At 38.8% G+C, this 144,179-nt stretch overlaps 4 protein-coding genes across 6 annotated transcripts in view; 2 read left to right on the top strand and 2 right to left on the bottom strand.

The window, feature by feature from the left end:
• The window catches only part of CFAP161 (cilia and flagella associated protein 161), a 4,638-nt gene extending 4,199 nt beyond the window's left edge, over positions 1 to 439 (top strand). Inside the window, 1 exon segment of the mRNA XM_071568491.1 lies at positions 1 to 439. This exon segment is cut by the window's left edge and continues 121 nt beyond it. Within this exon segment, the coding sequence (XP_071424592.1) occupies positions 1 to 60 (60 nt within the window). The 3' untranslated portion in view covers positions 61 to 439.
• A 25,063-nt stretch (positions 440 to 25,502) lies between these two features.
• Positions 25,503 to 52,089, top strand: IL16 (interleukin 16). The gene is made up of 20 exons (XM_071568160.1): positions 25,503 to 25,868; positions 33,427 to 33,563; positions 34,264 to 34,396; positions 36,012 to 36,105; positions 36,554 to 36,696; positions 38,771 to 38,881; positions 39,304 to 39,418; positions 39,623 to 39,696; positions 39,787 to 40,003; positions 41,024 to 41,141; positions 42,323 to 42,455; positions 43,248 to 43,335; positions 44,066 to 44,541; positions 46,089 to 46,227; positions 47,374 to 48,463; positions 48,958 to 49,141; positions 49,348 to 49,449; positions 50,131 to 50,383; positions 51,234 to 51,359; positions 51,618 to 52,089. Exons 1-20 carry the CDS (start codon positions 25,506 to 25,508, stop codon positions 51,809 to 51,811), a joined length of 4,290 nt encoding a protein of 1,429 aa, XP_071424261.1. The 5' UTR covers positions 25,503 to 25,505; the 3' UTR covers positions 51,812 to 52,089.
• Positions 52,090 to 55,038: 2,949 nt separating this feature from the next.
• STARD5 (StAR related lipid transfer domain containing 5) lies at positions 55,039 to 58,920 on the bottom strand. Its single transcript, XM_071568159.1, has 6 exons — positions 58,797 to 58,920; positions 58,677 to 58,726; positions 58,454 to 58,586; positions 57,017 to 57,134; positions 55,941 to 56,034; positions 55,039 to 55,395 (listed from the first exon to the last, which is right to left on the bottom strand). Exons 1-6 carry the CDS (start codon positions 58,884 to 58,886, stop codon positions 55,248 to 55,250), a joined length of 633 nt encoding a protein of 210 aa, XP_071424260.1. The 5' UTR covers positions 58,887 to 58,920; the 3' UTR covers positions 55,039 to 55,247.
• A 699-nt stretch (positions 58,921 to 59,619) lies between these two features.
• Positions 59,620 to 78,670, bottom strand: TMC3 (transmembrane channel like 3). 3 transcript variants are annotated; one of them, XM_071568769.1, is made up of 22 exons: positions 78,441 to 78,670; positions 77,078 to 77,221; positions 75,740 to 75,815; positions 74,916 to 74,997; positions 74,115 to 74,221; positions 73,187 to 73,285; positions 72,952 to 73,094; positions 71,335 to 71,482; positions 70,780 to 70,823; positions 70,477 to 70,624; positions 69,611 to 69,720; positions 69,392 to 69,470; positions 68,679 to 68,906; positions 67,209 to 67,337; positions 66,479 to 66,546; positions 66,112 to 66,240; positions 65,190 to 65,300; positions 64,589 to 64,714; positions 63,122 to 63,200; positions 62,882 to 62,924; positions 61,499 to 61,796; positions 59,620 to 60,759 (listed from the first exon to the last, which is right to left on the bottom strand). In XM_071568769.1, the coding sequence occupies exons 1-22, from the start codon at positions 78,548 to 78,550 to the stop codon at positions 59,919 to 59,921; spliced, it is 3,342 nt and encodes a 1,113-aa protein (XP_071424870.1). In that variant the 5' UTR covers positions 78,551 to 78,670; the 3' UTR covers positions 59,620 to 59,918. The 3 variants fall into 3 exon arrangements, with proteins under 3 accessions (XP_071424870.1, XP_071424868.1, XP_071424869.1); XM_071568767.1 differs by lacking the exons at positions 75,740 to 75,815; positions 77,078 to 77,221; positions 78,441 to 78,670 and having other exon boundaries at positions 68,679 to 68,840; positions 72,952 to 73,285; positions 74,916 to 74,993; XM_071568768.1 differs by lacking the exons at positions 68,679 to 68,906; positions 75,740 to 75,815; positions 77,078 to 77,221; positions 78,441 to 78,670 and having other exon boundaries at positions 72,952 to 73,285; positions 74,916 to 74,993.
• Between the last annotated feature and the right edge of the window lie 65,509 nt (positions 78,671 to 144,179).

The following is a 144,179-nucleotide window of genomic DNA, read 5'->3' as shown; positions in this document are numbered from 1 at the left end:
ATGATTGATAGACCCAAACCTCACCCAGAAGGGTATAAGAAGAATGAATCACTTCCATGAAAAGACAGACAATATAAAAATCCAAGACAACATCCAAGAGAGGTTGATGAGACTCTGATTCTTTTTTTTCTGTTAAGATTTTAGTTTTAGTGATGTTTATTTTAAAAATGGAAATGAAAGGCTACCAATAGTAATATTGCATAGTCTCATTAGTTCATCAAGGTGATACAGTGGGCAAAAAACTACTAAAATTTGATGAACCACACATGAAAACTTTTTGAAGTTTTGAGGGGTTCATTTTCCCATTGCATGTTTTTATAGAGTTTTTGTTAATACTCCAACTTTCAGAGGTTAAAATTCTACACATTTTCACAACAGATTGACATAAATCTGCTTATATTTTGTAGATTCTAAACTAGTAAAACTTTGACATCATAAATGCACTGCAGTGTTTCTAATTCATCCATTGTGGATTTTACTGGTATTAGGTACAGTTATGTCAACTCTTGTTAGGTCTCTTTCCTCTGGGTGAAATATAAGAAACAAGAAGAGGCCTAAAACCAAAACCCTTTCTGAAACAAAGCTTCGTGTGAACTCATGCAAGAAGGAGAACTGTGTGGGCAGAGTACCATTGCTGGCTGATGTGGATAGGGGTGTGTGTGTGTTTTGTGTGGAAGGAAAGCAATGCAGGCTGTACAAAACCAAGTTTTCTAAAGTATTAGAGCAAAATCAAAGAGATAAACAGATATATAAATGAATACAAAAAGCAGGTAACGTTGGAATTAGGTGCTGATTAAAAGTGACTTGGAGACTCTCGTGTGTTTGGATCACTCTGTTCTCACTGTAAAGCACTTTCTGATCTGCTGGAAAATAAACAGAATTGAATGCATAATTCCTGACCTCATTAGCAGAGTTAAATCCACAGATTTGTGCATAGCATCTATTATCATATAATATTTATATTTAATCTGATTCATTGGTAATGAATATAGATATTTATCTGTTTGCCAATTTTTCTTTTTAAAACTGCTTTTTACACTTCTTAATATTGTCCACACGGTGGCACCACCTTGTTCTAAACAGCAAAGTTATTGCTACACGTGTAAAACAACCTGAAATGTTTAAAACCAAATACAGTGCCACAGAGGCTGACCAAGTCAAAACAGGCTTGAATGCTGGGCTAGGAAATGCCATTAATGGTATATCACGTTTTAGGAAAATAAAGTTAAGCAACAAAGGTAGACAAAGCCACACAGAACATCGTGCATTGCATGCAATCAACTTCTTTAAAATAATTTGAACATTAACTAATTTGTAACCAAAACATACTTAGAGGAAATTATCTTTTGGAGCTTTTTCTTTCACTTTCTATGTAAAGATGTGAAACGTGATTCATATTTTTATACAGACACTGTTATTGCTTACTGCAGTTCACAGGTATTAAAATGATGCACATTTTCACAAGAGATTGACATAATTCTGCTTCGATTTTGTATGTTTTAAACTAGGAAAAAATTCAGGCTGTGTAGAATGCATTGCAGTGTTTCTAATTTTGTCCCTTGTGGACATTTGTTGACAAAAGCGGGATTTAATACAAAGAAATATGGGACTAAATATTAGCTCAGAATCTGAACAATCCTGCAGTTGCCAGTTAGAGACACAATATGTCTTGTGGATAGGGCAATGGAGACCTGAACCACCCTCCAGACCTGATATTTGGGCTGCCTTTTCTTGTCCTAATACTGCATATCATGAAATATGGACAGTGGTGTTTGCCTCATTTGCAATGCTCTTTGCTTTTCATTGGTATATGGCAAAGGCATGTGTTAAGAAAGCTTTTAATGCTTCTTCCAAATTAGACCCAACATGGATAGCTCCACAAAGTACTTTGTGGGAAGATAAAACTCACTTTGCCTCCATTTGAGGCAGCTCAAAAGCTCTTCGCAATAGCTAATCCTGAGCTATTAGTCCTTGTTGAGGGACAGGGTGCATTAGTTCAGATTTAGTGCTGTGTTAATGTCAGTTTTCATAGGCCTGAGGTGCAGAGAGCACTCACATCTGCGCATGTTGTGCTGTGCAAGTGTGTTTTAGCTGCACAATAGTGAACTAAGGAAGAGTCAGCAGAGGAAAGCTGACTAAACTCGCATTGGTAACACTGTAAAATGAAAATCCACCTTTAAATCAGCCTTTTCACTGCCCTCTCTTTTGCATTGTTCCCCAACTCATGTTTCACATCACACCACTTCTCCTTGCTGGGTTTTCTAGGCCAAACTTACTGATTTACTGTGGTTATAAAGTGCTCTTCTAGCACTCAGCACAAGTCTCTGGCCTCACACCTAATCACATCAGTATAATCAGAAGCTGATTTTCTTTGCAGTGATTGCCATGAAGTATTGTTTTAGCACTGAGCTCACAGAGGAAGCCATATGCAGGTTCAGTAACTGGATAAAACATCTGAGGAATAAAAAAAGGTACAAAAAGAAAAAGCACAGAGAAGATTACAATAAAATTCCACACAGTAGTGGAAGAAAATATCCAAGCACTGGAAAATTTGGTGGAGTTGGCAGGTAAATGGGTGATTTTGATAACATATGTGCCCACTCACTCTAAATTAATATTGCATGTCTGTTGTAATTTGAGTGGGATGGGTGTGAAATGATCTTTTAAAACCATAGCTGTTGCTTTAGAAACACTTAAGATGTCAATGTATGAAAACTAAACTAAGGGGGCCACAAAGTAAAAAATAAAATATACATATGTGAAATGCAAAATACACTAAATATAAGCAGAAATTATGAGATCTCAGTGTCATTTTGTCAGCTATGCTTCCCTTCTGATTAGGCTTTGGTTTAGGCTTTGTCCCAGGTCTTGCCTGTACACAGCACAGAGAGAGGCAAGCCTTGGTTTGCCAGCTCCCCCCTTCATGCTGGTTTGAATCTAATCCTCTACACTGGATTCTCCCAGAGAAGAGGAGGAGTGGGAAGATCTGTCACCTTGCTGGATGTGTGCTATTTCAGCAGGCATATGAGCAGCCATAAGGATATCAGCTGCAGGATTTGCATGATAAATTAGCATTACTTATCATTATTATAAGAGGGACAATGTGGCATAAAGACCAAGGGAGACCTCTTAGCTTTGGGGATTTTATGGGGTTTTCTTTGGTCAACATTGTGTGTAGAGAGTATTTAATGAAACATTAACACTTTTCTTCGTTTTTTTTTCACTGCTCATCTTATACAAGGCAACATCTTTCACTCAACAGAAGAGAATCATCAGTACAGTGCTAAAAGGCATTGCCACAACAGAGGCACTTTCTCTCAAGAAGTTTCTGTATTTTTTGGCAAGGAGGGCTCAAAGTACAGTAGAATAAGCACAAACATTTAAAAATTCCCTATGACATTAATACCTAGATTCAATGATGAAATTAATTCATACACATGCGTCTCTGCTGTATGTTTATAAGAGAAGCTTAGAGAGCTAATTTCCCAACATCTGTTAAATGCTGCTTCATACAGTATGTCAAAACAAAACTAAACAGACCATCCAGTTAGAGACCATCTACAATATATGTTTCTATAAGGTTGGTCTTGTTTTAATTATAAGCTACTTGTGGCAGGGACCATATCTCCATCCTTTTTTTTTTTTCCCCAGACAGAAAGAACTACAGCACGCAAGCTCTGTAAGTAATAGCATAAAGCTGTTAGTAAAAGTGGTTGTAAGATGACAAGAAACTGAAGTAAACCTGATGCAATAACCAGAGAGATATGGGTGTATGAGATCTACACAAAAACTAATGCCAAATTGTAAACTCTTGGTGTGGGCTATGAAGATTCAGCTTTCCAAGTAATTCTGACGTTAATAGGAGTTGCTTGGAGAAGAGCCCACAAACCACAGTGCTGTCCCTGTGGGTCTGACAAACCCACAGAGGGGAATAAGAATTGTCCATGACAGTATTTATTTTTATACATATAGTTAGTTATTTAATTATATGGCATACTAGTTAAAAATACCTAACCAGCTCTTAGCAGAAGTCCCATTTGCAAAAGCGATACCAGCCCTAAGAAACAAGAGCTGTTTCTGCAACTTCTTCACATTAAAATTGTCAGGAATAAAGTTGTACATACCTTTGATAATCTTAGTCTAAGAAAATAATTTTTAAAAATGCATTTAGCTGCTTCTGAAAATGTTACCTGTACAATTTATGAAGACTTCAAATTCCTAAGCAAAACGAAAGCAAAGAACTAGTGAATAAGCAAAGCACTGGTTTGTGTTACTTTTCCTTTATGGGTCAAATTTCTTAGAAGTAAAATGCTAATTAGCACGGATTATTGTTATAGGGCCTCTAAAAGGGTTTGTGAAATCCACGTCACACAGCAATTCTGTTTTTCCTCTCTGGTTTCCTATCACTCCCTTGCTTGGGTTTTCTGCCTCTTCTATATCCTGAAGAAACAACGGAGCAGTTGTTTAGGGAAAAGTTTAAGGTTCATCAGCTTTTCCGGTCTTTTTGCTGACAATTTTGGCAGCATCAGTTTAGCCAGAACACCCAAGATGTATTATAGTCTCACAAATTACCAGCGAATTTAACTGACCATGAAAAGAGACATATTTAACCATATAAATAAACATATATAGAGAAATATAAATGAATTGCCACTATATACATGTACACACCCTGGGAACTTTAATGATGACACAGAAATAACAAATAGTTCAGCATATGCAGAACAGGCTTTACTCATCTAAAAGTATTGGTTTCTTTTGAAACTACTTGAACTAATTATTTCTTTCAGTGTAATCTTAACTGGTCAGGGACATATTGAAGTCTGGTTATAAATGGCTCCAAAGCATCACATGGTAATCCAGAATAACACTCTAGCCATACTTACGGCTTCACCATGTGCCTTCTTTTCTCATCTGTCATCATTCCCCTTTCTGTTTGCTGCACAATGTCCTCAAATCCAGCTGCCCTCAGGTTCTACTCATAGTCTTACAGAGAAACCAAATATTTGCCTAGAGGTGGCCCAGTGTATGAGCTGTGCTCTTAGCTCCTCCTAAGGCAGTCGGTGTGATAATTCTCTCCAAAACATGTTGAGTGGAGGACCTAGATCACTTTACTGTGTGGTAAATAATTCATGATTACAATAAAAGAAACTTTTAACCTTGGTGAAGTAAGTTCTGTGATAAGGTCCTATTTATTTTACAGTGTTCTATGAATTTATTTTACTGTGTTTTATGAATTTGCTGCCAAAAGGGCAGTTAAAATTTACTTTTAGGACTTTCTTATTGAAACACCAGCTTTGGATCAAACCAGGAATTCTGGCAGAAGTCATCCTGTTGTAAGATATATTTATGACCAATAAAACATTTTTAGATCTTGAATCAAACTACCATGAATAATTCATACAAGCTGCTGTGGTATTAGTAAAATGCTTTTTGGGAGTCCCAAACAGACATAGTTGAATCCACCAGCATTCAAACTCTTTAACAGAATGTGCATCTTGAAAGGCAACCAAAGAGTGCTTCTTCCTTTTTTTGCCTTGGGGGAGGAAGCCAATTAGGATAAAAGAGAAGGTCTGAGTATGAAACTGCAAATCTTAAAGACAGTGCAGTTAACTCTGGCCTAGCAAGTTCTTGAAGAAAGCAGTCAGCTATGGTAAGCATCAAGACAAGCATGGGGGGATGAGACAGTCACCCATAGCTGCATGGCATTCTGTTATGAAGTAGAATGACTAATAAATCATAATTACAAAAATGGAGGGTGAACTGATTTCTTATATGCACAGGAAATTGCTGTATCTCACATAAAGGGGCAGTAATTAACTCTGTATTTTGTTTTTATGGCACCATTGGAGCACAGAGATTATAGTAGGCAGAAGTACAAAGCAAAGGGAGTATCCAGGCCAAAAATGCCCATGTCGAAACTTTGTGTCTCTGGTCACTGCTTCAAAGACAAACCTCTTTCCTTTTCCCTAGATAAGACAGGTAATGGAATTATATTCTGCATTTTCTCATACGTATATCATGTGCCCTTCCGTCCCTCATTTACTATATCTGTGCCTCACTATCCCCAGTGGGCATAGCTCTTTTATAAAGGAAGGGAGAAATACATTGTGGATGTTTATTAGTTGCTCACAAGAAAAGCAATGAAACATTACAAAACATTTTTTTTCATTGTTCTTGTGTGTTGGCATTCTAAATTTACCATAAAATTTGTGTGCATGTACTTGCTCTCAAATGGCACCAAATTCCACTGGTTGAATTAATCAAATTAGTATTTTTTATTAGCAGTTTATCCAGACAAAGATCCTCTGCATCTATTATCTTTTCTCCACATTCCTTTTTAACAAGTTACAATTTGTTTAAAAGGAATCCATGTGGCTGTCTTGATAACTACATATATGACCTTTGATACAACATAGCTTATTGTTTTCATTGCCTATTAACAATTTTGGTGCTTCCAGAAGTACTTGAAATTCAACATTTTCCTCTGTCCTGTGCTCATTAATGTCTAACTATATACCAGTGGATTGTACCCTGTAGGGCGGCTATGGAATTTTGTCCCTAAGTGCTAACTGATTTTAAACAGTGCCACACTTTGGGACCTACTGAATGGTTTCCACTGAACACTGGGCTTCATACAGTATTCAGAAACACCAACACAAATTCCTGCTTCCTATGAAATTAGCTTAACAAGGATTTGGGGAGTAACCATTTGCACTATATGGTTGATGTGTGCAACCTTTTCATCTAAGCAATTATTTCTGAGAACAGAATGTTCATTCATCACAGAAAGAATTGAGGCAAAGTCAATTTATACCACATATTTGGTGGGTTACATGACACAACCATTTGCTGCTTGGTTTTACAAGTTAAGCGTTACATATAAGCCAACAAGGGGTAAAGGTTTTTTCCTCAGCCCATGCAACCTATGGCAAATTTAGGTTTTCTGCAATAATACAAGGTTCATATTGTTCCTAAAGAGTTCAGAAAACACATCCATGAACACATAATTACTGAGAAAAAATAAGAACACAAAATAAAGACCTTCAAAATATATTTAAAATTGCAGAACAATCTGTCCCTGGGGAGAATCCAATATGATATTAAGCTTCTGCAGGTGAACATAGGTTATTTTTCCTGCAGAAATAAACAATGATCATCTTTACCATTTGGTAGACAAATAAGCCATAGTTATATTCTTCAGTAACAGTCTATGATATTTTGTATTGACACATTGCTCCCTTGTTGACTGAAGTTGAAATGTCTGCTTGAAAGAGTGCTTTAGAGATTAAAAAAATCACCTTTGCTATATTTAGATCAGTTTGCCTCATATAGTACCTGCTAGTGCTAAAAAGATCCTGGTATGATAGAGCCACTGGTTATGAATAAAAGGTGTATTGGGTTTAAGTTTCAGAATTCATTAACCTATGTAATGTTTGCGTATAGAATACAATCAGGATAACACTAGGAAGTTATGATTAATAGATTCATTTAGATAAAGAAAACAAACCACTAGTGAGGTGCATTCATTTCACCTGACCTTGCCAATTACAACATTGCGTTCTTCCAATCCAGAGCATTATTACAAAATATGAATGACTGGGCAGGATTTGGAAAAAAGAGCTAAACAGAAACGTAGCTCCCAGAATTGATCATGAAAGTATTAACTGTTGAAATGAGATTAGCCACTTTGCCAAAATCAGTATATTGTTGCTGTGGCAAATTGCATAGAGTAGAATAAACATTCCAGGAAGGTCTAATTACCTTAATGATGAAGATTCATGCAACCATATGTCTGATTCAAATGCATCTGCCTTCAGATTCCAGTCCTCCTCTGAATTCTCTCTCATGAAGGTATGTACACAGATAGCAAAGACATCACAATGTAACAATCTGCTGGAAGAAAATAAAACAAATTCTTTAGCCTCTTACTGCAAAACACACTGCTCCAACTTCTTATAATTGTTTTCTTAACTCTTCCCACCTTGTTACCATCTGTGCTAAAAAGGGTGGATGCCAGAATTGGACATGGAGAAGCTTGTTTAATGCTTTACTCAGTAGTAAGGATCCTGTTCCTCCTTGATGCTTTTTGGCACATGCATGCATTTTCAAGGCTGAAACCAAGGCCTCAGTCAGAGTGGGTGGCCTGGGACTTGCTGGAGAAAAGAGTTGCATCCTCCAACCCCCCTTCTGTTCTCATTTCTCTTTGCTTGAGCAGTCTGAGACCAGCATGAGCTGTTCACTGAGGTCAAGGAAGCAGCAAGGGAAAGATGGTGAAGTGACATCTGATGCACAGAAGAATGTGCCTTGGCTCAATAGTTAGACCAAGAACACCTGGCAGCTCCTTTACCAAGTTCAGCTGGGAGTGAATTATTCCAAACTGCTCTTGGGAGACTGAAAGGGACACTTCTTACAAACTGAGATTTTGATTTTTGGTTCTTGATTCTCTCTCGTGCCATTCTGCCGCTCTAAGTAAATTCTAGCTTTGCCTGCAGCTACTCTGGCTGTCCTTGTCCCTGTAGAGTTTTAGCAGCCAATTGTCACTGAATTCTTCAGTAAAGACAGAATAATGGATAAAAGTATAATTTAAGTGGTATAACTATAGTGCTTATTTTAAATGGCATAAACTGTTCAAAAGTAAAGAAGAGCAGAGGACTAAGAAATATACTGTGACTCAGAAAGTAGTGAAGACTGAATAAAAAATACAAGTCAATGGTTATTTTCAGCTGGGAAGAATATTAACAAGTGGAGATCCCAAGACCTACACCAAAACTGAGGTTAATCTATTCTATTTACTACTCCTCTGGAAAACAAGAATGCAGAAGCAGACACAGCATAACTGGGAAATTATATGTGAACATTTAGAAAAGCCACAACTTAAAAAAAACAACCCAACGATAAGCAAAACAAAAGAAAAACCTAAAAGAAGGTACTGAACAAGATGGCAGCTGAAATTTAGTGTAGGCAAGTGTGAGGTAATGTGTACTGAAGGGAACAATTTGAACTATTCATATACACTTATGGTTTGCAAAATCACTCAAGAAAAGATCTAGGCGTTACTATGGACAGCTTAATGGAAACTTGTACTCAGTGCACAGTAGTGGTCAAAAAAAGCAAACAAGATGTCAGGCTATATTAAAGATGGATTGAAGAATAACACTGGAAAGAAAGAACAACAATACCAAATACATCAACAAAGTATTCTTAATTTTAAGATTAGGTTAATTTGCTTTCATTATGTGAAAAGAAATAGGAATCAGCTGGAAAAAGAAATTAAATTGGATTCAGGGGCACAATAAACTATAAAGTAAAAGATATTTAAAGGATATCAGAATGATGACATCCTTCAAATGATTTTTTTTTCTCTAAGCAGATTCTTTGTAAATAAGGATAGCAGAGCATATCTATCCCTTTGTTGTATCTACTGACGTGAATGGATGAAAAGTGGTGTACAGTCTGTGGATGAGCTTCTTTTGAGCACAGGGCCTGAATGCAATTTTTTCCAGAGAAAAATGGAGAGGATCAGCTCCTCACAACCTCTCTGCTCTCCCCTGAGCCCAGTCTGTACCAGGTCTTAGCTGATGCTCACACCCAGCACCATGTATTCAGTCTTCACTCACTTCCTCAAACCCAGCCTAGCACCCTAACCTGAAATCTTTCCTCTTTTAATCCCTTTCTTCCCCTCACACCCTACACTTAGATCCCCAAACTACCCTCTGCTACTTCCAGAGCCTCATACCAGTTATGCACTGCTCCCCAGCCCACTCTCCCCTCAGGGCAGGCTCAGCTCCCCACCTTGGTTCCTTCAGTGTGTGGTGTCAGGATTATCAGCGCTTTCGGACCCCCATTTCTTTGCCTCCCCTGCAGCACCTTCCCCAGGCTCTGCAGCCCCGGGACACATGCCCGCAGTGCTGGTAGGATCAGCAATTACTGTTTGAGTAATCACAAAAAACTAAAATCAGGGGTTTATGTATAGCAGATGCAACCCTCCCCCCCCCCCCCCCCCTTCCCGCTTACACCCCACCCAGCTTAGGGATATAGCATGTCTGAATGCATAAATTGAGATGTTAATTAAGGCAGTTTCTCTCCTAATCAGTTGAATGCCAGGTTGAAAGCTGGCCTGCAGATTAAGGGCAATGATATACACCAACCTCTGTGGTTCTTAGGGTAGAGTACTGGCTATAAATAGATGTCAGAATTGTAAATTTAACATTGTTTAGTCTGAGGATAAGTGAGGAAAATGGGAAACTCATTTGCTCAGCAGTAGCAGGGTGTGGAGTGTTGTTTTCTGCTGAGGATTATTTTTACTTTTATTACTAAACTCTTGAGAGCCTAGAGATGTTGCAAGGTCCTTTTGCTGTTCTGGACTGTGAAACCAGAAGGGGAAAATATGAACCTAGGCATTTTTACATAACTTACAAATGTGTTTAGCATTTTCTGTGACAGTGAAGGCAGTCAGAAAATTTAACTGTTTCCTTTGTGAACTTTATTTTGTTTATCTGGAATTTTGCTCTATTCCAGTAATCTTGTCCAGAGTAGGGGCAGGACATTTCCCAGCATAAGTAAAATAAATTCTAATTACAATAAAAAAGGGAGGAAGAAATTAAAACTGAAGTTATGCTGTGAAATGGCATTATTACCTCTCAAACCAAAAGCATATGGAATAGTACCATGCACAGAGGTCTGAGAGCCAGGAATAAATCAGTGGTAGTCTAGACATGCTGATTCCAGCTGTAGTCCTGAAACAAGCTGTTAGCACTAGAAGTTGAGTAAGTCTAATGCCCATCTGGAGAGGATGATGAAGGAAGGTGGACTAACTGCCCCCTCAGAGCTGTGCTAAAGGTACTTATGTTAAGGCTGGGACACAGAGAGGAGAACAAGGGCTACACATTGTAATCTCTTCTTTCTAACAGTGACTGGATCCACAGTCAGTATCAGAAATCAGGGTGGTACATCCTATGGAATAGTGCCTTATCACGTAACTCCATTCTCTCCATTATAGAAAAAGAAGCAGAGGAAATGTCTTTACTTAATGCTGATTTCCACTTAGTATGGCACTCACTCATTGTTTTGTTTCTGCTTTCCCCATTGTCGTTATAACTAATGTGGTCAACTAATATTTATAAGCACCTAGAAGATCAAAAGCCTATGTAATACCTATTTAGGGTAATTACCTCACAAAAAGACCTAAATAAATATTGACCAATGATATCATTCCAGAGAGCAAAGCAATAACAAAGTCTTAAAAACCCTCCCAAAAATATCCCCTCTCCTCCTGCTTCCCCTTACTTCCTCTATATAATGTGTCCCTCTCATATGATCTCATATAAATAACATTTGCATCTCCTTTACTATTATCTTATTTTCACACAGCAAAAGGATCCTAGTCTCTGTCTGTTTGCTGTAGCTTGAGTTCTGCCATCCTCAGACAAAACTCTTCCCTCCACAACACAGACTTTATTCACCAAAGAAAAACCTCCCAAAGCCCTTACAGACCTTATGAAAGGCGTTTTCACTCACTTGGGTTAAATGAGCACTGTGTGTTTTCTTTCGTCCTTTTTTTTTTCTTTGGGGGTGGCATAAAAAGTAATAAATGAATCATTTCAACTTTAGGCGAGAAGTTTAGGTGTTGTATTTGTACCATGCAACTACATAAACACAGAATGAGCCAGTTAACCAATGAACTGCAGGAATGAGAAGCAATGAGATGATCTAAAATGTTTTAACACATTTTCCATATATTAGCACTTGGACTAGTTGTATTTTGCTTTCTTACAACAGACACAAGTCAGTAAAAGTCCAAAAGGAAAGTCTGAGGTTTTACATTTCTGTTTGTGGTACAGGAAAAGGGTTACGATCTCAGTGGTTGATTCAGTGAAATAACATCTCTTTTATACACATCTGCCTTGCAAGTAGGGCGGTAGTTGGAAGTACCCAATCTAAAGCATTAAAGATTGCTGGCAAATAGCAAGGCATTTTCTGCAGGGGAAAAGTTGTTATATTGAGTAGTCACTTTGAATGCTTAGGAGTTACAGTCAAATATCCAAACACCGTGGAGTTACACTGTATTTATTATATTCTCAAGTATTTTAACACACTGGGAATTGACTCTGCTGCATATTTCAAATCCAAGAAGGAATGATAATAGTGGATTTAAATAAGAAGATACTTGGCAATGGTAAGTGATATTTTTATAGCAAATTCTTTGGGCGTCATGCAGTCAGCTCTTTTTACATGTCATCATGCATTATTTTCAACTGTTTTTATTTCAGAATTTGAAAGTGAAGAATAAACAGATAAGAGGTATTTCACAAACTTCATTTTTGTCTGTCTATTCACTGTCATTACTGTTTTGTCTTTAAAATTTGAAGTAAATTGTTATTGTTCAGTGATCAGCATTATGAATTAAACAGAGATACTCTAAATGGATGTACCTTAATTTAAGACACTTTTATTTTGCTGTATAATATTTCTGTTCTTCATATAAAAGCCTGCAGAATGGACCAGAGACTTTTGTGAGTTCACAGTTTTCTTCAGTTTTTAAGGCCTCTGTAAACCTGCAATATTATAAAAGGCAGAAAAGAAACAAATTCACAAATCAAATGAGTCATTACTCAGAAACATTTTAAATCTACAAAATATCTCCCTAGCAATTAAACTTCATAAATAAGAGAAATGAATTATTTTCAAAACCAGATGGAAAGGACAGGATATGGGATTTTATTTTTTAGCTCTTGCTAAGTACATTTTTTCCCCAAATTTTCTCTAACCATTCTTTACTCCTTTCCACTGTGTTGTGCAACTGAAGGCTATATTCTTTGAATACTTTATTTTTCTTTTAAAAAGCAATGCAGAGAAATGCAATTCACTGTGAGAACTAGACAGGGGTAGTATCTAATCCTCTGAAACCACCTTTCCAAACCATTTTAAAATTAAACATTAATATGATTATCCACTACAGTTCCAAAACATAGATCCAAGCAAGATGTTCAAATGCAGTATTTACTCAAATCTCTGTATGAACCAGCCTATACAGGAAATCAGTGAATTGCTCCTGAGTCTCAGCCTCAAAGGCGATACGTATTTGTTTAGTCATATACTATAAATAACATCTGTAGACTTGAACCCTTGCCAGCATTATTAATGCAGTGTTCACTTAATAGTATCCTTTATTATACACCCCATTAGTAGCTGATTCAAGCAGTATGAGCCCACAGAAAACCCTGCAGGCTGGTGTAGCACACAGGTATCAATGTTCCCTTATCCAGAGTGCCAGGGCAACCTCGTTCGGTGGAGCTGAGCCCTGAGTGAGCACACAGCTCCTGGCGAGCAGTCCCTTGGGAAATGCGGTCAGGGCAGAGGCTTTGGAGCACCTCTTGCTGCTCCTCTGAGGGGGGAATGCTCTCAGGGAGGTGGATGTGGGGAACAAAACACTCCCTTCTTGCCCCACTGTGTCAGCCTGTGCCTGGGAAGGGATGACATAAAGCTGTAGGGCTGTCAAATTGCTTCAATTTATGCTGAAGGACTGACCTGACAGATGATGGCCTCTTCATCACTTTTACAGCTCCTTGCTAGTAGAGAGCACCAGCATTGTGATCTGCTGCTTTATTTGCCTACTGCTGTTGTAATATTTATGCTGTCTGTGTTACAGTATGGCACACACTGTACACTGTAAAATAAATCACATTCCTTATCATTTGGAACAAACTTTGTATGCAATAGATTCTGCATCATATGAAATGGGTTGCTGTAGGATATCATCAGTTGACACCAGCAAATTTTTACTGTTTTCTGAGAGTAGCTAATTGTCCTATGAAAAAGCATGCGAAACATTTAATAGTCTTTTAATATTTTTCATCAGAGAAATCCTCACCCTACAACATCCAAGAAAGTAGGTGGCAGCCACAACCTTCTTTCTTTGATGAGGACCAGGATTCAGAAGTGAGGGAAAGTAAACCTGTCTAAGGTCAAACAAGCAGATTCCCATCAGAGCTGGAAGGAGATTTCCAGACTCAATAGAGTGTTCATTGAAAAATGAGCTGCAGCAGATTGCTACTGTTTATAGTGAATGTTGTGCATTAGATGTGGTTGGTAAGGTTCAGTTATAAGGAGTTCATGTCTTTGCCCAAGATTAATGCTGAGCCTCAAATGATATGGTCAAAGTCTTAACATTTTTCTGCTACTAATTTCATGTATTTAGGGTCTTTGGTTTTAGCCAGAAATACGGGAAGAAAACCTCAACTTTAAAACTTCTGATCTTGTATGCAACCCCCAAAGGTCTGGGTATTCTTGAATACTTATTTGAGTCAAGTCTTTAAAGATTCAATCCACAAAGAAAAAGACAAAATTTATAAAGAGTTTAAAAGGTGTTGAAGAAAAAGGGAATGAACCAGAAAAAGAAAACTCCTGGGTTATGTTGGTAGTTGTATGGTTGTCTTGGAACACAGTTTTGGACACTTACTTGGGACTTCAGCTCCAGAGGAGGCTGTTTGTTTTGAGATATCCAAACTGACACAAAGAATATAGCACTAGTTCTTATGGATAGATTATTAGATATTCTCTGGAGCAAAATTGAGCACACATAGGAAAAGGACACTGGAAAATTTGACCTCCCTAAGCACATGTCTGTTGTGGGTTCAGGGTCATTCAGTGGCTGCCCTCAGCACCAAGCCTGATGTAGTAGATGGCATTGTGGGAGCCCCAAGATGCTGTTTCACAACAGCTTTTTGTACATACCCAGACAACCTTTCCAGAGAGTCTGTTCACAGAACATCCCTGTGTCTGGAGGCAGACAATCTGTCCCACAGTCCAATTGTATAGCTGCTCTTGTCCACTCCATCAGCTGCAAAATAAATATAGTACCTGTGATTTCAGTTATACCAATTTTTTATTAATTAAGGTATCCCTTCCACTCCACAGTGCTATGGAGCACAATTGTGTACTATCTGGTAGCTCTGAACTAGGGGTGCTGTGGTCATAACAGTTATTTTTCAAATGCTTAAACTGAGGTCATCACAAGAACTGTGTCATAACAGTAATAGTCCAGCTCTTTTGGACAAACACAGTCATAAAGGCAAATGAGGACACAGTGGTGCTTAAAAGAAATGGTAGCTAAGCAGTGGAAAAGTCTGCCTGAGAGTAAAGGAAGTTTTCAAGATTGGTGTGATAACATCTTTACATTCAGATTTGGTGCTTATTTTAAACGATAAGCTTGAGCTGGAGAAGAAGTTATTGCCATCAGTACAAGAATTAAAGGTTAATTATAGTAGCTAATTAGAACAACCTCTGCTGGACTTGAAAATTCTGTAGGAATTCTGTAGGAAAATCAAACCCCAAGATCAGGAATTCTCAGCAGAAATCTCTTCGCCATTAACTCCAGACTACTTAACATTAGATATGCTCTGAAGGTGTAGGCTGATTTCAAGACACCTAAGGAAAGTGCTGTCCCAGTCACTCAAGCCTAGACTGTTCAGGATGCTACAGCTTACCCTGTAGCATCTGTCACACCTATGACAGAGGTATCAGCAGATCTAATGAAGCACCAAAAGCATCGTGTTCTGTGCCTTACCAGGAGCCTATTCATGTGACAGATTATACTGACTCCCTCATGGGAAACCTGTAAAATAACCTAGACTCATCTTGCTGTCAACAATTATGCTAGTGAGGAATATACATGGTGTGCATTATGACTAAAGTTAGTGTTAAAAGCTACAGTGGTGCCAAGAAAAGAGCTACTGTTATCTTCAACACCACAAAGCCCATCTCCTCAGTTTCATTCTGATTGTCACAGCCTTAGAGATAAGGTGCAGCAGCAGAAATGTGAAGGGTTCTCAAGACTTTTTTAGTGCAGGCTTAAGCAGCAGCCTGTGTTAAGTAGCTTTGCCTCTGCCAAGCTCCAGGAATGACAAATACTCAGAAGCAGCTACTGCTTAAGCCTTGTGCTTGAAACGACAACTGTACAAATGTGGTAAAGTCATCTTATTCAGACACAGATATCCAAGAGAAGAGGTTGAGTAATTCATCACCAGTCCCTGACAATGTTAATTGAAAAGAAAAAAAACAAAAACAACAAAACAAACACCCCACCCCAAAAAAAATAGCCCCAAACAACCCAAAACAATACTCCAAACCAAAAACCACTGTAACACACCCCTCAAACTCCCCTCCAAACAATGCAACCCAAAGCAATAAACTCAGCAATGCAGACAGGACCATGTATGCTGTATCTGTGGAGTGCTAAAGGATAGCAAGCCCCTGACTTCAGTGGGTCTGAGATAAGGCTGTTGTGGGAAGTGGTGCCTGTACCAGAGTGTTCTGCCACTGGTACTCAGGTAAACTAAATATATTCACCTTTTCAGTACTTCCATTCATTCATTTCTGGTTGTTTAAGGTATAAAGAAGGCAGTAGCATCAATATGACTGAATCCAACACTGACTCACAATAAAAGGTTAAAAAAGTCAGATTTACATACACCTTTTAACTGAACTAATGAAAAATACAGAGGAAATATTCATATAATTTTAGTAGGGAGAGTAAATTCAGGGGGTTTTTGCCATTTACATTTTCCTTATAAATCATAGCTTTGCCTATTGATAATTCTCCCTTTATTCAACCTAAAGGGCTCCTTATGTCTGCCTACAGGTAAGGGGACTATAAATCAAAGGAAATGCTAAGTCAGATGAAAAAGGAACATTATGCAACTGAAAATGAGGAAAGAAGAGGCAAAGTCATAACTTTTAAAAAATATTTGTTTTAAATAAGAATGACACCATACTGGGGAGCTCACATAAAGTTTTTACTACTGTGGTGCTGCAATAAGCTATAAACTGTGTATTGGTCAATGGTTTAAAAACAAAGAACAATGACCTTTCCTTCAGTACCAGATATTTAGCAATTTGATAGCTGACAGAAATATTCTCTAGTGCATCTCTAAGCCCAACATAATCTCTTACACAGTCTACATTCCACTACAAAAATATTAAAGAATAATAGAGTCCACAACAATTAATTGAAAGCATACCATTCTTGCCTTGTCTCACACATCACACCATGGCTACAGCCAACACACTTTACACTCACAGTTCTAATTTTTCAATCACACACTCCTAACAAAATCACTTCTGGTAATCACATGGGCTACTTTTTCTGTAAACAAAATATTGTATGCACACAATAACATATTCTTAATGGAGTTCCAGGATATGTCCTTAAGACGGGGTAAAAATACTTTTTGATGGATGTACACTCAGTATTAGACCATCTTCCATGGAACTATTGAAGCCACATTTTACAGCTTGTCTCTAGGGCACTGCAACAAGTAAGGTTTGTAACCACACAGAGTGGGAGTGCACATCATGCAACACAAATGTTTTTGCCAAGACAAGGTCTAGAAACTTTTTTTAACTCACAGCAAGGTAATTCAGTGGAAAACAGTCTAGGAGGCTGGAGAGCTGGATGCCATCATGAAACAGTCAGGTAATAAAATTCAGAAAAGGAAGTGATCTGAAGAAAAGGGAGGAGTTTCAAACATATGAAAGCAGCATGAAGCTGGAAGGAGGAGCAGAAGAAGAAAAGATAAAAGTATGTGGAAAATGAAGGATGACTTCAGTACAGAGATCAATGAGAAAAGGATTCTATGGAGAAGTGAAGATCAGGATATTTTTCCTAGTACAAAAACTGAACAAACCTTAAAGGTAGCAAATTTAAAACAATTACAAGGAAGTAAATTTATATATAACACATGAAACTCATTGCCTCTACATACTCTTGAAATCAAAATCTTAATGGAAGCCAGAAATGGAAAAATTACAGTTACATTACACAGGTTTCATTTCACCTGTAGAAATTTAAAAAAAAAAAATCCTTGTGCTTCCTGGCACAAGGTACTTGTTAGGTAGCAAGCAATGAAAGGAAGTAGAAAGAGTTTTACCTAATTTGACATAATGCAATATAATGCATTATGGGGCAGCTGTGGCTTCCGCTAAAACAAGACTATCCAATCATAATGTAAGAGAAGTCCAATAATTTTGGAATAACATGCCAAACTTCAGAGTACCAGTCTACTCTTACCAATAAGGTACTCAGAAAAAAGTCTGCCTGAAAGCAAGCTCTCTCTTGAGTCTCGAGTCTTGGGTTTTTGTTTTGTTTTTTTTACAAGGTAATCCCTTTGAAGCGATTGCTATCAGCCACTGCTGGAGAAGGATACTGGGTTAACTGGGCTTACAGGGTGACTACCCATGCCATGTTGTTATGTTTTGATGGATGAAAGAGCAGGGGGAGTCATGAAACCCAAGACAAAGATGACTAATCCAGTTCTGGCTTAGCAGCAATGAGGGGATGGATTGTGCTGTGCAACATAACTGCTGTCTGAAATATGGCAAAATGTGAAAATTGTGATGGTGTTTGAGGCAACAGTAATCTATCAGTGTGCTGAACAATGCAAAGACCGGACAAAAACTAGAACACTCCAAAGTATTGGCTTTCTTTTCTATTAACACAGCAGTATTTGGAGTTGGGTGGAGATCAGGACTGAGGCTGAGTTCCATCATTGCTTAGATCTGCTTTGCCCAGGACTAATGTTCTGTTTAAATTTATATGCTTCTTTTTGGAAAAGGTTATCACCAGTAGCAACAGGCAAAATATTTAGTACTGAATAGTCTGCATATTTGTCCTCTAGAATCCAAACCTTTGGATATGAAAAATAATTTGGAGTAAAAAGGGATCAGCTCCTGTATCTGCTATGGTTCCAGACACATCCTGATTTTAGTCATGCAAAAGAGAATTGCCATAACTATCAAGTTCAGTGGCTCCTCTATCTCTTTTACCCACCTTCAATAGACACTAACTCCAGATGTCTGAAAAGTTACTCCATTTTATGGTACTAGGACCCTATTCCACAGCAGGAGTATCATTCTAGTTTTGAACTGTATTGCTTGACTTATTCTGAAGCAAGAGTTACTGCTTCCACATAATTTCAATCTTTTAATACAAAATTCCAGCCTCCGATCAGTGTTCATTGCCCTTTTCCTGCTACAATACCTTTGAGCTAAGTAAGGAAAATTGACCACAGTATCCAATATTAAAGTATATCATTAGTGCAACAAAGCAGGCACAGTAGAGGTTCTCTCTCTCTTTCTCTCTTTCTCTCTCCTTTTCCTTATGGCTTCTAAAAACCTGTTTTTCTGTTCACCAGTTGGCACCAAACAATCACTGTACAGAGAAGATGGAAAAAAAAATGCAAAAGGTTAGAGTAAAACAACATGAAAAAACAGCCCCTCCTTGTGATATTTATGTTTCTGCTGCTGGCCCTGGCAGGAGTCCAGATTTGGAATGAACAAAACTCCCAGTGGCTTAGGGACTGCGTTATTCAGCCCACAGTCAGGAAATGCAAAAGCATGTGACAATGGGAAGAAATAAAGCAAGCTTTCCAATGCTTTTGAGCTTCCAGCTCAATCAGTTTGGATCAAAACTCAGGGGCTGTTGAGATTTTGTGTGAATGAGTTCTCTATTGCTAAACAAAAACATGTGTGTGTTACAGTGAAAGACAGTTAAGTGGTAAACAGTATGTGGCTTTTCTTCCTTGTTGATATTTCATTTTTACAGTACTAGCACCATAAAACCCCATTTTATGTACAAGGCCACTGTTCCTTCTATTAAAATACAGTGAAAAATTCTTTTCCAAAATATGAATTTAGCTCCCTATTTCTCCTCCTCTTCAGCAAAGCTACCTGATAACTGTTGATCACTACTTAGTGCCAAATCTTGGTTCTTTTACATGATTAAAATATAAAAGAGTTGAGTAAGCTTCCATGCAATTTTTTAAAATAGGTTAAAACCGTCTCCTTTACAAAAGATTTCCTTCAGAGAACTGATGTCCCAAAAACTTAGTTATTAGGAAAATAACTTAAAATTCTCTTAATAAACATATAAAATATAGAATATCGACAATTGTATTATCAAGGACAGAGTGCAGAGATTTCATCTTCCCTTTTTCTCCCAGTACAGAAATCATTCTCAATGCTTGTCCTCACAGTCCATGTTACATCTAGAAACCACAGGACCACTACACCCCACCAGTGTAATATTTTAAATCTATTTTATAATTCCTCTTCCTCTTTCGCAACTTCAGTGGCAGACCAATAAAACCAGAACCTTCAAGCCGCAGAACAGAGAGGGCAGCAGGTGTCTAAGAACTCTCATGTTGAGATTTCCATGACCAGACACAGTCAGGTTTATGTTTACATTTTCCTGAAAAGTATAGGATTTATGGCTTGTGAGAACATTCTAAAGAGGCCTTGCTATTTCAACGCACTAACATTAACTGTTTCAGATACAATTTTATATTTTATGGAGTATTTCCTTGCAATTTACACACTTTTATCACGCAAATTCATTGAGAGAAAGTAGTTTTCTGCAGGGAGATTGCTATATTTTGGTGTGAGCAGAACTGAGGATTGACAAGTGGGGACAGACACTGACCTGTGTGACCAATAAAACACAGGTAAGTGTGCCCAGGATGTGGCAGAAAGGTGGCTGCCTCCTGCCACAATTGATGGTGGATGCAGCTCAAGCAGTGTTTTGTGGGGGGAATCACCACAGTAGTAGAACAGACTGTGAACCATTTACTTTGCTGCAGCAAATGAAAGGTGTAATCAAGGCAATTTGGACTCCGTGGCATAATTCTCATTTTCTGGATGCTCTATGGAAAAAAACCCTAACATTCTTCTGAGTCCTTGATCAGTTTGGATCACAAAGTTGCAGTTTAGCCTATAAAGGGGAAAGTATTTAAGAACTGGTAAGTTAAAGGGACTGTGTCACTTCATGGTGCAATACAAGGGCCTGGCATTCAAAAGTGGTATCTACTGCTTTTTGCTCCTGGAGCAGAAGTGGTCTATGAAATTCTTACCAGCTTAAAGTTAAAATATCTGCCAAAATGCATGAGAAAGCAGTTTGCCACCTCAGCCTTCAGCAAATGCTGCCCTTGCCTAGCACAGATTCTGGCTGTGGCCCCAGCTCCCTCCAGGTGGGTTTAACCTGCCTGAAACCCATCCATCACTCCTGGGACAGGGGAGAGATGGGGAAAAACAAAGGATACAAACTCCTTAAATGGTCTTGTCACTGTTGAGTAGTTGAGAGCCCGCTGGAAACAGTTGCCCCAGTACTGCATCCCATTGCTTTTGTTTATCTAGCCTTGCTGACATTTTCTTCAATTAGGAAACAATAGCTCTGTTCCAATGTACTGAGCAGAATTACTGAAACTGAGTCACGTGGCACCAGGAGAGTGTGTTTTCAATTATTCACTCTGTCTTTTTTTGCCAGGCCTGTGAAGAAGAACAGCCTTCTGCAGGAGTCAGGTTTGTCTGCCTCGCTGTTGTAAGTTCCTCCTTTTGAATTTTTATTTTACAATTAGGTACTTTTAATTTTTTTTTACTTTTTTTTCTTTTTTAACAGTAAATCAACTCTCCAAGGGTTTCTTACTCTTTAATAGAAAACTTCCAAATCTCCAGCTCTTCCTACTGACTGGAAATCTTAGACATCTGCAATAGTTCAGAGCTAATAATACTGCTCAGTAATGAACCTGACAAAGATCACAAGATCTAGATTAAAATAGGATACAAGACCTAGATTAAGAGGATGCTGTTAGCACTTGGTAATGTAAATCTCATCTTGTTCTTGCTGGTAAAGAAAGGTTCTGTATTTCCTACTGCCTGGTTACCAGCAGAGCATTCGCATTTAATCTGGGCGCTACATCAAATTATTTGCATCTTGTAAATGCTCGATTTAATATCCAACCAAAAATTTGAACCAAATGAGCACAGCTCTAATAATGTATTTTGTTTGCAGAAGACAGATTGAGTTCAGGCTTTTTAGACTTAAAGCTGGAAAAATAAAGCTTGGGGGGAAAAAAATGAAACAGAGAAGGAACATTTGGTTTGCATTACAAACCACAGACAGCTTCCATCAGGCAAGCTGGAGGTATAAGAATGGCAAAAGAAAATGACAAGCAGTGAATGCACTGGAGGAAAGATGAATGGTTTAGAAAATTGACTTTGAAGTAATTGTCCATGCCATCAATACCTTGAATTAAATTTGGTGGAAGATGGCAATGAATCATAAAGCTTCTCTGGCACTTGTGATATTATTTTCTTCGTAAAATAATATTTCTTGATACTTTTATTGGAAAACTTATAGACTATGTTTTTGGTGCCTCCTATATTTCTGTCACTTATGCAACCCTGAATCAGCAGCTCTAGAAAGGATGTTGTCTTAGTTAGGACTTGTGATCTAATATTTATAGCAAGAGCAAGGATTTAACTGGAATCCTTCAGGTCTACTGGGCTTGGTTTCACCTCAGCCACTGGCTCACTTTGAGAATAGGTAAGTCATTCAGGGTTAAACTTGGTCTTTCAGTGGCTGGGGCTCGGATGGGGGTGGGGGAGGAGGAAACAGCTGACCAAGCAGGGCAGGAGAGTTTCCTCTGCATAAGGCAAACCTCCTCAGGAGCATTGCGGCGGGGTGCGATAGCAGAATGCACTTAGGGCAATGTTTCTTTCACTGTTTCAACAGGTGCGTATAAGTGTTCCTTGCATCCCAGATGCTTAGCACAGCCAGACAGGCATCTCTCAGAGCATTTAGTATTGATGGTAGCAATCCCTTCCTAAGCTCAGCAGCCTCAGGCAGAGCAAAAGAGGGCTCCTGCAATATCTCCGTCCTTCATTCTAGCATGCCAGTCTCTAGAGAGCTGCATTTTGACCATTGAGATATCAAACCTTCTGCTTATCCACATGCCTAATAGCTTCTTTTTAGTTCTTCCTCTTTGAAGAGTACAGCTAATGTTTGTACAACATGGAAATCGCTGAATGAAAAGTTTTAATTACCCTCCCCCCCCCTCCCCATAGTCAAGACTGTTTAGATCTGAACGTGCAACTCAGGCTCATTGCTGACACTGTTGTTGCTACTGTGTATTATTGTCAGAATCACAGAAGGAGCACTGATCCCTATTGCAGATTTTCAAGTGATGCACATTCCACTCGCCTCCAGCAAGTAGCTCTGTTGCTTCCTACCCAGGTGCTAGGAGTAGAGACTTGCAGAATTTCCCCTCATCCCAGACATCCTATTGCTTTTTCAACTCTGCGTTCTGGTCTAATCAGCCAGATTGCATTTTTACTTTCCTTCAGACATACGGGAAATCCAACATCACAGGCAAGATTAATTTCCTAACACAGTAGAGATGCTAACAGGGATTTCAGAGTTCAAAAATTGCGATTGACTTCATGTATATTAGGGTAGACTAAATTGTCTTCTTCAAAAGACACAATCAAGATCTCCAAACCTTGAAAGTCTTTATGCATTTGTAGGGAGTCAGTCACTTTTATTTAAAGTAATCAACAAAGAAGCATACAAAAGAAATTGCAGACCTGTGATGCTAAATTATACCAACCACAACTACTTATTTCAGTTCTCAAAATTATTGTCCTAATATAATTCATAGCACTTTTCATTTCTACTTCAAAATAAATTACCACATAGAAGATCTAGCAAGTAGGTTCTCTCCATAGCGCAAGAGGGGAGATGAATCCTAGAGAAATAAGATCCCATGACAACTACAAAACCCATGTGTTAAAACTGAGCTCCATCTATGTCATACCTTTCCCCATCCCTTCTGGCCTCTGTGTCCTTATACATGGGCTTGGGTGTCCTTTTATTCAGTGTGTGTTCTGCGTCACAGGAAGGGAGCGTGGCTGTGCTGTTGGGCAGTCCCCCATCACAGCAACCTTGTCATTCATAAAAAGAGAGGCTGCTCTGAAAAGAAGAAAAAGTAAAATTAACTATCAAAAACACCAGAAAGGACCTCATAAATAAACATCCTTCTCCCTGGGACTTCTTTGCTACTCCTGGAAAAGCCACTTGCAGATTGTTTTATTTGTAAAAATTCAAACAAATTCAGATTCTTGCTGAACTGTGGATTTCTCCAGCAATGCCACACAGTTCCTTCAGAAAGGTATTCAATGGGACGGTGTTAATCATCTGTTTTTGTTTTTCCTGTTTATTTATACAAGAAGAAAACAAACCCAAGAAAAACAGTCCTGCAGATTCCTTGCAATGCTGACTTGGATTTATTATATGAATCTGGCTTGGTGTGAGTTTGCAGGCCTGTGTTTATTGTTGTGGCTGTAAGGAGCCTGCAGAAAATCTGCCTTTTCCATTTCTGTATCACTAGTGGCATTTCAGGTGCAAAGTGCATATTGACCTAACTAATTCTGCATAGAAGCAGCAGACAAATCTCAAACCCTAACAGAACAACTTAGTTTAGAGCACAATGTACAAACTTTTTCTCTCAATAGTGTACCTGAGAAGTGCTTTTGCAAATAACATTGATTTCCAGTTATATGTTTAACACCTACACATCTTTATTGGTTCAGTTTCAAGAGGCATTTTCTCTAGGATGGCAGCGTGTAGCATCCATTAGGTATGTGAAGAGAACAGAAGAGTTTGTGAAATAAATATGATGATAAAAATCAAATGAGAAAGTCAAAATAATTAATTTAGACTTCATCTTGTTGAATTTTCACACTGACATACGTACCAAAGTATTTCTAGAGAGGTTTTTCTGAGAGAAAAAGAAAACTTTTACAAAGCTCCCATTTGTTATCTTAACATGCTCATTACTTTAGTCATTTTACCAAAGCTCCAATTTCTGCCACATTTTGATTAAATAATTTTTTTCATTGTATCTTAATTTTGAATGCTGAATCATGTGCTGAAACAAACCATTTCTGTAATAGGACACTTTCTGATTGATCTCCTGGAGCTGTATTCCTTTATAGAGTTCAATCTCTAATCAGATATTCACATCTTAAGTGCTTCACTGGATCTCTCTGTTACTTTTAAATGCACAGTCTTAAGTGAGTTCTGGTCTGCAAAGGTGGAATTTTTATAGCAGCCTGACATTCTCTACTCTCTTAAGGCTGAGATCTACTTTTGCTAAACCACTTACAAATCAGATGTGCCAGGCAGAGAACTTAATGTCAACAATTTGATTAATCTTCTTTGAATCATAGTGGTTTCATGAATCAGGCTTCAGAAGGAGCTGCTTCTTTCCAAACAGTATTAGGAGGATAGAATAATGGTTTTAAAGTATCCTCCTTTTCAATTTGGGATTTCAACATGCAAATTCAGCAGATGCCTAAAGCAAGGAGACAATGGAAGCATCACAAGCATTTATTGAAAGCACTCCATTGTGGTGGGGGAACATGGCAAGAGAATGAAAAGGTGAAGGAGAATCTAGAGGAGCACTGCACAGAAACAGAATTAGCAAGTCATGAGATATCACGTGGCTGTTCGCAGACTGAAAGGCTCTGTTGATTCGATTTATTCATTAGGGCTTTTCAGTAGTGTAGGTTATTAAGTGGGAGAAAGTGGGGTATATTACAACTTACTTTTTATATTTCCTTTCCTGAAGGATACTTAGTACCAGAGAAGGAGAAAAGTTATTGAAAGGATCATGCCACACAAATGGGAGAATGACAGGAAAAAGAGCAGCAGCTCTCTAAAGATGGATCAAAAAAGCAACGCTGGGAACAGGAAGTCAAGGAAATTTCGCTCCATTTCAAGATCACTTATACTTTGCAATACCAAAACCAGTGATGATGGGTCAAGTCCTGATGAGAAATGTCCTGATCCCTTTGAGATTTCTACCAGCTGGGGTCAAGAGGACTTGGACTGCTGTCCTAGAACACAGCTGCCATGCACATCAGAAACAGAAGACAGTCCACCTGATCCTCCACGTGTGATCACCAGCACGGTCCAGTCCAAAGCTGCTGCAAATGAGAACTGCAACAACATGAGAAGAAAGTTCCTCACCAAGGTAGGCAAGTTGTGCTGCATATTGTAATGTTTCCCATAGCAGTAGTTCCTAAATTAATACATTCCTAAATTAATTAATATTTCTCAGGAATACAGGGTTCTATTTGGCTTTTTTTAGAGCCTATGAGCCTGCAGTGTTCCTGATCTGCATAAACTGCATAGAAACGTATTATCTTCCCTGCTGTGCTGTTGCACTCTGCTGATCAACGTTCTGCTGAAATCAGTGACTCCAGGCCACTCACAGTGCTCAGATTAGCACAGCTGGTGTGTTCCACCTGCAATGCAGCTCAAAATAAAAACCTGTCTCTGTAGTAAAGTACATTTGTAGAGTGCAGTACAGTAAGATCTCATAAGGTATGCATGCATGAATTATGTTAATACTGTGAAAGACACAGGTGATTCAGTAAGCAGATGCTCTTTCCCTCTGATTCAGGAAGCAGGTACTGATGGCTCTGAAACCACCAGAGCTGTCACATTTCCCAGAGATATAAAAAGTGTTAATAGCCTTGTATCACAGTGTTATTCTTTAATCAAGTAACTATCTTACCTCTAACAATCTGAACACTTTTTCAGTGTGAACAATATATTTTAGATGTCTTTAGAAAGTTCCTTTTCAGTATCATGACCTAATTTTTCCAATTTCTCTCTACCTGATGCGCAAAAGGATGTCACTGCAAGTGTCTTCCTGGCACCACCTTCATGATATGCCTTTTATCTCTTCAAATAGTTATATGTGAAAGAGCTCATTCTTTCACCTAAAATGTTTTCCTTATATATTGCATTGTATTTGATTTTACATGCCTTCAATAGAAATTGTCTAAAACACAGTAGCACAGTGCTACCAAGAATCAGAATCTCCCCTTACTCCTTGAGTTTCTTGCTAATGATCACAACATGCCCAACATTGCAAAGACTGCAGCAGGATGGATGCAAGGGCTTCCAACCCTTGGCAAAATCCCAGCATGAAGACAAAAACCAACTTGCTATTACATTCTGACAGAAAACAAGACCCAAGACCCAAAATACACTCAGCTCCTGCTGATTTTCTGCTGTGAGTGAAGCAGGAGCTGGTTTCTGTGGATTTCCCCACCTTCTCTTTTTCAAAGCTGAAGCACTTTAGATGTGTGTCAGCTGCCACAGTCTACTTGCTTGCACATCTCCAAAATGTGCAGGGCTTCAGTAACTGTTGTGATCCATTTCCATATATTACTACTCAGTATCTTATTGTAGACTGTAAGTTTAGGTCATTTTCTTTTATAGTTGCTAAGCAGCTAAAACAGGGATCTGGGGAACAGAGTAAGTCCCATAACTAACGCATTTGCACAGATAAAATATAGCTGCTAAGGGTATTAATCCACTGTTAGACTGAAGCATCAGTGTCTCTGAACAGAATGGGTCAGGAGCCTGGATGGATGGTGACATAAATTAGTCATCAGCCCAGTCCCTCACAGCAGTATTTGGATTGCTTAATGCCACTGTAAACAATGGGTAGCATTAAATTCCCACTCCAGAGCTCTCACAGCAATATAAACCTCTTCAAATAGTACTTGCTAATCTTCCATACTGTTCAGAGTCACGGATCAATAAGTGATTCTAAAAAGTCTCATCTTAGTGTGCTAAATAGGCTAAACATTGGCAACAGCCACACTGACCTTATCCTGCACTGCTGTTGCTGAGGCTTTCCCCTGTATTATAAAAGCAGTGATCTCTCTCTCCCGTATGGCACAAGCCTGTCAGAACAATCTTCCTGCACCACATGTCTTAACAAAGCTTAAGCCTAAGACCTCTCTTCTTAAGAAGTCTACAAGCATTTTTCAAGTCCCAATGTGATATTCTCTCTCTTCATCTTCATATGACTATTCAGAAATTCATGATGTGTGACTCAGAGCTGAAGGATCCTTGTCTTTGTTCAAGAAAATTGATTCCATTCTTACTGTGGTGTTGCTGAGGATATTCAACTATTCTTCCGCTTTCCAGCACCTGCAGCCATAAGCAAAACTCTGAAGGTGTTAATAACTCCAACAGAACTGAACAACTTAATATTTGCAGTCACAATGGAAGGAGAGAAGAATGCTTAAAAGTGCTGCATGATTTAAGGCTCCCTGTGCATTTCTTCTCCAGAGTAAGGGGGAACCACTAACATCAGTATTCAAAATACTAGCTCCTTCTTCCTGTTCAAAACCTTAAGTATCTCCCTGGGACATACTGTGCTGATTACATGAAAGTCACCATAAGCAATAAAGCACAAGCAAATCAAATAGTGTTTCAAGACTAAATTGCAAAAATATGTTTTTCCTTCTCTAATGTTCTGTCAGCAATGATGAGAGCAGACAGTCTTTTAATTAATTTGTTTTCTCTGTTCCACTGTTCACTCATAGTGACTATAGCTCATTTTGTCTAGAGACTGAGTTATCTGTCATTTATTCAGCCATCTCCCAGGCCATATAACTTCCAAGATGAGGTGTGCTTGGTTTGGTATGGTGAAATGCCAGCTTATCAATGTATAAACAAGCAGATCTCCTTTATAGTTTGTTTCTCACAAAATCAGCGATTTTCAGGTAGTCTGAAAGGAAAACAAAACAAAGAAATTGTAAGCAGTATCTGAAACCATGAGCACTGACACAGCAAAGACTGTGGAAGACGTCCTTGCCTGTTCATATCATGACAGAAAGTGAAACTATGCCAGTTGCTGGGAGGACTGGGCAGGAATAGACAATATCAACTCCTGTTCTTCAGACAACAGCAGTCTTTGCTGGGTTTGAGAGCTGCTTCAAGAAGCACGTCTACTACTTCAAGAAGAATTCCATTACCTCTTTCCTGCAGCACCAGTGCCCTGGGGATCACAGACAGTGCTACCAGCACAGTGGGGCTGGTAGCAGGGCTGAAATAGCATCTGGAATAAACTAGAATAGGGAAGGGCTGTCTCTGCAAACACTGGATCCAAGCTGATCTGACTCCATGGCTCTATTTGGTTCTAGAAACTTCTGTACCCTTTCTTCTTTTGGTTCCTGACCCTCTGCTTGAAGGAGGGGAAAAAGCAAAAAGTAATTCTTCTTCTTTGGTCACTACCAGAATATAATTTTATTAACTTGCCTTTATGAAAACACCAGTTAGCTGGCCCTTTGGTACCAGGACAAGTGCTATGGCAACAGACTGTAATGTCTCAAACATGAACCCGTGGGCAGGATGGAAAAACAAAGCCAAGAAAGGAGGCTGCATTTATTTAGATATTTGTGTGTTCTCACTTTTCCTACTTGTTCTCTCTTTCTGTCTTCCCAGCCTTCTTGCTTTTCCTACACAGAAGTCATGTCATCCTCAGAACAAGTTGGGAAAGAGGCTGTTACATTAAGACAGTGTGTGCTGCAAAACACAGGACAGGGCAAAGGTTTCCTTCCCATGTGATGTGCTGAATTGTCTGCTTAGGGCAGAGCCTTAAACCCATGCCCTGCTCCTCGCACCATCCTTGCTTCCTAACTTCTGCCATTTTGTTGATTGCTGCTGGGAAAATGAATTACATTTACTGTAAACATTTTGAAAAGACCAAGGCATCAGGCTAAGGCACATCAGAACCACTGGAGTGAGTTTATGCCAGAGAGACTTTGGCCCTCTCTTTGTTAGAACTAATGCAGAAAAAAATGCTTCTTGAAGAAAATCCCCAAAGACTGTATTCTCTTGGAAATCCCAGCCATTTCACAGTTGGAAGGCCATAAAAGCTAAATATTTAAATTCATGATTGTACTGTTGTTTTTTGTTTGTTTTGGGTTTTTCCCTTTTTTTTTAATACTAGCAGTCAAACAGCTCATTGTCATACACTTGCTAAACTGAGTCCAAGACCTTAGTTGAACTAGCCTTGTATAACACTTCATTTCAGACAATCTAACTACTGTGTCTTACTTAAGAGCACACAAAAGTTTTTCAGTTTTCCACAGATGCCATGGTTACCCTTATTTCTAAACAACATCTGGAATTAGATGTTTTGAGATGAGACTCTGGGCTAGAAATGTCTAATGAAAGAATGAAAGAAAAAGAAATCTTTTAAATGGCAGATAAAAACCATCCTCAAAAGCCTGGCATTTTGCATTACAAAAAAGGGGAACAGGAAGAGAGAGTTGGCCAGAATGTGCAAATTACTTTTCCAGACCTAAACTCAAGAAAAATTAATCATCTCTCACCTATGAAAAAATGCATTAAAGAAGACACTTGAACTCCACCTTTGATTTTTATCTTCCAGCCAAGCAGACTCAGTTTAAATACAAATTTTGTCTTTCAGTGGATATTATAATACAGATAAAAGTTTCCTGAGTATTGAAGTGCTTGGAGGCAAAACCCCTTCTAAGCAGAGATTTTATTCACTGGCAGCAAATACGTGTTTAAACATATGTTCTAATAATGAATAGATGAGAATCCACCTGCACCCACACCAAACTTGCCAACCTTCTTTTAGCAAATTTTTAGTAGTCACTACATTCAGAGCTATAAATTACCTTTCAAAATAAGCAGCATACTTTAAAAATGGAGAAGGATGTAAAAATAAATACTGTCTTCACTCTTGAACTATCACCAGTATTTCTATGCATAAAGTAATCAGAGAGACAGGAAAAAAGATATTAAAGAACAAAACCCAAAGCAAATTGACTGCTGGCACATGAATTGGTCAAATGTTTATTTTTCTAAAGAACAGCTTTTATTAATTTTCTGTCATGTTGCAATAACTTGGATATGAATACAGTGACCTATATCCAGGACCCCAAAAATACAGATGCTGACAACATACAGATATTTACCACATGTCCACAGCCCAATAAGAACTTCTTTCAAAGTAATTCACCTAAATGAATTGCAGCAATGATTGAGACATAGAGCTGATTTGAAACGTAGCCCAACTTGGTAACATGACTACGTATGTAAACAAAAATTGTTCCCAAGGTTTTTCTGCAGTGTACAATGAATTTAACCTTTACTTTCCTAGTGACTAAGTCACTGCTCTTAGAATAACAGTCATATCGGTTTTGATTTGGTGTGATTTCACATGTCTGTCCCAATTCAACCCAGAATTTCCAGCCTGGCATGTGTCCCATTGTACAAAATACAGTGTCTTCCCCAAGGGACTTGCATGGTGCTGCAATGAAAGACCTCAGAGCCAAACCAACTGCACTCTGTGATGTCCTGTGAAACTGGTGAGAGCCAGAAAGCTTTTGGAGAAGAACTTATGAGGATATTTATACACACCACTAACACAGTAGCTGTACACTGTGAACAGGTTATATGAAAGGCATAAGCATGAGTCTACTTAGTTGGGGGCAATGTGAAAAGGCCTATCAGCTGGAAAATCAAGAAGAGACTCAAGCGTGGAGAACAGCTATGCAAAGTTCTGTGTGCATGTCTGACCAGTATCTATGAAATGACACACATATATTTCAAGGGAGAGTTATACAACAGTAAGAACTCCTAAGAAGAGAAGTTGGCAAGTCCAAATTTGAATCCTGACTACAGAAAAAAGAAAGGAAATAACTTTTTTAAGCACTGGGTTTAAAATACCCTTATTCTTTCACAACAGCCCCAATCCACAATCAGCTGACATCTCAAAATATTTAGCCAATTGGCAGAATAATTTCCTACCTCCAATATCTTACATTACTCATGTTTTAGAACAAGCACACTACCCTGTTGAAAACCCTGTGAGTTTTAATAGATGCTTCACATATGCAGAATTTTGCCTGTAATTTCATAATCATACCTAAAATAAAGGACCAATGCAAATGAACAGAAAAGGGAGCTCACATTTTTTGCTACTCAATATCTCAAATTTTAAGGCATCACAATTTAAATCTTTTTTTGTTACCATGCTGAAGACTTCCAAGCACTGTCATAGGATTAAAAAAAAAGGAAGAATATAATGTAATCCTGATTGCAAATATTTCCCAAGATATTTATCTTGGGTGAAAAGTAAATATAGAATATCCAAAACTAATATTAGAGTTCAAACAAACTGGTTTGAGATAGAATTCTGTCCATGCTTATACACTTACCAACACATTACTCACTAGAAGCACTCTTCATGAACAAAAGAGGCTTCGTAAAATTCAGACACTCCTCATTAAAGGCAGACAATCTGGAATGCAAGCAAACCCACAGAGTTAGCAAGTCAGTCAGTACAAGTATAGCCCTTATCCCTTACCTACTGAACTCAGCCTGCAGTGAGCCCAGGCCTCCAAGTTAAATACTTCATTCATTCACAACCTTAGATTTACTCTGGCAGGTTGCAGAATGGGAGCCAGGCTTCAGCAGTCAGCCTAAAAGATAATGACATTTATTGACACTGCTGTAAATTTGAAGTTTGTGTTTGCTGCCAGTCAGATATGATGTGCTCCCTATTGATTTGTGGTGAAAGCACATAATGATTCTCACCCTCAGGGCAGAAATGAAGCCCTACTGATGGTGAAAGCGGCTACACAGCTTTCCTTGTGCTCTCAGAGGACTACAGATTATTGGAAATATTTCATGCCACTCTGACCTGGGGCCCTGCGAGCAATACAGACAGTTGACCACTGCTACACTTTGTGGCCTGTCCTAACATATAACATTTGCCTCTCCTTCAGAAATCTATACCTCAGTCACACAAATCTCTTGGGAACCAGTCTGGATCCAGGATACACTGAGAGCCCTCTTCACTTTGTGGAGTATGGAGAGGTTGGCAAGGGCAGAGGAGGTGGGTCCAGCTGGGAGCAGAACATGTGAATACTCAAATCAGGATATATACTAAGCAAATATAAAAGAAAGTGTGTGCTAACTTTCAAACTTTCCTTGTCTCTTTAGAATTTTTAAGTGTTCACATATTTGTGCCAAAGAGCATTTTTCCTAATCAAATGTGTTGTGCTTTATGTGCTTAGTCACTCCATTCTTTGCTTCCCTCATATGTCTTAACACACGATTTCTCCTGTATAGCCATGTGTTAATGATTCATAACTGCATTAAAGATATGCTTACAATTAGTCCTCCAGATGCAACACAGACTACAGCAACTTCAACCAGCCTGGAGTGGACAAAGAATTTTCCACTGTTGCAGACCTCTCTCTTCCCCTGCCCCGACTTAACAAGTCAGCAGGGGTGAAGCTTATAGTATTTTGTATACACTTCTTTTCCATTCAGACCTCTTTTGTTTTCCAGAGCATTTAATTCCCTGGCATGTGTTTATTTTCCTCCCTGTCTTTTCGTATTATAGTTAGCATAGGCGAAGTTTACTCAGTTACTATGAAAAAATCTATTATCTGTTCTGTTCCCCTCTCTGCAAAGGGACACAATATTCCACTTCTCCACTCTTGTAGCCAGAAGCCACTGAATTCTACGGACAACAACTTTTTTAAAACACTGACTATAATATCATTGTTTTTTCTCAACTGCACAGTGTTAAAGGCCTGCTCCTGTTCTCCTTGGAGGCAATCTGGTTCTAAGAACATGAACAATTTCTATATTTTTTTAAAAGGGTCAAGATAAGTGTAAGAAACTTTTAACATCCTTGATACATTTTCTTTCATGCAACCTTTCATCTTCTGAATCAGGACAGCTGCATCTGTAGGCTGTGTGCAATGTCGGGGAGCAGCAGCTCAGGATTCAAGCTCTCCAGGAGTCCAAAATGTGCATCTTTCTGGAAAGGGCTCACAGGCAGCCACGTGCCTGCTGAAGATCCAGCAAACAGGTACAGCACATGTGGAGTTAGCAAGTTATTAGGAGCCATTGTTTTACATGGATTTTGCCTAACCAGCTTTCTGTGAAAAGCTATGCCCTGAAGCTCAGTTCCAGAGAAAAGCAGTGATGCCCAGGAATGATTACTTACAATGCTTACAGTTGGAGACACAGGTCAAGATTCTAGAAAAACAAAACTAGTAACATTCAGGGAGCTAATGCTTCTCAATACCACTAAGAAATAAAAACTAGAAGAATGAGAGAGTGTACATAACATCAAGTTTTCAAACATGATTTCCTAGCTGCCCTATTAAAGGGCAGTGTAGGATGGCACCAGCCTACCAAGGCCACTGGAAAGGAATGAGAGACAAAGTCCTAACAGAGAGTAAAGTCTATGGATAGTCTCTGATCAATTTGCAAATGCAAGATGATGAGAGAGGAAGAATATCTTGCCTGGGAGTTAGCTATATGTGGAAAGGCAGCCACTGATCACCAGGACTGAGCATAATAGAGCAGGAACTGGAAAAAATCCTAGTAGGGGATGGGGTGTATCATGCATCAAGGCATCTCGTGGCAGCCCTATTCAAGGCAAAGGGAGAATTGCAGCCAACTCCTCAGTTAGTGAGCACAGTAGTGCCATATTGTTCTTTGTAAAATAATATGCAAATGTTTCTGGTGGTGTTGTGTTTTTTTGTTTTTGTTTGTTTTTAAAGAGATGGTTGTCTGAGCCCAAGGGATGAACTGTTAAAGCTTAATAGACAGTCACTGAAAGATCTGTCCACCAAGGAGGCTGAATCTCTCACTCACCCAACCACACGGCTGGTGAACATCCTGAGGGCTAACAAAGTAAGCATGAAAGTTGTGGTCCCCTCCCACAACTGTGGGGTGATTTGACATTTTCTTTAGAGAGGAGGGGAATTTGTTCATCAGACATTTGAAGAACATGGTTGTGCCTTTCCTGACAAAACCCAAAACTTCTTGTGGTCAGACCCTGGTGACTTTCAGCATAGCTTTTCCCCCGATAAACAGAGGCTATGGGGAGGCCAAGGCCCTGGGAAACTCTAGTAAGGGCTGCACAACCCCTCCTTTTAAAAACGCATAGCTTGCCAATGTTCATTTTCCACATAGAAGTTGAACAAATGTGGATTGAGAGACAGATTTAAGGGAAGATCCATGAATCCAGAAGCAAAAATGCAGGCCCAGTAATTAAGTAGTACTGTGGATCTAGGATCTACAGCTAATAGCAAAGGCTTTCCAAGCTAACTAGCTTGGTAAGAGAAACGCTGCAAAGTCATTTTCAAAATTCCGTTTTAAGGATCTTCTCTGCATTTCATATTCTGAAGAGTTTCCTAAGGGAAGGGGCCTGGAAAGCCCTAGCAGGATTTTGCTACTTGGCAATACCTCCATCTGCTGTCCAAGAGGAAAATTATCACTCATTAGATCTTGAGGTATCTCCTAACAGAACTACTGAAGTCGAGATTCTGTTAAGAAAGTGTTTGCCTTTGTTGGTTCCAGATAGATTAGATCATACAGGTCATGCTTTGATGCTGCTCTTGTGGCCTTCTTAGTCCCTGCAGAATATTACTGGGCGAAACCCTTTTATATTTGGAGGCTTGATGTATTTATATCACTTTCCATATGCGGTCTGTATTTCGTGATGTTCTTTCAACTATGATTCCCTCAGCATCAATAGCATTTGTCACAGCAAAAGCAGGACTTGCAGGAACTATATACATACAGAAATTCCTCCTAACATCAACTGCTATTCAGATGTGGTCATTTATTTATTTTCAAACTGTTCTATAAACCTGCATTTAGAAAACTGAATGTTTTCTCTACAAGTTTTTAAGTGCAAGAATTAGTGCCGTATTTTCAAAAGAACAGGACTTTCCAAATACAAGATACTGATTTTTTGGAGAACACTAAATCTTAGTCCTCAGAGTTTTTAAACACCCAGATTGTATTTTGACTAAAAAACATCCTGTTGAAATCAGAAGTTGGACACCTAGTCACCATTGTAAAGCTGGGCCTAAGAATTTCCCTTTGGATATAACACCCCTCTAAGGTGCTTGAGCACCCAAACCCACCAGTTAACTCCAGAAATTAGACAGGCATTTGCTACAACTTATCCACACATCAAACTATTAGTCTGTAGGAACCAACTGGGGATGTCCAAATTATTTTATGTCCATTTTGATAGAAATCCATAAAGACCAGAATCTATTTCTATCTCATTACTTTGTTATAACAATATTTATAACCAAGTTTTAAGCTGCATTCTCCTTTATCATCCTATCTATTCTAAATAATTAATTTTGCTCCATATTTTTTAATTCAGGCTGAAATTTTTGCCAGCTAAATTAGGATAAAATTTGTTCTTAAGGTTAGATCAGTTTGAAAATTTCTTGCATAGCAGTGATTGTTTTGTTTTTGCTGTTGTTTTTGTTTGGTTTTGTTTTAGGAAATGCCAAGGTGTAAGGAAAGTCCTTTGGAAATACAAAATGGGTTTCTGCATGGTAAAGCTGGGTGTCAACGGAGTCGCAGTAACTCGACCAGTGAGTTGCAGAGAAGTGATCTGTTTTCTTGTAATAATCAGGGAGTGCACAACACAGCAACTCACTGTGTGATGGTATTGGAGTGTTAGAAGAAATTGCCCAGATTTATTCCAAGATCCTTAACTAAGAATTACTGATGTGCAAAAGCATCAGCTTGTGTATTCATAACATCCTACAGTCACGTTTTGTTCATATGCTTTACATTTTATAAGGGCATTTTCAAGGTCCATTCCAAGTAGGTCAACACCTTTTTTTGTGGGGAAGGTTTGCTTTTTGCTATGTTTAAAAATCCTGGTTATCCCCATAGTAAGGATTGAAGAGATAAACCTCTTGACAAAGAGATTCACAAGAGGAAAACTATTTCTAAGTAACATTTAGTTGACAAAATACCTATGCAGAAGCGTCCAGCTGTGGAGCAGTATGACAGCCTCTCTCCCCACACTGGCAGGTGTGAGCCCATTCTGGATGGGGGATGTGGAGTGCACAGCGCCCCGCAGAGCTGTGCCCCTCAGGGACCGCCAGCCCCACGCGCTCCACACCGGCCGCAAATCCCTCTCCCAGCAGCTGGACTGCTCGGCAGGGAGAGCCCCGGTAAGTGCTGCAGGAACTCCCCAAAAATGGGCAAAATTGTCTTTACTGATGCCTAAGGCTTGTAATGTGTATTTTATAGATTTTCATAGGGTTATATAAGTTGAATATGCTTTCCTAAGTCTCTCACATTTTAAGTAGCATTTAGAAGTTACTGAACATTTTCTCACACATTTGTGAAATTCTGTTGTACATTACCAAGGACACACTGTTTTGAAGAACACCTGCAAGAACTCCAACTGAGACAATAAGATAGCTTGTAGTTAAAAGAGGAGAATCAGCTCAGAGCCCCGGGAGGGCTCCAAGGGGCAATTTTAAGGAATTCTGAGGGTGGGAACCAGCAGCTTCTCCCTCCTGTTGCCCCAGCAGGTTTTAAGGTGTGTGTAAATCCCGCTATGTGGGTCACACCACCTCAGTTTAGATCCCTCTGCCACAGCCTCCCCAGTCACCTCCACTGGCCCAGCCACTACCATAGTCAGGGATGGACTCACCTCCTGGCTGGCAGTGGCTGCCTCAGCTGTGTGAGGGTCCTGCTTTCTGCCCCACTCTGAATCAGATTTAAACACCCCATCGATGTAGGCAGAGACTGGCAGTCCTGTGCTATCCATCAGCTGGGCAGGGCAAGAGGATGTGGGTATTTATGGCCAGTGATTCCCAAGCTCAGGCCTGAAGGGGTAGATGGAGGTGATGCTCCTCATACAGAGCAGTCACTTCCTGCTTTGTCTGAAGCATGGCTGAGGGGAGCCACTGCTGCTCCCTCCCTTTTCCTGGCCGGTCCCTCACCCTTCAAGCACCACAGCCTCACCAGGGCTTTAACAGGAGTGAAGAGGGGCAAACTGGAGCACAAAGACCAACCCACCCACACCCATGCACAGACAGACCCCAGAGGTTCACTGGGTTACCTGCCTTTGAAGACCTTGTGTGCCAAGTGCTGCATGTTGACAGAGGCTCTTTGGCAACACCCTGCTTTTGGGTATCACTACACCCCCCCAAACAGAAATAAAAAATACACCCTTCTCACACAGAAGTAAAAGAAATTTGAAAATTTTTCATTTCAGAACCAGAAAACAACAGAATGTCACCCTCATCTGGCAGAGAAATACGTTTTGGAGAGTGTGGTTTTGGTGTTGTACACACATTTCCCTCTCAGTAACATTCCCAATCTCACATTGAATAACTAATTTTGTTTTCATGTCAAAATTGAGACTTATTTTCTTGCATATGCAGAAGACAAAATTTTGGCTGATTTTCCACGTGCTTCAACACCTGTTAGTTTCACTTTGCTGCATTAACAAAGTGACCTCTCTCAGATGTGTAATGAGAGCAATGGCCCCGCTGACCTTCATGCATAGTTAGTTTTAGGTAATGACTTTTTTCAGTGCTTAAATTAGCTTGCAATACCCAACTCCATGTTGAAATAGGAGACTTCCATTAAATGTTCATTAAAATGGGTTAAATTTCAGGGGCTAGAATTATGAAATCCACTGTCTGTGGAATGGAGGGAAGAAGAACACTGAGATATTGCTTACCTTGTTATCAAGCAAAAAGGATGTGCTTCACCTCTTTCATCAGCAGAAACGAGCTTATGGGGTGGCTTAACAGTGGAAGCACAGGGTAGTTCATGGGTTGAAGCACTTCTATGAGCAAAACAGGTTCTATTTTTCCCAAGATAGCTATTTAGTTGCAAGATGAAGGAAAGGGTTTGAATGTCTTGACTACTAGTTCAGTGCTTAGAGGCAAATGTGTTCTTTATGCTCCTTAATGACCACAAATAGGATTTGGCACGGGGAATCAAGTGAGATTACAACTGTATCTCTCTACACAATTGCACCATTGCAAGGCCCAACATTATCATTTTTTTCTGTGATTTAACCACCACAGGACAAATTCGGTGGTCAGAAATTGTCTGATTAACACATCGCTTATAAAAATTAGAGATTTTTTAAAAAAAGTCTTTAGTAACATTAGTTATAAGGAGGAAAATATCAAATAAACAAGTTGTTGTAATGTATGCCCAAGATTTTTTGGTTCTGTGCTAAAATTTTTTGTAGTTGTGGGTTTTTTTTAATGTTCACAGGCAATTTCACGGCCATCCAGATCCCTAAGCACAGCACAGTTAGTGCCCACACCCTGCGGCTCACAGGCTTCAGTGATTTCAAACATCGTATTGATGAAAGGACAAGGGAAGGTAAGACTTGCTCTGTTGATTTGCTATAGAGTTTTACTACCCTTTCTGGCAGCTGGAGGTAGGATTGAAGTCATAGACCCTGTATCATCCATAAATTGCACCAGCACAGCAACCTCAGAACTTCTTGCAAGTCAGAGTTGAGCCATAAAGCCAGTCCTGTTGAGGAGGAAAAGAAGAGCTACCAGGAACAAACAAGACCTTCCTATGTGCTTATAATAGTTGATTACAACAAACAAAAGGCAAATAATGGGGATATTCTGCTGAAATTCTCATTTGTTCTTGCTATTGTTGACTATTTTTTCATGGATTATATTACTCTGCTGACAATACTGCCCAAACAAGTAATGCAAAAGAAACTGCTAATGAACTATTACTACAACGGACCATGGGCTCTCATACACTGTTTTTCTTCTATAAATTAGGGTTTGGGCTTCAGTATTGTTGGAGGAAAAGACAGCATTTATGGACCAATAGGCATCTATGTCAAAACCATCTTTCCTGGTGGAGCTGCTGCTGCTGATGGAAGGCTACAAGAAGGTGGGAAATCTCTGCTCCCTTTTCTCACTTCCCAAAGAATGGTACCTAAGGACAGACTGAAGTAAAGCTGAAATGAACAATAAGTGACTTTTACACTTGCAACCATTATTGCATTTACAAGACTCCTTTTGAATGTATGTATGCATCATGTACCTTATTGTACAGTACAATAATAGTAACACAATTTTTTCTCTTTCAAAACAGGTGATGAAATCCTGGAACTGAATGGAGAATCCATGCATGGATTAACACATTATGATGCTTTACAAAAATTTAAGGTTACATGCTCTTCTTCCAGAACTATCTCTGTCTTTACACAAAACATACATGTGATCTCAACCCATTCATTCACTCTCTGTTCTTTCTAGCAGGCCAAAAAGGGTCTTCTGACACTTACAGTCAGGACCAGTTTCAGCACCCCTCATTCTGCTTCCAACTGTCAGTCACCCTTCTTGTGTCAGTCACTGAGCTCCAGTACATGCATCACCAAAGAAAACAGCTCTTTCAGTTCAGAAAGTGCATCATTCTCATTAAATCCTACGAAGCCAAATGACAGGGTCATAATGGAAGTTACCCTAAACAAAGGTAAGTGTTGAAATTAACTGACCACTGCCAACAAAGCACTGATTGATGAACCACTGTTCATTTGCTTGCTAAACAGTGAGTCTTTCCTCACTAACCTGATTCTTTTCCTGAACTAAGCTTTTTAACACACTAAATTAGATCTTGGTGCCTGTCAGTGTTAACAACTATCTATCAACAGCAGGATTTTGAACACCATCTGTCCTCAAGAGCCAATCATTCATTTTCTTTTCACTCAAGCAGAGTTACATTCATATCCTTCACATGAAAAAATAAAGCTCTTGTCAACAACTGCCACTTATTAAGCAGATTGTGCAACTTTTACTCATATTGTGCAAGTAGATAATTTCATTCTTGAAAAGGCTTAAAACCAAATTAAATAAGTATCTATATCTTCTTGTAGTTCTTTTAACTCCTCTCCAACTGTTGTCATCTTTTATTTATAAACAACCATGGTCCGAAAGAAATAAATTTTTAAATATGAGAACATCAAAGCAACAAACAAAGCAAAGCCTCCAAGGTAACAGTGACTTATGAAGCACAAGTGTAACTGTCTAGAGCAAAGAGGATAAACAGGAAAACAGAAAGAGATGATACAACTAACAATAGCCACACATCCTTAATTTTAGTTCCTTATTATTTTAATATTTAATCTTTAATAATATTTAAGTTGTTTGAATTATTCTGTAATGGCAGATATTTTGCAAAGTAAACCTGCATTACACTGTGTCTGTGACATACCAGCAATGAGTTGCAAACCAGGTCTTGGAACCCCAGAAGTAATATAGGTGTGCATTCAATTTAATCATGAGGGTGATGAAACCCCTTAAAACAACCTCACAACAGACAGGAAAAGAAAAAAAATCGGCGGAAGCAGCAGACAATATTGAATGTGCAACATTCATGAATGTAAGACTTTGGTTGTGGTTCTTGAAGGAAAAAAAATTAAGATAGCTTTAAAAAAATCTCTTCAATGGTTTGCTTTGAGTGTTTCTTTCATTTTTTTTATTACTGTTTTTTCAGAGCCAGGTGTTGGCCTTGGAATTGGGTTATGTAGCATCCCTCACTTTCAGTGTATTTCTGGGATTTTTATTCACACTCTCTCGCCAGGCTCAGTGGCACATATGGATGGGAGGCTCAGGTAGGATGAGACTGACTGTCTTATGCCACAAGTTTTTCATTGCTCTGTTTCATGGTTCATTTTTGACCTCTCTGGGCAGTAAGGCATGGTGCTTTCTGGTAATTTTGGGTTTAAAGAATGTGTGCTATTCTCAGGGTTTGAGCATGTGGATTTAGGATATGTGAGATTCCCAGAAGTGCAGCAATCCTGTGAAATTACTGTCTGTTGCCCAACCAGGGCTCACTTTGAAGGTATTAGACAGGCATAATGCATTGCTACTGGAAGAGATTTCCAAATGAGAAAGTATTTGGAAAAACCCAATTAAATTACACATTCTGGCTTTTCTGAGCACTTGCTTTTTCTGATACAAGTGTTTAAATTCTATCCCTTCCTGCCCAATAGAAATAAACATTTACTGAAATGAGCTTTAGTGGGAATATAGAAATTCACTTTCAAACATTTAGGACCAGTTAGTAGTGTTGAACATATTGAGAACTGAACAGAAGGCAGCAGTTTCAGGGGAGGCTTTTTGATTTAATTTTAGGTGTTCTGTAACTCTCCTCTCATACAGGCCTAAGACTTTAGCTGAAAGAGCAGTGGTCTTATACTATTTGAATATTTGTATGATACAAATCAGTGCCTTCAGTCAGCCTCTTAATGTGTGTTAGTATTTGGTGCAGATTAGACAAAGGCAGTCTCAGTTCCCATGTGGGCCTAATTTAGATTTCATCTAGAAAGATTCAGTCTAGCAGTCAACAGGATTACAATAGTTTTGCATTAGAATTGTTCTATTAACAAGTTATTAATGTGTAGCAGAAACATCACATCCTTTCTAACCTTAAATAGCACTAGCATAACATAAAGACACGAAAAGTGAAGGCTTAACTTGAAAGGAAGGAAGATGAAGTGGAAGCAGCATCTGAGCTGCAGACAACAGAAAGATCAGAGACACAAAGTGTGCATAGCTGAGCATGAAGAAAGCTCAAGGGCTGCATGCAACAAGACAGATCAAAAGCCTTTGACTTCCAACTCAATCCCTTTCCATTTTTTGTAACAGGAACAGAAAGACAGATTTATTCTGTGATCAAATTAGATGCCAGTTTTATCTATTTGCTTTTTACATACTTCCACATGAGTCAGACAAAGTCGGGAGAGAATCCGTTTTGTTTACATCCTCTCTCTTTTCTTCAATATCTCTGTAGGTGTGGAGATGAAATTATTGAAATTAATGAAACTTCAGTACAAAATACAACTCTGAATGAAGTTTATGCTGTACTAAGCCATTGTGATCCTGGTGCAGTACAAATTATTATCAGCAGACACCCTGAGCCACAGGTAGCACACTCTGTATTTTTCTGACTTTCAATGTATTGAGAACTAAGAGAGGGTGAGGGAGCAAACAGTAATCTAAACTGCATGACAACAAAGATGTTGATCTCTTTATAATCATCACTGCACACAAACAAGCCTGAGATATACACTCTCTTAAACAGAACCATGTAAGATTTGAAGATCACAGGAGACAGTCTCATGTGAGTTTCTGTGCAGTAAATAAGGAAACTACAGAACTAACATTTAAATAGCATTGAATAAACAAAAAATATAGTCCTTATACAAGAAAGAACTCCAAATGATAAGTAACTTGAAAGAGGGAACATACCTCCCCAAAAAGAAATGTTTATACACTTTCAGTAAGTAAAACTTAGGTCTTACCCAGCCAATAATTATAATTAAATTAATATTGAATATTTTATTCTTGCAAGATTTTTCTACAAAATGCTTCCTAACACTGAATACTGTACAAATGATTATCAAGTTTAAATTCTTGCATAAATTATGCTGTATTAAGTTGTCTTATAGTGGTAAATCTTTGAAAGATCCCATTTTACTAAATAACCCCTATAAACAGAACATCCATAGATAAATATCAACTATACTGGAATATATACAAATATGATGGTGTGCACTGAGCTTTAAAATTAACTGGTGTATGATATAACTTGGTCTGCACATTTCTGTTAAAGGACTGGCAGAACTTGGAAATCTTTGTGAAAGGAATAGATATTTAAATGTTACTCATCAGCCCATAGCAGTCTGATGAGAGTATAATGGCATGATATTTCCTAGGTGTCAGAGCAACAGCTAAAGGAAGCTGTTGCACAAGCTGTGGAAAGCAACAGGTTTGGAAAGGAGAGAAACCAATGGAATACTGAAGGTAAGGGAATAAATGCATTCACTGGGACATGGTAATTTTGACTTAAAAGATGTCTAGGATGAGTATATGTTGTATTAAAATCCTTTGTAACAGTTAAGTAAGTCAGAGCAGAAAGGAAAAGGAGGAAAGCTCACAGGACAACCCTCCTGACATGTCTCCTATGATATGTTACCAGAGTGAAGAGAACAGACCAAATCTGTCTAATTACCAACAACAAAATTTGTGCAAACTTCCTCTCACAGTTGCTCATCCTTCCTAATTCACAACCTCTGCTTAGAGCTTTTCAAACAACTGTCTGTAGGGGACAGGACTATGACAGCAACAAACTGCACAGTGAAAAGACCAGCTGGAAAAACCAGCTTATTGGTCTCATAATCATGAGGAAAGGCATATGCAGTCATGGTTGGAGCTATTTGCGCAGTTCAGGTATGACATCCTCTCACAATAACATACTCTTTTTAGTGTCCTCATGGCTTCTAAAGGACCAAAAGTAACAGTATTGTCATCAGTATAACTACATACATACATATATACACATGTATTTATGGAAAATGCTGTTTTGGTGTCTGGGAATGGAGCTGTTGACTCTTCACTCCACAAACCTTCAGTGCATAAATCACACATTTGCATCCACTGATGATGGTATTTAGCTGCAAATTTAATCAGCTGAATCTTAGAAGCAATCGCTTTGCATATATTGAATAGACATTTTGACATGTCCCTGCCACAGGTGTTAGGAGACTGGAAATGAGCTGGCATGGAAGACACCCATGTGAAAAACACATCGAGAGGAGCGCAGCTTATTGCAGCCGCAGGGCACAGAGGCTGATGACCCGCTCCAGCAGCGACAGCAGCTACAACCCCTGCTCCTCCTGTGCCAATAGTGCTGTGCAGCAGCTGACTGACCTGAAAGCAAGAGTCCACAGCATTGACGTACCAATTACCAGACAACCTGGCCTGCTGTGCTCATTCTCTGGTAATACATCAGAGAGAAACTCCCCTCCTACCTGTAGTGAAGGAAGTCAGCCTTTGCAAAACACTAAGAAATCATCAGAGATCCTCGTTAGAAAACTTAAATCGTCGAAGCCCAAACCTCCACCAAGGAAATACTTTAAGCAGGACTGCATGTGTGATGGCCAGTGCGATGCAGATAGAAAAGAAAAGCTGGTATCAGAGACAGCTGCATCACCTTCTGCAAGAGTTCAGGTAAAGCAGGATTTACAAAATCTCTCTTATATCTGCATATTTTTGAGGCAGAAGAAGGAGGAAGGCAAAGTGACTTTGTATGACAGCAGGAAGAAGGGCACGGAAGAAAGAGAAGTGTATACATATGTGAGAACTGGGGGAAGAGGATGAGGCTCTTCTGTTTTCAAAATAGTGTGTGTATCTCAGTGAAGCCAGTTGGGTGCAAAACGGGATGTTCAAACTCAGGTCAGAAGGCAGGGCAGTGTCTGAAGAAATTTTCTTCCCTATCAAGGAATCTCACTTAAAATCCCAGTGAGAGCAGCAGCAAGAATGAATCTGAGTCCCTGTCATTACTCATGAGCATGTGCTCCTGGTGGCATCAAGCACTCTGATTCCAATGCAACTGGAACAGTGAGGAGTTCTAGGCTAGGACTGGAGTTTGCACAACCTCTGATGCCAGCTTGGTATGGCTGATCCTAAAAATCTGTGACACAGAGTCAAATCACTTACGAAGTAGAAAAATCATTAAACAGTTGCTTTGTTTCAGTAGTGGATTTTTACTGGAAGAAAGCACTAACATTATGTGCAGCAGGTAACCATGGGCTCAGATACATTTCTTGAGAACAGGAGGTATTAAATAAACTCATTTAAATTGTGATGGACCTCCATATTTGTTGATGAGCTTCAGTATTTGGAATGAATGTACATTTGAACATTACTAAATTTCAGTTCCTTCTCATCTAAGAGAACAGAAAGACAGTTTCACATTTGCATGAGCGTGAACGATTGTGAGATCTGCACATTGAAACAAAGTTGTGGTTTGTTTAAAAAGGAAACCTTTTGTCCCCAGGTTTAGTTATGTGGCAGTAGAAATGAACAGTTCTCAATGCAATGCAAAGGAAAAAAAAACAAGAAAACCCCCCCAAAAAACCCCATGAAAACTCCTCAAAACAGTTCCCAAGCTGTAGAATCAAAATAAAATTATATAGATCAGACTGAAGTCCATGTATAATGTTAATATCTGAGAAAGTTTCAGTTAAGCACCTTATGCAAGGTCACTCTTTTAACATCCACTAAGAAGGGCAATAGAAATATATTCATCAACAGTTACTAGAAAATCACCTTTGAGAAGTAAAATTAAAGGAAATAAGTACTTGTTGAGCTTATAACTGCCTGAACCTTCTCATCCTTCAGTGTTTAGTCATCCTAAATGATAAAGAGAAAAAACTAAATCTTAAGATCAATGAAGTCAAGGTCTATTCAGGAAGACAACTCCCTCTATTAGACAGTCTGTATATCTGTATATACCCAAGACAGAGGGTTTCCTGTCAGAATGTATTTCAGATCATTAAAAGAAGGTTGTATTACTGCTTTTTAAATTTTTTTTAACCTTCATTCCCCAAGCATTCTGTATCAGTCAGTTTGAGGCCTACATACCACACTTTTGTATGTGATGTCTTTTTTTTTCAGATTCACTTTTTTTTTTCTGATTTTTTTTTCAGATTCATATACAGTGTGGTTTGCATAATTACATTCTGACACAATTCTCTTTCCTGTTTGTTCTTCAGGAAGTTGGAGAACCAATGCTAGAGGGACACCAAACTGATGTAACACACAGGGTCTTTACCACTTCTGCTACAGCACATGATCCAGAGCACTCAACTGCTGCTCCAGTGGGCAGAGAGCAAGAAAGAAAAGAAAACTTTGGTATGTTGAATTCCATTAACTTTTATTCAGCTAAACCTAGTATTTGGTTTGAATTCAAAGTGAGTATTGAGCTGACTTCACCTCTCTCTTTAAATGTATATGTAAATTTGGTGTGAACAGAGGAGACTAAATTATTGATTAATCTTTGAAAAAAAATCTAAGAAACTAAATCAAAAGCAGCATAAGAGATTATTTACTATAAAAAATTACAATGGACAGGTACAATATTCCTGTAATCTTCAGATGAAACTACGTAGTAATATTTAATATTTATAGTAAAGGTAAATTTTGTACTTTCTAAATGACAATTTTATGCATAGTTTCAAGGCTCTAGTGTTGCAATGTACAAAGCACTGATAAATTAGTTTTCTGTTGTGCTACTTAGAATTAAGGCAACAGTGTTAAGAAAAGACAATCTCAAGAGGTCTCTTACACCATAAAGGATTATGTAATTCTGTAACTTCTGGCTCAGATCATTAAAACAGTAAAAAAGATGCCTTAAAAACAGAAAACAGAACCTGTACAACTGCACAAATGAAGGTTTGCTGCCAGTCAGCTCTACCACATCTAACATTAAAATGCTTAATCAGTCTGTGATTTAAAAAATATTCCTATATTAAAATCAAGTTTTTACTTATCAGAAAAATCAACTGGAAATGCCTGCAAAAACTTAAAGAAGCAAAAATATTAATGAAATATCTTCTCAGGAGAGTTTTTTAGAGCAGGATATACTCATAAAGCTAGAAAAGAAAATTAAAAGAATTTACTGTAGCATCATCTTTTCACCAGGTTGCAAAAAAAAAAAAATTCACAATTTTAACCTTCTATTTTAACTGTTACAGCCTGTATCATGACTTCAGCAGCCCAGAATTTCGGGTTACATTTAGAATTTGCAAACTCTTTAAAAAGGATCTTGCATATTAAGCGTGTAAGAGCCTTGTTTTTTCAGTTAATTTCAGTGTCTGGAGTCAGAACTTGTAGATCAAGAGTTATAAATTTTTTAAAAGTTTAAGCTTTTCAGAAACTTAAAAAAAAACTATCAGAGGCTTGAATGAAATTCAAATTTAATGAATTAATAATGATGGAGAGATAAGGGATGGAGAAGTAGAAGGAGGCTTGTTTATAATTAATGTTTCTTTAATACAGGGACTCCACTTTCATCAATACGAAGGCCTGTACTTAAAAGACAAGCACGGGTAGATTATAGTCTTGATACAACAACAGAAGACCCTTGGGTTAAAATTTCTGACTGCATAAAAAGCTTATTTAACCCTACCATGAGTGAAAACAACGTCCACTTAGATTTGCAACCCGGCATTGACAAAAAGAAAGAGAATCAAAATCGAAGCAGCTCAGAGACAGTTCTGAAGAAATCAGAATCAGAATTAGTTGGCTCAAAAGGGCTAAAATCAGATGAAAATGACAGTGTGAGAAAAGGTCCTCCTGTTGCACCTAAGCCCACATGGTTTCGCCAAAGTCTAAAAGGACTGAAGAAAGCAAATTCAGATCTAAAACCACAGGCAGATCAAAGCCCTCCCAACCCTGACAGTATTTCCAGCAAAAAACTGCAATCCAGCTTATCACGTGTGTCTTCTGGAGGATCATCAATAAAACAAAGAATAAGCTCATTTGAATCCTTGAGTGCTCCACAGTCACCTGAAAAAACACACCGAAGGTTTAGCCTGAAACCATCAGTCCAGAAAGAACCCTCTTCCACTGCACCAAAGTCAGAAGGAGCTCCAGCCCATTCAAACCAACCATTCCTCCAGCACTGTGAAACCAGCCAACAACAGCCACCTGTGGCCATGGGGACAAAGAGCCTGGATAGATTTTCCTCTCACAGGAAGAATATTGCGACCAGCTCAGAGAAAAGCAGCAATGCCAGCACTGAAATTTTATCCAGTCTCTTAACTACAGGAGCCATTGCAAATTCCCATCTCGTATCAGTAGCAAAAGCACACAGCCTGAGGTCACGGAGCTTCCCACTTACTGCTAGCCAGGCTTGTGAGATGATGAAGCCATCTGATGAGAAGTGCAGCAAAATCTATTCCATTAGTAGCCAGGTGTCATCTGCTTTAATGAAATCTTTGCTTTGCCTTCCTCAGTCTTTAGCCTCGTCTGGAAACAGTGCATGGGAAACTCCAGACACAGAGTCTCAGTCCTCTGTGGAGGAGGATAGGACTTCTATCTCACCTGCAAATGACAATCATCACCAGGACACTGGGTTTTCGCTAAAGTAAGATACTATATTTAAAATTCAGATTTACAGATCAGCATTGGTGAGCATCTGTGCTGATCCCTTACAGATGAATGTTCTCAGGTAGTGGAACACAATAGTAAAGCAAAGGCTAAGTTAAGAACTTTTTAGAACAAAGAAGTTAAATGACTCACATGACTTACACTTGTTTTTAATTTGTACTATAGACACAGATATATTTCAAACATCCTATTAAGGAACAATATTTCTGGTATCTCCATGATAAAGGAGATTTAATCTGTTTTTGCCTGGGGCCAAGAGATTATTCTTATTTTTTCTGTGATAGATTTCTACTTCTGTTATCCTCATGATTGATTTAGATTTACCTGTATTTATAATACTTATAAGAGTTACCACCCCAATTACGTGCTAATACACTCAAAAGATGACTGCTTCAAAACTGTATTTTGCTTTTGTGGGTATGTACTTTCATAACTCAGTATTTCTTTTTTCTTCTTGCCACAATGGGACAGCCTCTCTGAGTTAAGAGAATACACTGTGAGCTTAGCAGACAATGAGAAGGAGGAAGAGAGACAGGAACACGGCTCACCTCAAGCATCCGGCGTGTCAGGGCAGTCAGTCATCTCTCTGCTTTCCCCTGAAGAGTTAGCAAAGCTTATAGAGGAAGTCAAAGCATTAGATGAAGCAACGTTAAAGGTAAACTTGCTTTTTCTTTTTTGTGCACGATTTTCAGGAAGCTGTGGGGTGAATGCATCTGGTTAATCTTTACAACTTTAATATTATATTTATGCCACTAAGTCTCATTATAAAACACACAATAGAGAAAAGAAAACATACTGATTTTCCAATCATTGTGACATATCTTTTGAGAAGGTCTTGATTTTATTTCCTTCTCTGTCTAGGAATTTGATGATATTCATGTTACAATTTTGCATAAAGAAGAAGATACTGGGCTTGGATTCAGCCTGGCAGGGGGCATTGATTTAGAAAACAAAACAGTAACAGTAAGTAACATCACTCTTTAAAAACACTCCCAAAACAACTACTCTATCTGAAAACGTTTATCTTACTGGTTTTCTGCTACGGTGTTTGGCTTTTGGCATAATCAAAGTAGGCAGCTGTACTAACAGGGTCGGAAGAACCAAGGTATTAGTAGGTGAAAACAGAATCCTTCTGCACAGAGCTGCCTACGTGGGTGACTGGCAGCAGTGTCCTGCTTCCTTGGGCACCTAATCCTCAGCAGCTCTGAAAGTCAAGGCAGAACACACAGCTGTCAGCAGGAAATAGCCAACATCTTACTTGTGCCTACAGAAGAACAAGCAGGGCAGTCTGGTGCAATGAGGTGGGTGCATAAACACATGAGGGCTCTGGAAGTTAGAGATAAGCTTCACACCTTCCTTGTCCCATGAGCAGAGCAGCAACAGGGTCAGGAAGTAGCACACACAAGGTACACATCACAGGCAGCACAGCTTTGTACATCCGCTTGCCTGGCTGCTTAAGGAGGGATGTGTGCAGGAGAACTGCTCTACAAATTTATTCAGTCCTCAGTCCTGAAATGTGATAGAAACAACTTGTTCCTGGCAAAGAATGAAAAATTCACATGGTAAAAAGTATTAACTGAGTGATTTGACCTTTCTTTCCCCCCTCTTTCCTTGTGTGTGTGTGCTGACTGGGCTCTTCAATAGGTTCACAAAGTGTTTCCCAATGGATTAGCATCTCAGGAAGGAACAATTCAGAAAGGAGATGAAGTACTATCCATTAATGGGAAGTCTCTTAAAGGTGTGACTCACAATGATGCCTCAGCAATCATGCGACAGGCTCGGCAGCCCAGACAAGCTGTTGTTGTCACTAGAAAACCTAAAGATGGAGAAACAAATCTCAGTGTTTCAATCAGCTCTAGTACAACTTCAGTAGCAAGTGATGCTTCACAAGATTCTGGTAAGTCTTGCAGCCCCCCACCTGATAAGTGTTTAATCATAACCTGAAATCCAGCTGTTCATAAGGCAGCTCTGGCTGTGTCAATCTGAGAACCATGATTAAAGGCAGCAAAGTTAATAGAACATTTCCAAAACTGACATTTGGAATAACTTTGTTGAAAAGAGAAATAATTAATGGATTTCTAAAATAAAAGAACTCTCAAAAAATCTAAGTCTGATTCTCTGTATGAATTTCTGTAGTTTTACAAAGGTGGTTATTGTAGCAACACATCTAATTGAAGGTGTAATGACAGCTCAGTGAATAGTGATTCTTTATTCTACCATTATTACAAGACTTGTTCTCCATGAAAGAGAATTTCAGTTTGAACAAACAATGTGCTATTGTTCAGTATAGCAGATAGCTACATCTGAAGCACAGCAAGGTTGGAGTTTTGATGAATATTTCATGTTCAGAATATTTTTGTGCTGTTTGTTTTTTTCTTTTTTTCCTAAAGCACAATCTGGAGAGCTGTAGCTTTATTTGCAGCAAATAAACATTAGCAGCTTTGCAGCGCATAGCAATTTCATAACTAATATCTAATCAGTTTTTTACCTTAAATTTTGTTAATGGAACAGATTTTTATCCTTCCAATAAATATCTTATATTTCTACGCTCACATGAATGCAAACAACTTTCTTTCCCCAGCTTCCCAGAGGGCCCTAAAATGACAAAAAGGGTAATAGAAAGTTCTAGGTTTCTCTTTCATTTTGCAGTTTATGATGCCTTTGCAAACAAACCAGAAGTTCATTTTTTGTAATAGATGTTTTCAGACTATGAGCTGCCCATCTGGTAACTTTCCATCTGTTTCCAGCAACTGGAGATACCATCTGCACTGTAACTCTAGAAAAAACACCTGCCGGTTTGGGATTCAGTCTGGAAGGAGGAAAGGGCTCTGTTCAGGGTGATAAACCCATTGTCATCAACAGGATATTTAAAGGTAAACACACTTAAAGCATACACGTATTCCCAGCTGATGCAGACCTGTGCAGTTCATAACTGACTGCCAATTTACACCTATGGAAATGGTATTTTTTTGCAAATGCAGCATTATCTTGTTCAGTGCCATAACTTGTTGCCTGCTGGGATGAGGTGGTTTATGTCAAACAAGTTGACGGTCCAGCTGTTTCACTAAGTGAAAGACCCAACAAAGTTCCTCCACACAAAGAATTAAAGGAAATTCATTTTCTCTCCCCAGGGACTGCATTAGAACAGAGCAGCCCTGTCCAGCCTGGTGATGAGCTGCTTCAAGTGCACACAATGGCCATGCAGGGGCTCACTCGTTTTGAAGCATGGAATATAATCAAGGCATTACCTGATGGGCCCATCACAGCCATCATCAAGAGGAAGAATCAGAGCTCTGATACCACCAAGTCATCCAAAACTTTGTAAGGGGAGGAATTAGACTACTGCCAGGAACCAAGCAAAGGACTTTATTACATGCAGGCACTTGGCTAGCACAGCAAGATACTCTGAAAGCACAAATGAAGACTATGCAGGATCTCATTGCCAGTACAGAGAAAGCTTTCTGGGATGTGTCTAAGATGTGCAGAAAATGGGCATGATTCTTATCCCACCATTCAGAAACAGATATTAAAAAGTGGAGATTATAAAATAATGACTTTATTAATAATATACTGGTTGTAATAAAATATGTGACAGCTATAGTACTCTTCTGTTTTAAGCCATTATCTTAATAATATCAGAAGCACATTTTCAGTGTTACTCTCCAAGTCCTGCTCCCTGCCTTACCTTTCCAGGAAGAACTGTGTCTAAAAGCCTACAACTAAACAGTGCCTAAGGGAATGTGTAAAGGGCAGAGAAAGGGGGATGCAGCTTTGTGTGTCAAAACAATATTCCCTGGAAAACCACAGCTTTTCTGTTCAGAACATCCAAGACAGACAAAACCTGTCACGGTAACTTTCAACTAGGAGTTAATAGAGCCATCTCAACTTCAGCAGGCACACATGGGGCTGGAAGTTCTCACAGTATTCCAAGGATGAGGCATGAGGTTCAGGGTAATATAGTGGAGGTTTTCCTAACTTTCCTCTGGCCAGAGCTCTGAGAGGACTACAGCAGGAGAAAAACAAGGCCATTTAGAACCAAATCTTACCTTCTAACCACACTTGTTTTGCTTTTATTTCTAATGTCTCTATTAATTCTCGAAGGGAAAGTATCAGTGACAGTACGTGGGAATACAAGTACTTCTGAATTGAAATGTTTATTCCGGAAACACTGAATTTGGAGACAAGTCCATGCTTCAAATGCTGATATTAGCATTTTGGCAGTGCTTCCTATATGCACTGTATGGAATTCTACCAGCAGCAGCACATGTATCTATGGCAAGACGGTCTCTTGTACCCAGCTGATCTCTGACCTGCTTCACTGAAGGGAGAGATGTAATGGCAGGATGGGAGCAGTGACTCGCCAGCTGAAAGCCAGATGGCAGCACTGGTTATTGTCCTTGGCTGTTCACCTTCCAAGAGTTGGGAATTTTCTGTACCCTTCTTCAGTTACTAGATTTCTTTCAGCAGGAAGAAATTAAGGAGCTCAAAAGCTACTTTCCATGCACTTAACATAAAGCCAGAGAAACAGCAGCTGACAGGGAAGTAAGATAGGCAGCAGAAGGTATTAATTGAATCCAGGCATGTAATTAGCTCTGGCCTTTCCTCACAGGTCAACTGTATGTTCATCCTTGAAAGAACATTCTTGACAAGCCATCTACACCCACATTTCCAAACCCTTAACCAACTCAGCGTTTCCAAAAACCAATTTCTTAACTCCAAACAAAAAATTTATTAATTGAGTAGCAACCAAAATAAGAGAAAAATATTAATATTTTTGTACCTTTTTAAACTGGTACCTACATGAAACGCTTTGCCAAGACAGTTCCAACTCCAGTTGGGCTGGGCAGAAGGCTGAACGTTAAGGGCTCTTATTTCCTTCTGGATAGAAGTTGTGAACTCATAAAAGGTATCCTTATATTATTCCAGTGAAGAGGCTCACCTACCACCTTTACTGCTCAGAGCAATGAAAAAAAAAATTACAAATAGCTAATACGGGGCTGCATTGTCTGCAAAAGGTTAACTTGCAGAAATGAGTGGTGACCTCAGCTCTACTCCTTGAATTTTTGCTAAATGAATTCATTATAACCCTGGAAAGACTTGCCAAAATATTGCAATTCATGCACAACTTCAATACATTTAGAAAAATACATATAAATAGCCTCCATAGTATCAAGGCCAAAATCTCTTCTCAGTGAACTTCACACTCTTCCTAAGCATAGAAAGCAGCAATTGGAAATAAGGACCAATCAACAGCACAGAATCTGTGAAGGGTGACTGCACTAACCAAAACATCTCTTCCCCAGAAAGTGCACACTGTAAATGGCAGGGAAGGCTTTTCCCTCTCTTGTTGACTTAAATTCAGAGACATGCTGGAGGTCTAAGCAGCTCTTACATGTCCTTGATGGCAAAGCAGGTGCATGAAGAACCATTTTAAAGGATGATGCAGGAAAAAGAGTAAGATGTAGCAGAAAGCATATTTATTTCACCACACTCACACAAGTTTTTACATCTTTGTATACAAAGAAGACTAGACTAAAAACTGTTTTCTTGAAAAACTATTCCATAGAGTAAGATTTACCATAGGAAGCTTTGTGTGCAGGTCCATGCCCTATAATAAAGTACAGAGACAGAAAGCAGAGTGTGTTAACCTTGTTAAATAATGGAGTTACAGCATTAAAATCACAACCTGCATTTGAATTCCTAATTCAGAAATTATTTTTGTTTTTGTAATTATACATAAAAATCCATACTAATGTCTGACATTCCTGCAGCAACCAGCACCACAGGTATTTCCTAAGGATGAACACAGTACTGCACATAAGATCAGGTGCTGATTTCCCAAGAGAATGCTGTGAGGCAAACCAGTCCTAGAGAAAAGCAATGTCCTTATGGCTGTCAAGACAAAGCTACAGAAAACATTATTTACCCGTTAAAGTCTTTCACCGCAGGAGACCAAAAAACATTCAAGTACGTTCAAAAGAGTCATTTCAAGTGCAGTTTATAAAACAGCAAGTAAAGTGCTTAATCCTCTTTATTTATTGCCACAATGTCAGTTCACTTTGCTTCGTGACACTAGAAATCACTGGGTTTGGTAGAAAGAGGGGAAAGGAAGAGAGTCTTATCTGCCAGCCCACAGACCTGTGAATTGATTTGTACTGCTGGACCCCGACTTAGAAAAGAGCACTTAAGGCATACTTACAATCAGTACTGACATCTGCTGGAACAAACAAGTGGAACCCTCCACACAATCCAATTTGTTCTGACTTTTACCATTTCCTAGCTTAGACCCACTGAAGCATCTTAGCAGCTCTACAAGTTCTTCTTTTGGAGAAAAAACACTGTTCCACAGGAGTCTACAGAGTTTCAGAGACCAAACAGAGGTGACCTGCAGTGCTAAGTGGGTTTTAGCAACACTCTCCTTTACAGACATTGACAAAGTGTAGCCAAGAACAGATCCAGCATATGCATCTCCTCCTGCAGACAGCCACCAATGCTGCCTCCAGGATTCTTCAAGCCTCTGGTGGGATACTTTTTAAATATCAAAATGAAGAATTTCATATTAGAAAAGAATTTATTGTTCTGCATGGAGACAGGCAGAAAATGTTGTTTTAAAAATTTATTTTACTCAGTTGCTTCATGTCACTTTTCTTAAGTATCTTTGCTGACTGAAAAGTCCTGAGGTCAGCCAGCTTCGTACTTTTACCCTCAAGCTGCCATGTTTTTTAACTTCCCTCAGCTGGTGATGTCAGCAACTCGTCTTGTCATGCTTTTAATGTCTTAACAGCTTTGGTCAGGTTAGTGTAAAATCCAGATATGCTAGATGGAAAAAAGGAATCCACCACTGTCTGGGGAAGGTAACCACCGAGATCCGTCTGAAAGAAAGTGAGGAGCTGAGTCCTGTCTGGCTCCCTGCAAAGACAATGCAAGTGATTTTACAACCAGCAGCTTAAGAACATTAAGAACTTCTCAGCGACACTTACATGCATTGAAAGAAATATTTCTAAGAACCTTTTTTTTAAAGAAACAGTCAAATTTAAGTGAATGTAGCTATCAAATTACAGTCTAACTAGGCCCCAATTAGCTACAGGTTACTGTTTATAAATTATGGTAACATATTAAGCAACCAGATACTCATTTCCCAAAAATTAAGACCATACTTGTGTGTTTTCCTGAATTTCTGCTTAAGAGGTCAGTGAGAATATTACCATGATGACAGTTCCTATAACATTAGAGACTTCCCTCTAGAAAATGAGGAGGGACTAATTCATTGCACAAAAATGAGAACAAAAAGAGCACTCAGTCATAATGGTTACCAGGAAAACAGAAACATGCCAATGCCAAGAGGCTACAGGTCACATATGGCCACATAAACACACACAAATACACACAAACATACCACACCACGGATAAGAAGAGCTTTAGAACTCAAAACAGTCAAACAGATCACGTCTTACCCTGGAACAGGTATACAGATACAACCACAGGGGTAATTAAAACCTCTCACAAAATCTGGTCGGGGAGGACATAGTGGGTGTTCCACATTGGTGGCTGTAGGAAAAAGCATTGAAGGAAAGTGTTATTCTTACAGAAGATGGGAGAGTGCTTGGCAGTTGGAACACTAGCCAGGAAACCAACTCACCATTTAAGATGTATTTTAAAAGAACAGCAATATAACTCTGAGTGTGGGGCTGAGCCATACAACTGGTCAGGAAAGACCATTAAAAGGAACCACTCTGGTCTCAGAATGGAGAAATCAAAGAAGGGTTGAATCTTGAGGTAATTGTTACTGAGTTCTGAAGGAAGCATCAAGACACTTTGAGAAAGTTTCATTCAACCCATGCTGTGGGGCCACTGAAGTTACTTCCAATAAAACCACATCACATGGATAGACTCCTTGGATGCCGAGAAGGTACACTCTGGCAAGTATATAATTCCTAGCAAGGCATTCCTGAACAGGATGGGCAAATGGGACATCTGAACATTGAGACAATAAAAGCAATGACTTGGAACAGTTAAACAACAGGGTGAAAGTGAAAAAAACCAAAGAAATATCCTTCCATACAGTGGTAGTCCCTTAAAAATCAGGACTTTTTTTTTCCTAAAAACAATCATTTCCATATACAGGAGTGGTACATTTATTCAATAGCTTCATCAAACCTATGAACAGTGCAGAAAATGTTAAAATGGGTTTAGCCTAAACAGGACTTCTTTTACAAAGTTTTGCAAACTCTTAACACAACAAAAACACCCAAAAAATACCCCAGAACTTAATAGTAAATTTAATACTTACTCAACCTCAAAAGCATATCAAGGGAAGAAATTAGTCAACAGCATCATCATTATCTCAGTGCTAAGATGATTCATATACACTCAGAACAACAATGTGGAGAGACAATTTCTATTTTATCTTCTGACCAGTATCAGGTCAACAACCACTGAACAGTATGTTACTTAGTTGTTATATTTGTTTCTGGTAGCTGCTGGTTATCCTCTAACATGACATGAGCCCATTGGGAACACAAACCCTTACCAGCAGACAGCATCGTCCCATCTTCATATTGCTTCATTGCTACCACATCCACAAATTCTCTTGGTGAAATAATCCTCATGAAAGCTGAAGGGGTTGTGGTTCTGCATACAGAGATAGTCTGGAAGTCAAAAAACAGTTATGTAAGTGGATGCTTTCAGAAGTACATCAGAAAGTACCTGTACTTTTTGGAACTCTCTCAGTTACAATTTCTAAGCTCCATCCAGGAGTTCTACTACACCCTTTGCTGAAGAAAATGTAAATCAGCACAGACAAAAGGCACTATCCTGCATCAATGAAGGAGAGTTTAATGGAAAAAAAAAGAGTGATGTATTGCTTCCAGGCTGATTAAGGACAGATACCACAAGGGATGCTGAAAGGCAAATCTGGCACATCTATGCTCATAGGACAGGTAAGATCCTTCTCGTTCCCAGGAAGGCAGCACAGACAACTTCTTTGTGTCATATACACAAGATACAACTTGATAACCCTGTGGTGACAGGCTCCCCAAAACAGACGTTTCTACCACACTATTATGTGCTGGCAAGCCTATGAATTTCCAGTGGCAGGTTGCAGCACTCCTCTAAGATTCCCACAAGGAAAATAAACTTCACAGGTCTTCCACAAACATTTCTGGGACCGGTTGAGTTTGCATCTGGCTGCCTCCAAGCACCTACATACACTTCACATTTGGGGATCTAAATCCAATACCTTTTAATTAAGTTTCTGACATGCTCCAGGGGAAAAAAAAAAGGAACTAGACTGTATAATTACAGTAGCAGAAGCTTCTGCCCTGTTCATGTGTCATGCTCCAAGTGCAGCACCTCCCTTTTAATGTCAAAGTTGCACAAGGCCAGCCAAAGGCAGAGAGTGACATGCAGTGCAGAGCATCGTGTGCTGCCATGGTGTGAGATGGGGCCTAAATTAAGGACTGGTGACACAAACGCTTCGCTGCTTAGCTAAGTCTATGTATTCTCTAAACCTCTTCCTCCCTCACAGACAGCTTACTAAAAGTAACCATGCTTTGCTCAATTTGCAGCATTAACAGCAATGCAGTCATACATTTGCATATTTTAAGTATGCAATATTAGGCCAAGAATGTATCAGTAGCTCCTTTCAGAAAAATAAGCCGGTCTTTATAGATATATGTTTATATTCGTATGCTATTGTTTATATATATATATATGTTGATAGAGTACATACAATTTACGGAAAAGAAAAAAAAACAAACAAAAATTAAAGGCAAAAACGGTTTCTTATTCCAGTATTGTCAGCCTGACCCAGTCCAGAGACACTGGATAACTTCCTAAGACCTCTCTGCCTCTCTGCACAAAATACCGGCTGTCTCCAGAGGCACAACAGGAAGGCCTGTGCAGAGCCCAACGCTGCCGAACACACACTCTGCATTACCCTCACCAGAACAGTTTTTCAGGAACTTACATCGGTGAGGGCTTCGATGACCTCGAACTCCTTCACGTTTTGGTCCCACTTGGTCCTGAGCCCGCCGGCCACGGGCTTGATGCATTCCCAGACATTCCGAGGGCTGCCGGGCAGGATCCCCTCTCCCCTGTACCTGCGGCGGGACCAAACGAAACCACACCGTGCCTGCCCTGCCCGGCCCCGCGGGCAGCATCCCGCACACCCCGGGCCGAGCCGTACTCACAGGTTACCGGCGAACTCCGCCGAGGGTCTCCAGGACACCGCGACCTCGCCCTGCGGGACGGGAAGCGTTCAGTGCCCGAGCCGAGCCGGGCCAGCCCCGCGCCCGGCCCCGCTCACCCACCGTGCTCCGGCAGCCCCTCCATCCGCTCGGGTCCCGCTGGTACAGCCGCAGCTGCTCGGCCGCCGCCTCGGCGCGCTGCTCGCGGTCCATGGCGGGGAGGGCGGGGCTGCTCCGCCGCCTTTGAGCGCCCGCACCGCCCCTGGGCCGATGGCGGCGCCGCCCTCTCACCTGAGCGGCAGCGCCCCAGGCACGGCGGGACCGGGCCGGGTCGGGCTGGGCAGCAGGGGATCCTCGGGAGCAGCGGGGAACAGCCGGGGATGGCGGGGCCGCCCACGCGGCCTGCGGAGAAACGAGCCCCGGTGCTCCGGGAACGGCTCTGGGACCGGGGACGGGGCCCTGCCCTTCCCTGGAGATTGATTCCATCCCAGGGACATGGGAATGGGGGTGTTTGTGCGTGTGTTAAAAATCTTGGGCACACAAAGAGAGTGTAAAATTGCAGTGTTGTGTGGAAAACGGTATAGAATTCGATTAGGGGTAATGAAGCAAGTTTTTTAAAGGCCGTGGGTTAAAAGTTTTCCTCTGAGGAGGTTATTGAGCTGGGCTGAATCCCATCAGGACATTAATAGGGGATCTAGGATTTAATCTAGAAGGCTGGCATGTGTTGCTCTTACCCATGCAGAACTTTCTAAAGAAACTTACTGTTCTTTGTTTTTCCTGATTTGTTGGACTTGGAGCCACAGCATATTCTAATAAGGCACATCAAGATGTCACACTCAAGTAGTAACTCCATTTGTAGAAAGCTGATTCCATGCTGAATTTATTCAGTGGAAGGATCTTTAGTTGCAGCTGTGTGAGATAAAGAGAGCCTCATCTGATATGTTTTTCTGCTAGTTTAATTGAAGTGCCCCATGTACATGGCTTTTAATTTCCAGCAGGTGGATTTTTGTTTTTTAACAGCATAGCAGTAAGCAATAAATTGGAATAATTTTCCCAAGTTTGGAACATATCAGTTGTGATATTAAAGCAAGAGACAGTAAAACAAAGCTAACTATGCTTTTCCCACCTCCAAGTGGTGGCATACATGGTTGTTACAAAGACAATTACTCTCTGATAGAGCTCAAGCACCAAGTTCAATAAATGCACATACAGCTGTTTGAAACACAAAAAGGTTGGGATGCTTTCTCAGACATTTGAGCATACCAGTTCATTTGGCTCAGACATACTTAGATCAACACTGTTTTTTGATTTCTTTTTGGTGAGATTTGTTCCAGATTTTGGATGCTTGTCCTTGCTGTGAATGACTTGGATGTACTGGTCGTTGCTGCTGTTCTGTGGATCACTGCTGGATTCAATGGAAATGGAATCAGACTCTGTTAGAGACTGCTCCAGCTTTTGCTTTGATTTTGGCTTCACACGTGGCTCAGGATAGTTCAGGTGCACTTTCTTGTAAGCGTATGGATGCCTGTCCAGGTCCAGCTCAAAACCATCATCCCAGGATTTGCAATGCACTCTGGCTAGATCTTTGCTCATAAGAATGTGGCCATCAGCACGTTCCCCAATGTAAAACCTCGGTGCTGGGCAAAGGTCAGACAGTGAGCGAGGGCGGTGGGATCTGCTCATGAATTCTCTCCCAAGTTCTTCCTCATCATCCTCATCTTCACTGGGATGAGAGGAATACATATCATGTGGTGTTTGAACCACGTATCTTCTGACATGACGTGGGTACAACTCAATGATGTCTCCTGCTTCCTCCTTTCTGAACCGCCTTTGGAGTCGGGAGGTAGAACGGAGCGATTTTTTGCGGGACTCATTTTCATTAACCAGAAAATACCTGGCAGAATATGGTCTACATCCCACAAAAACAGGAGGCCCTGCCCCAAGGGCATCCGGATTTACCTGCCGAATGGCTTTTCTGAACAGAGGCTCAGAGTGAACATCTTCAGGGCGCTTTTGGAAAGTCCCTGGTGTGTAGGGCTTTGTTTTGCAGAGCTCACTTGCACTCCTGTGTACAATGCTTGGGTATCTTTAGGAAGGAAAAATTAAAAAAAGAAAGAAAATAATGAGATTCACACTTATCAATTAATGCAATTAAAATATATAAAAAATTCATTGCTCTGGAACTCAAACACTAGGTTGAAAGAGTGGAAATCATTGTATTTCCACTGTTCCAAATTTTTAGAACCATTTTGAGAAACATACCCTAAACATTAGGAGATATATTTCTTCTTCCCTGGGAAAAGGCAGCAGACAATTGACCTCTCAAGTTACATTCCCTTTCTGTTTTCTTATTATTCTGAGAACTGTTCTTTATCTGATCACTTGGAAAAAAACAAAGGTAGCTTAAAGCATCTGTTGGCTGATGTCCCAAAGTGGTTGTCCTACAACTAGACCTACACAGGTTCCCTCACTCTTACTGTGTCTTTTTAATGGAAACAGTGTCCCACACAAACTATTTTAGTTATGTGCCAGAGGGGAAGTTTAGTACTTACCTTTGCTCAAGGTGTGTGTGAACTCCATCAACTAGGTAATTTCGAAAGGTTTATAATCCCATCTCAATTAAGGGAGAGTTAGGGAGGTGGTGTCACCAGCAATATGAATAGTACCTCTGAATGAATTTGCTTTTAAAAAATTTCTCAGCTATCTTACAGCTCCAGACAGACTGTATGCACAGTTATTTTGTAAATAAACACAGCTATTTTGTAAATAAACACAAGTATGTCATGGAGCTGCTGGAATAAATGCCATTTCAAAAGTAGACTTACCTGTTTGTGATACAATCATTTCTTGGTTTCTGTACACTTGTTATGGAAGGAGCTGGTGTTAAAGAGATTGAAGTTGTGGGAGTTGTGGTGACAGGTCTTGCACCATCAGTTGATGGCATGGTTTGGGGCACAGACTGGGAGATAGTTTGGATTCTGGTGCCTTTGCTCACAGGAGATTCAAAGTTCAAGACACTGCCATTCTTTCGGGGAGTTGAGGACCGAACAGAAGACTCCTTGCTGATAATATCTTTTTCATGGTCTGGTCCCTTGTCATTACAATCCAGATTTTGGACTCTGGCTAGAGAATGGAAATTATTACAGGAACTATCCAAGTCTCTAAATTTAGAAGCGGCCATGTAAATGCAATGCCTCAAATCCCCCCTTCAGTCAGGGATCCAATGCCAATAGAACCCACCGTGTTCAGGAAAGAGAAACTGGTGTCACACTGGGAGACATGATGATAAGGGGATGGACCCTCATACTATGGTACATGGCAGATGGAGTATGTTGGACACAGAAAAAACACTGGATGTTGCATGGTAGGATTCCAAAATGGGCAACAAGCCAATAACTCTATTCAAGAGACCCCCTTTGGTTCACAACATACACCCTTTCCCATATGAAGGTGACTGAATTCAGCAAACAAGCACTTGTGACTGTACTGGTCACAGCCAAAAGCTGATTTGGTTTCTGTAACAGGAAATCCCAGTTAGGACACATACCTCATTACCCTGAATAGTCACTCCTGATCACTACATTGCTAAACATCAGGTATTTCTCCATTTATGTATCCTCACATAAAGGGTGTCACAGTGGCATTAACATCCAGCCATAAGGCTACTGAATCCTGTCTCTTTGGCGTGGAAAATTTTTACTTATTACTTTCGCTGGGAGTTATCAGAAGGATGGCATCCTTCCTGTGGTGTATCATGGCTAAGGTCTGAGAAGTGGAATTTGCACATTCAAATTTCTTCAGGTATCGTTCACAATAAAGTCTGAAATCTCATGGCTGATGAAATATTCAGCCATCTCAGGCCAAAGAATAGGGGCCATTTCTTATCTCTTCTTCAGCCTACCAGCCTCTGAATTGTATGAAAGGTCTGGCATGATTTGAATTATCAAAGATGGCTCCCAGGTTCTGCCTTGTTGGTGATGAAAGCAGAATAGCCAGTCCAAAGATTGCAAAAGAATTTAGGTTTAAATTATAACACCTTGTCTTTCAGTGCTGCCAAAATTAAGTCAAGCTAAGATTAGAAAGCATCTGAGGACGATTCTGCCAGAAATAGTTTTTAAAATGTAGTTGTACCTCCCTACATGTATGAGAAATCGAAATCGTTTTGCGTACAAATCCGTTATTAAGTGGCATTTCTAAAGCTCACTTACCTACTGCCATCTGCGCCACCTTTTTCTTATCTTCAGTCCTTTCCTAAAATACAGTCAGAAGAATTAGAAGCAGTAAATTATTATCGATTTAGAGAGTAAATCCACTTCTCTGTAAAGATGAAACAGACAGGTTTGGTTTTGCATTGTGAAACACTGAAAGTGACTTTAGAGATTTAATTAGACTCGTACTTTACTGAAGACCCATCAAATTTATATAAAAGTGCTTTGCACTGTACTTACTGTTTGGATCTTCATTCTCAGTTGATTGTTGGTGAATTTTAATGATCTTGCAATACTTTGTAAGTAGTAGATTAGCATGCTAGAAGTCAAAGAGGTTATATGAGTCACTTCAAACAGTCTTGACAGTTTCCCTTTAAGAGTTTATAGGCCATCAAAACGATGTACAGGTTCAGTTGTTCTGTAGCATTTCCTTATACCACAGTAATTGATCCCAGCCTTCTTTCAAGCAAACACATAAAACAAATGACACTGAAAACAGATTTAAGAGCAGTTCTAATTTTACCTGTGGTTTGGTTTTTTTTGTTTGGTTTTTTTTTTGCAGTCTTTTCATTGTACATGGAACCCTGGGTGCATTTCTAGATTTTTTTTTTTAAATTCTGGACACGTAATTTTGATAAATATTGTCTTGTCTTTTTTCCCCAGTTCAAGGTTATGGAACAGGGGCACCAGAATTACAACTGAGATTGCACACTCATACCTACGTAATTTGTTGGCTGACTGAAATAACCCCTTGTTTACCCTGCCACAGTCAAGATCAGATCCTGGCAGATTATGACCTGACATAATGGATTACACTGACTTTCAGATGAAGTCTTATAGCTAGACTTCATTCCACAAACATTTACATGTGTGCTTTGCCATCAGTTTGAAGGACTCAATAGATCCACTGAAATGTCTAAGTATGTTCATATTTACATGACTGGGTTATCTTAGAGGATAACTTTAGAAACAGGAAGCATTGCCTTGATCTTTCTGATTTGTTTGTAAAGCCCACTAATGGAACAAACTCTGCCTTGGTCTTCAGTTTACAAGGAGAAAAATGGTGCAAAGGTACATGGAAGACAAAAGATACTTCATAGAAACAAAGTGAATTTCAAACATCTCAAAGTCAATATTAATTCCCAGCTGTGAACAATTATTTAGACTCTAAGTAAGGAAAGACTTCCACTGGAGAGTCTGCAGCAAGTTATATTAAGTTAACACTTAAGAACAGACAGTTATAATTGATTTATCTTGTTAGAAATCAGGATGACTGAGTAGCTTCTTTAAATGACAGACTGATCCCTGTTCATTGTCATAAACAGAACTAAACACCATGAGGAAATAGAAAATATATTTCTGAGGAACTCTTGAGAGGAAAGAACATTCTTAAACTTCCTGGAACCAACAGCACTGCAAGCCTTGACACAATATAGTCAACTTGCTCTAATACAGTATCCCAGAATGAGAAATTCCTTTTGATAATGCAATAAAAGTCTGTTTAACATACTCTCATTCCCATCTGATCCATATACTATATATATATATATTCAGTGAGGTGTTGGATGTTTTTGGTTTTTTCACATATGCTTAAAAAAATTGCAAAAATGCAGTGTTTGTTCCTCAGTATCAACATCTGACTTTCCAGAGATAAGGCCAGTATTAATATAATCAATTTGACTTGCCTGTGAAAAACAAAGTACTTACAATAAAAGTAGTAGTGCAGGGAGAACAACCACAGGACTGCTGATGTAGGTAATCACCTTGTTGAACCATTCAGGAAAATCCCTTTGAATCGTTTCAGAAACAATATCGTATATTTTTTCTTGACCACTAAAAGAGGTGGGGGGAGGGGGGGAAGGTAAAATTAAGTTGCAAGGAATCCTAAGTATATTTGTTAAGCAGTGTTGAATAAACAAGAAGTTTAATCCAAAACTACTTTGGAGCACCATAATAAAAAGGCGGGGGGGGGGGGAGGAGATAAAACCAACTTTCAACTTTTTCATTATTTGGTTTTTTAAACAATGTTTTTTCCAAAGTACAAAAACATTAACCAACCTTTGAGTGTGCTTGAATTGAGAAACAAAACAGTCATATGTGCGAGATTACGTAATGCAATGCAATGTGCCACCGAAACATAACTGAACTACGTATATAAAGCAAATTGACTCAGAATGTTGACATAGTCACCTTATTAAAACTTAAACTATAAAATACTGGCAGCAGAAAAGCATTGTCTTTTTTTTTTAATATCTGTAATTTGTGTATTATCAAACCTGATGAGATTATTGTAAGAGTTCTAACTCACCTGAAGGGACCACAGCTTAAAGATGGCTTATATCGGGCAATAGCAAAAATTGTTGGTAACATGCATAAGAACAACATAAACAGCAACATGGCCAAGTAGAAATTATTGGATCTGCAAAAAGGTGCAACAAGTTTCAGATTACACTAATCAGAGAGAAAAACAGCGGCAACATAAAAGGTGCCAGTCTGTATCTACCTATCAGGTTCAAGATCTACATTTCTGAAAGACAAAATCATTCTGCTATAATTAGAAAGTCTGGACAGAGCTGGTTTAAACAGACTCTTGGTGATCAAACCCCTATTCCTGCTGCTTTCCAGATACTGCTGCAACAGCCAGAGAACTGTTTACTGCAGCCTTTGATAAAAACTGACCTTACTGCCCAGTTGTGTTGGGGGAGAAAGAGAACAGTGGCAGAAATCAATTAATCTGCAAAACATGCTAGAAATAATGGATTCTTGAGAATTAAAGATGCCTTAAATTATTTTCATTTTGACTAAACAAAATATTCATCATGATAGAATAAAAATCGGAAAAACTGTTATGTGTTGCAACAGACAAAAGCAGATACACTTCACAGCTTTCAAAGAGGAAAAGATAGGACTTGCAACACTTCTAGTTTGTTGTGCTCCATCACATTTGTATAGAAATAAAGCAGTTATGTTAGGCCATATATAGCCATCTAGCAATAATCCCTGACATATTTCTCAGTTCTTGCATATCTTCAAGTACTGTGCTTCGCAAAACTGCCAGTTTCTCACTAACTATGTTTTTTTCCACAGACCTTTGCTCTCAGGATTTCTGTGAAATTTGATTGTCAACTTTCAGAGCTAAAATCTCCTCTAATTTTATTCATATGCACAAAAGACATTTCCATTGTCTGCATTTGCTTTATTCCCTATCTTTCATTCTTGTTCTGACTCACCGAGATGCTCTGAAAACCTGCTGATGGGGTACATTGCATGTTAGCACAGCCCAGCTCCTGAGATACATGAGTCCAATCAACTTGAGAACATTGAATGCTGGTAAGCAAGGTGAAAAGAAAGCTCCCATCCTGGAAAAATAGTGTCATGTCAATGCTCAGTGTTGCCAGAAGCCATTTGAATAGCAACAGGACATACTAAAAAAAACAAACCCCAAGAGGAAAACAACAGTTCACTATTAACATATGATATATTAATGTAAAGGACTGTTTTACCAATATCCTTCTTGAGTAGGTTTCATTAAAATCGTCAGATTGACTTAGCAATCAGCCAGCAAAGGACAAGAAAAACCAATTAAGGACTACATACCAGATCATTCCTTGGTTGTAGACCAAATGCAATACATTCTCTGCAATTTTGAATTCTCCATATTCTGGCTACAAGAAACACAGTCTAGGATGAATACCTTTGTCTTAATCTTGTTTTCAGATCATTTATTAGAAGCATTTGACTGAATTAGTTTGCAGACAGCATATAGCCTGAAACATCCAGATCAAATACCAACTTTCAGCAGGCAGTGGGAACACAGCAAAACCTACTCTGCGGTCAGGGATTAAATGAACTAATACCTCTCTAGTTTACTTCACTCCTTTAGTTAAGGACAAAGAACACTTCTCAGACTTTTATGCCAGCAGATTCTTGTTAACAAAGTATTACCCACTGTAATTTTCTTAAAGGGCTCTTTGCTATTAGTTACTGTTTCTTGGACAACTACCTTTGTTATGGGCAGATGTTACAGCTGCAGAAAAGAAGATGTGGGGAGCAACTCCATGCCCTCTGTCTCACCTTTGGCTCTGGGACTGCTCCGTGATTCATTTTGGGAAAACGCACCAAAGACATGGGAGTAGGCTAGAGAAAAACATTGTCTGAACATTTACCCTGTGCCCTCCAATTTAAACTCTCTGTGAGCTGTGCCTTTATAGATGATGCTAACAAGAAATTATTCATCTGTGGAAAGACTTTAAGAGCATTCAGTACTGAGGGAAGGAGCCTACCCATCTTCAGTGTCTTAGTTTGATAAAATAAGGACTGTACTTACAAACTTGCTTTCTAGATCCCAGCACCAGCAGTCACTTAAATATCGGACACATAGTCCACGGAAGAAATCAATAAGCAGGATGCTTGCGACTGTGAAAATCATGTCGATAATTGAAAGCTTTAGCATTTCCTGAAATACACATTGTTCACACATACTGAGTCATTCTGAAATCACACTGACTGCATATGGCTCTTTTGCATTTGTACTTGCATTTTTGACTCAGCTTGGTATTCTGATAAAATATGAATTGAATGTACATATCACTTCCTTTTAAGCTTTTCCTATTTGATTTTTCCCTTACTTGTCTTTGTTCTGGCAAAGAGAACAAATATAATCAAGTTTCCATGGTGTCTTCTATTGCTTGCAGCAATTAAACTCTGTCATGATGGTATCAAACTTTCTTTTTAATGACTGTTCTGTAAATTTATCTAGCAAAACAGAAATCGGTTGTTTTTTCTATTGCACCCAAATGTTTATAAAACTGAGTGTTGTAATACATACTTTCTAAGTGCTTAAAAATGAGAAAAATCCCATTATTCATACAAACCCAAACCCTCAATGGCATAAGATCATCAAGACATAGAAGAGAATAGTTTAGTGCTTACAAAGGAATGAGGTTATCCTATATTTAACTGAGCTTTAAAAATGCAAAATTAAATAGAAAGAGTTATCCAGCACATTCTGGGGAAAATTCCAAATATTCAAAATTCTCTATTTTCTATGAGACTGTACAATAGGAAGAGAGGCATACAAGAACAGAAGTCAGGCTGATAAACCAAGGAGGGGTCTTTTGCTCCCAACAATCAAACAAGACCTTTAATATGCTCACTCTTGAAAAAGGAGCTCAGCAAGTCAAGAAACACACCAGCATCATTCTTAACTTGCCCCTTTCCTACAAACTGATGATATTTTGAAGCCTTTTTCTTATTGTCTTTTCTCCCTCTGAGGAAGTGAAGAGGACTTGATCCTCTAGTGATTACTGAGGCGGAATGAATAGAGACTTCAGAGATACTGTACCAATAACCAAGAGCACAATCTCATGTTTGGTTTGGGTCTGCATCTCCATCTATTGAGGCAGCACCTGAATCTGCACAGGGTGCATGTTTCTGCTTAAATGTTTTTATAGTCATGTTTCTCTGAGTTAGTAGGATGTATCCTATTAGAACAGGATCCATGTCATGTATCTGTACAGATCTGCCTGTGCAGAGCTGAAGACAGAGACCAAAGCCTGGCAAAAGAACATTTGTACAACACTAAACATTGTAGACACCGAACAAAGTCCAAGCTTGTATCGGTGGCCTATGACTTTGCGTAGTCTTTACTCATTCTACACAATTCATAGCTAAATTAGCTGAATTCTGGAATTTTTACAAAGAAGAGCTCTAAAACTGAACACAGCACAACATGATTTTAATTTTTGTCAAAAGTGGATTTGGAAGAAGTTGATGACATAATAAAACGATTACGTACTTGACCAACATAGGTCTCCCAGCACTGATCCTGTGGGTTCTGGGTGTTAAAGGTTTGGTTAACAAGTGAGCCAGAGACTGTCAAGCCTTCAGTGCGATGCTCTTCTAGTGTGACAGTGTCACTTCTCATAGTTTGTACATCAGGAATAGTTAAATTGTTGCCCTTAGAAAGAGTTTTGGTTGTTAAGAAGCTGGTAGAATTACTTGCATTGTTGTTAACATCAGAGACCTGAAATAATAAATATCCCCAAAGTTACTTTTTAACTGTACGCAGCGGCTGATGTCTGAGCCTTCTACAGCATGCACCCACAGAGGCATTTCTTCATATATTTTCCAGCAGCACTTATGTGACTGTTAAGTGGCTGTCAATGTAGAGAGTCAGATAGAATTTATAAGAATTGAAAAACTCATTTTAGGTAGCTGAAAATACTTGGCCTAAAATGTTGGTTTGGGGTCTTTTTTAATAGTGCAGCAATGCACAGAAATCTGTTTATCTTGTTCCACCAGCAGTCAAATGTATCTAGTTATCCTTAAAAAATGTAAGTAGTTGTAAATGAATATTTCTAACAAAACTTTACAATCCTATCAAACTAGCATATACTTTAGTAAATTTCAAATAAATTTTCATCCCACTTCATGTAAATCACAATAAATGGAATGCTATATATGAAGTCTACTAGCTTTACACATCAGAAAGCATCAAGTTAAACTTACAGTGACGCTCATACTGTTCACTTTATCCAGGAGTGCAATGATTAAACTGTAGAGGTTTCCCAGGTATAGAACAAGAACCCTGAAAACAGGATAAAGTACAGGCTATCAGCATTGTTATCCCACTGAATTCTCATGCACTTTCTGGTTTGGCTGGACTAAAACATGCAACTAGAACATGCCTTGCCTCTTTCTCCCTTTCCCCAAATATAATGCTCATACCTGGCAAGCTGGAAGCGAAGAGTGGTCCTTGGATGATACATCTCCAGAGCGGCCACAAGTTCAAAAGCAGAGGGTGCAATCATTGTGATCAGTGACACAACTACACTTACCTGTAGAACAGAGACATTTTTGTAGTTTTTAATGTAGATCTTCTGTGGAACCTTGAGTGCTGATTGAAATACTGTGGGGGCACATGCCTTGCTGATTGCTCGTCTTGAAGGAGATGCTTTAAAATTTTATTATTGACATTAGTAATAACAGTAGTTATTATCCAAAATTATAGATCTGGAATACCACTCAGGACTCTTCATTTCAAATATTGCAGCTTTAGAGTTCTACTTTATTAATTGAAGTAAAAACTTTATATGTGGGAAATATGAAGCCAGCATCTTCCTCTGAAGTGAATGAGTGGCTTCTCCATACCTGATCACTTCCTACCCTCAGTCATTCCTGTGAATGGAAACATTCACAGATCATTCAGTATTCCCCAACTGGAAACCATTGCTGTTGTCCAAGCTGATTTCTTTGTAGTCCATCAGCCCAATGTTTACTCAGCTCAGTTATGGGCACAAAAGCAGAATTGTAAGTGACAGGAGAGTTTAAGTGTTGTCCTCACAAAACAGGGACCTGCTATAACTGCAGTCTCTGTGAAATGGGGACCCACAGCATCCCTCTGCCCACTTCAGCTCCACTAACACCTGGCTGCAGAGCACAGAGAGCAAGAGTGCAAAACCAGATCCAGGTAGGCACCACTCTGCTCACTCATTCCTCATTTCTCCTGGCTCATCTCTTGTGATTTACCCCTACATGCACATCTGCTACAGACAACCCTATGACAGTAATCCTGTGGCATAAAAACAGTGTACCTCATTTTTTTCCCAAAGAGTCAATTCCTTTTTGATGCGCTCTAACTTTTGGGATCGATCCACGACAAAGTAGATGATGTAAATACTTCCAGCAAGTGAGAGAAGCACAAGGATATTTGCAATAATTCTTAAGCTTATAGTCACTGCCCTAGAAAGAAAGAAAAATACAACCCATACAGTAGGTTGTCTTATGACACCAGAGTTCATTTCTAACATGGTTTAGAAATACAACACAAGCAGATTGGCACTGATATCTGCATTGAAACAGTGCTTTGAAAAGTACCTCTGATCTTATATACATACAAGTTTTTGCTTTTCTTCTTTTCCTGCTCTTCCAATATAGCTTCCTTAAAAGAAACATAGCATTACCATTTTAATAATGTTCAGAAAAATAATGCACATATCTTTCACAGAAATTAAAGTATACTAATTAAAAAAAAATCCCATCCTGGAAGTACAAGTAGAGAAATACCTCTCTGTCATCATTGCCTTCTAGCAGTGATATGTGAGCTTAAATAGTGAAGGAGATTTCTGAGAAACAAATACACAGTAAGTAAATACTTGTGCACTTTCAGTCATGCATGTTCAAGGGGGTATAAACAGGGTTTTACACTACCAAATTTTTTTGCAGTATGCACCTATAGAATCCATGTGTCACTAATATAATACAGAAATGTCAGCAAGTACAATGTACCTGCAATGCTGCACAGGTGTGATGCCAGCCCTCCCTAGGCAAATAGATCTGTAAATGACTACCAAAAACCAATAGAAAGTGCAGGGGAATGAGAGGAAAGATTTACATGGCTTACAGATTAACAAGCAAATCAACTTGAAATAATTCGAAGGTCAGTTGCTCACCCGAATGCTGTTGACTATGGCAGCAGTTTTGCTCTCTGCAGCCTCAGGGTTTCCTATCAAATAGTCCCAAGCACAGAACAATCTCCAACAGAAAGTGTAATTTTCATCAGAGGCACTTGCTAAACTCATTCTGGAGTTCTTTGCCATTCTGTAAAAAAACCCCAAATATTTAACTGCTGGTAGTGTATGAAAATGAACATGAAGAAAATGACTGGTTTGCTTCAGAGTTTTCAGATGTCTACACATTTAGAGTTATCAAAGGCTTACAGAAATCAGTGTCATTGTTGGCAGCTTTCTGAAGAACAGAAAACAGGGTAAGGTACAGCACATGAACTTCACTTTACATCTAGTGTAGAAGTCACTCACTGGAAGAGCATTTGTATATTTACAATCTTTGTAGCTGACAAATGAAGCCAATAAATCTCACCAGAGCTGTGGACTTACACATATTTCAGTTTTACAATCTCCAGGTAGGATGCAGCTGGAAGACAATGGAACTAAGTTGGCTGTTACTGTAACTATAAGCTAGTTTGGTGTAAGTAGTGACCATGCATAAGATCAGTTTGTTTTCCACATTGTTTTCATCTTCAAAATATGTGTTATTGTCAAATAGAAACCCAGTACTATTTCACAGACCTTGGGGAAAAACAAATAAAACCCCTCCTACACATCTCAGGTAGGCAAGGTGCTAGAATACTGCAAAGCATAAGAAATGAAATGAAGATGAATAGCATATGAAAGAAAGGGCATCTGAAAGGACAACGTTAAAGTGGAACTGTACGCAGCTAAGGAAAGAGTCACTGACCTAAGTTAGGAGAAGAGCTAATCATACCCAGAAATTGCAGATGTGTAGATCAATGTTAAACATACCAGTGACCTTGGCCCAAACCAGCAGGTAGAATAAAAATAAATGAAAAGGGAAGGGTTGACTTAAAAACTGAGAGTTATTACAAGCAGTGCTAAAAGTGGCCCTGGACTGCACTGTGCCAAATAAGTAGGTATCCAGAAAGGAAGGGAAAGCAAATCAGGAGAGGATAGAGTGACCTTGCTCCTTCTCCAAGCATTGCACATCCCTGGATTTATGGTCAGCACTGGCAGTTTTGCTCTCTCTGCTAGGTAACTCCTACCCTGGCCCTTCAACAGCAAAGAAATCAATGTTCCATTCCAACAGGGTGTCATGTACCCACTGAAGCAATGTAAATAATACTACACCTAAGAGGGAATTCTTATATTTGTATTTCAATAGAGGGGAATAATAATGCTGAGACCATTACACTTCAAATATAAATTTCTGTCATAGCAATATTTATAAGTGAAAAGAGGAGAACAGAAGGGATTTCCACAAGTGCTGGGCCTTACACTACATGAACACAAAGCACACAGATGATCATTTGCGCTGCCCTCCTTTTATAGACTGGGAAATGGAACAGAAAGCGAACTTAATATTAGCAAGGTAAAGAGCAATCTAGAACTAAATTCATTCTGCCTCCTTGATATTAGCAGGCTTGAACATTTTATAGAACCATGCAAAATAAACAGAGAGAAAGTGGCATAAATACCATTCTTGATTGCCTGAACACACAAGTTTATGAAGAGCAATAAATTGGGAGGTCTTACTTTTTTAGAAGAATGATGAAGCTGTAAGCAAACACTGCCATTCCTACAAGGAAGTAGGCAAGAGGCAGTCGGTACCCAGCCTTCCCAATCTTCCTGTCACGACCGTAGTAGCCATAAAACAAAACAGAGTACTGGAGATAGCCCTGCAAAGACCAGAGACCATCAGTAAGAGCAGTAACCAAAGATGATAACAGAACAGCGATAGCAAAACAATAAAGAGTGGTTTGAGTCTTGCCCCCAGTGACCAGATGGTGTCCAGGTCTTGAGCAGATGCAATGTGCTCCTTGGGAATGGTCTTGCTGACTGTGCTGCCGAACGGTGCTCCGGCCAGTAGCTGGGAAAGAGAGAGAAGTTCTCAGATTTGAGCCAGGGCTGCACAGTAGAACTCATCTAGAGTTGCCTGCATGGGTGGTACTATCAGGGGGGCAGGTAGTGTGTCAGAACTGTCAGCTTTAAAAGTTATGCTTGTTTTAATGTAAGCATTGTAAAATTAAATATGACAGTGTGCAATCTCAAAATGGTAGTTTGGAATTAAATTAATTTTCCTAAACAAAAAGTGAAAAATGAAAGTGAATTTTTTTTTCCAGTTTACTTTTTGTTTGTTTTGGGAGTATTTACTTTTTCTTTTACTGTATGCAGCAAGAAGAAAAATCAGATATTCCCATGTTTTCCGATAACATTATTAAAACATGGAGTAGGTGAAGGAACACAATGTTTATGAATAATTTAACAAAGTTAAATGAAAACAAAATCCTTACATTCATGCAAGAACTAAACAAAGCTGTGGATGTCCAGAACTTCCAGGAAATGCTTTCTAATGGACAACAATCCAGAGTTTTTCTGCCTGTACATGACACTAAGAGGGCCTGAACATACTCAATATCAACTACAGCTTTTAGGTCCTCTGTTTTAGTAATCAGATACAAACATATTTTCTAAAAGAATTAGGACCATATTGACAAAATATTGTCTCTAATACTAATAGCAAAAATCTGTTATCATTTGGCAAGAAAAACCTCTTAATAGGGAATTTATTTTAAATAATTCATTTAAAATTGTACATTACAAATTGATGCATGACTTTAAGTGTGGTGTTTGTTTCCTTCAGCAAGGAAAGTGCAGCAGTAAGCATTTCTCTGGAAATATTAACAACATGTTCTTACCTCTGGTAAGACTACAAATGCTCCTGTCATTATGGTAAGTACAATATTGATTCCAAAGAGCCATCTCAAGAAAATGAAGTAAGAGGCAACTCCAGATCCAAAATGACCTTAAACCACAGAAAACAGCTATCTGAGCTACATAGTCTATAAAAACTCACATCATTTATCCATGAAGTATTATTTGAACAGCAAACCAAAAGAGAAACCTCTCTTATTCACACAGGGCATAGAGCAAAGTAGAGAAAATAATAACATATAATTGAGGAAAATACAACTGCAAACAAATTCTGTTGGGGTTGTCTCATAATTATGAGCAGCATTTGTGCAAGAAGCTGCCAAACTGGGACACGTCATGGATCCATTTTCCATTACCACTGGAGCACAGAGGTATGACCTGACTCCAGATGAAATGTTAAGGGCTGCTTTCAAGTCCATTGAAAGACTCATGGGCTGATGATGCAGGTTACAACCACATTTAACTCTGGCAGATCTCAGGGCATAGGCCCAAGGATGATGGCTCAGGGACTGTGATAAACTAAAACTAATCTTGTTGTGTTTTCAGAACCACAATGGAATAAATATGACTATTTCAAAAATAACCCCTTCACTAAGAGGATTGTGCAGTTTCCAAGACACCCAGAAAGAAGAAAAAGCAAAGTTTAAATAAAATGTTCACTGCTGAAAATTTGCATTTAACTCCCTCCCAAATATTATTTATTTCAGTACATTAAAAATAAACCATAGGACTTAGCATTTTAGCAAGTGTTTTACTGTTCAATACAATTAAATCCTTATACTTACTCTCAATTTTCTTTATTCTCATTTCCCAAGGAATAAAGATTACCACAAAATTATATGCAAGTCGAATAAACTTCCTCCAAAGCTGAGAAAAAAAGCAGAGAAATGAGAAATATAACACTTCTCTGTGTAAAAACAAAACAAAACAAAAAACCAAAACCACAAACTGCGCAAAAGTATTTTGCTCATGTCTTATTTTGTATCACAAGAATTGTTACAAATATTCATGACTAAGGTCTTGGAGCACATCTGAGGGTAAGGAGGGGTAACCATGATAGGTTTTAGAAACAGATACAACGTGTAGGGGACAGGATGCTTTGACTCTGCTTATCAGCCAAATGCAAATAAAGATGGGTCAGAGCACCCCTTATTCACATCTGAGGGCACAGTCAGGAGCCACCAATCTACATTTTTGCATTTCAGTGTTGTAAATAGATTTGCTAAGATTTGATTAAAATTGAGTATTTTGCAAGTAAAAACCTTGAACAATGTATGTATCTTTAGCTATTGTAGGATTGTCTTCCAAACAAAAAGCCAGATACATTTTTCATACTAAACTATTGAACTGTGGCCCCAGAGTCTGCTGAAGTAGCTTTTCAGAGGATACTGCATTGTGCTGTTGATATCCCACTCCCATCACCCCTCCAGAAGGCATCAATATTTGTAGACTATCTGAAAAGAAAGCTTATACTGCATTAATAGAAGGATGTTCATTCCTCAACACATGAAATTAGTCCACATAAGCAAGCCACACACTTCTGTGAACTAGAACTGCAAATGGCTGTTGGTGTAGACAAGAGCTGAGATTTAAGAAAAACCAGCCATACCTCTGCACCAGCAGCTTGGTAACCTCTGGTTCTAGTGAGCCTCCCTTCGTACTTCAGCACGATCTCCTTTGCCTGCCTGCACAAGAAGAGGTTCATTCTACATTAACCCTGTTCCTCAGGCACCATATTTTGCACAAGCAGCAAATAGTAAAGTTGTCAGATGCTCTGAAATACGGCCATGGACTGTCTCACCATCAATCCCTTATCCAGGCAACGCTTATTTCTTTGACTATTCAGTTTTTGACTGATACTTTAAAACCACTTGGAATTTTCCCTGAGGGAACTCAAAACACTGCAGGGAGAGTTTTTGGTTCCTCTATTTCTGTTCTTTTGTTTCCAAGCCTTTCTTTTAAAATGGCATGGCACAAATGAGTAAAATAATAAGATCTCCAATACAGTCTGGTAATCTCACCTCTTCTGCAGATATGGTATAGCTCTCTTGTAAGATGCAAAGAGGTGCATGTTCATCTGGTCATATACAGTCTTTGACCTCAGCAGAAGGTGGATGGGGACCACCAAGATCTTATCAACAGGAGCAGGAAGGCATCAAGCCAGAGACTCTGTCTAAGAGAGAAAAATCTCTCTGCTTCCCACATTACACAAGGGCTCTACTGCTGGTAGGGATTCCTCATTACTATGTGGCCAGCTGAGCACCATAGGGGGTTTTGAGAGAAAGTTACCAGATGAAAAGGGGAAAAAAAAACCCTAGCATCAAACAGATCATGCAGTAAAAGGCCTCACATAGTTTAGATAAGGAGCCCACGTGACCTTTTATTGTAAATTTGGAATTATTAATTTTATAATTGCAATCCTAAACTCTGGAACATGTCTACACTGATCATATCTCTAAAACCTAGAAGTGTCTGGCATTCACTGTCAATATGTTATCTGATGATATGACCATCTTGTGTATTCATAGTATACAATTATCTAAAACAGTAGGCTGGTTCTCCTTTTTGGGACACAGTGAAACAATTTAGCTTAAAAATGCACTACAGAACATTATCAAAAGCTTTTCTCTAGACCAGTGAATAGCTGACATGCTGTTTTAGTGGTTAATAGACCAAGGATGACTTCTTGCTCTCTCTTTTGTGCTGTGACTCTCTAAAGGGAGCCACATGCATGCACAGGAGACAACTTCACCTACAGAATGTCCACTCGAGGCTGCTGCCTTCAGCCAGCTCTTGGATCTTCTGAGAGCATCCTCACGGCACTCTTTCCTAGCAGCTCTTAATCATTTCTGTGTACAAACCCTTCCAGTTTACACTGAAAAACTTCTGAGGCTGGAAGCACTGTCACAGTCAGTGAGCCTGAAAACCTTTGTGCAGACACCTTTACCTGAGCACCCTCAGCTTCTGCCTCATCGGCCACGGCCGGCAGCGGATATTGGACATAATCTCCTTCTGGTACTGGATGTTCTGAAAGATCTGCTCTGGGTCATGGCTCTCAGCCTTTTCTTCACCGATATCATCATCTGAGTTGCTGGCAGCCCAGCACACAATCCACGAGAGGAAAAAAAAACAAATTATTCCCATTCTTATTCTCAGCCAACCTATTAGAGCAATATAAGAGCAGTGAGCTAGGGAACGTGCATGACCTAATTTTTTTAAAGTTGATTAATAATTTGGATGAATTCCCTGTCTCCAAGATGTGCATCTTTCCCTCCCCACAACTTTCTGCTCAGTCATAAATTATCCTCTTTCCCCACTATGAGTCCCAGTCTTTTGTCTCCAAGTATTTCCAGGCATACAGCTTACAGATCACGCTAGCAAGATTCTCTGTATATTTTTCTGGAACAAAATGCCGTATAAACATTTCTAGCAAGAGCACATAACATTCATGTATTCATCACATCTTTTATTTTGATAGTAATAATGATAAAGTATTTTCTTGTTCGAAAGGGGGGAGCACATGATTCAATTCCAGTCACCCTTTGATCCTGTTCCCTGTGGAGGGGAATAGGAGTGTGGGACCTCACACAACAAGAGTTACTCATCCCTGTAAAAAGATTCATGTGCTTTGCTGCAGATTTCTATGAGTGATTATTAAATCACCTTTTCTGATGTCGTCACACATTTGCTAATCTACAGCTCTTGCAATTCCCTGTTAGTCTATGAAACAGCAGCAATATTCATTCTTACAGAGGCTTAGCTCTGAAAACCTATGGTGACTGTTTCTCCCTGAATGACATGAAGGGATCTGAAGGATTGCAACAGTCACCAGCCAGGTAGTTTCCTATTTGTATTGCTATGTACTTGGGAAAGTTCCCTGCAATTTTGTTGAAAAAGCAACACCTTTTAATAACTTAAAAATAAATCATAACCTAAACCATGCCACATTAGAACACTGACATACTTCATCAGACCTCTGATTAATCAAACCACAGTCCTGTCCCTTCAGTCACAGGGGCAATCAAGGGAAATTTATACAGGAAAAGAATAGAGGGATTTCTTACCCTGCTATACCCTGAACACATTGAAGTTGCTTTAAGTACAGTGTTTATGTTTCAGTATGAAGCGTGACTTTTGAAAAAATAAGAAAAAAAAGAAGAGGTTTGAAATACTGCTAAAAACAGAGAGAAGAGGGACTTTTCTCCTGCTCATTTCCAAGTTACCACACTCAGTCTAAATGAAAGTCAAAAGACAAGATCCCACTCCTGTGCTAGACAGAGCAGACTTCAGGGGAAGGGAGAGTCCCTTACCTGTGGGGCGGCTCCTGGTAGGCGTAGATGCCGGCATGGCGCTTTGCCGTGCGATACTTCTTACCAGCCTTGGCAGATTTGGCAGCAGGGGAGCCCATCGGTGCTGCCATGGTGGCAGCTGTCGCCCACCCCAGGTGCAGCTCAGCTGCGCTGGCAGGCAGCTCAGAGCTCGCCGCTCAGACGGCTCGGAAGCAGCCAAATGTTATTAAGCAGAGCAGAGAGTGCTGCGAGCCCTGCGGAGCACAGGATCACTGCCTGGTGCTCCAGCCTGGAGAGGACCTGCTGCCTGGCACTGCCTTAAAGCCACAGCATGCAGCAGCCCCACCACAGTGCCCAGATCAAGGCATGGAGCCATTCAAAGGTGGTCCAGCTGCAGCCCTTAATTCACAGCCAAGTTTCCCTTTCCATAGATGAGTTACTTGCTCTAAGCACCATCCCACTGCACCACACTGGCCTGCTCTGGGTGATGTTCCCAATGATTGCAGTGGATGCACTTTCCACATCTCTGCTTCACCTACTTGAGAGAAGGTTCTTGCTTAGGTAATGCAACACTCTTCACCTTTTGGCATTTACTAACAGTAAAAAGGGATATTCTCCCACAAAACTTCCTGATCCTCTCCTGGATAGCCCTGACAGAGTGGGATGCTGCTGCTTTCCTGGGTTTGGCCCTGACCTCTCACCATTGCCTCCATTCCTTATGCCTCAATTTATTGGCTTGTCTCTTGGAGGTATCACAATACCTTCTATTCGGACAAGTACAGATTACCAAGCAATTAACTTTTTCTTCATAGTTGCAGTACCTTAATTATGACCAGTTCCATTAATTATTTTATCATGTTTAACATTTACAACAAGCATTGACTAGATTATCAATATAATAATGGTTATTTCTAGAGCTAAACCACTGGAAAATGTCACTACCTAATGCTCTTTTCCCATTTCTTCAGCTCTACTACTTAATTTTACTACCAAACTAATTTGATGCTTAGAAAGTCGGAAAGAAAGGAAGAGTTTACAGTGAATTTTCTCTTGTTCCTAACTTGGTATTTTCTCTCCTTAATAGCTCTGTGCACAGTGCAGCAAGGGTTTCGATTGCATAAATCTGTGGTCTGTTGTAGTTAACTTTTATTTGCAGCCTCTGACAAGAAAGAACATGAAGTTCCTGTAGAGAATTGCACAGGCTGTTTTTTCCCTCTGTCCCGAATTAATCTAAAATATTGCCACTTTCTAGAAATTTTACTTTTCCATTATCATGGTTCTGTTCATTGTCCTATACTTAATGAGTTAAATAATTAAAGGGCTAAGTAATCACAAGTGTTTCTATTTGTTACTTGTATGGTTTTACAGTATTGAAAGAGTAAGGCCATTTGGTGTAATTCACTCCACATTTTTTGGATGACAAGTAAGGACCAGATAAAGGCAATTCTGCATTTCCAAAATGTAGCTCATGATAAAGCCCAAAGTTCACTTGGTGTTATCTTGTCTTAAGCTTTCCCAGAAATCTGCAAGTTTCATAACACAAAGCAGAAGAACCCAGAATTGCAAAGAAATGCCTCTACTCAGAGTTCAGCAAAATCAGCTGTATTCTGCACGACAGAATGTCATTTGATGCATGACATTTTCACAAGCTAAAACCCACTTACTACATGTTTATTTTCTGCAAACAAAACTCTCTAGTCCCAGCTCTACTCTGAGCATCTCTTGCACCCACCTCCTTTAGCCACAGGAGAGACTAAAAAGTGTGGACTCCTATTTCCAGCTTCCCAAGGATGGACCACAAAAAATTTTAGTTTTTCTGTGCTGAGTTTTATTATTTTTCATTTGAAGTCTGTAAAATAGAGGCTGTTACAGCTTTGACATCTCAATTGTTCTGTACCACTCTTAAATCCACTAACCTTTGAATAGCTTTCCTATTTGGCTTTCAGTTCATGGGACAAAAGAAACATCCTACTATCCTCTCTGTGTCAGACCATTCATCAAGTGAAAGCAAACAGCCAAAAGGAAACACATCTCCATTAAAAGTCTTATCACTTCTTTCCAGCTGGAAAAACTACTCTGAATGCCAGGAATGCCCTTTAAAGCTTTGATGCTTAGGGTACTGCCAACACACTCACATCACCCCTTTTTTTGACCTGCCACAAGATATACTTTCAATTCTATAATTTAAAAGCAAGAATATGTTAGTTCAGATGTATTTCCTTGGCACAGCACTGAGGGCCAGATTCTGCTGCCTTAGCTCATGAGAATAAGTGCCTCTCTAGTCAGGCCAGTGTACTACAGTCCATTAGCTGCCTGCTTTTTCCAGTTATGTGAAGAAACATTAATCTCATGTTGCAGATAGACATCTCACTAAGAAAAATTCCCAAGAAAGCAGGTTTTGACACAATGACATGCTGAATCCCCCAGAGAACATAAGCTAGATCTTCAAAAACTGCAGGAGAGAAACACAACTATTTCTCTCTCTGTATTACCATTCCTGCTTCATACTTTTCCCTGGGATTTTGGATGCCCTACTTTTCATTTGAAGGAACCACAGAGAAGGGATTAAGGCTTAACATCATCAGTGGTTCCTAGGGACTATTACATTTCACAAATAAAGCAGTACTCTTTCATATGATGGTGGTATAGCACTACCAAAACCATTAAAATACTAACATTACTGATTTACATAGATTTAATTGGCTAGTGTATATTAATGTGTCAGCAAGGCAGATAAATTTTATTTCCCTTTGTTAGAAAAAAGCTGAAAGTCTAAAAAAAACAAGGGGACAATTCAAGTCTGACATTTATACAGCTCTAATGTTGCCAGTGCTTGAGGCACATACATCATATGAAGCTACTACCAAACACTAAAAGCTCAATGAGCAGCAAGAGACTTATGAATTCAGAGCCCATCTGACAGAAGGGTGCAGAGTGCTTTGTAAGAGGAAACAGAAAGCAGCCTTCAAGAGCTTAGCCCTGAAGTTGGCGACATCCTCCATTGCCCGTGATCCCTGCGACAGCCTCTTGAAAGAACTCAAGTGTTAACTCGGACCACAAAGAGGGTTTTGGTTTTGCTTTTCAGCTCGGCAAGCAGTTTAGCAGCCAGAACACCCAGCTGCCCATTTCAATATGCTCTATTGAATCCAGAAACCTACTGGGGTTTGTTTTACTCTGAGTGAATAGTACAGGAGTTATAGATTTGATTTCAATTGCCATTAACTGGATGTAAAACAGGACATTAACATTTCACTGCAAAACTTGCAGCAATCTGTGTGTAATAGGAAGCCTCACATTTGATCCATAGGATCATTTTGCATTTTCAAACACTTCTCTAGGAAAAAGCTGGGCTGGTGAACTCTTACTGAAAATTCAGGGAAACAGTAGGCTGTATTCTTTCCCATATGCTCTATTCCTGTAGAGTTACAAATTTTACCCATTGTTCCAGCACTGCAGTTAACTCTGGGACCTTTCCAAAATCTCCCTGCTTGGGAGGTTCATAACATTGCTGATCCAAGTTTCAACATAAAAACTTAAGAAAGGGACAAGTTTTCCAGTCATCTCTGTAATAAAGAGAATGTTATCTCTTCAGATTCTTGAGTACATAAAACAAGTGAGGAAAAAAAGTATTTGGAAACACTGAAAAAAAAATGACTTGTATATCTTCAAATGAACTAATTATCAGTAGTACTGAAAACTTTTGATGCCATAGAAACCAATGATGGTAATGATGCTGTACAGCATCCAAGTTTGTGTGAAAACACAAACTCCTCTTAGCTTCAAGACATTTACTTTTAGAGTTGAAAGAACCAAGATGAAAAAGAATTCCAGCTGGACTTCAAAGACAGACATTCCCTGCTCAGATTGCAATCTCAGCTCACCTGTTTAGTCCCCAGAGATGATGTAGACGTGCAGCTGGACATAAGAGCAGTTATGGGATTTCCAGGGTAACAATCTTCACTTACTGAGAATAAAATTGATCTACTGAGCTCAGTTAAATAATTGTCACCCTATAAGATTGTTTGGACAGTTTAATACAGTAGGTCTTGCACTTCAATTTCAGCATGTTCATAACTCTTGCTGACATTTATCACACTTACATCAAGAGGAATACTCCCATTGTGGTTCAATTTCCTTTGTGAATTCACATCCCACATAAAAAAGATCCCATTTAAAAAGCTCCTCCTGTGAAGTTAACTGATCTTACAGCATCATAAGATGACTCTTTTTATTCTTGGAAGAGTATCATGACTATTAAAATATACAGTTCTATGACAGAACAATCCACAGGAGAATATACTGAAAACAGAAAAGTGTCATGGGTGTTTTAGAGGCCAGTGCTAAAACAGCAACTAAGGACAAAAAGAAGGGAAACAAAGAGGAGCTAAAGACAAACAGAAAGAGCCACACATGGTGGGACAAAGCAGACCCCAACAGCTTCTACAGTGCAGCTGATGTGCGTGGCTTCCAGCACTGCCCTGGCTTGCACAGCGCACTGTCCCTGGATTGGACTTGCAGCTCTGTACTTTCAAGTCACAAAAAAAATAATTAGACACCATAAGAAAGCTCATTTTTCCTGGAGGATACATAGGCTGTAGCTCCTTCTGCTATGAGGGAATCTGTGTTTTGTGCAGCTTTGTCTATCCAGCAGTACAACGTGCATCCCACAGACATGCATGTCACCAGAGACCTTTCTGAAAGCACTGTAACCAAATTATTTTCCAGACTTACATGAGTCGTTACAAGCCAGACCTAGGAGTCAGTGAAAATGAAGAAGATAAATTTAGAACATTAAATAAAGAACTTTATCATTTTAGAAGAAGAGAGGAAGAGTTCTAGGACTTTACAATGGCAGAAACTAACGAAACAGTCAGGGCTTTCTAGTAATGATACTTGGGACAACCTTACATGTCAAAAGCTTGGAAGAGGTGGGGTGTGTCTAGAGCAGACATCCATAAAAAAAATCTATTCCTAGTCTCTTTGCTTTTTGTAATATTCACTCCATTTTCCAGCCTGAAGTTGCACTCTAAAATTGGAGAGCCTTTGGCATTGAAATAGTAAGATTACTTCAGCTACATTTATTGCCTAACGTCTTCACAAATGAGATATTAATAAAAAATGGGAGAGGAAATCCAAATCAGCTTAATTCACTGCATAAAGAAAGTTAGTAATTCTATTACTGTATCACCTAGGAGGTTGTTTAGGTACACAATAGCTATCTCATTAGCAAACAATAATTATCATTTGTTCAAGTTAAAAATGCAAATATAGCCACTCAAATTACTGTCTGCAAAGAGATGGCCTCTTTCTCTTGCTCTCCAGGATATTGCATGAACACAGTACTTGGAAAAGCTGGTTGTACCAGGCTGTGGTTACACGATCACCTGAACCAGTACCTCTGCATATTCCTTCTGACAATCCCCTGCCTCTCCCCAGTTCCCAGATTAGTTTTCAGCAGGGCAGTTCTTTGATTCAACTACCACTCAAGAGCACAACACTCCCTGGGAGCACAAAGGATCAGGTTGGAATGACCCAGGAGGATGCAAGGAGTCAGATGGGTTCAACCCCTTCAACAGTAGCATCAATTTATGTCAAAGGTACCATGTAACAACTATGTGAGAGTCTCAGGGACACGGGATTCCCCTGCAGCAATGCTTTGGGCAGCATGTTTCCTTCAAGCTCTGGCTGGTCCCTTCCTCCCTTCCTTGGAAACATACCTATTTCCTATGTTAAATTTGTCTCCTTGTTTCCTTACTCAGTCATCAAACTCCTTTAGCGTTTCCAAGATCAGGCTTTAAAGAGTCCACCAAAATTCACTGTTCTCAGGGAAAGCTGCTCACTGTGATCTTCCCATGGGAACTTGAAGCAAACTTTCTGTTCAGACCAAAGAGGCAAAGCAAATCCAATGTCGTTTTCAGTAACCAACATGCTCATCTGCTGTTTTCTTGTGGTCCAATTCTGTTTCTCAACACGTGAAGTGTACATAAGAATACAACAAAACACTCAAGCATATCTAAACTTTGCAATATTAAAAACAAGATTCAGTCCACAAATCCTGAGTCAACAGTGCATAATGAAGATACACAGTATCCTTATATATTGGATGACCTTGAACGTGCCTGAGTCATGGGCAGTTCAAGCTGCAATCTAAACAAGCATCTTAAATCTTATACATTGCCATGTGCTCGTTATCTGGATTTTGTTCTTGCCTACGATGGAAGGATTTTCACATAAATTATACGGGAAATGAAGCAAAATGTAATTACAGTGTCCAACAGCTCCAAGGCAGATAGATAGCACAAGGCAAGCAACACAGTTCAAGAGTCAGCTTTCAATAAATGCCATCTATTAGGAAGAATCTAAATGAAACATATATCACTAAGCTGCCCACCTCTAAATTGTATCATTATCTCATCACTGGAATAAGCCGTTATAAGGTTACAGCAATTTCAAATAATCAGCTTTCAAACAGATTTCTCAAGGGGACTTTTCATCTTTGCTTTTACACATCAACATTTGGACTTTAACATATACTAGAAAATTCTATCATATTGTATTAAATTGAGTTATCCCAATGAAAACATCTCCAGCAAGGTTAACCCAGACACTTAACCATCCATTAGCACCCTCACTTTTTCAACATAACAAATTTTCTTATAATAGCTTTTCAGTCTCAAAAGGAAAAGACACAGCTATAGAGTTTCTGAGTGTTCTGAATTGACAGGATTCAGATGAACAGTAGGAGTGCTGCAATGATGAATAAAATCTCATTTTTGCCCCTCACTTCAGTGGATGATAAGTCAGCCCCATAGACTTTGCGTTAACTGCCCATAGCCCAATTCATGGAAGACAACCAGGAATACTCACATCTTCAAGGAAAGATCCTTTTTTTGACCCATTTTTGTGCAGAGAGGATCTTGGAATTTTTTGTTTCTTGCATTTGGGGGGCTTTTCTGTGTGCTCCCCTCAGTGCAAAAGAATTATAGACACAATACAAAATGCCATTTACAAATATTAAGTAATCAGTGACAAAACACTAATGCATGTATTTCAAATAGTTCTTTCTTCCCAGGATCTCACAATTCAAATATGAAAGCCTTTGCCTGCTGCTGAATTAAATAAGACCATCAAGGCTACGGAGATCAAATGTTTGAGCCCAAAAGTTAGAAGAAAAGCCTCAAATTATGTAAGCACTGAAGGGACTTTCTCTGATACTGTGGTAATGAACTTCCTGTGAGCAAACATTAACACATGCTGCTTTTGGTAAGTTTATCTGTTCACTGGTCTCATGGTACATTTTAAATCCTTCATAGGCGGATTTTTTTGAGAAAGCTCTGTAAGAGTCAGCATGGGCTTCACTGAATTAACACATCTAAGATCTGAAATGTGCTATGAAGGTGCATATGGGCAGCCTCTGAGGCTCAGCCTGTGCAAAGCAGTTTAAATCTTGATAATAAAACTGTGAGTCACAACTTAATATTTAATTTTTCATTAATATTACACAACAAACTTAGTCCAATCTTCTTTGTTTTGCTCTCCTTTCTTGTATTCTCCTGCTTATGGTATAATCATTAAGTTCTCCTCTCATCAGAGTATTTAATTTTCACACATAGGAAAAAAAAAGATCTTCTCAAGATTTTAAGGTATGCAGTTCTTTTCACAATTTAAAAATGTTTCTAAGGGGAAACATGAATGCAGAAATCATATGAATGGAAATAAAACTATTTTTCAGTATGTTTAATAAACGAGTGCAATCCCTTAGTATCTTGTAAATCATCTCAGCTGTAACTAATACTGATATGTTTAATTGGGTAAATGGTTTAAATGCTTAAAGAATTAAAGTGAACCAGCTCTTAGTTAGGAAGTTATTTCATTCAGCCTGTGCAGACCTTTAGATTTCTTTTCTAATTCTAAGCACAATAAAATGAATGAGAAAAAACTACCAAAAGTACTACTGTATGATTTAATTAGTTCTTTCAAGACATTGCTAAAGTGATAACATGTCTAAAAATAGGTAAAAAAAAGATGAAAATAATGACAACTGAAAGAAAAAAAAAGAGCTTCAGTGAAAGTTCTTATAAGAAGTCTTACTTTTTATCAGCAAAAGGATTTTCCTTTGAGGCTCCATTTCTAGTATTACACAATGAATCTTCTGCCATCACAAACACAGATGTTCCCTTGAGTCTGCACAAATGCCAAAAGCTCTTTGTCTTAATATCCACTCTGGAAGGGCTCCTTTGTTAATGAGGATGTATTAGCAATTTATTAAGTAATGTTCCAGCATCTGCTGCTGGTCCTTAGCCTTTCTCTTCCATGTGATCCAAGTCAAATGCAACGCAAGAGGAGCCTGGAGGAAAGCAAAGCATATAATGAGCATTGGTAGGCAGCAGTCTGGTGGGGAAGCAGAGTGAGGATTGCATACTACTTTTATTGGTAACATAAATATGTCTGCCTGAGGAATTTGAGGTGTCTGGGGGTGATGAATAGGATGAGGACCCTTTCACCTGCACATGACAGTGGGCTATGAGGGTAGCTGTAATGCTGTAGCTAAACTGGATTTGCTGGCCTGAATGAAATGCATTGGTAATTAATTTCAGGACTAGATGCCGTATCCAGACTTGGGCTGGGGCAAAAGCCATTCTCACCTCTTACTACATATATAAGCATAAATCACCGTGAAGAACAGTGTTTCTCAAAGAACTTACAGAACTTTGTATCTCCCTCTTTAGTGAAGGATCAGACAGACAGGCATCTTTTTGGCCAGTTTTTCCTGCAGAGAGAGCTGAATGCTCCACCGTGTGGCCAGCAGCTCCCTTGTACACTGCTCACGATCAGGTTCTTTTGGTAAATGTGTTTTACCATAAACAAAATTTAGATTAACTCTTGGGAAAGCAAACAAAACACTGAGAAGATATTTTCAGCTAAATAAGCCCTGGAACTTCAGATACAGTCATATATATTTGGTAATTGCAGGACATAGGATGGGCCTGGGAAGCTGAGAAGCCCAAAAACACTAAAGTCACAGGAAACCAATGTGAAGGTCTAGAAACAATTAAATCCCCATTAAAAGTCCAGATCAGCATTTATAACTCAAAGATCATTCCTTGGATTTGTTAATAAGGAGTGAGGAATTAATTGGGGGAGGGTGTGTGTGTGTGAGAAAAACTATACAACATGAGAGATACTTTTGTTACCCTTTCCTCTAAGATACAGGAGCTGCATCACTTTTTCATTTAGGATTGGTTTTTTTCCTTTAGTTTAAATACCAGAAACAGTACGAATGCAATGATGTTTACTTTAAAATTTTTGCTTAACTTTACAATGAACTTTTTAAGCACTACTTCTTCAGTATAGCAGAAATACTCAGTGCCACATTAAATGCTCAATATCTGCAGATGAGTAGAGAAATTAGTAATGTTATTATTCACATTTATAAACAGGAAATATAAATTAAGGGATATTTAGGCTCCTGTTCTTAGCCTACAAAAGGTTTTCAGTGGTTTTTCCAGTGCTTGCAAAGGGCTTTGAAAATGCTCTAGCACAACCAAGGATTCCAGCCACAAAGACCTTGGAAATATTGTTTAAAATATGAAGATTCCAATTCACTGACCATTATGGAGCAGCTGAAAATGTGGGAATGCAATACAACTTTCTTCAAAGTCTGGTCCCACACCCTCTGACCTAGAAAAAATTAATACATTTACAGAAATAATATATTCTGCTGAAAGGTCAAGTTCTCACAAGTAATTAGACGTTTTTGATACAAGAGAGATCTGATTCCAAAGAGTAATGCATTTCTTAGAAATGTGACTCCATTGTCTATTGTTATACAACTGATTTCTTTCTTCGCATAGTGGTAAATAATAAAATCAATATATTGCAAGTGCCAGAACATAAAACAAGCTCAGAGTGCAGACCAAGTGATCTGTCATGTTCATAGTAATTTTTGAAGGAGATAAATGAAACCCACAGTTGAAACAGCAACAGCATTTCAAATACCAGAGGATTCTTCTAAAACAACTTTCTCAGATTATTAGTGTAGTTCGCAGTTTACTTATTGTGGGAAGTATCCTTGACATAAAATAAAGGGGGTGATGCATTCAACACTGAGTGCTCTGCTCTTCCTGCACACCCAAAGTTGACAAGTTCTATAAAACAAAAATTTTATAGTACCAGGTCCAGACATTTAAGCTATTCTGTTTAAGCACAAGAAACTAATCTGATTTTCTTGTAACCTGATTAGGAATTTGTAACATGACCCAAGATGAAGAAGCCAGATCAATGAGATTAGGAACCTGCACTTCTCTGAGGGGAAAAAAACCCCAGCCAGAATAAATCCATGAACTACACAGAGACAAAACAACTGGAATCTGAGATGAACGTAGCTAAACAAGATTCTGTCATTTGAGATGACATGCACTGATTTCCTGGAGCATTTAACATTAGTGTGAATTGCTGTAAATCAATTAGAAACCAGGAAAATCTGAAAGGGATAGGTTGAAGTCACTGGATCACAAATCTCCATTTCAGAAGGTGAAAATTCTCACACACCAATTCCTGATGGTCATATTCTCACTGTGGCCAGTGCAGCACCTCAGACGAAATTCCATAAGGGGGAAAAAAAAAGACAAGGCATGAAAGCAATGCCTAAAGTGTTTGTCTCCTAAGGGAAGTTTCTGCAAGATATAACTTTATAGAAGTGGGAAATGTAGCAATGTAGCTACCAGACAGCAAAAGGAAGAATTGGAGGGGAACAGGTTGCATCAGACCTGTTACTTCAGCAACTAACATGAGTGACACATAAAGACAAATTATCAGGTTAGAACAAATTCTTGAGAGATTCCCAGGAACAGAAGTTACAGGGAAGATGTTGAAAAGTCCAAAGATTTTTCTTTTAGTAACAAACCTCTTTGAAAACCTTGATAGCCACATCAATAATTATTACTCTCTTAGTAATGGCACTTAGATTTAGCTCTCATATCTCATCCCATATCTCAGATCCTATTGACAACTGCTTAATCAATTTATGTTGCTTTTTTACACAAACATAAGTGGTTTGACTTGTTTAATCCTTTTCATTGAAAGATCATCTGTTGGGAATAATAGTCTCTGAGCATTTGGGTGCTAGAACAAAGTGCCATTCCCTGACCAAACAGCAAGAAAAGCTCTGTTTTGAAAAACATTTGTGTATGCATTTCTGAAGCACAGTTGGATGGCAAGGGGTGGACCAAAGGCAGAGAAACGTGAGGAAGCAGAGGCTACAGCTTCTCCAGCTCCTCAGCTCTTCACAAAGCTGTTAACATGAGCTCATGAGAGCATTTGCCATGACCTCCCAGAATGGTGCACAGATAATCCTGGCTTCCAGTTCAGAAATTTACTCATAATAAACCACGTGTATATTTAGAACAAAGGCACAGATCCTCACCAAGAACACATTTCCACTCTGATCACCACACCAAGGAAACAGTCACTAGGAGACAAACCTGGGGACTGGAATCCTCCCGTTGTCAAGTGTCCCACCAGTAGTTAAATATGGCCAGCTGACCCGGGGATGGTGGTGATGGGCCACCTTCCTAGGAATCTGCAGGAATTTTCCCTAAGAAATTAAAACAAAAATTATATTCACCATGATGCATATATTTCTACCCAGCTGGCTTAACAACCTGTGATACCTTTCTGTTCCAAACTGCCAGTCAGTAGAAGTAGAAAGCGAACTTTTGACTGGAATACATAACAGCACATGCTGTGGCAAATTGGGACAATGGGACACAGAGGTAAGTACAATCAAAAGGCATTAAGAATCCTTAGAGAAGAATTCATGAAATGAATGGCCTGTACCTCCATCACTTGATCCTGTCAGGAAAAATCAGTTTATAAGGGAATCTTTCTTGGTCTCTGCCTTCCTGTAAACCGAATACGCAAACCCCTCAGGAAAATGATTGCAATTTCCAGTGAAGCAAACATCCTTTCTTTCACTGATTTGCAGAGCAAAAAACTGCCAAGAAGACATAGAGAGGAAGACAGTAAAACAGTTATGAAAAAGGAAATACCATCCCCAAGCTGAATTTGGCTGGTTAAGTTGGCAGGATGGGAACAGAAAGGGTATAATCAGAGAGAACAGGAAAACAGAAGGCACCGTAGTTGACAGGAGGAAGAAACAGAAATAGACTGTTCAGCCTCACAGCCTATTGGCACTGCTGTCAAACATGGACAACCCCTACAATGCTCCTTTGGGAAGTCATATACTCTGCCGTAACACAAGAGATGTAGCTTCAGCATGAAAAGGGACCTGCAGCTGCTTTGCAGCCAGGGCCCCATGTTCTTAATAGTTACTCCAATAGTAAGTCTGTGGTGATTAAGGGCAGGGAAAAGTCCAGGATTTGAATGTAAATGAGAAATTTCTTACCACTATTCACAGTCATGATGTGCTGACATGCTGTAGGACTCTTCTTATTCTGCCCCAGCAAAAGTTCATTGTGACAAGGAAGCAAAGCCTAGAAATGAAGCTTTACCAGCAAGGCTCTGTGCTGCTGCCTGGCCGAGGGTCCCTCTCTGGCTCTGCCTCGGTGGCCACGCACGGAGTCCCCACGAGGTGGCTGCAGAGACTGCGGCATCGCCGCTGGATGTGTGGCGTGTCAGGCAAAGGGCTCAACGGATCTCAAATGCACATGGCCACTCCAAAAGGTTACTTCTATCAAAAATGCAAATCCTTCTGACATTTGTCAAAATCTCATTTAAAAGAATTACAAAAAAATTTAAGCAATGCCCTTTATTTTTCCTTCTTATCCAGTTTGGTTATATGCTGCACATGATTAAAATCATCAGCATCAGGTTATCTTTTTCTTTCTGCTTTTTGAAATAAATATTGTTTTGTTTTTTTTTTAAATCTTATGAAGTCACTACATTTCTGTCTTCTGTAATTAAGCTTTTTATGTTGATTACACTGATCATCAAACCTCTCATCTTTCCCATGTTTGGCTGTCATTCACTGCTCACAGTGCCTGGTCAATACACCACCCATGCCTTTTAATTTTGGATTTTTTGATACTTGGCCATTCCATGTCCTTGCTTAACACCAGCTGTGGGTCTTAAGCTCTAATTAAGCCAAGAAACATGTGCATAATTCTAAACAGAAGTTTGAGTAGGAAAAGCTTGGCCAGTCACCTAGCCCTGGAAAGCTTGGCCTGACAAGGAAGATCAGCACCACCTAAACAACAATCTCAGCCAAGGACTCCTGCTCACTCTGCCTGAAAGTGAACAGCTGAAATCCAAGTTCTACTTCGTCTATCTGAAACAGTTTTAGCATGGGTTACACAAAAACTTTAGTCCAGAGAGATCTATATGCCTCTTTCATAACTGTAGTTTTTTTGGGTCTGAAGGGCATAACATTGATTTTAGCCTGAGAACATCTTCTGTAACAGATATTAAATGTCACATGGCCCAGAATCCCTTTTTTAGTCTATATCTAATAACAGCCTTAGTTTTTAAAGTCCCACAGAGAAAACCTACATAAGACTTGTCCAAAACCCATCTCTATCCCACTCGTGGTTGAAACTTGGCTCTTTATCAGATTTCTCTGCCATTCAGAATTATTACACTTGTTCAAATCCATTAAGTATGCCTATATTGGAGCAAACTTTTGGCTAAACAGTAAACCAAAGCCTACCTGTTTCTACCCAGTCAGATTTCAGGTATGATTACTTACAGATTTGCACCCCCTTCTTACCATGCACCCATTGGTCAAACTGATTCTTCTAAAGTTTAGTCAAAGTATCAATACCAGCCTCAGTCACAGCCTCAGCATGGGAGCCAACTCTGTTGCCATTGCCAGCTTTGATTTTCAGCTAGGTCTAACAAGAAAAAAAGATCCTATTTTATCCTTTAAATGTGCCCAACCATCAGCTGAAAAAAATAGATCTATTCTCACACATATATTTTGTACCTTTGGGGGTTTTATATCCTTTTTCATGCCCTAATAGGGAATAAAATGATTCAGTGTCAGATTTCCATGGGCCTTGTTCATCAGGAAAAAAAAAAGCGCCTGGTCTAAATTTCAAATATGAAACAAACTGCATGGCCTCATCTAAACCTAGACCCTTAATTATCATTATTACAGCATATGCAAAGTAATGTAAGTCACACAGATATCCCAATTGGATAAGGCCACAAAGACTTTGTTCTAAGCCCTGAATGTGCACATTTAACCTTTGGAAATCAATTTATATAGCCATTACTAGCTGGTTTTTCATGCTTGTGGATTTGAGGCTTGGCTCTTATTGAAGAGCTGATTGATTAATTCCAACATTTTAGAAAACCTCATTTAGCCAGGGGGACATTTCTGGAGTTCAATTTTCTAACTGCAAAACAACCAGAAGAGTACATTAAAATTATCTAATTTTGAAACTCTGATACTTTTCATGAGAACTTGCAAATGGACATATTTCACATTTGTTTTTTAAAAATACTTTCAGTCATTGTGTCACTGAAATCAGACGTGTATGATTTTTTCTGTATTTCTTATTATAGAATCTGAAGAAGATTCTCTTGTAGCCTGCTTGTAATTTACAACCTTCAGCAAGTGTGAGAATTAAGAGAGAGAACTGAGATTCCAAAACAAGGTCCAGAATGTACCATGTATAGGGTGAGGTTCTAGACCTCTGCATGAATACATGAGAAACAAATCTGAAACCAGGCAAACTAATTATTTTAGAAAGTTCCTATTACTGAAGAAGAAATGACAGTTAATCACTTATATTCTGTTTCCCTGGGAAACTGTTCCATTAGTGGAATTTCTCTCCAAGAAAACTTAATATTTTATTAATATTTTATTTGAAATTAAATCAAATTATGATCACTTGAAGAAAGTAACTTAATTGCAATTTAATTTCTCTTCCATTTTCCCTTCTAATTTAATTCAATCTGTGATAAGGAGTGTGAAAATGGGAGGGGGTGTCTTTGTTATATCTATACCTCTTAGTTGTGATCAAAAAATGGATAGTAGTAATATTTGGGGACACTAAATCTTAAAACAAACAAACATGAAAATATGTAACACTTTCATGTACAGTTCACAGATCAGTCTTGAGGTGAAACAAAGTACACTACAACATTCTGAGATTTCCAAAAGTAGTGATAATTTTTATCTAGGCTTGGGAACAAAAGAAGCAGTAAAAGAAAGTTCCTCGAATGAACAAAGATGAAGAAATTGTACCATTAGATTAAGTATGAGAACAGTTACCTCCCCTGCTCAGTACATTACTATGTTTTCCCTCTCACAGAAATCCTGTAATAGTTCATTGTACTTGTTAAAAAATCTTAAGAAATACTTTTTTTGTATATATTTGATGGCACATGAATTTTAAATATTAACATTAAATTATTAAACTCTACTCTGAATAAAAACATTACTTTTATATCAATTTCTTTTAAAACAACATATGCTGAATGTATTTAATTTTTTTGTAAGTGGTACATAAATATTAATATATATATATGTATCATAAAATTATTGAAATTAACAGAATATTAAAATGACTATGATATTTTATGGTTTCAGACCACTTACATCTGGTGTCTGAAAAGGCCATATCAGATGAACTCAGCAGAGTAATCAAGTGCTGTAGGCTTTCTAATTATTTAGCAAAACAAGTGACATAAAGAACAAGTACACTATAAATATCAATGACTTTGTTGATCCCACCTACTCCTCTCCAGAGTCTGCTTTTGTACTCTGAAGATTCTACAGTTGATTGGTATCACACAGTACTCCTCAGCTGAGAGGCTCACCTTTACTGCAATTCAATTGTCCTCCTGTATAGTTTCACGATTTCATACTTTTAAACAAACTCAATGCATGTTTGACTAATTCTCATCTTCCAGAAGGCACAAAAATGCTGACAAACAGAGATGCCTATGAAAAACATCCCTCATGGGAAGGTCACTTGATGTTCAAAAGGGATAGATAGACATATTTGTCCATCTATACCCCTGAGGTTATCAACAAAACACTGAGCTCTCTTGGGAAAAGTTTAGCTGCTTGAAAGAAAACTGAGCAGTGGACAAAAGGCAACACTTTGAAAATAAATCTTGTCTAGTTGGGAAAATGTACACACTGAGAGTAATTCCCTCCCAGGATAGAAACATAAACTTCCAGACAACAAGCTGCCTCAGGAATCCCAATCTTGGGGCAATTCTGGTAGACTAAGTGTGTTGTGGGTGAGGATTATGGGCTGTGCTCTACAGCAATTATCTTCTCTTAATGTTGTTTAAGAAACCAGCATCTATCTCTTCCTCTGACATGAGGTGGCTAACTCATGTGTTTCAAGAAGCATCTGTACATGAAAGAGAAGCACAGTCCATCTCATATTTGGCTAATTAAGCAGAAAACCAGTATTAGCAGCTTTGAGAAAATCCTAGAAATATTTAAGCATCTGGTATTTTCCACTCATCTCTTCATTTGGGCTTTCTTGGCATATGAGCTGTGTTTTTGGCTGATTTCCACTACAAGCAGAGAGCTTGCATTACAAGAGAAGTCAAGAAGTGTCCTCACTTTCCCACCATTCATCCTCATTCTTTTCCAAAAAAACAGTGATAAGGCCAGAGTAATCTCTTTGGGCATCCCAGGCATAGCAGGACATCTGACTCTCTTCTAAAAAATTTATAGTATATATAATTGCAATATTTTCAACATATTTTCCCTACACATCAAATTACTTGGAGAGTCTTGACAGCTCTTTTGGCGACTTCTTTTCTTGCTGCCTCCTCAGCTACAAAAGGCTGTTTTTCTTGTCAATCCTAGTTGCATTTGTGAAAAAAAAATAGCCAAGAGGAGATTGCCAACAAATCAGCAAAAGAATAAAAACCTTCTCTCTTCCTCCTCAAATATTTTCATGTGTCTACATTCTGTAAAAAACTGTATGTTCCCACATTTACCAGGGCTTGCAATCATTACTGAAAAAGGAAAATTTCATATTACTCACCTTCAAAATGATAGTGTGTGAGAAACACTGAGCCTCTTAACTGGGTTAATTTGACTTAATGTTATCAGGAACACGAGTTTACAATAGCTGATGATTGAAACAAATAAAACCTATTTTTTGCACATGAGGTATACAGGTCTTGCACACTTAAAACAGTTCCAGGCTCAGTCAAGCAAGACTATAGTGAAGTGTAGTTTGGGGTCTCAGGTATAACACCAGAAGAAGAAATCACAGCAATAAAAATTAGAGTTTGATCTCCAACATAGACAGTTTAATAGGCCATGATTTAGCAAAGCATTTAAGCAAACGTTTAAATCCCATTGATTTAAGTAGGATTTAAGTATATATTAAGTACTTAGTTGAATTGAGGCCATACTGTGAAGGGACTCTTAGAACAAGGAAAGCACAGTAGGCTTTGGGAATCTTTATTTACAGCTCAGATGTTTAACTGCAAATTTGGCTTAGGAACCTGTATAATGCAAAAGGAGCCAAGGACAGACTGCAAGAACATTTGGCTGCCCAGGGTCACTTCAGGATAATGCAACATACCAATATGGGATGGATTTAGCTTCTAAAATACTTTTATCCTGCAATTTACCACATATAATTTATAATTAAGGTGGCTTGCCTTAACGTGTCATTCAGCACTTCGTTGTACTTACAGATTTCTGATGCTGCCAAATTTCCTGTGCTCTCATTTTCTCCTCTCCCATTTTTCCCTCTCACTTTTAACCCCAACCTTCTGGTTGCAGGGTGAGGAGGAGGCATATGATATTTACTGTTTGTCAATCAACTCTCACTGCAGAAGGAGAAACAAAAAAAAGCTAAAAGCAACAAGTGCATCATCCTGGAACATAAAAACATGGTTCTCCAAGAGAGGATCAAACCAGACATTTTCTCTCAATTAGAGATGTTAAAATTCTATAATTTCTCACACAGGTATTCTGGAAGGATATCAAAACTGTTTTGTCTATACATACTTTGCTAAATATTGCAGCTGTCACAAAGTATTATATTGCCTATGGGATGACTTCTCGTTATTTCTTTATCTTTTCTTCTTGACTCCAGATATTGTACAAGTTATCTAACTCTACTCACACTATTGTAGAAAACTGAACTATTTTTATTTATATTGTAGAGTAGGAGCTTGATTTTGGGGACATTAATAACTCTTGTTGTCAGTTTTTCTTTTTGGGAATAAGCCTATTTCCGGGGAGGTCTGGGAATCTTGGTTTGCTTGATCTAATTATAGCTAAGAGGAAACAGAACATTATATCATGTCCAAGTGCTGCCTTTTGTAGGGAAATAAGGACTTAAGGTTTTATGAAATCACCAAATCCTATTTTAAAACAGATTACTTTTGGGACAAGTTCTTATTTAGCGGTATACTCTGAAACTTATTAGAAACCTTTTTCTTGGTACTTTCTTCATGGCAGGTCCAAATTAAAACCTGACCAAACTTCAGACATCTAAAAAAAAATCCCTTTAATTTCACTGCTCAGACTTGGCTTATTTCTAACAAACATTTAGTTGTATAGATAACACCTCAATAATATCCATAATTCAATAAATAACTAACGAGTATTTGCTGTTAGATAAGAAAGATGAGCAATGTTTTTGAGGCATTTCATTTGGTGTGGGGAAAGCATCCTAGCAAAACTAATCCCTGATTTATAAATTCAATTTGCAGATTTGTGCTGAACAAGTCTGTGATAATGCTACAAGTTAATCTCACCCTTGCCTGACTTCTACCAGGGGGTAAATTTTTCTGAAAATCATGTTTCATTGCAGAAAAGATATGTGGATCCATTTACAGTACAGCCATTACAATCAAAGTGCACACAAATATTCACACAGTTCAAAAACATCTCTCTAAAACAGTGCAAAGCTGATTTAATTACATGATATACTGACTTTTCTGTCACTGTATGCACTTCTTTTTCTGGTAATTAAACCCTACTAAGAACATTGCATCACTCAGTGAAACTTCTGACCTTTGTGGGTGCCTGTGGAGATGAGCAAACACAGCCCTCAGAGCACAAGCCATGAGCACTACTTGTTGTCACCTGAGTGTGTACAAAATACTCTAATTCCATTACACAGACTTGTTTGGGATTTCTTAGAACTGTGTTAATCCCAGCTTGAAGCCCAGGACACAGCAGTCTCTGAGCTGAGGCCAAATGTGTTCCTAATGATTAGCAGATAAATTAGGGAAATACTGAGCCTGTTAAAATGAGCATACTCAGGAATGTAATTGGATAGTGAATGAAATCATTCCTTTCACACTGATTAAAACAATAAAATGGGATGATGGTTCGTGCTCTGAAAGTGTATTACCTGATGTTTCATCATATAGGCTGTCAGAAAACAAAGAAGATAGAGCAACTAAGCTTTAGCAAGAACATTCAGAATATCATGATTACTTAAAAAAGGGCCTGTGTTTCCACTTTAAACACTTAAGACAAATTTTTGCACTACCCAACCTGTACGTATTTACAATGGAAAGCAGCTTAATTTTTCTTCACTCTCAATCATGACAAAACACATTGATCTCATTTACCTCCTCGGTTGAATCAAATTTTTTGATAGTAGCATAACATGGCCACAAGAATCTACTTTGGGAAAAGATTTAAGTGAACAACTAAAGAGGAATATTTTTTCAGGAAATACTCTAGAGGTTTCCAGCACTTTTTGTTTTCACTTGCAGACTCCCCAAGCAGTCCAATCATCCAAGCAGGAGAAAGAAAATAGCTCGTGTAGCTCAGTAATACAGTGGTTCTATGCTGGAGGAGGGAAAAATCAATGATTTTTCAGTAAACTTTCTGTTCAGTGTACTACTACATTGAGTCATTTCATTTTTTCCCAGAATTTGTATTGTATGTTGCCTATCTTAAAAAAATCAATGCTGAAGAGGGGCTGTTCTCAGAAAATACAAATTCTTATCTGATTTCAATTAATTATGAAGTAGGAAACTCAGGAATCACAGTGGGTGTGAGAATCTTACGCCCATGGAGTTAAAATGCTCTCAGGAGTCATGTCCCAAATGTCCTTGGGATTCTTTTCTTTTGGTTTGTTTTTTTTTTCTTTTAAATTATCATATAAGTGCTTAATGATTTAGGACAACTGTCAGTGTCTCTGTTCTGGAGAGTAAAATCTGGGACTGATGAGCTATAACCAGGACAGCTGCATTTGGTCCGAGTCCTGTGGAAAGGCTCAGTAAATGCAACCACCGAGATCTGCCACTGTGTCCTGTGCTCTGCTTGCTGCAGAGCTGCCAGCACTGTGAATGAAGAACTAAAGCAGCATTTATAGAATATGTCTTTTTTTCAGACCACAGGAATCCTGAAGTACTCAAGCTAATGCTACACAGGCCTGCTTGAGCCTTGGAAGCCATTCAGCAGTTGCAATGGAGAGATCAGGAGAGATTAATTTCATCTTCTGCTTGAGTCAAGTATTCTGCTCTCGGGTAAAATAGCCCTTTTTGACCTTACCCTGGTAAGATTAGGCTGTTCCTGGTTACCAGAGTTATTTTAACACAGTGAAAGGCTTCATTCACTAGTGCTGTTCCCAGTCCTGTTTAATATCTTTATTGATGACCTGGATGAGGAGATCAAGTCTACCATTAGTAAAATTTACAGATGACACCAAGTTGAGGCAGAGTATTAATCTGCTGGAAGGCAGGAGGGCTGGATGGATAGCTGGGCCAAATCCAACAGTGTGAGGTTCAACAAGGCCAAGTGCTGGGTCCTGTCCTTGGGTTTCAGAGCAGGCAGACTGCTCTCTTCTTTTCCTAGGGTTTGTGACTATGAGTTTCAGACTGCATCTGTGCTTCCTACAGTAACGTTTATGGGATTGCACAAGGCAGGAGCACCACCAAGGGCTCCTGGCAAGCCACTGTTGCAGCCCAGCAGGAGTGAGGAGACAGCCCGTTGCCAGGCAGTGCCACCACCCTGGCACTGTTATAGGCTAGGACATATTGGGACTTCTCTAGTGATGAAGCTTTTAAAGGATTGTGGTGAAAACCCATCTTGGCCTGGGGAATTGGTTACCTATTCCAGAGAAGAAGGAAATGTACTGAAGTTCTCCAGATGAGACTGGAAGGCTCCAAACAATGTAATAGGTTGTTCATTTCTAGCATCTAGGGGATATCCCTAGATCCCTCAGATGAAAACAAGACCCATAAGAGGGGAAAGTTATTTGACAAAATCACCACAGAAAGAGTCATCATTATCTTCAAAAGCGAAGCTATTTGCAGGCCAACAAACAGGTAAGGATTTTGAATTCTCTGCTATAAATATTCAAAATATTCCAAAAAGCACTTTGAGATCCCTTAGACAGGATCCCCTTAGACAGGATCACAGGTCTTCCAGCTATTTCTGTTTCTGTGACATTGGCATCAGGAGATTTTTTTATAATTTTCCACAGAAACCTTTGCCTTGCCCTCCACAGCTTATGACCCCTGGAAGGTTACTGAGGAACAATGCCACAGACAACAGTTTTCCCTGTAGCTTTCCTCCATTTTTATACGTTATGCTTTATGGTTTGAATGTACTGAGGTAGACTTGAAAGGCAATTACTTATTCCGTGTTCTGTATGTTTTATACCGGAGCTACAATTCTATATAGACATTTCTGCTCATCTCAGTGCAAGCTGTAGCTTACTTGAAGGTAACACAGAGTGTCCGTATTAAATCCTGTTAGTAGTTACTTAGGAATGCAAAGCAACTCAATTAAGCAACTATCCTTATAATCAAAACCACAATAATCTCTATAATTAGTTTTTTCATCTTTTTTTTTTTTAACACAGCAAAACAGCAGAAGGCCAAGGGTTCCCAGACACTAACAAGAATCAAGAACAGAAAATAAGATCAAATATCTTTGTTTTACCAACAATTTTTGGGCTCAGAGACCAGCAAGTCTGTGGAAAAGTCAATACACAGACTTGTGGGCACCATTATATAATTTCCTGTTGCTTTTCCAAAAATCCCGTGATCATTTAATGTGGCACTTGCAGGAAATACATAAAAAGGAGTATTGAAGGCAGAATTGCAGCAATGTGATGACATCAATATAAATAAAAACACACCACCCCGAGATTATTCCAAGAATGCTATTAAAAATAATCAGCTGTATGAATTCTGAGAGCCCAGGACGGGTGTGCCCATCTACCTCTCTGCAATGCCATTGCCAGCAGAGTACAGAAGGCAGAGTCCAATAAATAAGGCCATTCTTTCGAAGAATTCATACATTACCAGTATCTGAATAGCCACCCAAATCCTAGGAAAGTAATGCAACACCGAAATGAGTACAAAATGAGAGGACTGGACTATGGAGATACCTATTTTTTCAGCTGCAGCAGGAACAAAACATACAGTTTTCCTTTATGCCAGTTATTCCATAGAATGACAGTCTCGAGGCCTGACACCTTTACAGTTTTACTTGCATTTGAGCATTAAGGAGTGGCACCTCTGCATCTCACCCCAGCATATTCCCTGTACCAGGCCAAGGGTTTGGAAGCTGGTTGTACCAGCTTGGCACATGCTGCAGAAACTCAGATCAACAAGCCAAAGAGAAGACTGGTATTTGCTGCAGTAGAGCCGCAGCAGAAAGCAGAGAGGAAAATCCAGCTCATCAGGGTTTAATTTAACCCTCTACTAGCACAGTTTAAACTGTCTTTGTGTCTATCACTCTGAGATTTATTAGTAAGCAGTGTAAATGGCACCTTAAAACAATATCCTCTGATAGAAAGAGAAAGGTACTTGGGATTGCTAATACTATGTCCAAATACTCTCACGACTCTAAAATGGGTGGTGGACAGTAGATTTCATTAGAATCAAGTTTGACCAATTTATTTTTAGTATATGTCAAGCATTCAGCAGAGGGAAACAGATCCCCCACCAAGTATTCAATTAGTAACAATGATCTCACAATTGTATTCCTGCTGCCTGGGACACTCATTACTCATAGAATACTGGGCTCTGAACACTGTTGGAAAACACTGTCACCAAGTGTGAAATAAGGCAATGGGAGAGAATAGGAAATAATAACAATAATAATAATAATGAAAGACTTCTAAAAGTTATAAACCTATAAAAAGAAGTCTGAACATTATAAGGTAGAAAGTAGGTGCCAGAGAAATGCCTACATAGGAAAGGTCTCAGGCTTCTAGTTTTTATACCACCTATCCCAAGGGACATGGAAATTCATGGATTTTCCTTAGTCTCTAGTTAATATGATAGGACAGATCAGGTATTGCAGTTCCCGTCTGATTTTCAGAGGAAGGTGAAAAATTTAGGAAGGGCAATCATAAGACAAAGAGAATGGTATCAAAACATCTGCGTAAGATGAAGGATAGTCCTTTCAGAATTCATCTATCCCCCTGCAAATACACTCTCAACTCTTAGCAGCTCCTCTGACAGCCACGGCCAGAAGTGTGTCTCTGTGATGCACATATCCCAAGAATTCCCCACCGGCACTAAGCTCAGCTGCTTCCCAAGAACCTTTCTGCAATCCCTTGCAACAAATGTGCCCTAACATCACACTGCCCTGCCATCTCGCTTCAACGCTTGCTCTAGTGTGTCACAACGTGTATAACCTCAATTAAATCATGTTGTTTCGGTTGTACTTGATGACTTGCACCTTATGACTGGAGACGGCTCTGGCCATCAGGACTGAAAATCTATTTTCCCTTTGTCTCTCTCTGTGTCACGCCCCAATCTGGCTTTTCTGTTGAAGGCAGTCAGAGACTCAAGGTGGCAATAGAGAGCTGGAAAACGCATATTCCGGGAACGTGCTATAAATATCCCTTTTGTTGCTTAATGTGTTGTTAAACCTCTTGCTAGAGAGGCCTTTAGTGTTAATCTGCTCATCAGTCTCTCAACAATTCCCATCTAAAATTATCAGCAAATAGTTTGGTCAGTAGAGAATGTTTATTTGCAGTAGAACAACTCTCAGTTTGCTGAGTATTAGCTGCTTAAAACATAAGCAAACAGCCACTGCCAGAACTGTGAAAATTAATTCATAACCTTATTTTGCAGTAAATTTAGTGTTATAAGATTTACCAATATCTAGCATACTTCAGTTATATTGTGTTCCTTAAGGGCAAACATTTTATTAAACTACTTTCAATGGTAATCAGCAAAAAATATGATCTTAAGATGATTTTAGAAAACAAACATGCATTTTTATAAAGAAGAGATTTCTAGTTGCCCTTGCATGGAACCACCCTATGATTCAAACTGAGTGGCTGCAGAGTTTCTGACTCCGAGGCTGCTGTGCAGCACTGCTGTTTGCTCCCTGCCAGCTGCTGCCTTCCATCCCAGAGGTGGCAGCCTGGAAATGATGAATGAACTAATTCATAGTCTGCAGCATCTGAGTGTAAGAGATATATCTAACATGCAATTACACATGTCTGCCTAGATATACAGACACATAAACTAAATTTGGTTTACTAGCATTGAAAACCTTCCCAAAAGTAAGGAATTGTACAATTACCACTTACCAGTATTTCCCACACTAAGTATGCCCCAAAAAAGTAACATTTTCTGCAAGATTATCCTTAATTAGTCTTTGTCGCTTGAAGATCTTGTAACAGTATTCCTCTTTCAGCCTAAGTGACTCGACTGGCCAGAGAAAGTGCTGTGTGAAGGGCTGGGCCAGAGCTGATAAGGGTTTATCCTTTTGCTTCTGTGGACTTCAGATCAAGCCTACAGCTCCTGCCAGGGGAGAAAAAAAATGTTTTTTAAATAGGAAAGGCTAATTTCTGCCTAAGCTCCTGTTTCTGATCAGAGTAAATGATGAAAGCTTTAAAGCTGATTACAAATTAAAGTATCTGTGTTTCCAAATGCTTGACTAATTTCAAACAATCGGCTGCTGAGCAGGAGCTGCCGGGGCAGGTGTGCTGAGAATTGACACCTATTTCAAGATCAGAAGAGGGCACTAGGGTTTAAACTATATTCAGCATAATCCCAGACAAAGAGAGGGGAAAAAACCCAGTGAAATGTGTCAGAAATAGACTATTATTCTGTTGCTTCTCTTGCATAAAGTGAGAAAACACAGGCAGAGCTGGAGGCCCGTAGGACAAGGATCTATGGCAGCTCCAGCACAGCTCAAGGTGCATGTTCAACCCAAACATTTACACCAGAACCTCCAAACTGTGGTACCTCACCCCACTTTCCACAGCGACCCCTCCATCCCGCTCTGCACGGGGGACCTTGGCATGTTGTTCCTCTGCTGGGCTCTGTGCTGCAGCTGTGTTGGCAGCAGGCACAGCACCAGGCCGGCAGCAATTCCCAGAGCCACCGAGCTGCCCGAGCCGCCCCGATGAGCAGCAGTCAGAAGGGTCAAGAGATGCCCCCTGGGGCTTGAGAGATACAGTGAATTTTACGCTGCAGCTTAGCAGTTCTAAAAAGCCACACACCCCCAACAAAAGGCCCCATTGTGTCCAGCTCTCCTTGCAGCTATAAGAGAATAACTGCATTATGATTGCTGTTAAATCTGATGTGGTATTTTGAAACAGCACAACACAAATTTTCATCACCCAGGACGTGCCGCCTACTGTGCATGTTGTGTGTTGAAGGGGTACATTCAGTGGTGATGGGGAAACCACTCATCACTGTGCAGTTTATATCAGCCAGCTCAGCTGTTTTATCTCCCTCTGCTATCAGTGCATAGAGGATTACCTGCAGAAAGAGAATACAAGCTAGTTTTTTGTTTGGTTTGTTTGTTTGGTTTTCTTATCTAAAACACTTTTTTTTGCTCCCCGTTGGCTCCAAGTGGATTTAGGAAGAACTCTACCACATAGTAGTTAAAACAGACATGTAAATATACACTATGTATCAATGAATCCGTATAAATCCAAGAGCAAGACATAAGAATAGCTGTACTAGATTAAGCCAAATTATCTTTTGTGATAAAAGATAATGCAGAAGACTGTAACAGAAGAGTGATCAACACTCTCACAGGTGTCTTCTCCCAATTCCCAGCAATTTCTGGCTCAGAGACTTCTTTTTTTTTTTTTTAATATCCCTTGGTAGGTTTTCATGCATGGATTTCCTCCATCTTCCTCTAGAGATGATAAAAGACCTAGAAGACCATATAATGAATAAATTTTCCTGTCATTCATTATGTTGTCACCAAAAAGAGCAGCTGGCCCCAAGATTCATCCTGTCCCACACAGAAGTCAGTCCATGCAAGGCTGCTAAGGGGGCACTTACTGGCTGTGACTGGCTCAGAGGCATAAGAGAAGTAGGGTGTCTGTAACACCTCTCTACCCATTGTGTCTGTTCCTTACTGTTGAACATCAAACCCATTGCAATGGTCCTCCTGAAAGTCCATATCCACCCAAACCACCTTAATGGGAGTATTTAGCTTTAAACTTCCAGGACTTGAAGAAATCAGAGGCCAGAAAGCCCTTTCAGAGAAGAAAAAAACCTTTAAGGGAGCACCTCAAACACAATTAGTGTTTAAAAATACATTTACATCTTATTAAAGTAGAAAAATACCAGTGATGGGAAAAACAACTTGTAAAAACAGGAGGACAGATATGGATGTGTAGCAGCCTCCAGAGCCCAGGTATCAGCTCTCCTATAACCATAAGGTCACTGCATTTTACTCTCCTAACGTCATTAATTGTATCATAAACTGAAATAGCAAAGGGTTAATTTACTAGGAAAGTTGCATCCTAACAACTTTTTCTGTCAATTCTGTCAAATTATAAAAGAGTTATTGGATTCTGTACACTAAAATACCTGAATAATCTACATGACTATTCAGTATAGATTGTATTAGGATTTTCTATTGTTAACTTACAATATGTGTTCATATAAACAATGTGTATATTTAAGAGGTGCCTCACAGTGAGCAAAAAATTATGCATCAAGTATTTATTATCTAGTGTATATTCCTTTGTAAGCAGGAGGTAAAAATAATCGGGCATATGCCTAGGAAAAAAGATGTTCTGAAACCACTGAGAGTAATTCAAATCACATTTTGTAACAAGAAATTATGGGTACAAGAGGCTATCAGTCTTTGGTTTTTCAAATGTTGCCTTTCAAAATGTAAAATCCATAGCCTGAGTTTATTTTCTGTTTAAAAAGACGTCATTATTGTGTTTCACTGAAAAGTGAGGAAAAGCTGAATTCCTTGTGCTGCTTCTAAAAGAGACAGTAACCAAAGGGGACTGGTACATTTATGTGCAAATTAGGGAGTAACTTAAGTAAAGGAATTAATACATTGTGTGGAAGGCAAAAAAAAAAAAAATTAATAATTAAAAATCAAAGGACAAAACATCTGGGTTTCTGAAGCAGCCTTTGTTACCAGCCTGTATACTACAGCACCTCCCCACAGACTGACCCTAGAAAAGCTTATTTATATGCAGTTTTCCAGTGTGTTTGAGTGTAGTCTGTCTTTTTGTAACTAGATCCAAATCTTCTAAGATAACTTGATACTGCTCTAACCTCTCCCTTGGACCAAGCCTTTGAAATCTTATTCTGCAGCTTTTACATCACCTTCTCAACTCAGACAAATATCTGGTCTGTTCAGTCAGAAGGTGCTAACAGTAGTCTTCTCAAACCTTAGAAATAGATACACTTTTGCAGCCCAAATATGTGCACGTGAGGACTCCATGTGAACTTGAGAGGAAAATAATGAAAAGGCTGAATCACAGTGAGGTAAAGCTGCTGTACATGCCACACAAATGGGCTCTGCCAAGCAGATCAAGGCAACCTATATTGTTCACCCAGTAAAAATGTGTGCATATAGAATATCAATCACAAATTAAAAACAGAATATGCAGAATTTCTAAAATATAAGTGTTGTTAACATGGAAGACCTCGACAGAACTTTTTTAACTTGTTACAATTGACTCATGACATCACTGAAGTTTTCTCCACAAATAAGACTGGTTATTACTTGTCTCCAAAACAATCTCTTTTGGTTGTGTCTTTGCTTTTCAAACTCAAACCAGTTTACTGAAGAAGCTAAAAATGCAGATTATCAGATAAACAAAATGTTGTCTTTTGTCTAGTCCATTCCATGCTTACAGAAGCCATGCCATTTTTATCTAAGGACCAAAATAAGAGCTGGATTTTCCTTGTTGCCAGTAACCCTACCTCAGAATTACTCAGGTCACAAGCACACATCACTGAAATGTACTGTATTATTGGGCAACTAATTCTCTACATGCACAGTCCCAGTCATGACAGCAGAGTCTGATTACAGGGATTAAAGGTATGATGTCCCACAGGGAGCCAAAAAGGCAGTAATGCCCACCAGAAATGTACTACCCTTACGATTCAGGATTTTGCCACCATCATCTTGGAATGTCTGGATATTTTAGCAGAGACATTGCAGAGGGCACACACTATCAGAGATATCCAAAGAATTTCTAAATACTTAAGGAGGATATATGATTCTATGATTCAATGATATTACTGATTACAAGCAAAACTGTATTGATGCAGTTCTTAAAATTTTGAAATTGGTCTCCCTGCTCCTCTGGCGTAATGCTGGCCAGGAGAGAAGGATTCTTGATGGCACCTTAGGAGAACTGGGAGCTGAATTTGAACTGAAGTAGCTGATTTATGGCCATACCTGCTAATGATAGCAGCAAAAGTGTGTGTTTATTACAAACATTTAAACTGAGGGCAAACATTCACAAAGGTGAAAATCAATAACGCCTTAATAAAGTTGGAAAGTAAGACTACATAGATGAATATTAATGTTATTTTTAAAAGGGAAAAGACCAAAGTTACACAAATGCAGATGTGGAATAAGAAATGAAGCAATTGAAAAAATCCTTAGGATAAAAAGGGTCGTAGGTTAGTTTGATTGATTTGCTCTTTGTAAGTAAATAAAATACACTGCCTTGAAAAGGAAGGACAGGTCCACTGAAAGGCAAATCCTCATTTCTTTTATTCATAAAACCCTGCAAAATAATAAGGAAAAGTTTAAAGCTAGGGGTCTACTTCAAGGGAATGTGGCATACCCTAGATATTAAATGGGAATAAAGACCAAACAGCAGAAAAACATGATTCCAAACTAAGACTTTTAGAGAGATGAGATATGTATTATTAATCTCTTGGAAAGGGGATAGTGATTCTATAGATCTGCTGTTGAATTTAGACCTTTGGTATTTTCAAGTATTGAATATACCATCAGGAAAGGTTAGGAGCAATGTGCCAGCTTCACTGATACCATCCATTTCTATCTGATCAAGCCAGTAACAGATTGGACACAGATTGATCAGGATAAATTTGTGTAGAGTTCAGCTCTGCCTGGAAGAAAGCATTATGTGAAGTTAAACATGATTTCATGGTATTAAAAAAATGATGAAAACAGCACAGAAAAGCAGAAAAATGCTTGGAGATGGTGAGAAAAAGGAAGGAACTTCTAAAGGAAGTGATAAAAATTGCCCTACACCAAACCTTGTGAACATACTGTGCTCCTAATGTGGAGAGGCACTTCTGTATCAACTACTGTAGGACAACTGAACATGTACCTATCATTATTCCTCAGGAAATTGTCCCAGCTCTTATTAAGGCCAGCAAAGAGGACATGAGGACATGACATGCTCCTTTTTGTATTATCCTCCCCCCAGAGCACAGTGGGAATTTGGACTGAGTGTGTAGTTTGGTGCCAGCTTGTGCACAGCTCTCCCTAATAACCATCCAAGTCACCAGAGCACCCTAGGATGGTGCCCTTTTGATTATAAAAGATGTTTTTTGTCAAAAAGACAAAAGGACAACTGCCACCCACCCATCCTCAAATCCAAAACAGACTAAAATCTTGGAGAATTTACAATAAAATAAAACCATAACTAATTTCTAACAGATCAGTGCTCTATCTTTTCAATTTTTGTCTAGCAAAACATCATCCACATCACCTCAATTTCAATATTACACTATAATTTGTACCACAGTAATTGCCTCTCCAAAAAGCAATCCCGAAAAGATTCAGAAAGATGTCTGTCCCTTTACCCAATGTAGAGACTCTGCTTATGTAAATATTTAGTGCTAGAATAATTTGCATGACAGCTATTAGGATGTTCTATGAGCAATTTATAATATTATATTTTTGAGACGTATATATAGCTACAGCATCATGAAAGAAGGCTGATTTATTTAACTGTATGGAGTTTTAGTTTGGGGGATGACAACTTTACTTTTTAAAATCTGAGATTAAGACATCTGCAGACCTGGAAAAAAGCCCCTTCTGCTTCTCTGTGGTAGATGTTGAGAACCATCCTATTTGTAGAGCAGTCACAAGTGTGCAGAGCTGTTCCTCATGCACAGCATTCACAAAACAGCATTTTAGCTGATTGAACTGAAGGGTGCAGAGGCTCCCTCAATATGCTTCTTCCTTTAACCACAGCATTTACTGCACATTACAACAGCTAACAAAACTGGAAATTGTGGTTTCACTGAAATGTACAGCTAACCAACAATTCTGGCCTAAGAAAAACTGATTACATAAACCCATAAAGAATTGCAGCATAACTATATACATGTTTAAGAAATTTAAAAGCAATTAGGAAATCTCACCAAGACCTTGGTGGAATCAGGAGAAAATTTTAGAAAATGAGGAGCCACCACAGACTGGAACAGTCTCCAGAGAGAAGGCAGTATGTAGGATTGGCTTTGTAAGGCAATGCTCATCCATAACTCAGGAAATATTTCTCGAGAGCCTCTAGGGGCAGAGACAACTCCTTCTACCCTGCAGGCTAAAAGTCTTAAGTTTCACACACTGCTCACAATAATCATAAAAGAGACTGTTAAAAAATCAATTTAAAAAAGCCAAAAATGTTGTATTTTCCCACCTCATAGAATTCTGCAGTATCCCCCTGAATGCAGGAAAAAAGCAGTTACAGTAACATTATGGGTAAATTACTGTAACATGAATTACTTCTCAACTAAATGCCAATGTTAACCTGCAGCCCCATGAGAGGTTGGCAACACCTGTGCACCTCAAACATCAAAACTTGGATAAAGTCACCATATGCTTAGCCCTTAGAAGGAAGAGGCATCTTTAAAAAATTATAACTGCTTTTGCTTGACTGTGGTGGGTCTTTTTGATGTTGCTAAGCCCAACATGAAAAATACTCCAGCAATGGAAATCTCCTGAAGGTGAAAACCACTGCTGTACTAAACTCGTGTTGTCTGCGTGGCACTTGGTTGATGTTTGTAACGAGATACTGTGAAAATACATGTGAACTTGACCTTACCCTCATCTTTAGACTTGCAAAACGATCTCTGCTGGAGACTTCCTCACATTTCCTTTCATGTGCCAGATCAAGACTGAGACCAATCAGATAAAGCAGCGTGTCTTGAAGGCTTGACTCGCAGCTGTCCAGTTAACCTTAGCCATGGAAGGAAAAAAAATAATCAAGCAACCTGCTTTCTTTGCAGCCTTACGAGCACTGCATCACATGATATGACACTAATTTCCCAACAGTGTATACTTTGAAGCTGACAAGTGTTAGGCTGTGATTAAAAATTCCAGATGAATGTAAGTACCTGTCACTCAGATTAGTCCCTCAGTTGCATTGTTGGCCACAGGAAAACAACCAGGAATCCACATGCCCACTTATGCAGGAGGAAGGTGCTGCAGAGAACTAATCACAGGCTGTGTCAGTTACTGTCTCAACAGATAAATTAGTTATTATTTTGCCATTAGGATCAAGGATAATATAGCAGACCAAAAATCCAAACAAACTCTAACAACACTAACCCCCCAAAAAATCCCCCTTGGTAAGTTTGCATACCTGCTTCCAGAAACTCACAAGTCTATTGTGATCATTTTTATATCTCAGTTCAGAAAAATAGCTGTTTTATCAATTAATTAAAACATTTACCCATGAAATAGCTTTATCAGGAATGCAGTAACTGTAATAAATAACAAGTGTAATTGGATAACTTCAGTACCTACAGGGGAAACTGCAACTTTTGAGGCAACCTCATGTCAGACAAAAATGACTGGTGCTTACAGACAGTATGTCCTTGATAACTATAACACAGTTGATAGCAAATGCTTTGAATATGCACTTACAATTAAATAAATATGTAGTGCCTTATTAACAGGACACAAGATTGAGCTATTTGAGCTTCTTTGATGAAACACTCGTTCCAAACCCTTTTTATAGTAATGAGTGCATTTTATGTAAAATGCAGCTAAACTGCAGAGGTTATTAAATTGCAATAAAAAGATATCCTAAACATTAAATACCAAGTGAACACACTAAGGAGGAACACTACAGATGATTTAAATCAAGACCTAAAAGCTAGGAAGTGAATAGAAAAATTCAAAACATTTTCAATAATAGTTACAGCAAATACTGAAAACAGTTGTTTAGTCTAGATTAAATCCTTATTTGGGACATATGAGACTAAAAATGCCTTCTGATGTTCATGTGCTGGCTTTCCTTCATGGAGGAGCAGGAGGAATGTGGGAGAGGAACACTGACATTTCACACTCATACACTTATTTGTATGAGTAATTTTACCACATGAAGACTCCTGGTGAGTTTACCAGGACTCCTTGTGTAAGGAGTTCCTCATGGGCATGATTGTTCACAGAATCTAAGGCATTAATTAAAAGCTATTAACTGTCCTCCCTGGTAACAACATTATTTACATATTTCTTCTCAATGAACAGGCATGGTCATGAAGATGAAAGAAGGAAAAGATTTCACTGGACAATATCTTTCTCAGTAGTTATTTAAATTCTAGGGTGTCAAAACTGGTATCAACAAAGAATTGACTAAAAGCAAATCAGAAGTTTGGAAGTCTTTTTTTTCTTTTTCTTTTTTTTTTTTTTTTAATTGAGAGAGGTGAGGGAAAGTCCCTGACACAGCAAATATCTGTAAATTGTGAACACTCTCCTTCGATTACGCTGCAGAAGCTTCAAGTGCAAAACAGTTCCTTTTCCCTTTCCCATACTGTGAAAAGTGACACTCAGAAAAATGTTACAATTTTCTCAAGTCACACTAAACATCCACAGTGGTGTGAGCATGTATTCTCTACAGAGAATCTCTGTGTGGTGTGCATGCAGTGCCCCAGGAAACTCACAGAGCAGTGGAGAATAAAGCCCCTGTAACCACCAAGCCTCGGGGCTCTGTGTGTATCATACACATCAGATCTCCTCTGCTGAGCATTTTGCCCTTCCCCACACCTATTTTCTTTTAAGCTGGGAGAAGTCAATGTTGTCACTGGATGCCTCCTTGGGTTCCAGTTTCCCTGGGCAATCATCAGAACTGTTTTCAAAACAGGGGTAGTGATGGTCTGACACTCCAGTAGTGATGTCAGTATGGACTCACAGTTATTCTATTTGCACATCCACCTACAGTAACTTCTCTTGCCTTCTCGTGTAGCTTTTTATTTTTTGCCATTGAGAATTGTTTCTCCCAAGAGCAATGGGCTTTAAGATACATGGTTATACCCATTCAAAAACTACTTGCAACAAGAAATTAATATCTTGTTAGAAACATGACACTGAAATGATGGCATTATAATCAGGGAAAGATTTAAGCGGACATGATTACAGTAATTTATATCTCTATGTGATTACAGTAATTTGTATCTATTAAAATTAACACACATTTTAAATCTCTTGCCATGTTAATTTTTCAAAGGAAATGATATACTTCAACTTAATGATATGAAATTCAACCCAAACATGTTACTTACTTCTTTTCAATTTTGTTGCACAACTTAACACAACCAAAAACCAAAAAGTATGAGACACAAAAGCAGTAAGTTACCTAAATGTGATAAGAATGAAGTTCTGGGTATTTCTAGCAATGTTGATGAAGAACATTATTGAAGGATCTTCTGCATAACTAACATAACTGTTCTGTTCCCTTGACTTCAGATGTTATAAATACAGCATTAAAGGAACACATCAGTATATCTTCAATCCATAGCAATATATCTCAAGTCAGATTTGGCTTGGGTGTCATTTGGATCCATCCACATTTCCAAACTACTGAGGAGAGAGGATTTATGAAGAATAAATCTATTGAGCAATTAAAATGAATGCCCAGAGTGGAATCTTGGTAGGATAATAATAGATGAGTAATAACAGATTAGCAATCCTTACACTTTATGTGTTGAATAGAATTTCAAAACATGAATCAGTCACTTCAGCAGCAACTACTGGACGTGCTACTGCTGTTTTACAGCTGAGGAAGGTGAGAGACAGCAACAGAAGCATTTGAAAGAAGGATGAAATAGCTACAAGGACATAATAAGGATAAGCATAGCTTTTCAGGTAGCAAAGTGAAACTCTCAACAGCTTCTTTTCCTTCTTTCCTGTCATGTCTCCCTGTAGTGTCAGGGGTCTCCAAGCTGCTGCACAACTGTTGAAAAAGTGGGAAACAGCTGGTGTTGACCAGCTCTTCAGACTACAAACTTTTCACCCACTAGCTGATGTTCAGCTGTTAATGTTGGCCACACCTGGATTTGGATTCTTATTCATACCTTTGGAAAAGGGTATGTAAGCAGTGACAAGCACCTGGGTTAGATGACCAGGGCAATGAAGAAAAATAACAAACCACAGAAGCAACTAAATGAAAATGTCACAGACAAAATAATGACAAAGTAAACTGAATTTGGCAGATAAGAGAGGGGAGGAAAAATAGCACCAAATTCAAATTACCTCTTTTTAGCACTACCTAGAGCAATCCCTTCCTGCCTAGGGCACACAATCAAATGCTATTGATTTTTCCTAATTTCTAGCAGATTTCAGACAGAGAAGAATCAAGTTTCAAGAGAAAAAGTCAGGTTCCAGAACCATGACACATATTTCTGTCTCCTTTCCGTTAGGTCTTTGAATTTCATGGGCAGGACTGAATTCCATCAATTTCTCATTAATCATAATTTTAATGTTTTACAGTAGCAAGCCAGAGCTAGCAGTGCTTTTGCTTGTGTCTTAAACTGGCAGAGTTTCAAAATGTTGTGCCATAATTTCACAAAACAGGTTGGGGATACAATAAATTTGTATCTACTGTTGGCAGCAGTTTATACCAATGAGACACTGTGCCAGAATGCTAAAATAGTTTTTAAAAATCCAAGAGAGTGCTTTATAAAGCACACCTTTCAATAGCTGGTTTGAAGTAATCCATGTGTAACACTGTAAGAATGAAACAACTGAGCTTTGTTATAGGCTGACTTAAGTATGAGTCATGAACATGTGTATTTTTAACTTAAAAGTTAAGTCAGAAAGACTATTTGATTCCAGATATCTCATTTAAATAAATGTATGTAGCTGCTAAAATCAATTACAGAAATTATGTAGGACATACAAGGAGGAAAGAGCAAAAGTAAGTTTATATTAAAATTCATGACAAATTGGCTGTTGTTTTAATTAAAAAATAAAATTCTTTCTTTGTCAGTTTGATGAAGTACATGTTTAAAGAAGTCCACTCCTACCAGATAACTGTTTTTGTACCTCTCACTTTGTAAAGTTCACACAAAAGATAAATGTGGTTTATATAATTTTTTTAAGCCTTCAAGGATTTAAGAAAATCCTTTAATAAATTATCAAAAAAATTAAGTTTACTCCTTTAGAAGAAACAGCAGATAACATGTGCATTCCTGAATTACCAGATGTTGGTTCAACACCCAACACCTCCAACTTTCTTTGCAAAAAATATCCATGTTATTTAGCTGTGTTCTCAGCTGCCTCATTTCTCTAATTCATCTTAGAATTTCTGGCTACTCTGTCTAAATTATATATAAAGGTAATACCCTCTCTGAAGAAGAGACTGATTTCTCATAAATGCACACAATTACTAGAAGAAAGGAGACCTAAACTAATAACAAAAGATTTAATTACAGCAAGTCAAGTAAATATTATGGAACACATTTTATAACTGGGTAAACGGAACTGAACTGAGCAAGGTAATGGAAGAAGGTAAGAGCACACTTGGAAATCAAAGCAAGAAATCCTCTCTGGGTATTTATTTTAACTGAGTCCACTGGATATAAGCAGGACACACACGACACACTTCCTGCATGCCTTCCCCACGCAGCAGATGTTTCTGAGAAAGGCTCGTTGCTGTCCAGAGCAGGACTTGTTGCTTATTGACAACTGCCACCAGTCACCTCCCATGCAACAGAAGAGGGGACCATACAAACGAAAGGCTCACCCTGCCCACCCAACCCCTGCCTCTTCCAGCCTTTTTAAAGATGAAAATGTTGCATTACCTTTTTGAAATTTGGATAAAAGAATGTGCCTTTATGGTGAGAAATAACCCCATTAAAGATGCTGCTTTGGCTGGTTTTTTACTTTGTCATCTGCTGAGCTATTAAATGGCCACACTATGGCATGTTGCAGAATTTTAGTCTTAAAAAAAAAAAAACAAAGCAAACAAGTGTAAGAAGCCTGTAATACTGAGATAAGTATTTTCTTTCCTTTTATATATATATTATATATATATATAATTTTTTTAAATAACTGGTCACTACTAATTCTTGAAAGGGAGAAATCGGAACTCAAATCAGAACTGAGTCTCTAGAAAGATGAAATGACCAAATGAGAAGTACTAAAAGTCTGGAGGCGAAAAACAAGTGACATGACAACTTCTGGGCTGTGTATAAAATATAATGAAAGAGCTAAAAGCATAGGAATTTCTGGTTGCTGTGACAACACACAATCATCATGACATAATTTACAGTACATTAACATATCTACATTTTATTATATATTATATACCCCTCAGATTTTGTTGGAAGAGACTGAGAAAAACTAAGTCTCAAGAAAGAAGAGAGTACTGGAAACAGATCACACTCTTGTTCCAAGCAACAAAAGTGTTTTGTGAGCCAAGGATATCACTCATATTGAGACAGACCATGCTCTCACCTGTAATATTGCAATGTTGGTGATGATTTAATCCTTCTAACCTAGCCCAGCTCAGCAATGTGCTGCTTAAAAAGAAAGCCACAGCCCAGACTGAAGATGTTTCGTGGAAATCTCATGAAACCCACACAGTCGCCCAAGACTCCAAGAAGTCTTCCTGCACTACTGTCATCATGAGGCCCCTCATTTTCGGGTAGATGGGGACAGTTTGTCTTAACCATTACAACATGAGAAGGAGGAGAAAAAAGAAAGATGCTCTGACAACCAAGATTCTTGAGATAGAAAAGCAACTCCATGTTGCGCAAACAGTAGCGTGGAATTCTTGGCGTCAGGTGTGATGAGAGTTGCACTGAAGTCACAAAAAGCAGCAAGCTAGACCTGGAATGACAGTGGTCAAATGTCACCCCTGTCACTTCTTATCATGCAAGCTGTCAGACATTTTTCTCTAAAATCACTAAATACTACATCCCTGAGCTATATTTTTGTTTGTGTGTCCTGACTGTATATTAGTCTCAAGGCTTACTATATTTTTGTATCAAACATTCTGGTGTTCTAAACCTGAAGTCAGGGGTCTACAAGATGAATACTAGAATTTTAACCTAAATGAAAAGACTTTGATTTATTGGTGGTTTATTATTAAATAAAAAGGGGTTCCAGGAGCTTTCTTAAAAATAAAAATTAACAAAGCATTGGCAAATAAAAATTCATCATCAACTTACTTCTGAATTTGGGAAGCTTAAAAAAGTTAGTAAATACCCTTTTTCCTGCCCCTGCTGCTAAGGATTGCTCCAGACATCTGCCATTTGTAAAGAGCCTCTTTCAGTAGGTCAGTGCTCTTCCAGATTCAATTTCCACATGTTCATATTTTCTTTCACTAATTTGGAAAGTGGAGCCTCATTTTACCCTGAAAAATGAAGAAAACAAAGGCACCCTGTTCACACATCACATCCCAGCAACTCCCATGGATACTGTGGTTTGGACTTCCGTGGTGAAACCAGGAACATTGTGTGGGCAGAATTTGGTTTCCTTGTTTGTATGATGAAAAAAATGGCTCTTCTCTGTAACAAACAGGACTGGATTATTTTAATGTGAATAACCTAGGAACCTCAGACAACCTGAGAAGCCTAGTAAGATCTTTGTAAAATCCTATGATGATAAACATTAAACTCAGCAGCCTCTGCAGTGAAGGTACAGGGGAGAAATTAAGCAGTAAAGCCCTAACCTTGTTCTCCTTTTCCTTTGTCAGTGTCTTTTCGGGCATTTTGTCCATCTACTTGAAAAAAATTCTTCACTATCAATGATTGTGTTGCAGTTCAAGAATAGTTATTGTTCAGTTAAAGTCTCATTCAAGTTATATAATTACCATACTATCCTTTGATTTCCATTGCCCCCACTAAAAGGGGAATAAAAAGCATGTGGCAAGATAATGAAACAAACTTATAAAAAAAAAAGTGCAGAGATTCACAAGTTTAATATTATTATTTCTTCCTTGGCAATGACTGCCCTCTGCCTTTTAATAAAAAGCAGAAGTGTTGTAAAATATATATGGAAAAAATCATCTCTGCCAGATGAAAAGGATTCCGGGTAAGTAGCACTCCCAGTTTTGCAAGTTATAAAGGCACAGAGTCGTTTGAAGCTGAAGACCCTCACAGACAACAAGCTGGTTTGAAGTGCCAGTATTAGCCCATCTCTTCACTCCCTGGCTGCCCCTTTTGGGGCTATTTCTGCAAAGGTGTTAGATTGCCAAGATCACCAGTGTGGAACACGTCAGGTCCTGACATCTACTAGGAGAATCATTTCCCACAAACTTTCATCATTTTAGATGTTTTGACCATTAAGTCATGGGCAGCATCACCCTGTGAGTCCTACTTAAAGCTCACTGTAAGGTCTGGAATTAAAGGTAAAAGATTACTTCGGTTCTTTTATACACAGTAGAAAACATGTTGAAATACAGTCAGTTCAGCTGAATTTTCAGAGCAAAAGGAAATCAAGCATTCACAGGGCTGTCTTTGAACAGTGAAAGGAGCTTTTATTCTTTTTATAAATATCATATTTTATATGAGGTTTATAAATACACTTGGCAAAGAGCTTTCATCCAAATGTTAGCAATTTCATATCTCTCATTTACAGGATATTGACCCAGTTGATTTGTAATTAATTGCAGACCTTTTTCTCATTAGCTTATCGATTGAAGAGTCTGCAATGCATTCCTGACTGCATTATAAATTACAGCCATGGTTCCAGGGTACATTTGGTTGCATTTAATTCCAGTTGTCTACATTTTTCACATTGTAAGAGTTACCTGCTCTACATCTTGCCAAACTATATCGCTTACAGTAGAGAACTACAGGTCCTTTGTTACTTTAGATTCACTTCTATTAGTAATAAATCCGGTTTTCTGCTTATTCAGATTTAAGAATGCAAAAGTGAAAACCAAAAATGTCTTCATTCTCATGCCCACAGAAAAGGCCTCAGCCAAAACTCCTGAAATCTGCTGGAAGTTTTCCATTATTTCAGAGAGCTTTGGATCAGTCTCCCAAGTGAGTAGGTTGTTGCAAAAGCAGTCTTGAAGATCATACTTTAAAAAAAAAACAACCACACCTTCAAATCAAGTCATTATTTAAAAAGATACTGGAAGCACAGTAAACCCAACAACACTATAAACCTTAAAATCTTAGAGATAATAAAAACAAAAGTCCACAAAAAGTGTAAATTCCAGATGTGTTCAAATAGGTACAGGCATTAGGAAACAGGATTTGCAAAAGCTTGTTTTTCAGTAAAAATAATTCCTTTTATTAAAAATCCCAACCGAACAAGCACTTTGCCTAAGCAGCACTTACTAGATTTCATAATAGTGGAGTTCAGTAACATACATTAAAAGTGGCATGCAATCAATGTCCTGGAAAACGAATTTAGTCTAGATTGTATCTGGATTGTGGCAGGAGAGAACTTTATCACACCCTAAATTTCATCTAAAGACCAAGCCAAGAGCAGCTCTCATTACAAAAGTTAGACCAATTTCTTTTTCTATTCCAGAAGGTGCAGTTCTGAATATTGGTCCTCGGCACAAATGGACATCCTGAGCTGCACCTCTGTTAAGCAGTCTCAGCAGACCTAATTCCATCTTAGTGATTTAGAGTTTAAGTTGCTTTCCCCAAAATCCAACTCCTTGGCACTACAAACACAACATTCTGAAAATGAAGGGCATTCTCCTTTTCCTAAGTGCCTAAATTACTGACCTGTTCAAGACATTACCAAGAGGAAGCATTTCTTAGAACATCAGAATTACAATCCATGCTGGCAAACACCAAATCACTGCATTTCCACCAAAAAAATGGAAAGGCTTCTGAGGCCAGTCACTTTTTAGAGGTCCATCTTCTTTCTCTTGATCTTCATAGCAGGATTCCTATTGAAAACTCAGCTATGGGGGAGAAACTGATGTGTGACTTTTACATAAAGGTTTTTCCAACAAGGGTGGTATAATTAAACTATTGAGGATAAACCCAATCCAGCTAAAAAAAGCCTGCCTCAGCAACAATTTGTGTGCCAGCATAGGCTAAACAAGTTGCTAAAACAACAGAAAGTTCAACACCAGAGACTTATTTTACCACATTTCTTTCAGAGTTTTTGCCAATAGAGCAGTATCATTTTTTAGGCTCAGTTGCTTTGCTTCCTGGACAGCACAGCTACCTCTGCGAGCACTGCTGAGCCTGGCAATGCCAGCAAGGCACTGCTGCATGAGGAGGGCCCAAGTCTTCATGTGTAAATTCCTTTTGAATTGACACAATTGCACTTGCACCATGAGCATAAGTCAGGCCTATTTGTTGCTTGTTCCTGCCAAGCAAGCACATGTGGCTTAACCAGCAAAATTGCATCTGCTCCAAGGGCTTCTCCTCACACAAATCTGCCTGACAGGGATCAAACTCCCCATCAAACCTGGCTTGACACAGCCCTGCCAGCAAACATCTGTAGCAGAGACATGGCCTAAAAGCCGCTGCTTTAAAGGGAAAGGCCACCAGCTGAGCCTTGCTTTCTCTTTGATCTTTTTGAATGTTTATATCAAAGCAATCCAAAGGGCCTCAGCTGAAAGGGTTGTTGCTGCACCAAAAAGGCAAAACCAGAAACACAGGAGGGGGTGAAGTTTGCTATACATACACACCGAAATCCTCATTTCCACTGCCCCTCAAAAAAGGCCTTCAAAATGGGGTCTTGTCATTATTAACTTTATTGTGAAGACCTGTAACTGGCTATGTAAAGACCTACCATGCTGCTTATGTAAGACCCAAAAAGTCTGAATGCATCTGGCTAAGGATTATATGTCCATATGTGCAGCCCAATCATTAATTAAATAACTTGTTTCTCTTCTGCCACTCATCAAATTCCTTTCAGAATGGTATCAGTTAAAGTGTTTGCACAGATGGTGGCTTCCAACAGTGAAGACCAGCCACCATGTACGCAAGACATGCAGTGTAAAACTACCATGACAGTGCGTTATTTCAATCTATGCCCTAATTGTTTCAAGCTCCTGAAAAACGTTACTGTTTAAACTATAATTTATGAAAGGTCTCAAAGTAATCAGTGACTGCAGCCAGTACAAAGTAATTGATCAGCCTGAATCCATTCAGCCTGTTTTGACATAGGCCCATGTGCCCTGCAATGGGCTGGGGTGCAGTTTCTCAGTTCCTGGGTGGAAATTCCACCCGCTCTCATGTCTGCTCATTTTCCAGTGCACTGGCTGAGATCAGGCAAAGATATTCTGGGCCGTGTTCTCACACAGCCTGAAGCAACACAAAATAAGGATTCTGAATATGTGTGAACAGACACTTATTATCACACAGAAATTTCTGTTTACCTACAGACACTTGTCCCTTTCTCCAAGGCAAGGGATGGTGACCTTAACCCACATTAATCTGACAAAGCTACCGTCCTGCTGTTATTCCCTGGAGGAAACAGATAATGCTGACCATAGTTCCTCAGGGGATGGCTGGTGTCTCAGTAGTGTCCTTGGAAAGCAAAACATTACGACTGCCAAAATAGTGAAAAAAGGCTCTTTTGGAAAATCAAAGAGCAGACTGATTGGGTAACTTTTCTTCTCCAGCAACACAGAGAAAGACAAGACAAACTTCAACTATCTCCCTGGGGAAGGGTAGAAACTCATAATCCTTTAAAGCAAATACTTAGAAAAACAGAAATCCCCAGAGGAGTTTTCTTGTACACATTTATTAGGAAGACTAATCTTGGCTTCTTAACTCCCTGATTATGCTTTCGAAGACTAAGGAAGAGGGTTTAGCTTTCTTGGCAGCCCCACTGAAAACTGCTGAGATGAGGAACAAGTGAAAAAGGGCATTTTAATACCTAAGTGAATGACAGAGGCAGACTAACAAAAAGTAAGGCAGACGTGACATAAAATGAAATGTGCTGGCAAGAGTTAATTCCTCCAGCAAACTAGAAAAGACAGTTGGTCCATATCCAGCTCTGAATGTTTTTGCTTCTGATATATCCCATGTTGCCTTCATTCTTTGTTCCTCAGCAGTCTAGTATTGTCCCTGTCCCTACTCTTTGGTGTTCCCATTTATCCATGCCTGTCTCTGAAGCACAGATACACACCTTCACATCTGAGCACACAAACACCTCCCAGAAAACAGAGCTGAATGTCTCCTCTGCACTGACAAATGCTCACCTTGCTCTCATCTATTGCTTCATGCTTGCCCCCAAAACCACTTTCTTCAAAGTGACTTGGTGATTTGGAGTCAGGCACATCACAGAAGCTAAACCAGGCTTATATAGTCCTAGACATCTGAGCTTTGATAAATTACTGGAGACTGACTTAACTCATGCTTGAGAGTGAAATGTCCTAATTAGATAGCTCACAAATAGTTATTTCTGTAATGAACTTTTTATTTACAGCACCCCTACTGAAATCCTCTATGTTGCAGTGCTGTGCACAAATAGCGAATATATTTCTCTCCTTACTGTCTCAATGCAGACAGGCTGGCTGCCAGTCAGCAGCATCAGACCAGGCTTCTCAGTGCTGTAACAGGTATTAAGATAAAATCACAGTTGCGTGGGTTTTGATTTACAGATACCCTTCACTGGGTGAGGTGAAGGAAGAATTAGACTTAGTTTCAACTGACATGAATTGAAAGGATTGCAAACATAGTGCATTAGGTCAAATATACTATTACTAACTAGAAAGTGCTTATACCTTTTGTGTGCTCACAAAATCAGTCTAATGGACTTTTTCAGTGGCAACAGACTTATTTGTGCACAGAGTGCACCACAAAGGATACTGGATCCTGCCTAGTTTTGACGAAAGAGAGCCTCAAAAGAGGCTTGAGGTGCAGACCGTGTTTACAGATGTCTTACAGAAACGTAGCATGTGCTGGTTAAGCACAAAAGCATAAACTATATCCTTTGGCAATTCACCATAATCCAGTAACTGCATGATTTGTCCTAAAATATTTATTGGCTGGGTACCTTATCTACAAGAACAAACATTTAAACAGATTTCATTGGTTAAACTTAAAGGATTTTATACAAACTTTTGGTGAAATTCACTCTTCTGGACAAGATGCTTCTGTTTGCAGCCATGACCCAAAGACAGTATGATTCAGCATTTCCTAATAAAATAATTAAATGGCTTTTGTTCTAATTTGTCATTTCATCAGAGACAAAAAATCAAACAACAGGGTAGAGAGAAAGTAAAAGCAAAGGAGGGGAAAACAAGGACACCTCTTCCAGAGAAATGAGCACAATTTATCTTCTAGTTTTATGAACCAAATACTATCAAGAAGGACATCCAGTTAAGTTATATCCAGTGGAGCCGGAAAGTCAATACACAGCATTCCCATCATCAGTGATACATGCCTCACTTCTCCAATGGATGATTAAGTGGGTGTAAATATCCATTGTGATGTTTTCAGCGTGACATTTCTGCCATGACTTTATCCAAAACACAGAGTATCAGCTCTCAGGAAACATGCCACTTACTAACTCAAAAGCTTCAAAAAGATTGTGGTGTTCCAGATAGAGCAGGAATTTCAGTGATAGTCTGATCACTGCTTGCTCCATCAGGTTTTCATTCCCTAGAACATATCATATAAGAACAGTGTCAAAGTTGTACATGCTATGAAAGAAAGAGCTGGTCTGCAAACACGGAGTGATTCATGCCTTCCCTTGCACATGCCCTGTTCTGCTGACCAACTCTGTGCTCAGTGAGAGGAAAATGCAAGTGGCTCAGTGTAATCAGATCCTGCTCACTGCAGAAGGAGGAAACATACATTACCAAGGCTAAGGCAGCTGAAGCAGGGGGATTTCAGTTCATTAAACTTGCATTATTATATTCTTAAATGATTCCCAGAGAAGTGGAAAATCAGGCAAAGTTATGACAGGCAAAGCCTGACTGCTGCTCAGAAACCCAAGAGATAGTTTAACTGCATCTGACCTATTTGGCATGATTTTTGTGGCAACAGGTATCAGTAAGTCATCTTCATGCCAAGAGTGTATATATTTTTTTCAGAGGAGTGGATTAATTACATGAATCAGATGATGCTTCCATTAGGAAAACCTGTAGTCTATAAAATGATTAATTAATATGACTAATATCAACAAGCTTGAGAGTCTGTGTGTCAAAGGCAAACTGATCATAACTTCCTTTGCTCCTTAATGTATTTATGGTCTTGTGCAGAAGAGGAAAACAGACAGTAAAGAAAAAAACTATAACTACTTATGGGAAAGGAACTATAGCAATTTATTTTTTACATGTCAAAATAAGAGTTGCAACAGTTAATACTGGAATTAGCCCATATGTTTTAAATTAAAGAAGAAAAAAATGCTCCTCTATCCCCACTTTATCAGGAGCAAAGCTGACTTTGGGAAGAAAATGTGGGGACCAGAAGGGGACCAGCCTGATTTTTTATTAAAGCACTGTCAATGGTGTTTTTATGGTAAACCATTGGGATTAAAATGAACAAACAAAAAACCAAAATAAAAAAATCCTGCTGTTCCATCATAACAGCCCTTCTTAGTCAGATACTTTTTAAATTACTGTCCACATTAGAAGACTTTGCTGATGACTGGAGTAAGAATGATTTGCTCTGCTATCAAATTCAGTCTCATTGGGATCAGGACACGGTACACTTTGCAAATGCTTCTGCAGCAAAATCATCTAATGAAGTTCAGTTGATATCCCTTATTTGACTCTCCCTACAAAGCAAAATTATATTCTCATTTCTTCATGTCAGACCTTTGCAAAACTCCTGTAAGAACACAGGACACTGTTGGTTGTGTAGCAGCGACCTGTTAGGGGTGTAATGTTCTTCTCAATCCCTGCCTTGTCACTCCATATATTCCTGAAAAATAAATCAGCACAAGAATTTGAAAGCCTAAAGTACAAAACACTACCAGCAAAACATTCACACATACTGTTTAGTTAGGAACTGTGAAGAACATTTGAATAAGAAGCATGTTAGTAGGATGGCGACTGCAGCTGAAAACCTTACCCAAAACTCAGCACGGGAGTGCTTTGTGCACTGCCCAGAGGCTAAAAAGTCATAATGACATCCAACTCTAGAGCAGAATTTTTCCACAAAGAGATCTGGAAATACTCACTCACAAGAGCTCTAATCAGAGCCCTAACATGTCAGAAATCTCACCACTATTTGAGGACAATTTGTAGTTGGCAAGACCACACCTTCAGAAGAAGCTGTTAGAATAGACTGTGCTGTGCTGGGGTTTCCTATAAAAGCAAGCAAAGTTGATCACCAATTTAAAAGCATAGCCACAATTGCTATTTGATATTTATAGAGAACCTTTCACCAATTCAAAAAAACTTAATCCTACACAGAACAAAGAGCTTCTATATCAGCTTCACAGAGGCATATGACATGTTCTCATCATGCACATGAACAAACAGGAAAGAACAGATTTATTGTGAACTGGGATTTTTGCTATAAATTAAAAGGCTGTTCCCTTTTATATGTCATGTGTATTTAATTTCACTCCATAGGGTAATCCACTGAGAATTCAGAGAGTGCCAAGACCTACTTTCCCCATTCTTCTTATTTCCTTAGGCAAATATCTAGAATTAGAGACAGAGAAAAGATGAAAAAAAAAGGAAGGCCAAGGGAAATATAGAGGTCCAAGAAAGAAAGTAAGACCAGTCTAAACAAGGATTTTTCCTGGTCTATGCAAGCAGCACTGATTATTTATAACAGGCAAAGGCATCTGTCTTTGATTATGATTTCATGTATACTGTGGATGGTGGTGAGCTTACTGTGTGTGAGAAGACTGTCATCCTGCAGGATGAAATTCCAGAGAGAAAAATTAATCTCTCTCTTAGGGAGAGACTTCTACCTTTGACTAACTGAAGGACAGATGGAAAGAGCCTTTATGACAGGAAAAACAAAACTGCAAGCTATTACAGAATGTAAGGAAATCAGATTTAATTTACAAAGATAAAGTGCATACATTTTACAGAAGTATACTTTAAAGTGGAGCTGATCAAAGTATTTCAACCAATTTAGATTTAACACTGAAGAATCCATATGATGGAAAATATCAGCTTTCTTTTCTACAAACCTTTATTTGGTAGGCTACAAATAGCCTTGGCTTTTGTGTCATTTGAGAAGCACATGCACAGGGGCCTTAGGTAATAAAAGATGGATAGAGCACCAGGATACATGCAAGTCACACATGAATCAGAAAAAGGCACTCTACCATCTCTCAACTCATGACAAGATACTTCAAAGTCTAACAATCTATTAAACTGGCATGTAAACCATTCAACCTGCTGAATCTGTGTGTTATAGTCCCTTTCAATGAAAACTAGAAACTGCTGAACATCTCCATCCCAGCCAATTCACCAGAAGTGGGGGTAACAGCAGCCAGGAGTACCTCACAAACAGAGGCTTTTCTCAGCCTGGGAAAGGGAGCTATTTTAGTGCTGTCCTTCTTGAAAAGGTAGGAAATGACAGACCACAGTGACAGCAGTAAGAATCATCAAGATGTGTGACATTTTGCAGCCTGAAAAAGTGCTCTGAGCATTTGTTTCCTTTACAGGGGTTGAAAGAAGCAGCATCTAATTAGCCATTCCTGTCCTTCAGGATACCCCATCCCTGTCTGAGATCAAATGAGCAAAGCGCCAAAGTCTTCAGGGCTTCCTCCTTCTCATTGACAGATACAGCACAATAAGCTTCACTTGTTCATCTCTACTTGAAGACTAGATCTCAGGCCTCAGGTACAATCACAATCTTTTTCCTGCCTTTTTTTTAAAAAAGCCACCAACCAACCTAACTGTGCTACCAATAGTGCCAAAAAGGACATCTGCTGATTTGATGGACAAGGTACGGTTCAGAGTCTGAAATCTGTATAGCTTGTCAAGAGGCAAGGAGCTGACTGCATTTTGTTGACACATTTCTTCCAAGTAATGTGCAGTCTTAGAGATTTGATTTTGAAATATTCTGCATTTAAATGTTGCCAAGTGATAACAACATGTCACAGGCACTGAAACGCCATCTTATCAGTTTCTCATCAGCTTGAACAAACTAGAAGGAAGGAGTCTAGATGATTTTTAATTGTGGTGGCAGGGTAATTATGGAAGTTTATCCACTGGAGCAGAATGCTGTCCAAGAAAAGCTATTTCACTGATTGAGTCAAACATCTGCTAACATATTATATAAAAACTCTAAAATCACATTAAACTATTTTTCTTATAGTAGCTACTATTTTAAAGCTCCTTATTTCACACACTCCATTAAAAAACAGAACATAAATCCCAGATACAATAACAGAACTCCAGTCACTAATCACCACTAGATTTAAGTAGTAGAGCTTCAGGCCTGAGTTTGTACTGTTGATGTGACCGGGATTTTTGCCATTTCAGTGCCACTGGAGCGGGGTCAGACCTGGGGTTGGTTAGTTACACTAATAATGAATGATAATTTCTAGCAGGCAGTCTGGGTTAGCAGGGAAGGCTATCACGTTCCTTTATGTACCTGACATTGAGCTGAGAAATTACTATCGCTGCTCAGGCTGACTGAGGGCAAGTATTAGAAAAGAAAATGCCAAACTAAATCCAAACTATTTTCTTATTCTCCCACTTCACTCCTTCTTTAACAGCAAGCTTAACCCCCTCTGATTTTATTTTCAGACCATAAAATTTCCTAGCCCAAACACCCCTGCCATTTCTCAAACCAATCCCAAGATTTCTGTCAACTCTGAAAATGGAGGAAGAAACTGCTTAGAAGATTTATAAGGGAGAGGGCATAACTATTGAAGCCAGTAATTATTTATTTATTATCAATTATTTTAGTGAAGGATACAACACAGTCAGGGACTTCAATCTATAAAGAAAGTTTGCTCAGTATTTTAAGAGTATTGGCCCCTCTCAGTGTCCAAAATGAGACAGTATAAGCCACAAAATTCCTAAGGGCTTTTAAGTATTTTACAGAATGCCCAGTGGTGGTGCATTCAGTTTGCTTTGCACATTTTCAAAGTTTGACTTTATAATACCTTTTTCATTGATTTTTGTGGGAGAGGAGAAACCAAGTGAAGCATCTGTTTCCTTCTTCAACACAAAGTCCCAGCAGGAGGAATACAACATTCATTTTTTGGAAGGCCTTAGCTAAGATGTTTTTGTTCTCTGGGTATATAAAAAGGTATTTCTCAGAGGACACGATAAAATTTCAAAACCAGCAGCATTGCCTTCTCAGACAACAATGGACGTCCCCAGCTACCCCAGGAATTCAGATTCTCCTACAAGCTTGCTCTGTGTGGGAAAGCCAGGTACAAATGGAGATTCCAAATCAAAACCCTCTGGCTAAACAACTTTGAGGCTAAATGTCAGTCTCTAGAGAAAGCAAAAGTCTTTACAGTGGTGGAGTACCTTAATCAATGCCCAAGCACAATGGCAAGGCTAGGAAAAAAAAAAAGAATAAATAGTAAGCAACATTATCAAGTGCTCCCCATTTACCAGAGAGGACCAGAGAAAGTTTCTCACACTTGTCCTTTTACCTTGCTAATTCCTTTATTTATTTTTTTCCTTTGTAATCTCTGATACAAGTGTTTAAGGCTCAATAGTGCAGTGAGGCAAACATGGCAAAACCTAGGAAGTTAAAAGCTGATATTTGGGATGATGGCTTACATGCCCTAACCTTTAAGTCAGGTCCAAGAATCAGCCCTGGCCTGGATCTCTAGGGAAAATGTATTTGCAGTCTCTGTGGACACAAACTTGTTTCAGAGTATTACACCACAAGACAATAGTAGCAGTCCTGGGGGAACAAGACCTTAAGGAATAAACTACCAAGAACACTGTGGGTCAGGATGGCAGCAAGAGCAGCGAAAACATGTTCAGAATTGTAGAGGGCATCCACAGGCACAGGCCCAGCTAGCTGCTGCTGCTGCTGCCCAGGGGCCACAGAAAGAGGCTCTCCTAGCATGTTCCAACTCCACTGCTCCACTTTCTGTTTGCCCACAACTGCAAATCCTTCAGTGATATACAAAGTGGCTTTTTACCTGGTGTGTCCATAAAAGCCAACACCTGGGCCCCAGAGAAGTTGAAGTTCACTCTGTGCTCAGACAGTCTGTGTGGTGCCCTTCATGGGGGATAACAGGATCTGCAGGCTCTGCTCCCCTGTACCACTGCCTCCAGCTGCACCTGTGGACATCAACACCCAGCACCAGTGACCACGAGGCTAATCTTGCGACCTGGAATAAAAAAAACCAGCAAAAGCCAGCCTCAGGGACCATGCCAGGAGATAAAAGTGTTTTCAGTCACCACCAATCTCATCTGGATTAGAAGCTGTGCCCCCACACTTGCCCTCCGCATGACGTTGTTCCTGCAGAGTTCTCATTAATGAAGAGTCTGGTACCTGCCCCATCCACTCCTTGTGACTGGGATCCCACTCAGGAACATTTGTACCTGGTAAGAGAGGTGTGGTTGTCTCTCAATTAGATGCCCTCTCCTCACTTGCCCCTCCCCAGGTTTTTCTCTCTCTTTAGTAAAGTTACTTAAGTGAAACTTCTCAGTGAAATGCAATGTATTTCCTTAAAGACAAATACATGGAGATACTCCATGAGCAAACGTGAAATAAATGTGAATTATGATTTAGAACTAATATTCGTTGCTACTCATATAAAACTAATAAAATCCCACATCTTTATATGATCAACTATTTTTATGTATTTAAATGAGCAGGAATGTCACCAGACACAATTACAGTTAACTGGTTGTTCTGAAGTGATGCTTTTGATCACTGTGGCTTTAAGGAGTATATTTGCATTTCTTCTCAACTGAACACTTAAGAAAAATTGAAAAAATGTTGCTTGCTATATCAGTCTCACTACAATGGGAGCTACAATGATAAAATTTCCATTATGTTCAGAGTCATCAGCAATCAGTCAGTGGGACTGAAGAACTGGCAATTGTACTTTTAAACAATGATTCTAGGTTATTTCTCTTTGTCTTTAACACAGACTTGGTGCAAGAGAGGTAGGAAAACAATGTGTGGTTTCAGCATCGCATACAAGTCTGGCTTGAAGTTACAGAACTACAAAATAAACATCTGGTCACTCAATTTTAAACAACCCTATGTCTTTTAAAAATTAATAACAGAATTTAGTAAAATGACATTCAAGTTTGACTATACTGTAACATTCAAAATTCAGTGAATTTTTATTAAATGGGTGAATATTTATGTATGACTCATGAAACTCCTGCAAATCACAACTAGCTCCGGAAACAGTGACATAGCTACACCAGGATTTCATCTCTGCCAAAATGAGCTTTAATTATGTAATTATTTCACACTTCAAGTGATTTCCACATGTTGTTCGTGATTGTAGCAGCCATAAGTAGTAACATATGAGGAATGATAAGGCTCCATCCTCAAAGCTAGACATCTGCAAGTAGTAGGAACAACTGAAAATCCTTAGGAATCTTGACAGAGTTGAAACATCATTTTCCTGCAAGATCGTAACTATTACCAGGCTCAATCTTGCCCTTTTTGGATAGTCTCTTTTAACAGGGTGTACCCCTGCTGAGGCCTGAGCTGTATTAGTTCTCCACACTAAGATACACTGAACTGCTCAGGTTTCAATTGGTGTTACTGAAAGCTGGAAGTGTACAGACAGCAGAATCTAATTTGAGGTTTAACAACAAATAGAAAACAAGGAGATGATTTTCATTGCATTAGGGATATTAAAGACTGAAGATTTACTGCAGACACATACTCTCTGGAAATGATCAGTTATTCCACTTAAGTTAAAAAAATTGCAATTGTCTCTGCAAAACAAATCATTAGATTTGCATACAATCATACTGTGTAGCCACATGAAAATAAATTATATTTTCTGCTTGCATTTCTACTGCAGATTTAATTGATGTAACAGTGCAGAAAACTGAGACAAAATTTTATTTCTTCTGCCTTTTAATTACCATCTGCTAACACAAGATTACATTTCTTAAAGTGACTGGGTCTACCTGCCAGCTGAATTTTTCGCCTGATTTCCTCAAGCTCTGGCAGCTGCCTTCATTATTGGTGAAAATGGCATGGCAAAGCTAGCATGAAAAATGAGGCTAAGCACCTGTCACTTCATTTTTCTGCACAGAAACAAAGCAAACACATGAAGCTCTATGTTCTGCACCATCTATACTCAGCAACAATTTGCTGCAAATAGAATAAAGCATCAGTTTGTTCTTGTACAAAGGAAGAAGCATGACATATAAAAGCACTTCTAGCAACCTACATATTTATGATAATCAGAACAGATAAATCTCCAAATAAACAATGCAAGGAAATAAAACAAAGAACATGTGCTTCTTTAAATAGAGCCATCCTCTAACTATCAACTATTTGATGATAAGAGCTTTACTATTGAACTTCACCTAACAAGCCAGAGAGTCAAGCCTCTTATTATTTTCTTCTACAGCACAAAGAGCCTCCTATTACAGCATGAATCAGCCAGGTACTAAGCCCATTAAGCCCATGAGTAATCTCACTGCAATCACAAGTGTTTCAATGCCTTAATATTTTCTAGAATTGAGCCCTTGATCCCTACAGAAGATCACTAAGACTTGTTGCCTTTCAAGGCAAAGGCTGCTGGAAAAGGGTAACCATCACATCAGAACCAGCTGTTTGAGCATCCTTTGAAACCTGTCAGCTTTCATGAGTGGGAGAACTAACCTGAAAAGAACCCAAGAATGGAAACTATGGAGGAGGGAAAAAAAAAAAAGGCGTAAAACCCACATTATAAGAGCTTGTTGCCACTGAATTTTCTGCTTCATCACAAAATAAGAGTGGTTATGCCAGCTGCTCTTTTCCCAAAGCAAAATAACCAGTTCAGGATATCTGTAGCAGTGCTGATGTTGTTAAGCTAAAAACAGAGAAGAGCTTCTATTTCCCTCAAGCTCAGAGTGAGCATTTTGGCTAATTTGCACTAGGTCTCATCTGCACCCTCCCCAATACAGAGCCACAGCAGGGATTCTAATTGCCTGAGAGGAAAAAGAGTGAATCCATGAGATAATTCTTTTAAATGAGTGCAAAAACAGGGTGAAGGAATATGGGTAGATTCTGCTATGGCTGAGTCACAAGCAGTTTTCTCCCATGCGTAGAATATCCAGAACCACCTGCCACATAGACTAACTTTTACCTCTACTAAAGCACACCAATTGCAAACAGTGATGGTCCTTAAGAAACACCCTGCACAATAAAAAGGAACATGTAACTACTGAAGTGAGGGGAAATTTCTGGCCAAGAGTTACCTCTGTGGTCCAGCAATATCAGGAACTTAAGTGTGACAGTGTCTTGCTGGTACGGCTTGAAGATAATTTTCTGCCAGGCTGAATGCCTAGAGCAGCACTGCCTACTTTGCACAGTGAGTTAAATGCTGCAAATGTTAAAAAAAAAAGGGTAGCAGAATATGAATTTGCTGCTTTGTCTGTTGTAGCTTCTGCGTGATTTCCTCCACCCCTTTCATGCCCATTCTCTTATTTTCTGCCAATTTTCAGGGAGCGTCTACAGAAGATTTTGCCAAAGTGTGGCAGGAACTATGAACAATCTTAATTTTACAAATAGTCCAGCAGCTGCCTATAGGGAAGACCTCAAGTTTGTTTATACAAGGTCAGAGAAAAATTGTGATGCAAATCTAAGCAAATACTTTCATAGCATTCTCAAAGTACCTTTACAACTAGAAAGACCCTCATTGCTGCTATTTTAATCTTTATTTCTGTATCTTTTTTTTTTTCCCCTAGCAGAGACATGTAAAAAAAAAAAAGGTTTATATTCTGGAGATACTTGAGTTGCTTCCATGAAGTTACTACAGTCATCCTCTAATTCAAATGATCCATGTGAAGCCAAATCACCAGCTTCGAAGAAAACTTTGAAGCTATATCTGTAAGGCATCCAAAATACTCATTCTGTGAGATTCAGTTTTTGTACAAAACTGAAGTTGTCCTGTTTTCCTTTGGAAATGAATATTCACATGTCCAAAGATGGAATTTATTTCCCTCTGCTTTGCCAAAAGAAAGATTTTAGAAGGAAAAACCATCAAGAGATCTGCAATTTTAGTCATGCTGGAATGAATAGAAGAGTTTATGGGATAAATATATACTTTATTTCATCAATATTTATGGAAGGATAATTGAAATTTTTTGCATGAGAAACTTTGATGAAATGCACTTGAGCATCTAGTGGAAAGCATGAGAAATCTTATTCATTTAATTCTTTTTAAAGACACTTCTAAATTTTATGAGACTGAGGCTGAAATATCACATCAATTATTAGTGAATTTCCAAAGAAATCCTTAGCAGGATATTTTAGCACTTACAGCAGTGAAGGGTTCAAATCAGGGTCAGATAATAGTAATGCTATGTGGGCTGCTGTTAACTTCACTTTTATTGCAGTTTCTTATAATTAGTGTGTTAAAATATATGTTCTAATGCCCACAATGAAAAGAAATAAAATCCATCTGTTAGCAAGTGTCATGCTGCAGGAATCTCACCCAGATTTGCAACATTATATGTGGCTGCGTCATGTAAGGACCTTGATCATTGCATTCCTGACAGTAAAAGCAAGACAGGACGTGGTCACTGTTTTGGGTGAGAAATTGGCAAATACAGATGTTGCAGGAAACAAATTCGGGAGTTCAGTAGGTGGCAGCCTTCCCTTGGAGTTGGTGTGGAATCAAGGCACCACATGCTGTTAAACCCACAGATGGTCTATGATGGAGTAGCAACTAAAGACAGACCTTTAACTGCACAAGGTCAAAGATCCCGAAGTATCTTTTCCAGAATATTAGTGGCAATCAAGTGTCCTGTTAAAGGTATCCTTTTGGGGGTCACAGCACATCAGATTTCCTCTTGACACTTCAGTAGGGTAAGGAATGGTGTCGTTTCTGCAGCCCAGTGCTGCAAGTCCCCAAAAGGTTGAGTTTCCTGGGCAGGAGGCACCTGCGGTTCAGGTTGTTCAAACCAGAACAATACCAGCACATTCCTACCAGAGCACGTAACCACTTCCAAAGCTCCAAAGATCACCAGACTAAAACTTTACTGAAAGGAAATCTTTGTCACAACTGATCCTCATGACTGATTACATCCCAGGTGGCTTCTTTAATTTTCCCTTATGGCATTACTTATATCAGCCTTTAATTATGAAAGGAAAATGAAATCAGCATATTTAAAAAAACCCCAAACCTCTGAAAAGACAGTCCAGATTATTTTAGATGTACTAAGTAAATAACACACTTTTCAGAAAGAAGTATGAAAACATTTGAACTTGTGTCACCACATACAAGATAGAAGCATGCAGTCAGAAATGCATGTGGCTGTTCGCCCTGGTGTACAAGGTGCTCTTACACATTAAAAAAATTATAGACTAAGTAACCACTTAACGGCTTCTGTTAATCTTTTAACCAGTTTCAATATGGCACCTTGTTATCTCTAGACTTACATTCAGAAAACCTCAGTCTTCATGTATAAAGCAATAAACTCAATGAAGAGTCATTTAACCCTTGATTCTTTAAGGAAAAGTTAGTAAAAAAAAGAGATATCTATCTAGTATGTGTACTTAATTTGCTTTGAAGGATAAATGTTCAAGTTTTGTTGTGCTGATTGAGTTGAAGGTAAACAAGTGTCTTTTCAAGGCATTAAGGGTTTTTTTTAAGAATTTGATGTCAGAAGATTCTAAATGTGCTTTTCTATAAGACAAAGAAAAAAATTACCTGAGTTCTTCAGCTTATGAAGCAGATTGTTTGAAAAATAGTCATATTTTTGCAGCCACCACCTATCACCTAGTCTAGCTATTATTTGCCACAAGCCAAATAGCCTCTCAGTCATTTCTGGATTAGGCCCATAGCTTCAGACAGAGCTATTGTAGCTTATTTGTAATGATACTCAGGCTTTATTGAGGGAAAGTATTCATTCCACTATTTACAAAATTATATTACTACCTCAACACCAACATTCATTCCTGCCTTAACTATATCCCTCCATATCCCACATGCCACAGAACAAGTCTCCAATCTCTTGCTTACATTTCCACCCTGTTACTACTGCTAGGCTTTCATTATCCACTGCTAAACCACTTCTTTTATATGACCACTGTACCCTAACACTGGCTGAAGTTTACTGCAAAACTGCAAGGCTCCAAAAATAGCAAAACCCCATACTCTTCTCTGTTATATAGACCATTATTCCATAAAACATACTTAAAATCTCAACAAAGAGTAAATTGTTTATAATTAGTCCTTTAACTAGATCTGCACTTTAATATACAAAAGAGCTCAAGTTAATTTCAGTGTCAGGAGGTACTGAAGGACTGACCCACCACACTATAGTAGCTGACATAGCTCCTCCATTCCCAACCCTCCTATTAATCAAATTTTTGGCATTCCCTGACACATTCCTCACTATGTTCATGTTTTTGTAAAGGTATAGCTTAGATTCTGGGCTAGCAATGCAAGGGAACATAAAGTAAGGCTTTGCTATCCCCAAAACCAAGCATTCTTTGACTCACTTTGTGAAAGGCTGCAAAGTCTTGTTACTTTGAGGTGTATCAGAAACTTGCCTTGTTCGAATTTCAGAAGGTACATCACCACTTTCTCTAACCAAGACCCTAAATTGCAAAAACGGATCTAAAGCATTTCACTGAGACACAAAGGGAATGCTGACAAACATTCTGACAAATATCAGGTGCAGTCATTTTGGTTAGATAGGAAATGTTCTGATATATTTGCAGAGTGTGCTGGAAGTGCAGTGTGAATACCAAAAAGCTGAGTAGGTCTTTTAAGTCATTTGCTGTCCATATGCAACATCATTATCTAATATCAATCCAGACTTTCCCAGATAAATCAATATTAGACTGTGTGCTAAGTTCATATTTTATTAACTACTCCATAGAGCAGAAAGTGCATGTGTTCAGTTAAGCTCCCCCAGTGAATGTCATTTAAAGGTGATGAAATCTTTTAGATCCAACACCTTTCTCAACATCCTACAATTTTACACCAACAAAGTTATTGATAAAAAGGATAGAGGGAAGATGCAAGATTGCCCAGGTAATCTGAGAGGAGGCTATTTTAAACATGTTTTCTGCTTTCATAACATGTAGAAAAGGAGCAGAAAGCAGGACTTACTTATGCAGCATTGCACTAACAGTCTGCACTAAGCCCAGTACTGTATGCAAAAGAATAAACTGGCTCAAGCATCACAGCCCCAATGCTTTGACTGGCAAACTGCATTCAGCAGACTGCTGGGAGGTCTGTGTAAACAATAATAATTTGTGTCAGGACTTACATTAAGGGTCATTGTGGTTTCTTAGCACAATGCTGCTAAACAGTCTGACTTTTTTATTAGTAAATAATATATTCATGATATTTAATAACTAGTTACATTGTAGTCCTATGACAAATTCATCACCAGGTAAGAAACACCCCACAATTCTCTACTATTTCCAGCCAGCTCATTTATATAAAAAGAACTTTGGGAATAAAACAACTTCTGTGGTAATTCAATTTTATAGCTTGCTACATTGCATATTGAGGTGTATATCAAAAACCTGCAGAAAAGCTGCACACAAATGCTCATTAGTCTGCAAACCAGTGAGGTTGCCTTCTAAAGCCAAGGCTTTTGGGTTCTGAAGGCCAGCAAAGACCAACCAATCCACTTGGCACTTACTGGAGCAAGACTCTTCTTGTCTCCAGCAAGCAGATCTATATCCTCTTTCTTGATATCTCCTTGATGATGTATTTCCCCACTGTGATAACTTAATTTTTTTGCCATGCCTTTTTTCTGAGTACTTCTGAGCACAAACAATATGCTAAAACACTATTTGACACCTGTTTTTACTATTGCAGGTTGGGGGAAATGAGAAAATATTGTGGATGAAAAACATGTGAAAGGATCTAGGAATGAACACCCAACCCAAGACACCTTGTCCTCTCACCAGACTCCTGTATTTTTATCATCCCCTCCACCTCCCATTTCCTGGTAGAAGGCTTACCACCATTTCCATATTGTCACTATGACTCTTGCTCAGATGACGATTTATTTTATCTAAAATGAACTTTATAGGCCTCTTTCTTGATTTTTTTCCCTTCCTTAACACAGCTTAAACATGCCAACCCTTCAAGACCCTCAGTAGGAACTCTCATCAGGTAGATGATATAGTGAGATTTTTACCTTTCCATCCTTAGAGTATTTCTCGCATAAGTAACACATTTAGAAGTGTGCTGTTCAATCACAACAACACAAATACCTGCAACACAAAATACCATTTATCACAATCAACACTGTATATTTAGGAAGATTGATTATTCTACTGTTGATGTTACAAGAAGTTAACATTAACACAAACCTTTTTCATACACTTTTCAAGTCTCTCCTACCAGAGTTGCTCTGTAATTTTACTATTACTGTTTTTAATTTACAGCTGTCTTCTCTCACTCAAGTCCAACCTTTGCCTTGCTTGCTATCTATATGCAAGTCACTTTTCACAGTTCTGTAAAGCATTATCTCATTATTCTGTCTCTCACTGTTGAGCATTTTCAGACCCTCTGTGTGAAAGATGAGATATAAAAATAAATTGAATTGGAATACATGATGCTAAGTCCTGAACTTAAACAGTCTACACCCACAGTGCATATATAATTTGACAGCTACAGGCTATGCTTTCATGGCATACATCAAAAGGATTAATGCAAGGGAAATAAAGTTCTAACCATCATGGGTAGCCTGACCTAGACTTTAGACTCATGGCCACATAACCCTGGGTTCCTATTAACCAATCTGCCAAAGAAAAACTGGGGTGATTACAACAATAATTGCTACTTAAACTGAGGACCAGAGCCAACCCTTCAAGTTCAGTGCTTCTGAAAACATTCTTGTCTTCTCTGCACTATATCCAGGCAGCATCCAGGCAGCCTCCATTAGTACAACATGAGAAAGCATTTGCAAACTTATATATTTCTGTCAGACAAGAAACAAACAAACAAACAAACAAACCCCACAACAAAATCAGGATGATTTAGAGTATTTCTAAACAGGAGAGCTGTGTAGTAGGGACCTTTGGGTGTCAGCTTTGATAAAACTGGATTAAGTAAGGGACAAACTGTTAGTTTCTGTTTCTCCTTAGAATGAAAAAGACAGAAATATTGAGGATGAAGCTGGACATATGGAGAAGGGAAGGCTCCATCCAATTATGTGGGTCTTAAAAGTCCAGAGGTTTTTTTTTGTTTTCATTGGTACTTCAACTCACGGACAATAGAAAAGAGAGAGATCTAAGAAACTTCATACATCGAATCCTGTAAATATGATTCCTTGAACATTAGAAAAACAGAAAGTGTTACATCCCATATCAATGTGTACAGATTTAAGATCTCTGATTGTTACACTTTGTGACAAAGTGATAAAAGAATACATTATAGAATCAATAGAAATTATTCCAATTGTTTGGAACGGAACTCCTTCATATGGTCTTTAATGCCATAAATGAAGTATTACTAAATTGATATGAAGAATAAATATTGAACTTATTTGTGTTTTTTAATTAAAAATATATAATTCATTATTATAAAAATCAATCTAATAAAAACTAAATCTGTAAGAGTTATTGTGGCTTTTATTTAAATAGTTAAAATAGTTAGAACTTACCAGATTTTAAGTTGCAGACTTAAAAGACACTCAGATTATAAGACCTTTGTGAAAGTTCAGTTTCATAGGACATCTTTTCCTGCACTGACTGCAATAAGATTTCAACTTGCATGCCTGCTTATTCATTTGCTAAAATGTCAAGCCCCAAGATAGACATTAATTCTTGAGTATAGGGAAAACTATTTTTGACAGCAGGGAAGCTCAAAAATGTAACTATGGAAGGATGTTTTATTTTAAAATACTGTGAAAAACCCCAACATTAGGAAAGACTTCGTATGTTCCTTAGTAATGCTGAGGCACGTATTGTATTTCCCAAAACCAAAGTTTCCTGAGTCCAATGGCATGTCACACATGGTCTGGTCCTTCACCATTTCATGTAAATTAAAAGGTATGGTTGGGAGTTATTCCATTTTCAGGATTTAAATTGTAAAATATCGATATTTTCATGCAGAATAAACACCTGTTTCTTCAGTGTTTTTTCCTGCTCCACACAACATCAGAAAGTGACGTTTGTTTTTAGGGGTTTTTTTCTCCCTCTAGACAGCTGTGACATAACATTGGTAAAGCTGTCTAATAATGCGGGAGGAATTTAGCCAAGAGCAACAGCAACAGAAGTGGATTCAATCCTTTCAACAGATCTCCACTAAAAATAATTTAACTCAGGTAAAACTTGACATTTTACCTCAAGCCTTCATTTAGAAGTTAGTAACCCACCAGTACACAGATCAAAAATCCTCATGGCATATACTGAACAAACTGAAATAGAATAAATGTTTTTAAAGAGAAACAAAGGAAGATTATGTACAAGCTGGCAAGTAGAAATGTTATAGGAATATTTATTGTAATTATCAGCCAATTTTATATTTTAATGATTTGGCTTTAAATTAGGGAGAAGCATAAAACACATGCTATAAAGAAGCAATTCCATTTATTCCACTAATAAGTTGCAACCTGTTCCCATTTTATGAGCATGCACATAAATGCATTCAGTTAACATGAATTATGTATGCATGCCTGAATGTTCATGAACCATTTCTAATGGCTTTAGGTTATTGCAAATCTGATATCCCAAAAGGAAGTTATCCATAAGTATGTGTGGAAGCGGCAAACTCAGGCTTGTGTCTCATTTGTCTATTTGTGCTTCAGAGAGTCAAGGAAAAGAAATTTGGAACTTCAGTTCTGGTGCTGCAAATAGGTGACCTTTTGGTTAGCCCAAGGATTGCTGTAAGCAAGAGGAATCCTGTCTTCAGAGTCGTGAGGGCCACTGAAAAGCTCATCCTGCCTGCTGGATTCACAAAGCTGTCTGACAGATTCCCACAGAGAGATGAAAGAATCTGGGGACATTTAGACAAGGAGGATAGATGGCCTGGGAAAGGAACATGATGAAAGAGCACTTTGCTGCTTGGACAAATTTTGTTCACATATGCTTGGGATTTGTAAATAATGAAGCACAAGCAGAAATCTAGTTCTCTCCTAGATACAATCTATTATCATCATCATCATCATCATCATTTTCACTTTCAAAATTCTGGCTTATTTCTTTTGTAACCTGACTACTGAAAAAAGAAATAAGAAATTAATCTCTGAAATGAGTACTGAAGAAGACTTATGCATATTCCTCTTACTCGATAATGACTTGGAAGATTATCTGAGTCTTAGTTTTGCTTTGTGCTGCATACACCTTTCTCTGTCCCCAGAGCTACTCTGTTCTGCAGGCAGCTGACTGGTCAAATGTGCTCACAGGTAGTACAAACCAGAGGAATACTATTTAACAAAAATATTACTGACAGAAGGCAAATTGATGATATGGAGAAGCTGTATCTTAATGAATAAAGGAATGAGAGTAAGAGGCTTGGGTTTACACATGATCTGTGGCCAAGCCATCACTTCCTGGGAGTAACATCCCCACTCCCAGCAATGCCCTGATGCAGAAGGAGGTGGACGAGCCTCAGCTCCCACCTCTCCTCACAGCCCAGACACACTTGCTGGTACCAGTCAGTAATCAATCCCTACTCCCATGGGCAAGGTTGGAGGAGGGAAGGACTTCAGTCAGAGACATTTTTCTGGCTGTATTTCTGGACCTTGACCTAAAATCATTTCCTTTCCTTTGCTTTTATCATTCCACACTCTGATGGGATGAAGTTTTCTCAAAGCTAAGAAACACACACTCAGTCAGACAATGATGAACACAGATGTTAACTCAAAAAACATGAAACAAACAATTCCCATTGCAGCTTTCCTCACACTCAGAAAACCCATGGGCGAGGGGAGTGTCCCAATTCTAGAAGTTCTCTGCGCAAGAGATCTCTTTTCTTACGTCTTTCCCAACTAATATCAAAAAAAGTTATCATTGTTACAGGAACAACAATACGAAACAGACTGCTGGAGATGCTATTGAAACCAATATTTTTCCCTTGAAACAGAAGGGTCTAACCACGTTATATATATATACACTTTAAAAAAAAAGGAAAAGGGAAAAAAGGAAAAAAAAAAAGAAAATTCAAAAAAAGAGCCTTGAACCCAATATACAACTTGTCAGAGGCCAAAATAGGAATATAAAAGAACAGACAGGAACTCAAATTATGCAAAAGATTATTTGTTTGATTAGTGTGTGAGCACAACAATAAGGACAGCAGAAGTGCCACAGACAAGCAGATTTTTAGAAAGAAAATCCAGACACAGGCTGGGCAAATGTGGGATAGAGCACAGAGAAAATCCTAGACAGAGCTTTTGAGTCTGAATACCAGCTGAAAACAATCTCCTGTTGTTTGATCCTCCTATGCTCAAGGAAAAGGTACTTGGCACATCTTTTTAAATAAACAGGATTACATGAAAAGCATTTGTCTCTAACAACAAATTCTTCTAACTGGAACAAACCTGTGAGGCTGAATGCTTGACTAACTCAAAAAAAATGACTTTTTTTTTTTATTTTGCAAAGCCTTCCCATATTCTCATTCATTAACATCATATACACCATGGGAATTAGATGGCTGCTGTATTTCAGTGGTTCAAAAAATAAAATTCCAAATTACAGTTTTACCAGAAAACTGCAAAAACACCCATTCTGAAACTGCAGTTTGATAAGCCATTACACTAAATAACATTTCTGGGGGCTAATCCATGCTGATGACTCCAGACATACAATCTCTTTCCTACAAACCTGATTTCTGGCACTAGAAATAACTGCACAGCTGTGAGATATGCTGACTCTAGTATTAAACATCAAGAACTTTGAACACAAGATCTCAGTTCTAATCAAGAAGATGTGTATGTTTAATGTAATTCTATCACTATCAAGCACAAACTCTCCTTTCCTTGAGGAACTTGGATAAAGAATGGATCCAGAGCTATATTCTAAGGTACAACCTGTGATACTTTTGTGCAACATGAACAATATAAGCAGAATTCTGAATTTCTGGATCGTATAACATGAATAAAAGGAAGGTCATGGGCTTTTCCTAAGTCAACAAATCAGCAAAACACACTCACAGGTGCATTGTACTACACAGAGATTTTCTCCAACCATTCAGCTGTTATTTTTAATCACCAAAACAAGCCTATGAAGGAAGATAAGTATAAGAAAAATAACAGTACTCATGGCCTGAGAAGAGACTTGGGTCTATGCATTTTCAGGCAAAACACATCACTAAGTCATCACCATCAGCAATGCTAAACTTTATCAACTTACAAAGGTAAGGCAGGAACTGCCTGGCTGAATTATACCAAAGGTTCACCCAGTTTGTTTCCAGTCTCCAATTAGGCCCACAGTCAGATGATCTGCAGAAAAGAATAACTAACCTGACTAATTTACTTCCATGTTACATCTCATCTCTGTGTCAGTAACAGCCAAAGAGAGTGGCCATGCCTATGAGGAACATCTTCCCTGTTGGGCAGCTCCAGCCCTCATTACACCTCCCCAGGGCTGACCGCACTGGACTCCACACAGCTGCACACACTCCTGCCTTTTTCGCAGTTTCATATTTCTAGTTGGTTTTGTTGACTATGGAAATGGAGCCAACTTTTCTGCCAGTTTTAATGGATTTCTGCCTGAAATATATAGAAAAATGCCCATCTATAATAGCTGCTAATTTAGTTCCTAATCTGTGTTATGCCAGACAGGAAGTTTCTTTGGCTCTCTGAGGGAAACAGTAAGAAACAGAGAAATGAAAAAGGGCAAGATTTATCTAGGAGGTGGCAGCAGCTAAACTCCTTGGCTAATGCAGCTGCTGACATTTTCAGCCATTCAGTGCATTCCTCCCCAGGGAGAAGAAAGCTAAAAGAAACTACTTCATAAGAAACTACTGTATGTGCATTAAAAGTCATTCTAGTGGTGAAGATGAAGAGGCTCATTGGCAAAACACTCTTTTTAAAAATCTGAAAACAACATTAAAAGCCATCCAAAAAGCAGGCAGTTAAATAGATTCTTTCACACTGAGAACCAGCAGTACAGGAGACTAAAATGGATTCTAGGAAAAAAATTACTTTTGATTCAAACTACTGATAAAGAGATTTCCCAGTCTGTATAATGCTGAAGAGAATGATTTTTTGCACAAAGCCCCAAGAGGGGCTAGAAAATATGATTCAAAGAAGAGTTTTAGAAGCAAAATTCAAAGGATTTTTGGGGATGGCAGATCATGTTCTTATATTAACAGCTGTTATACAGGATAAAATAAAGATAAAATAGCTTTAATCTAATAAAGGATGGTATTTAAAGGTTCTAGCTATTCAAGCACCATGAAAATTATGGAATCTGGGATGGTAGTAACAGCTGATGCTAAGGACCATGAGGACCATGGTGATTTAAAATAACTCAGAATGAAGTTGCCTCAAAATATCTTTAAAATAACTAACTATGAACACTGTAGGTAGCTTTGAGAAAGGAATCTTTGTAAGGTATCTGCACATAATGATATCTTACTCCAATAAATGGGAAGTCATCTCTTTGGGCATGACACTCTTTGGGAATGTTCAGTAGTAATTTTGTCATTCTATTCCCTTATAGGTAAAATACTCCTGCACAGTAACCCCCAGGATCCAGTTCAAGGCCAACACTTGGAGCCCTCAGGCTTTGTATGAAACAGCAACAATTCCTGCCCCCAGAACTCCAAACTTGCCAGCATACTTACGTATTAATCCTGGTCCCAGTTCATAGGTCTGGAAACAGGAGAAGACTGCATGAAATGTGAACGGACAAAGGCTTCGCAGAAGTACTATTTTACCTTCAAAGCAGATACCTCAGTCAAGTCTATTATTTATGTGTTTTCTGCCCTCTAGATACTACAGACACAAGCAAGGCAGTGCATTCCCTGATTCAACCAGGTTTTGCAAGGGCATGGGTTTAAGTGCTGCTGACTGACCTCCCTCTTCATTTGAGTTCACTGCACATAGTAAGGTTATGTGAGCTTCACTCTTTGATTTAATGCTTTTGTTTGAGGTTCACCTTATCTGATCATGCCCATAGCTGGTCAGAAAGTCAAGACATTTAATTCATTATAAAAGCTGGAAAGATTTATCAATCTTTCACCTTGTTATATAAGCCTGAAGTGAAAAGCCAAAAGAAAGATACAGCAAAAAAAGGAAGTAGAAATCTTTGTCAACTTCTGTGAATGCCATTTAAGAAAACCGAACAGAAAATAGATGTACATGGAGAAGGCGTCTAAGGAAAACATTTCAATTCATTTTCAGTAAATCTGGTTTTCTACTGTTCTGTTGAAATGAAAGCACAAGTGGCAACAACTCCATGCCTACACTTGTTATTGCCTACTCAAGAATCAAGTGCTCTTTCACTCAAGACTTGATTGTTGGAAAGAAAACTGTCAACCAGTGAGACTTGTTATCAAGCTGGAAAGTGAGAAAGGGTTGCTCGCTGCTACTAGTCTTGGGATTTCATCAAAATGGCTTTTAGAAGCACATTCTTTTGCTGCAATCCTTGGAGGAGTTCTCTTAGAGGAATAGCATGCAATGAGGCCAGAGTGAAAGAGCCCCCCAAGGCTTGGTTACCTTAGCTTCCTCCCCCCTGTAAGAGAGACAACATGGCCCAACAGAGAAAAAATGAGATTCCAGAAGCTTCAGTTCTTCTCTTAGCTCTGTCAGTGCCCTGTTTTTAAACATAGGCAAGTCACATAATCCTTTGCTTCTTCAATTTTCCCATCTGTAAGACATGACTGATATTACACTTTAAAGACACACTATGAGGTCTCAGATGATGTTTATTTACTCAAGCTAACTTGCGACAAATTAATTTGGCATTTGATCAAACCTCATATTCTCTGTCCCCTGGCAAACAGCCTTCTCTAAGCGGTAACCCACTTCCATTCTCTGGGCAGCAGTTGTTCTCTTCATGTTCTTCACAGTACCTATTCTTAGAGCAGGATAAAGGAAGAGAGGGTTTGGTTTGCTTTTGGTGTTTTTTTTCCATAACTCAGCTTTTCATATATCACCATTTCTGTAGCTTTATGCAAACATTATGAACATCCCTGAGTTTTCTGATGCTTTTACAGCTTTAAAGACTGTGAGGTTTCCCTACGTGTTTAGAAAAAAAATGTACAAGTGTTAGCTTTGGCTTGGCAAACTTCCAAGATTTTCAAAACTGAATGCTAAATGTGGGAATTCAATAATATCTTAGGCAAGACTCTTCCATGCTTTCAGAGGTTATGGGGGAGGAGAAACACACCCTAAAACAAAACAAGAAATGCAAAAACATTTCAATTTTCACACTACAAAGTGGACTTTTACCCATGGCTGTCCCCACATTAACAGAATTAAAAGAGTAAGAGAGCAACACAAG

Source organism: Pithys albifrons, chromosome 13 (assembly GCF_047495875.1).
Source record: "Pithys albifrons albifrons isolate INPA30051 chromosome 13, PitAlb_v1, whole genome shotgun sequence".
In the NCBI taxonomy this organism is placed as follows: Eukaryota; Metazoa; Chordata; class Aves; order Passeriformes; family Thamnophilidae; genus Pithys; species Pithys albifrons.
Note: the sequence above shows the minus strand (reverse complement) of the source record. Positions and strands in the feature narration are given on the sequence as shown.

What these genes read in the sequence shown, in the direction of transcription:
- STARD5 (XM_071568159.1), bottom strand. Translation starts at nt 58,886, where the DNA reads ATGGACCGCGAGCAGCGCGCCGAGGCGGCGGCCGAGCAGCTGCGGCTG. An exon ending in GGAGGGGCTGCCGGAGCACG is followed by an intron (nt 58,727 to 58,796) that starts GTGGGTGAGCGG and finishes CCCGTCCCGCAG; the next exon opens with GGCGAGGTCGCGGTGTCCTG. An exon ending in TCATCGAAGCCCTCACCGAT is followed by an intron (nt 57,135 to 58,453) that starts GTAAGTTCCTGA and finishes TTTGACTTCCAG; the next exon opens with ACTATCTCTGTATGCAGAAC.
- IL16 (XM_071568160.1), top strand. Translation starts at nt 25,506, where the DNA reads ATGCCACACAAATGGGAGAATGACAGGAAAAAGAGCAGCAGCTCTCTA. An exon ending in GGAAGTTACCCTAAACAAAG is followed by an intron (nt 40,004 to 41,023) that starts GTAAGTGTTGAA and finishes CTGTTTTTTCAG; the next exon opens with AGCCAGGTGTTGGCCTTGGA. An exon ending in TGATGCTTCACAAGATTCTG is followed by an intron (nt 50,384 to 51,233) that starts GTAAGTCTTGCA and finishes ATCTGTTTCCAG; the next exon opens with CAACTGGAGATACCATCTGC.
- TMC3 (XM_071568769.1), bottom strand. Translation starts at nt 78,550, where the DNA reads ATGGCAGCACCGATGGGCTCCCCTGCTGCCAAATCTGCCAAGGCTGGT. An exon ending in ACCAAGCTGCTGGTGCAGAG is followed by an intron (nt 74,998 to 75,739) that starts GTATGGCTGGTT and finishes TTTTTTTCTCAG; the next exon opens with CTTTGGAGGAAGTTTATTCG. An exon ending in TGAGAATGAAGATCCAAACA is followed by an intron (nt 62,925 to 63,121) that starts GTAAGTACAGTG and finishes ACTGTATTTTAG; the next exon opens with GAAAGGACTGAAGATAAGAA.